This window comes from Engraulis encrasicolus, chromosome 19, assembly GCF_034702125.1.
Source record: "Engraulis encrasicolus isolate BLACKSEA-1 chromosome 19, IST_EnEncr_1.0, whole genome shotgun sequence".
Lineage (NCBI taxonomy): Eukaryota > Metazoa > Chordata > Actinopteri > Clupeiformes > Engraulidae > Engraulis > Engraulis encrasicolus.
The window spans coordinates 45,966,116-46,110,294 of NC_085875.1; the positions used below are offsets into that span (position 1 = coordinate 45,966,116).

General features: G+C 42.5%; 4 protein-coding genes across 7 annotated transcripts; 2 read left to right on the forward strand and 2 right to left on the reverse strand.

Annotated features, from left to right (window-relative positions):
* The first annotated feature begins 5,665 nt into the window (after positions 1-5,665).
* On the forward strand, positions 5,666-21,333 carry LOC134435531 (CD276 antigen-like). Of its 2 annotated transcripts, XM_063184578.1 has the most exons (5): positions 5,666-5,796; positions 11,270-11,626; positions 13,010-13,160; positions 15,816-15,943; positions 19,756-21,333. In XM_063184578.1, exons 1-5 carry the CDS (start codon positions 5,751-5,753, stop codon positions 19,962-19,964), a joined length of 891 nt encoding a protein of 296 aa, XP_063040648.1. In that variant the 5' UTR covers positions 5,666-5,750; the 3' UTR covers positions 19,965-21,333. The 2 variants fall into 2 exon arrangements, with proteins under 2 accessions (XP_063040648.1, XP_063040647.1); XM_063184577.1 differs by lacking the exon at positions 5,666-5,796 and having other exon boundaries at positions 10,939-11,626.
* A 67-nt stretch (positions 21,334-21,400) lies between these two features.
* zbtb8os (zinc finger and BTB domain containing 8 opposite strand) lies at positions 21,401-37,596 on the reverse strand. The gene is made up of 7 exons (XM_063184579.1): positions 37,419-37,596; positions 36,191-36,215; positions 35,009-35,130; positions 27,631-27,713; positions 26,950-27,002; positions 24,932-24,968; positions 21,401-22,175 (listed from the first exon to the last, which is right to left on the reverse strand). The coding sequence occupies exons 1-7, from the start codon at positions 37,498-37,500 to the stop codon at positions 22,089-22,091; spliced, it is 489 nt and encodes a 162-aa protein (XP_063040649.1). The 5' UTR covers positions 37,501-37,596; the 3' UTR covers positions 21,401-22,088.
* Positions 37,597-45,158: 7,562 nt separating this feature from the next.
* On the reverse strand, positions 45,159-56,082 carry sync (syncoilin, intermediate filament protein). Of its 3 annotated transcripts, XM_063184581.1 has the most exons (9): positions 55,833-56,082; positions 55,639-55,748; positions 54,463-55,322; positions 53,071-53,265; positions 51,181-51,377; positions 50,269-50,476; positions 49,411-49,535; positions 48,926-48,994; positions 45,159-45,498 (listed from the first exon to the last, which is right to left on the reverse strand). In XM_063184581.1, the coding sequence occupies exons 3-8, from the start codon at positions 55,309-55,311 to the stop codon at positions 48,934-48,936; spliced, it is 1,635 nt and encodes a 544-aa protein (XP_063040651.1). In that variant the 5' UTR covers positions 55,312-55,322; positions 55,639-55,748; positions 55,833-56,082; the 3' UTR covers positions 45,159-45,498; positions 48,926-48,933. The 3 variants fall into 3 exon arrangements, 2 of the variants coding, with proteins under 2 accessions (XP_063040651.1, XP_063040650.1); XM_063184580.1 differs by lacking the exon at positions 55,833-56,082 and having other exon boundaries at positions 55,639-55,801; XR_010032015.1 differs by lacking the exons at positions 45,159-45,498; positions 48,926-48,994; positions 55,833-56,082 and adding an exon at positions 50,062-50,192 and having other exon boundaries at positions 49,438-49,535; positions 50,229-50,476; positions 55,639-55,804.
* A 1,481-nt stretch (positions 56,083-57,563) lies between these two features.
* Positions 57,564-109,606, forward strand: LOC134435534 (uncharacterized). The gene is made up of 8 exons (XM_063184583.1): positions 57,564-57,862; positions 77,407-77,719; positions 101,133-101,273; positions 103,044-103,087; positions 103,404-103,554; positions 103,977-104,087; positions 104,368-108,588; positions 108,825-109,606. Exons 2-8 carry the CDS (start codon positions 77,464-77,466, stop codon positions 108,833-108,835), a joined length of 4,935 nt encoding a protein of 1,644 aa, XP_063040653.1. The 5' UTR covers positions 57,564-57,862; positions 77,407-77,463; the 3' UTR covers positions 108,836-109,606.
* The last annotated feature ends 34,573 nt before the right edge of the window (positions 109,607-144,179 follow it).

The following is a 144,179-nucleotide window of genomic DNA, read 5'->3' on the forward strand; positions in this document are numbered from 1 at the left end:
CCTTGAGCAAGGCACCTAACCCCACATTGCTCCAGGGACTGTAACCAATACAGTGAAAAATAATAACTGTAAGTCACTTTGAATAAATGAAAGCGTCAGCTAAGTGCAATGTAATGTAATATACATTGGCAGGCATCCAGCTCTGATTATGCTGACAAATCATCACTTTCTGGTACAAAGTATTCACACTATGCAGCCTTATTACTGTTTCCAGATGCCTCAGTGAACAGACACCTTCAAAAGTATCCAGTGTCAGGCACAGAATTAGGCCAAGCTGATGATATACTGCAGAGGAATTTACCATGCCAAGAGGTACCTGATCATGCAAAGCCAGTGGTTCGACCTGCCCTACCACCAGACATGCTGCTGCATCCTGAAAACAAACAAGCAACATTACTGCATGTTGCCACTGCAAAAGGTTTATCAGGAAAACATGAATTCTTGATCAGCCTGATACGCTCTGGTGTGTCAGGAGGAGACCTTTTGATGCATGCTGCTGTACACATACTTGTCTCATCTGCTGTTGTGCCAATGATGCGTGCTGGCTTCCTTCCTATAATCCCAAGACCCATTACTCAGTGTGCCACTGTCAGACACTGCCTATCCAACTTCCAGTGTTCGCAGGCAGATGATCCAGGCATCAATGGCAATTTGGTGTGATGCATGGGCGTAATTTATGGTGGGGACGGTAGGGACACGTCCCCACCAATATTTAGCCCCCTACTGTGTAATCACGACCAGTGTTGCCGGTAACGTTGTAGTCGCACTACTTTTTTTCAGTAACGAGTAGGCCTAGTCTAACAACTACCATTTCAAAACGTCAGATTAAAGTTACTTATCCGTGCGTTACTATTTCGGGTACATAGGCCTGCCTACAGTAGGCTACTTTTTGTTTCAAGCGAGGAGTTTGTGGCGACGCCTGAGTATATGATATGAAAAAAAACTTTTTATGAAAACTTTTATGAAATGAGATAGAGGGATAACTTTGCCCTGCCATTAAATCAGATTGTGGTGAAATGTAGTAGCCTAGTCCTACGTATAGGCCTACAAACGGTTCTGAATCTTAATTAGCCTATTCCAACAGTTGTGCCGACATCATCGGCAATTTCTAATTCACTATTTGGGTGCAGGGACCGGAGCCCTGCAGATGCGTAATAGTTGCGTGACAAGCAGAGAGAGGCGGAGAAAGGTGAAGGATAAAGTGGCCTATTTAAGAAGAAATGTGGTATCTGCGCAGCGCAGATAATAACGAATTGAAATGCACACTTGATCTACTAATACGGGTGTAGCCTATTTAAACTACCGTTGAAAGGACGGGCAGGCTTCAGAATCTTCAGTCTTCCTTTAAAAAAAATCCGTCGGACAAACCTGTTAACGTGACCCATGTGGTAAATGAAAGAGTTCCTAAAGGAAGGCTACACTTCGGCAAAACATTTCCCTTATTTCATATTAAATTAACCTGACTTGGTTTTACAGGCTATTTAACTGTAGGACTACTTGAGTAGCCTAGACTAATTGCTGCGACTTGGTTCTGATCTCGCTGAACATCCAACGCGGCTGAAATGGAAGCCTTCTTCCATGAAGAGTATGTAACCAACATCATTCAAAAATCGCAGATAGGCCTACACCTACTCATTGTGTTGTATTGCATTTCGGTCATGTAGAAGGGCTACAAAGCTAACTGGTATGTTGTAGCATTAAAATTCGCCTACAACGTGACACAGTTGGTGCGCAACTATGTGGTGACATCGTTGGGATTTCTGTCAAGACGCGCTGCGCAAAGACACTTGCACGCGCACGTGTGTTGCCTGTAGGCTGCTATGATGCAAACGCAGCTACAGGCAGGGAGAAAGCGAGAGATAGGGAGTTAGCCTATGAGAATGTGTTGTTTTGTATGTAGGCTACAACAGTCCACACAGCATCGCTAATTTTGGAGGATAAAAAGGGTCAGTCGGCACCGGAACCCAAAAAAGTTTTCTGGGCCGGGTCTTATTTATTTTTTATTTAAAAAAACATGCAAGCTTATTTCAAGAAAAGGTTTGCAAATGTCAGTGTCATTTTTGTTGCTGTTAAAATAGGCCTAAATGTCAATAAAGTGAGTAGGCTAGGCCTATTGGCAGAACTGGTGATCATTTTCATGTTAGGCAATGCCACTTTGCTGACATTTGAACCCAAAGCTACTTATATGTTATTGGTAACAGTCTCTGGAGCAATGTTGTATCAGAACTAGCTGCTTTGGTCAATTTCACTCCAGTCATGGATGGAGGTGTAAACAGAGGTAGCCTAAGGGTGGGATTTAAGCCTGCAACCGTGTGATTGAAAGACCAACTTCCTAAGGAACGCTCGTTGACATATCATCTGCTCATTGATATAACATCTGTGTGCCATGAACTTATGATTGGTAATCACCCCCCCACACACACACACACAGACACAATGAAAATGGTCAAAAATCATCCCCCTCTAAACCATTGAGCTACATTAATTCATAGGCTAATACATTCACATATTGCGTTAAAATTGTACTTTTAACAATTGTATTTTCTAAATTTTCTCCCCCGAACCCCCACCAATTTTGTGTCCCCACCAATGTCAAAGTCAAAGTTACTCCCTTGGTGTGATGAAACCTGCATGAGACGGAGCAGTTCAAGGATCTCTTCCACTGTATTGGCCCTTTCCATTGGACACATGTTATTCTCAGATATCAGGGAAAATTGCCTCGGGGTTTGGCCTAGATAATGCATTGATGCATGTCTCTCCAGTGGGAGGTATTCTGGACTCACAAGGACAAGGCAGACTATCCAGTGCTTGCACAGGTACAGGCATTGCACACTTCACTGGCTTCAAATTAACGTTGCCCAGAATTTGAGTTTGAGGCCTTGATTGAGCAAGTGGAGAGCTTGAATCAAGACAAGTCAGAGCTCTGCCAATTCTTTGAAGTTTGGCTGGATTTGGCGGCCATCATTAAAAATGCTGTTGTCTCTGAAAGAGAAGGAAAATAAATCAATATGTGGCTACCATAACGTCCTATGCCAATCTTTGCAGAACGTAACTGCAGTAGCGTCTTACTGCTGTGCGAGGTGACATAAAGTTTGAGCAGCATTCAGAGAGTATGCAAGGGTCATGGAGGACAGTTTGTAGTAGGAGCCACACACAATGTTAATGTTGCAGCAAAGTTTGAGTTCTTTCCATCAGATTAGAATGATCACTGATGTCCTCAACTTTCTCACCAACAACACCACTTTGAAGCGGACAGAATGCCACCTCCAACAGTAGTGTCGAACCTCGCCTGCGCAACCGTCTCCAAAGCTTGCTTGCAAGCCTGTTTTCAGCTTATACTGGCAGGATAGGTTAGTTTTCAAGAACATAGGATAAGTGGAACTGTTTCAAAAAGGAATCTTCTGCAGTACAAAGATCAACCATAGAAGACACCAGCAATCATCGTAAAGGAGCAGAAGTTGGTCTCATCTAAAGACATAGCTGAGGCACATAGGAGGATGGACATTGCTGAGGAACGGGGCATGAGTATTCAGCAGATCTCATGATGTCCTTTCAGAATCACCCCTGTTAGATGGTGACCTTCTGTTGGTTGTTAACAAGTCAAAGCTTGTCAGTGAAATTGAGCCTCACCTTAATCTCACCCAATGAAGCTCTGAGTCTACTTATTGCCCTCATGTTCGGGTAGACTTCATGTCAAAGATCCGTCATGTGCCTCTGGCAGAATTTAGGTGCTGCCATCAATGCCATCATCAACTCAGCAGTATCCCTCTGCTGACTCTCAACAACAGCCGTTGACATCATTGGCGTGAACGGAATAACACCCATTCCTCACCAACTTGATAAGTTCCGGGCCTCTGTGGAGAAAAAGTGAAATCTCCAATTGTTAGTTCCAGACATGATTTATTATCAAACCAGAGGCAATACTACTGTCATTGTCAGCCCTGTTGTTGTTGATGATGAGGTGCTACCAGCAAAGTCAGCTGATGGTGAAGAGATTCCAGAGCTCTTGAACTGCGTTGATGAGGCTTAGGCCAGGTTGCTGGTGCATGTTGAGTGGGCTGTTCGTGTGAAGCAGTGCAGAAAAGTTTTAATAGACTCAAATGATACAGACACATTTGCATTGCTTATCCACTACAGCCCATATTTCCAAGAACTTGGTATGCAGGAGATTTGCCAGCAGTATGGCACTGGCTAGATGCGGAGAATGCTTCCCCTCCATCAATTAGTCTCTCATCTTGGAGCGTCACTGACAAAAACTGTGATCAAAGAACATATCCTGTAAGGAGATGATTGCATGAGTAGGGGGGTTGCATGAGGTTGGGACTAAACATGCAGCTATGGTTTCTGATCCAGTCAAGTACTTGCTATCTTTGGAGAGGCCAAAATATTGACCGAGCAAGATGCAACATTGGCTGGGAAGTACTTGATGCGTGTCTGGGCTGGGGCCAGATCAACCACAACGACTGTTATATTTGATGATCACAGAGTATAAATGTACAGAAGTGGTGATGGAATCAATGCTCTTCCTCCCATCAGTAGTGCTATAAGAGGGCAGAGAGGGGTATTTCTAGTTCATAGAGTCTGCAACATACTTGCAAGAACCAAGGACCCCAAAATAAGCCATGAGCCTAAGCAACATGGGTGGCTGGAAACACATCTTGCACACTCCTGCCATTAAAATGCCTGAAACTGTAATCATAAGGTATGCTTAAATTATGTAAATGTGCAGGACAGTGTGAAAATCGAAAATGCTGCTGGAGTTTCACGGACTATATTTTGCCAAGGAAAAATGAGGAGCCATTGTAAAAACACATCCCACTAAATTGCATGCATACACAAATTCAGTACAAAAACAGAAAATACTGTGTGTACATTATGTGTTATCTTCCACCTTAATTAATGTTACAATGTTCCACCTTGTGTTTTGGGCGTAATTTAAGCCTAGGCCTTTATCATGACATTTATTCATTAAATGTTCATGATATGATGGTCCCTAAAGTGTTAAGAAATATTAAATGTTAGAAATGTTAGATTTACATTTATAGTGGCAGTTCCTTATTCTTAACAATGACCTAATGGGCAAGCACATGGCTGAGTTGTTCAGAATAGGAAAAATACCTTGACCTTGACATTGACCTTGACCTTTTAAGGACTATACTGACACAAATAATCATAGTAATATCAGCAAATAACTCCTCATGCCATAATTGATCATTTGTCTCTCATTTTTACAATGGAAGTCTACTAACGTTCATCAGAATAGCAAATTTGACCTTGGCAATGACCTTTTAAGGTCAAAATCACACATCCTCCTCATGTAATTGTCAGAATTGAATTCCTCTCCAAAAATTGGTCAGAATTGATGTATGGCATGTGTATGAACAGTCTAAAAGTAAAAAAGACAGATATTTGTCATAGGCAATGGCGGCCATATTTGGTGGCCATATTGTGAAAAATCTGGCACTATGGTGGACGAGCACCTCCGTGATTTTTAATGTCTAGGAACCCACTAACTCAATTCCAGTGAGAAACGCCCCCAACTCAAAATTGCGAACGGGTCTACATGGCTGGTCCAGGACTATCATTTTCTCCCAGAGTGAATAAGCTATTGGACCTTGTGGACTTGGTAGGCTAGTGCGTGAAACGCCTACTAGTGATTGGATACTCCGCCGCGTAGTGTGTGTGAACAGAGTGGCAGTTTTCCTGCACTGCCCAGTCTCTCGAAAGAGGGATGGAATGTCTCGGCACAAATGTACTTTTCACTCATCTTTTCTCTCCTTTTTTTCACTTTCGTAGGTAAGTTCAAGCTGTTTTGGAGAACATTGTATGCCTACTAATTCTTAAGAAGTCGCATTTGGCGCAAATACAAAGCCGAAGACAAAGCCGTTCAGACTCGAAGATTTAACCCGTGTTTCGTGCGTGTGGGTGTGTGTGGTATGCAATTCGAATAGACTAGCTATCTCCACGTCTGGATCTGAATCGTGACACAGAGGTCTAACCAATCAAACAGACAATATATGAATAATTGCGTCGCTTTGCTGGCTCGATGTCGTGATAATCTGAAGGTGCTGTGCTGCATGGGCTGCGTTCGATCTATGATAAATTTATGCCAGCGTGAGCCTGCCACCGTGTCAGAATAGCCGCGATTGTAGATCAGTTTACAAGTTTGCATCTCGTTATCATCTCTTTTGTACTCTAAAGTTATGTGACTATATAACTTTGACACACGTAGACGTGTCCAGGTGTGCCACGTAGCCTAGGCCCTACACAGTAGAATATTTTGTGAAGTCTCCTGGAGACTCGTGCTATTCAAACGTGCAGATCAGTTGTAGAGTAGAGTAGAGTAGAGTAGAGTAACTTTATTGATCCCCAGGGGGAAATTCAGGTATCCAGTAGCTTACATAAATACACAAATACACAAAAGCCCACATGGACATTTCAAGACAAAAATAAACACAGGAATAGTCATCAGGGTGGGGAAAATAAAATAAAATAATAGAGATAAATGTAGAAAAGGTAATTGTGCAAAAAGACATTCTGTGAGTTGGGATAGACCAAAGCAGAAAAAAACATACTCTGTCAGTTAAGGTAGACAACAAGTGTTGATGGATACATCTATGATATAGTGTAGTATGTAGAAGTAGGCAGTGTACAGAGTATGATAGGGGTTGAACATTCTTACAATGTCACTGTAAAGTACAGGTAAGTGTTTTAGGCAAGCACACACACACACACACACACACACACACACACACACACACACACACACACACACACACACACACACACACACACACACACACACACACACACACACACACACACACACACAAAGAGGTTCCCCAGTAATGGAATTGCAGTAATGGAATAGCATGGACTAATATTTATCACGAAGTTAGTTAGGCCTACCCATTCTACCTGTTGCAAACCCAAAACGTCAGATCTCCAAACCCAAATCTCAGCCTTGACAATCTAACCCACACCCACATCTTTCAGCACACATCTTTCATCTTTAATCTTGTTTGTGTCTGGGCCTTGCATGCTGTTCTGTGTCATGTTTTGGTCTGTGGTCTATTTTGTCTACTTCTTTGTCTCAGAAAGGTTCCCACATCAGAATGCCTGTGAAAATGTGCATTCATTCAGGTCTTTGACTGTTTTAAGTCTCAAAATGTAAACATGTGAACAAATATGGACAAGAGACCAAAGGTTTTGAGAAGACAATTTATTGAAAACAACAATTCAATCGAATTATCTTGTTACTCAGCTGACCAAGGTTTAAAAATCCCCCAAACCCTAAAATAGACATTTAAGTGTACAAAACAGACTCTGTAGTGAATAATGAGTCCGCTGTTCTTGTTGCTCATTTCAAGAATGTTGTGGCTTGATGCAGATGTTTCCAAAAGCCTCGAAATGTTGCTCAAACTTGGGTGAAGATGGATTCATAAAGGGCATCCACTGTCTGTAACTTGTGTCTACTTCTGCAAGTATCCCTTGCCTTCCATTCCCAAATGTTATCAAATGGTAGCTCAAGAGAGCATGCAGAATAGTCCAAAAGGGTGATGTTACTCTCTGGGAAAAAAACAAACCCTTCTCAGGGCGTTATTGTGAATTACACGTTTATCCAGCTGAAAGAAAACCCAATCATTACCACACAGACAAGGGCCCTCAGTAGTGCTGTAACGATACACTCAACTCATGATTCTGTTCGTGTCACGATTTATGATCTACGGCTTGATACACCCATGATGTTTTAATGTATCTTTTTGATGATCGTTTATAGAAAAGGTTACATGAGGCTTGTGATATTTAAAAAAAAATAATGATACTGATTTGGGGCTTGGAAGCACGATCACATTATATCATGTTGTTGTTTTCTGGACTGAAGGGCAACAGAACTTTGAAAGGGCGTATCGTGATACTGTAGTTTTCAGAGTGATATCATGATACTGCCTTCTTTCACCACGATACAGTATCATGACTCTGTGTATCGCGATTCCTCGTTTCGATACAATATCGTTACAGCCCTAGCCCTCAGTCATGATGGACGCCTGCTGCTAGATCTCCCCATGGCCAGCTCCCCATTTGATGACCCAGCACCTGGAGCTCCAGGCACCCTACGCACAGTAGATCACGAGGACTCTCCCTCCACTGTATTGCTTAGAAAACATCTCAGGCCAGGGGGCATCTCTGGGTCTTGGCAGTGATGTTGGGTGGTGACAAGCTAACCTGGAATAGTTTCCTATGCAGTACAGTGTCATCATTATCTGAGGTGCGTTTTCCTTCAATGGGTCAATGGAGCTTCAGGTGGTGCTGGGTCATCAAATGGAGCTGGTCAAGGAGAGATGTTGCCAGTAGGCATTCTTCCATAAAGAAAGGTATATCAATGGAATATCTGTGTATAGGTTATGCAATTTATGACCAGTAGGCCCATTTATGCATCATGAAGTTACAGTACCTACACCTTCTTTTACCTCTGTTGCAAACCCAAAACGCACTAATCTTAGCCTTCACACTTGGTTGTATTGAATTCATATCTATAACCCACATCCACATCTTTCATCACACTGCTGAATCATCCCTGTGCATGAATGTCTACCTCTATCATCATAATCTGTAGTTATCACTCTAAACATTTTTTTTAAAATCTTGTTTGTGTTTGGGATTTGCATAGCCTGGGAAATCCCATGCTGCCTTGCACAATCGTTCCTTGTGATCAGGTCTGGTGGTAACCAGGCAAGGATTTGCATGCTCCTCTGTGTCATGTTTCCTGTTTTTGACCTGTTTGAAGTCTCAAAGAAAATATGGACAAGAGACCAAAGGTTTTGAGAAGACATTTTTTTTTTGTAAACAACAATTCTACTGAAATAGTCTGTTACTCAGCTTAACAAAAGACCATATGGTTTAAGCATCCCCAACCCCCTAGAAAAAATATTTCAGAATGTTTTGGCGTACTTGATGCAGATGTTTCCAAAAGCCTGGAAATGTTGCTCAAACTTGCCTGAAGATGGCTCATAAAGGGCATCCACTGTCTGTAACTCATGTCTACTTCTGCAAGTATCCCTTGCCTTCCATTCCCAAATGTTATCAAATGGTAGCTCAAGAGAGCATGCAGAATGGTCCAAAATGGTGATGTTTCTCTGGAGGGAAAAAGACCTTCTCAGGGGGTTTATTGTGAAATACATGTTCATCCAGCTTTTGCAAGTATCCCTTGCCTTCCATTCCCAAATGTTATGAAATGGTAGCTCAAGAGAGCATGCAGAATGGTCCAAAAGGGTGATGTTTCTCTCTGGAAAAAAACCCTTCTCAGGGGGTTATTGTGATTACACGTTTATCCAGCTGAAAGAAAACCCAATCATTACCACACAGACAATGGCCCCCAGTAGGGCTGTAACGATACACTCAACTCGTGATTCTGTTCGTATCACGATTTATGATCTACGGTTCGATACACCTACAATTTTTAAAATGTATCTTTTTGATGATCGTTTGTAGGTAGTAAAGGTTACATAAGGCAAGTAATGAAAAAAAAAAGATTAAAATAATAATGTTATTGATTTGGAGCTTGTACGCACTATCACATCATTTCATGTGGTTGCTTTCTGAACTGAAGGGTGTACCCTTATAACAACTTTGTTATAACAACCTTGATAGGGCGTATCACGATACAGTATCATGATACAGTGTCATGACTCTGTGTATCGCGATTTCTCGTTTCGATACAATATCGTTACAGCCCTAGCCCTCAGTCATGATGGACGCCTGCTGCTAGATCTCCCCATGGCCAGCTCCCCATTTGATGACCCAGCACCTGGAGCTCCAGGCACCCTACGCACAGTAGATCACGAGGACTCTCCCTCCACTGTATTGCTTAGAAAACATCTCAGGCGGCATCTCTGGGTCTTGGCAGTAATGTTGGGTGGTGACAAGCTAACCTGGAATAGTTTCCTATGCAGTACAGTGTCATCATGATCTGAGGTGCGTTTTCCTTCAATGGGACAATGGAGCTTCAGGTGGTGCTGGGTCATCAAATGGAGCTGGTCAAGGAGAGATGTTGCCAGTAGGCATTCTTCCTGAATGACTCAAATGCTTTTTGGTACAGAGGTTGGGATTTTACGCTGTAGTTGTAGTTTGTCAAAATCAACTACTGAAATACCTCATAGGGCGCACCATCAGTGGAGCGCTGGTGGATCACCACCAGTGGAACACTGTAATAGTAATAGTCATTGAAAACACCATATTATCATAACACCCCATAACCCCCAACATTCCAACCACATATTTTCCCATGAGCATAAAGACCAACTTAAAAGAGATTCAATAAATGAGAAGGAAGTCCATGTCAAAAAAACAATGAATTCTTCACAGAATCTCAGTATCAAAGTCCAGCCAGCTTTACAATGGTTTATGCATGCACACACCCAAGTTAAAAGTTCTATCCATCACAGTGTCCTCATGCTGCTAGCTTGCAGGTAGCTCAAGTGAATGGTTACTGTATATTGTTTACAATGAGAGGAACTGCATATTGTAAGATGTATGTGTGCATATGTAAGTAAGGGCTGTAACGATATTTTATTGAACTGAGAAATCACAATACACAGTCATAATACTGTGGTACAAGAAAGCAGGGGTGAGTTTCTCAAAAGAGAAGTTATTAGCCTGTTAGCAACTTCGGTAGTTGCCAATGGGAAAATGCATTGAAAACAACAAAGTAGCTAATGGAGTAAGCAACTTTGGTTTTGAGAAATTCACCCCAGTATCGTGATGCGCCCTTTCAAAGTTCTGTTACCCCTTCAATCCAGGAAACAACCACATGATATTATGTGATAGTGCTTCCAAGCTTCAATTTATCATTGTTATTTTTAAACTTTAAAAAAGTATGTACCCTTGTAACCTCTTCTACCGAAATGATCATGGTTTCTAAAAAGTATTGATAATTTTATTTTATAATAATGGAAGAGGCGAAAAGAACAGATAAATTAATTTTAAAAGATACATTAAAATCGTGGGGTGCATCAAACCAATCATGATATGAACTGAATGTGTATCGTTACAGAACCTAATGCGAATGTTTAACTTTCCACCTGCCTAGATGATATATTCTCATTCCCATTTTTGTTAGTTCTCTACAAATTTCTGGTACCATTGGATCCTTGCAGGGGAATGCTAAGACAAGTAAACCTTATATTGTCAGATAAGGTTGTTCTGTTTACATGGGAATGTCAAATTTCCTCCACTCACTTGATGTACTCTGATCTTCATCTTTTGCCAGCTCCTTACAAGGTGCAGGTCCCCTCAGAGCCCTTGATGGGAGTTAGAGGCACCTATGCTGTTCTGACCTGCTCCTTCCCCCCTGTGGCCCAGCCGGGCATCCCACCAGGCCTGCTGGTCACCTGGCAACGAGTGGAGGATTCAAGAGTGGTCCACAGCTTTTATTATGACAAAGATCAGCTGAGTCGACAGAGCAACGACTACAAGCACCGGACAGCACTGTACGTGTCGGAACTGTGGACTGGGAACGCTTCTCTTAAGATCACAGACGTCCGAGCGCAGGATGCAGGACGTTACCTTTGCACTGTTAGCGACGACCGGGGAACAGACAAAGCAGAAGTGAGGCTGGAGTATGCAGGTGAGCAGAGACATTGGTTTCATCAATCAATACCTAAACCCCTCCCCAAACTCCAGTTCCAGAGCCTCTGTACGATTGAAGCCAATACAAGTTTATAGTAAAAACAGGCTAGTGTAGCCCAGAGCTGTGACAACTTTGGTACAGGAAGTTAGTTAGTGACACGATTCACACATAGACTCAAATCATTCTAGACAGTGGCTTTCTTTTCTCTACAGATCAACACACAACCTCTACATAACAAGCAAAGATGAAACCTTTGCTGCAATTTCTGTGTCCAACGCTCAGTTCCTTTAACTATTTTGGAGCTATGTCCATGGTGACCCATGTGTGTCAAAGGCTCCATGAGCCACCATCTTTGCATAAAAATGGAACACAGAGGTCAATGGGATTAACCCAACTCTTACTCTGCTTACTTAGCTCTGGTGCAGCCTCGGTGTGGATGGGGATTTGTGTAGTCAGTGGAACACCTGCAGCAATCAGAGAGGCCCTGAAGTGGATAATTGTATGAAACCTGACCTGACATCTGTGCTGTCGGCACTTCAATGGAGTAATAACTGCAGTATTAAGTTGCTTTATTTTTGCCATCCAACAATACCACTGCCATCAGGTAAAAGCTGCTTGGTCACAGAAAGAATCAAATTACCACGCTTGGGGAATAGGATACACAGTCAGGTCTGAAACTGTATAGCCTACCATTGTGTGGCATGAAAGATGGGACAGGTGCCTACTGTATGGTGCATGGGAATATCTTAACAAATAAGCACTTAATTTTGAAACTGAAGGCCTAACTGTATGGTACTTAAAACATGTTACACCAGTTTTTGAAATATACCTTCACTACTCACTAAAAGTCAGTTGGATCAGCTGACTCATTTATCTGCCAGCTATGGGACCATATCACCAACCCCTTGAAAGCTGGACTCCCTACCTTCCTGTAATTCTAGTTTTAAAATAGGGGAAATATCATGTAGCCACAGCAGCCTTTCAGCACAGTCTCCTTTGTTCATATTGTGGTTGAGTTCTTACATTCATTTTGGTGGCAGTGTGACACTGTTGTCGTCTTCATCCAGCTAACTTTGTGCTCAGCACTGCACATACTGTACTGCCGGAAACACAGTAGAGCGGACAGTATCACAGCTGAAGAACTAAGTTTATGCATAGCTTCTTCATTGCTACAGTCAGGCTGATGGTAAAACGAAAGATCTGAGCAATACCACACACAACCTCATGTTTTTTTCCTCAATATGCCTTGTCTTCTTGGATCATTTTTCTTTTAAAGTTTTATAAAGTTTATTGACTCAGAGTTTTTATGTACTGTACCTGAACGTACTTAACTTGCGCACAAACAACCAACTTTGACTGTTGACTTTTGACATTAAACAGCGTTCTACACAGAGCCTCAGCTGAGTATTGAGGTGGGCCTCCACAACACAAGTGTCCAGTTTGAGACGCAGGGCTTTCCCAAAGCAGAGATCCAGTGGCTGGGCCCACAGGACCAGGAGCTGCAGCATGTGGCAAATTTCACTGAAAATGGGTTTGTGTGCATTTCATTTCCACTAGTATCAGGCTAATTTCTCATTTGTTTCTTGCTGTTATGAATACCTGCAGACAAAGTCAGCTTTATTGTCAAAAGGCCAAAAATGAAAGTGCAAGACAGGACAGCGCGTAGTGATAAGGTACAGTGTTCTTATCTGAGTAACTTAAGTTTGAGTTGATATTCTCACCCAGAGCAGTCAGGATTTTTAGGGGGCTTTTGTCTGTACAATGACAGGACAGTGAAGATAGGAAGCAAGTGCGGAGGGTCATATGGGAAGGGATCAGGAAATGACCTCGGGTCAGAACCAAGCCCAGGCCCTGGTCCCCAGCATAATGGTAGCCTACAGTGAATATAAAAAGTCTTTTCAAATGCCAGGTTTTTGTGATGTAAAAAATGACAAAAGGACAAATAATGTCACAACTTTTCCCACTTCATTATCCTGCACAATGTAATTGAAAAACAAACTCAAAGCTTTAAAGCGAAAAATTAGAAAATAAAAAACTGAAATGAACATGGTTGCATGTGCTCACCCTTAAGCTAATAAGTTGTTGCAGCACCTCTGACTTAATTGGGTAAGAGTCTATCAGCGTGACACATGTTGATGTGGCAATATTTGTCCCCTCCTCTATGCAAAAGCCCTCAAAATCTGACAGATTGCGAGTGCATCTTTCAATCTGTCTGAAGGGAGTAAGTGTAGTATTGTAGTGGCAGCATCACTGTTTTTCTTCAGATGAAACTGGGGCTGTTGTCACGGAGGAGGGAATTATGAACAGGTCCATCGTGGCAGTGGTACGAAACCTTCACCCCCTGTTAGAAATGTGAAGATGCGGAGGAACTTCATCTTTCAGAACGGCATTTACCCTTAACACGCCTAAATCAACAAAAGAATGGCCTCACCAGAATGAGATTGAGGTTTTGGAATGGCCCTGACAAAATTCAGACCTGTATCCCATTGAACATCTGTTGCATGATCTAAGGAGGACTGTGCACAGGAGATGCACTCACGATCTGTCAGATTTGTGCTTTTGCAAAGAGGACACATATTGCCACATTAACATGCTGAAAGACTCTCAACAACAAAAAAAACCTGAGTGCTGTAATAAAAGTCAAAGTTGCTGCAACAACATATTAGTTTATGCAACCATGTTAAGTTTTTTTCTTGTCTTTGTTTTTGCTTTAAGCTTTAAAGTTTTTCAACTGTATTGTACAGGATAATAGGTAACAGGTTAAAGTGGAAAAAATAATTTTCACAAAAACCTGCCATTTGAACAGGGGTGTGTAGACTTTTAATAGGTACTGTTTGCATAGGTTTTTTGTTTACAAATATTTGTGTTGTGAGTAGGGACAAGATGCTAAGCAGCCAACTATGTGAGCTCATTTTTTTGACCGACAGCAGTTTCCAACAGAGGTTGAACAGTGCGCAGGGTTGCACAGCCAGGGATTGTTTACAAACAGTAAACCCTTGTATTTGCGACAGATCAAACAAATATTTTGTTGCCAGCTGCTGACTGGGGAATTATTGTTGCCCGACGCGCAGTAGTGCAAGTAAGCTTCTCAGGACCATCCACGTTTCCGTTTGTTTGCTTTATTTACTTTCTTCAAGGGTTAAAAGTTCAGTGTTCCATCTACGACATGATTAAAATCCAGTCCCAGTGTGTGAAAACGTGCAGAAAGTGTCAGAGCGCTGTGCAAATAAGCTTAAAGTGCATCAGGATATCCTAATCTGCGGTCAGCAAAAAGTACTTGCACTTGCTTGCCCTTAATCATTCACTTTCTCCAACTACCTAGCTTCCATTTCCCAGCGCCCATTTGAAATACAAAATTATCATCACCACGTGACCCAATCTACGCACGTCACCAACCCAGCATGTCAATCACATTCAGAAACTAAAATCTGTCATGTATATGTATACCATGTATATGGTGCCTTAGCCCATTGAACCACAGCAAACGTTAATTCTCATCCAGTCCCCACTTGGCCTTGGATGCCTTGGTCAAGGGAAGTTCAGGCATGGATGACGAGTTCAGGGAAGCATGTATTTTTACTCCCTTCTGACATTTTCAAATGGTGCTCATGGGCTTAGAACTGGTAACCACCCAGTCCAAAGAACAACTTCCTAAACATTACAGCTGCTTTTACAGACCACAGCTGGACAAAGTCAAGTCAGCTTTTATTGTCAGTTTCTTCATATGCACAGGTCATACAAGGAAATTGAAGTTATGTTCTCAAACTTATTTGTTCAAACACCTCATCATAACATGGCAGCTAAGCACCGCCCCCTCTCACTTGTATATTTCTCAAAGCCCCCCTAGGGCTCGTCAACGCCCACTGGCGGGGCTGTACAGCCCCCGTTGAGAAACACTACTCTATACCATGAAAGGACATAGACATACACAGGACTGACATTTACATTTACAGAACGACATCAAAGCCCCCCCCCACTTCAATGTAATTCCATTGCTATTGGTTAAAATCTGAAACCGTCATCCCCCCTTCTGGTTTTCCGACAAATCCGCACCCTGGTCACAGAACACAGCTGCATGGTGTAATTTTTAAACATTCCGTCACCGTCGAAACATGTCAGGTAACAAGTCTGCAACAAAAGAAACTTGAAGATTTGTTGGTACAGTAAGTTGTCTTGTATATTCCAGAGATGGCCTCTTCCACCTCAGCACCTCCTATGTGCTCCGAGAGCACGGAGCAAATGCCAGTCTTACATTAAGACTGTCCAACCCACCTCTTCACCAAGTACTGATGAGGCACGTCAGTATTAGTAAAGGTGCGTATACTGTAGGATTCATTCTTATGATATACATGTATGGACATTTCTGTATTTGATCTGCATGGGCACTTTTCAGTGGTACAATGTGTTCATATATGGCCATACTGTATATGGCTTAACGGGAGTTTTGTGAAGCCAAATGCTGGTGCGCAGCTACGGTGAAGTTACGGAAAAGCAACCGCTAATGCTGACTAAAGACATGGTCACCACAAAGAAATAGTTTCATTTTTTAGAAAAACAGCCAGATAGACCAGTTTGTTCCCAAATCTGCTTTACAATAAGCTGTACAGTATGAATGTGCTGACTATAGATCAAATCTCATGTATACCCCAATCAAGCCACAAAAAAATCTCACAAAAGTATCGAGATTATCCCAGACAATGTGGTTAATCATGATGATAGCAGCTTGTCACTGATTACTGTATTCATGTTATCTTCCATGTAGATAGATCTATCTACTCAAGCCAGTCTCACAATAGTACAGTACTACAGGGCTATGGAGCTTAAACGCTGAGCCCTATACACAAACAGACTGTGGGAAATGGGGATGTAGTAGAGGATGTCAACAGGAGGGAATCCAAGGCTTGTTGTCTGCTTCTGGAGGCATTGAGGGCTTAAATCATTTTATTTATTTACTGGAGTGGTATTACTGATTGTTTTTTGCGTGGCATGGAGTGTCCGTCTGAAATGTGTAATGTCTCTAAAAGTGTAATGTATAACTGTATGCGTCTTTTACAATGGTGAAACTGAAGACAAGTTTCCACATCTGAGGACAATAAAGACTCAAATCAAATCAAATCAAATCAAATCATCGAAATGTAGATGAATGGGGATGCCCACTTGAAAATTACTCTGTGTCGTTTACATTAGAAAATCCTAGTATACGCTGGCACATAAAGGATGATCATGTGTGTTTTCAACCTCTAAAAAGCCTCATGATGTCTTCTTAAAAACATACCACCATGCCACCATGTCATCTTAAAACATACAAGAACTGTGCAGCAGTGTGAATATACTCTACACAGTATACAAACTAGAAATTGGGAGTGCTGCTTGGCTGTTGAAGCAATGTGTTCTTCTGGTGCTCTGCATGAACATCCAATGTATTTTCAGACAAAAGACAGTCCAGAGGCCCTCAACGGTATACATAGTTACGACTTCAAAGGTGCCTGGAAAAATTTGTTCAGGCTGGTATGATGTCATGTTTTAGTCACACAGATACTGACTTTGTGAATCCCAAACACATTACATATTACATCTACTATGTTTTTTTTTCCTGAAACCATCTGGCCTTGGCTCATGCCAGGGCCGGTTCTGGCTTATTTGGTGCCCTAGGCGAGTTTGATTTCTGCACCCCCCCCCCCCCCCCCCCCACACCTTTGAAAGAAAAAAAAAATTCTTATACCTCACAGAACACAAGACTAATATCCTTAGTAAGCTTAACTAAATAGCATCAAGAACAATAACCGTTTTTCATCAAATGGATTTGTGGTTCTTTTTGACAGGCGACCAACACATCAGATTGAGTCGCATGAAAGTAGCTTCACTGTGTGGTGTGTTGGATGTGATGGTGGTGGGGCCCCCAACCCCAGATGAGAGGGAGGTTATCAATGTGTTTGAATTGTAACGTGAAATTGAAATGCCAGGAGAGTGATACAGTACATTTGCATGTAAAATGCATGTGTAGACAATAAGCCTACCAAGGAGGTCTGCATTGATCTACACTATCTACAGCATCACAAAGCATGGCAGCATAACAATTTTAATAAGCTACACATTTGTGCTGTCTTCCAAACCAATTTCATTTCTGGACTGGAAATAGTGGTGCATTTGTGAGTAGGAGAATGAGAAGGGGGCTATCTATGTGTTTGGAGGGACAGGGTGAGAGAAAGGGAGAAGAGCTGTCACGCTATTGAATTTCATAATATACAAAATATAGTAAATAGCCTCACTTGTCTGCTGTGCATGGTTCTGTTACATGATTAATGTAGGCTATGTCATTCTGGTCTGGAAATTAATGTTTTTTTTAAGCTTACAACAAGCAGGTAATTCATGTGGATGGAAGGAGATATGGCAGCTAAAATTGTTTTAAACATTGCACCAGTCTTACTTTACATTGCTTGTCAACCTAAGCAAGTATTATGATATCAGGTGGGTGTTAGTGAGTAGTGAGTAGGCTACTAACAGCTACTTTACTGGATTTCATTGCTTGGCATACTTGGCTAATGTTAGCATGCTAACTAGCGATTTCTCTGATCAAAAACAAAGCTCTTTTTCTCTCTAATTCCAAATAGTAACCTCATAACTATTAGGCTTTCCATAATCACAAACGGTTGCTGATTAAATCACATAATTCCAAAACACCCTCTGAAACTCCTGCATCATGCAATGAGTGGTTTAATGAGAACATAATAATCTCCATCCAGCAGAGCAGCACTACTGTTTGCGCTTGCCCCCTCTGTCTCTCGAGTGAGTCTCCAAATTCAAAATAGACCGCACGCTGTCACTCGTCCCGCCCCCTTTCTCAGAACTGTCTGTTTATTGGTTCACAGACTTCCCAGAGACAGTTGGAAGAGATATTACTATTGGCTGAGGGGCGCTTTGCCGTGAGGAGCGCTTTCGCCACTCTTTGTTGATTGCGACTTCATAAAAAAACTTCATATCGCAAAATTACGCATAGGAGAGCGCCATTTCGGCGCCCCTTCTTCACATGGCGCTCTAGGCGACCGCCTAGCCGGCCTATGCTAAAAACCGGCCCTGGCTCATGCTGTAGGTGTAGGAGGACACAGATAGATGAGTCTGGAGAGAGTATTCACAGGACACAAGGCTCTGTTGTGCTCTGTCAAGTGGATGTGTGAAGCTCTGATTTATTATCATTTGTGAGTAGGGATGCACCGATACCGATACTGGTATCGGTATCGGCACCTGATACTGCTCATTGTACTCATACTCGTCAAGCACTTGCCGATACCAGGAACGATACTGCTATTACACAAAACAATGCAAAATCTTGTCACATTCTGTGGACTTGAAAGCAGCATGGAAAAAAGTGCCACCTCATACATTTACTAACATTTAAATCTACATGGAAATGGACAATAAAAATATCACAGGTGGAAAAAAAACAAGGCCATGCATTTATTTTCATTGTATTTTGGTGGTAAAAGGTATCGGTATCGGTACTCGGTATCGGCAAGTACATACATTAATGTACTCGTACTTCTATCGGTTTTCAAACAAGTGGTATCGGTGCATCCCTATTTGTGAGCTAATGCCGTGGGTGGTGAAGCTTCATGGCAGAACTAGTTTCTACCAGGTGGAATAGCAAATGAGGGAGGGAAGCCAAAGAAAGCCAAAGCCAAACACTGTATTGGTTTTTTTTTAGGTATTTTCCAACTTGATTGAATTTCATTTGCTAGACTACAGTGGCTTTATTTACTTTTTTTACGCTTGTGATGTCTTTGGAGAAGATAGGTCTCCTGTGCTGTAGTACCATGGATATTCTTTACGCCAATGAGAACATTATCAGACAGGCAGCACTGTTAAAACAGGTCATCAACGCTTCGATGTTTAGCACGATGGGAATGTGGGAAATGTTTTCTTGTGGAAAACATAGCATGCCACATTTAGTGGTATGTTATTCTGTGTCAGCCATCTGTCTTATCTGTGTTTACACAATTCACCTAATGCTTTAACACTGTCATGATAAATTAGTGTTGGTTATAATTAGGCTATGGTTGGCTCAAAGCACAGGATAACACAAACACCTTTTGATCATCAACATGCATGTCTGTCTGTGCTCATTTCAGGACAAGTCCCAACAAGCACAAGAGGGGACAGTGTGGCGCTCACGTGTACTTGTGTCATCCTCAGTATCGTGTGTGCTGGCCTTTTGTTATTCCACATGTGGAGAGCTCGAAGAAAGAAGTCAAATCACCCGTCAGAACAAAACGATGACACTGAAATGAACAGGTTGAATGGGAGCAACGGAAATGCTTGTCACATAACCAGAGACTAGCTGGATTTTTTTTTGGGGGGGTGGGGCATTTTAGCTCTCATTCAGACAGGACAGGTGAAGATATATGACTCCGGCTGGACTCGAACCCATGGGCATGCAAGCCCAGATGTGGGGGGCTTAGCACGCTGCGCCACAGCGCCCTCGAGAGTAGCTGGAAAAAAGACGGAACTGATACAAGGATGTTTGTCACACGCGTACAAATCCTCTGGAAGTATGTCACACAGTGGACACAGTGCCTGAGCTGTGGTTTACCATGTGTGCTGTGTGACCATGGATTGTGTGGGAGAACATGGACTGAGTGTGTAGAAGGGTGACAGAGGGTAGTATGTAGGGTGGGGTTTACAATAATCATGTACAAGTATAAGGCACTTATTTATGTGTGTGTGTGTGTGTGTGTGTTTTATATTGTTTCGGTCTAATTACATGGCTTTTATACACCACGTGGCGTTTCTCATCAGCTTGAAATTTTCTATTTCCTTTTCTAGGTCTTAGCTTGAGTCTTGTAATTAAAAAAAGTCAAAATGAGGTAATGATGCACATTTAGGTTAACCATACAGCATAACTGACTACTAAGTCAGCTAAAACTTAATTACACACTAAATGTGTAAATATGTCCATCGGTTAAAGCAGGGGTTGGGAACCTCTTTCATTCAAGGGGCTACTTCAAATTCGTCCAAGGGGTGTCAAAGTCCTCCGAGGGCCGCACTATGAACACAAACCAGGATGTCCCCCTGCACTTAAGGCCTATATGGAAGGCAGCGAGCCAGCTTTAAAACAGACCCCACCTTCTCTTGGTCCCCTGAATATAACTTGATTGTATTGCATATGTAATTTCCTTTACAAAATGTGTTATATTTCATGTGAAGCTGCATAACATTGAAATTATGTCAGGGGCCGGATAAAAGGTCCTTGATCCGCAGGTTCTGGGTTAGAGGCAGCTGATGCCAAACACACTAATACATGTTCTCGGTTGAGATCTCCTTGGTTCTGGAATCTGGAAGCAGATAAGTATGCAATGGATCCACTTCGATCTAAACACCCGTTAAGACTGCTCTACTGAGGGTCGAAGAAGCAGCGCTTAACACACCATTTCACTTTTAAAAACGATTTATGGCATCCCTGTTCGTTCAAATGTCTGTTTTGAAATGTCCCATTTTTAAAATGACACCAGATTTTTACTCGTGCACAATTTGCATTTTTTGGGTTTTACACTGAAATAGACTTGAACAAAAGTAATGAATTTCTGTGTGGCTACGAGGGGTGAGAAAGTAATACGATTGTTGAGAATGTGGCTATAACAGGTTTGAATTTTGAAAGAAAAAAAATGAGCATTAAAGAGGAGAGGATATTTTTGTGGTTTATGCAATACATTTCTACATTGTTTCATTAAAACTACAATAGTTTTTGTATGAACAGAAAGTCAAGACAGACATTTCAAAAGGCAAAACATTATTTTAATAAATATTGATCCATTTTCAAACCAAATAAAACTAATATGACCACTTGGTCATCTATACTGTGGCAGTTAGGTCTTCCAACAGGCCATTAAAAAAAACACATGTCCAAAAATATATTTTGATAGTAATGGCACATAATGCTATTTCTTACATATCAGTCTGTGAATATGTGTTTCTTCGCAGGTGTCCAAACCCCATCCCAGAAAGTAAAAACCCTGCCAGTTTTTTCTCACACAGGTGACTGGTCTACTGTAGGCCTACACGTCTTGAGCAGAGTTATATACAGTAGAAGTGCAAGTACTGTTACAGATGTAATTACAACAGTTGTGGTATGATGTTACATGGTTTCAACTTTGTCATATCATACTGCTAGTGTTGTAACTACAGAAGAGTACTTCTACTTTATAAAACTCTGGGTGCATTTCTAGAAACTATAGTTGCTAACCGTGTTATCTACTTTGTTGTTTGCGATGCAATTTCCAAGTGGTAACTGCCTGAGTTGTTAACTGGCTAGCAACTACGGGTTTCGAGAAACGCACCCCGGGTCTTCAGTACTCACTGATTCAAAGCTAGTTGGATCAAATTTGTGGCAGGGATTTTACTTTCTGAACCCCGGATTTGACACGTCTGCATTCATCGCTGCCATGTCTTGGGAGACCTCCCATCCTTAGATGTCAATGATGACAAAGATCTCCGGCTTCTCCGTCTCGTGTATCTGCATGGCTGAATATGTAATTGCTTTGACCTCCGTTCCCTGAACACAGTTCAAAAGATGACAAGACAGAGCAATTTAGTCTAGATGAAGTGGATGAGAAGTTCCCCACCCCCCTGTCCAATAACCATTCTTGGCTGCATCAAACACCCAAAGAAGTTCAAAAGATGAAGCCTTTCTGCGATGATCATTATCATGTAAAGAAGGGAACAGTGCTGGGAATCACATCATTGCTTTTAAAAAAAATCACCATTCGACCTTGATATGAACTTCTAAATATGAAGATACATATGGAGCAATGGGTTGACCCGTGTCGACCATGCACCAATGAGTGCACATGAAACAACGCACGAAAACAAGCTTTTGACGCTACATGCTGTAACTGTGACAGAAGTTGGCATATATTGGGTCATTTCACGTGAAATCAGACACTTTGGGACCCGACCGACCCGGATTTCAATCATACTTGGTGTGCCTTTTCAGTAGCAAGGTAGCACCCCAGAACTGCATTGGTTTGAATCTGACACTAATATTAAGGGAGAAACAGACTAGGAAAGGTTCACATGTGAGGGTAGGACACTATACATTCAGCCTTGAATATATCAGTCAGTGTTAGTCACAAAAAGATGCCTGTGGTGTTGTTTGAAAGCTCTTTTCTGGCTCTACATAGTACACAATCACCTTGGAATACAACTACTCTCAGAATATGAATTATGATAAATTGAAAAATTAAAAATTGAATATCTAAAAAACTCATATTTTAAAATGGCCAGTTCCTTGTCCAAATGTAGCCGGCAATGTCATGAGCAGCACCTTAAATGCTGGTGTTCGGTTTGTTATTCATTTCAGAGAGAAGTTGACTCACAAATATGGCATCATACAGACCACTTACTAATAATATGGTAATACCATAGTAGCATCACATGACAAAACAAAAACAAAACAAAAATGGTCAGTGTCCATGGTCCCAGGTTTCAGAAACTAAGGCAGATGTCCATTTATACACACCAAATGATGATATGTGAATGTTTGAACATTCCTTCTCTGTGTACCTGTGCCATCTTCCCTTTACCGTACTTTAAAGAGATAATCAATGGCTACACTCTCATTTTGTACTCTACCAGTGCATTTGAAGCAGCAGCTGTGTCTTTTGTAGATAATGTATAAGTACGTCCCGTTGCAGTTACAGGTTCCACTACCAGAAGCACATCCTGATGATCCATGACAGTCTATCTGGTCTGAAGGGAAAAGTGAAGGATGGAGATGGCCCATGAGGATGCAGGAAGTTCAGTTTCACCTCTCCAGTGCTCGGCATACATTCCTCAGCACATGCTAGCCACCAGTTGCCATCATATACAGCTACAACATACCCTTTGATGCTTGAAAATGTAACACATTCCTTTACTGAGCTCACTCTTTCAACTCTGCCTTCTCTGAATGCTCAAAATGGCCTAACTTCCACTGTGTCCATTGACAATGGGCAGAAGCTGTGTAGTTTTTGAGTACCTGGAATAGTTCTTGCAGATTCAAACCTTTTCAACAGGTTCTCAGCTTCATGATGGTACATCTCTGTTGTGGCAAACTGGCAATGGATGTTCTTGACATTATCCTTGACAAATTCAAACAGTTGGTATGGCGTTATAATTTAATTGTCAATAGGACGTTGCAGACTTGCTCGTGCAGCAAGCCATTTAACTGTCCTCCAACGCCATCACATGGACCTTTGCCATGTGATGTGGCAAAAAAGTGCCACTCTGCAGGTATGTGAAAATCTGCCTCGTGGTGGCACAAATTTGTTGTAATTTTAAGGTTCTTATATTGTGCAGGAAGTCTGCAACGTCCTATTGACAATTAAATTGTAATTGTCAATAGGACGTAATTGTCAATAGGACGTATAAGACAAGCATATTTAACCGTGTCAGACTCTCTGTGCCCCTAAACAAATTTCGCTCCAGATGAGACAATAAAGGCTAATCCTATCGTATCCTATCATATCCTATCCTACTTAGAGGTAGCACACCGGCATGGACAAACACTATGGTGTCTACCCTATATGCATTCAGCAGTAGCGGTGCATGATGTTTTGTTCACAAGGCTGTGATAACATTGGTGGCTTTCATTTGCACGCTGTGTACACACACAACTAAAGACCCACTGTGGAGTTTGAAATCTGACCATTTCCGTGTTGATCAATTGATACATTTCCAACAGTAGATTTAGGGCAGTGGTTCCCAATCTGGGGGTCGCGGAGGTACTGGATGGGGGTCGCGGACAGAAAGGACTGTTTACATAAAGAAAATACTCTTAGATTCAACAGACCCAGCAGCAAACGTTTTGAGAACCACTGCTTTAGGGTATGCGTGTATAAACTGTGACATGGCAAAGGCCTCATAGGTCTAAAGGTTGTATTCTATAAAACTGGAAGCAGAAAAGGTGTACAGAGATTACGTTTCTTTGTAAGTTGCAGGATGTTGACATTTAGGGAGATATTTTTATTTTTGTAGCACTGAATCTTGTGCAACAGTGGAGTTTACATTATTTGTCAACTAAAAGCACCACTCCTTCTCCTAGTCCGTTGGGAAACACTATACACTCAAAGAGTAGATGAACAAACCTGCACAGACAAGGAGTAGGTGGACGGGCACGCCACCCCATCCATCAACCTCTAAACTTAATCCTCGTTTTCTTTCCTTTCCTGTTCTGGCCCCTCACGATTGAGGTAAGTGTGCATTTTCTATTGGCCATGAATGAAGACCATTGTGTGTTTCTGCTACCTAACCTCAGACGCATGTTCTCACCTGTGGATGCTTTGGCAGGCTGAACTCCTCACCCCACCTGTGAAGGAAATAAAGGACACAAACACATACAGTAAATGTCACATGTCACTTATTTGCATCATGCCACACTGACTCACCACTGTCAGCCAATCGTAATACTGAACTGTCACATGCAGGATCATGAAGCCTCTAATTTTCATAATCACAGGCAGGAGGCCAGGGTGGGTACGGGGAATGAATGGTGCACAAAAGACCCAGACACAAAACAAACAGCCATAAATGTCACCACCGTTGGAAATAACCAGCTTGTGCTGGCTTAAAGAAGTCTCCACACCGTCTCAGCTGTAAATTACTGTTGGTAAATGGTGGACTGCTTCCAACACAATGTCAACTCAATCCACAAAAGCTTTAGGGATGAAAGAATAGAGAAAGACTGTGGTGTAGCCCACTGTTGCCTAACCAGGGGTACGCGTACCACTAGGGGATATAGTGGGATTTGCTCAAAGTAATAATAATAATAATAATAATAACAACAACAACAAATACCACTATATAATAGTGACATTTGTAGTAAAAAAAAATAATATCGGCAGACAAGCAACTCAGATGGTAAGCACTGCAGATTTTATTGTTAACGGCTAGAGAAGTTACTGTGTGGTGAGAGACACCAAGTATTCCGCCCAGTGAGCTCTGAAGTGGATATAGAAGACAACCATATTTAACCATTTCCCTCCCCCACAGTTCATGGAGTGAGCTTATTTGGTAGCCTAGAAATCTAGACGCCCCTAGAGGCAGCAAATTCAGCTGTAGGGGTTTAGCTCGCTAGGCTACTTCTTTGGTGCATGTCGGGTCCCATTTGGCAGTTCATCCTCTGTCCATTGTCTTGTTGTCCCATGATGCATTGTGATATTTTGTTGCTTCAGTCTTGTGGCCACGCCAAGTAGATGCACATGTCTCCAAATAATGTTGAGTGTCCCCTGACCCATTACAGGAAAGCTTGCTTTCTAAGATGAAACAAAAAAATCACTACACATTCATTAATAATAATGAATGTATGGAGCACAGTCACTGGGACAGAGGAAGAGATATAGAGTATGAGTGAGGGAGGGGTTTCTCATGGTTTGACAAAATGGCTTAGGGGTACGTACGCAAGACAAAAAAGGTTGGGAAACACAGGTCTAGCCCTTGAAAATAAACACTATCCACATGAAAATGCATTGCCAGGGTGGGGTTGTTCTCAGGGATTGGCTTCACAGTGTGTGTGGTCACACTAATTAGTTACTCTACAAAAAGTTTTAATCAGTTAACAGTACTATACATCTGTCAATAAAGTTCTGCATGTAAGCTTAACCTAAATATTATCTGTTCTCTACATTAACCCGTGAATTAAATGAGTGGTTCACAAAGTTTTTTTTGCTCTGACCCCCTTTTTGGACAGAAGAATATTTTTTGCTGCAAGAACATTCAGAGACTGAATACACGGAGCTCCTTCCTTTCCGACATACAGTAATCAAAGTTCATTTACCTTTGCTTATGCATTAAAAATAGTTCCAGGAACAGAATAAGCTGATTTCTAAAAGTTGGGTAAACACAGACAATTTGACCTGTTCCTCCCATTATCTCTTCAATGACAAATGGTTGTTTCTACGGAGCCCAACAGTCTACATACTGACAGAGCAGATATGACGCCTGACAAATGTTGAGTTGGCTTTGTCATGTTTAACTTTCTCTCTTACTGTTTGGATACCCCAAATCCAAAAATAACCTCAAATATGAACAATCTTATCACATGATCACATGAATCACATTCCTAGACTCATCTGTGATGCAGCACAGTCTCCACCCCCCTCCACCCTTCATTATCCTTCCTCCCACACATACAAAGCAACAGACAGAGCAGACAGACTGAGTGTGAGAGACATGGGTACACATGATGTTCGTGCTAGTCCAACATCTTTACATGTGCACCACACAATGTTATTTGGACCAAGGGAAACACTGCCATATACTGTCATTTCATCTGGAGAATGTGAACTCACCCAATCGATCGGATTTTGAAACGCATTCTGTCTATGTGTACAACTTTAACTTCCTGTGGAAAAAAAAACCACATTCACTGTATTAGCAGAGAACAATATCGGCATTGAACATTGATTCAAGCATCCTCATATTTGGCCAGTTACTATGGGAACAGGACACGACAACAGCATCCCTTAGGCAGGTAAAAGGTGTTTTGGAAACTTTTAACTCTTCACATCATAGATACTTCAGAGATGGTGTAATGTCAAAAGTGAAGTGATGTGAAGGAATCTGTTCAAGATCCCACAGATACTTCATTACAAAGCAGCTACAGATCACTCAGGAGTGATATGATCATATGAAACAATATGAAAAGTAAGAAGAGGTCACGCTATAAATGAACAAAGATGTGCTTCAGCGTTCTGCATTCCTCAGTGTTAGAAGAACCCACTGACGAAGGCAGAATGCCGAAACATGTCTGTGTAATTAAAAAAAAAGTTGATGCATGGTGTGACCTCTTCTTACTATTCAGTTATACATTATTTTGGTCAACACCCTAAAAGAAGACAAAAATCTTTGTCAGTTCATAAAGATTGGAGCAGACTTCATCCAAACAAACAGACAGACCAACCAACGCGACCAAAAACATAACCTCCTTGGCGGAGGTACAGTAACAATATGAAATATATATGGAGCAATACCCGTGGGACGAAGAATAGATCAGCGCTGAACTTGAACAGCCAGTCATCTAAGAAATGGAATAGTAGAGACTCCATGTCATCTCCTGTGCCAAAAAGAAGAGAGAAGAAATCATTGTTATTTATAGTTGCCCTGAAGGTAGACTACTATTGAACTCCTTGTGATGACAGATAAGTGAAAATTAATCTTTTATAATGGCAACTATGAATGCAACAATCTTTCTTTCCATGGTACGTAATGGGCCCATTTTAACACCGTCTTGTATGTAAGCAGCATAGCTTTACAGCTCTACAGAGATATCCGAATCTGAAAGTAGGACCTCCAGATCTAGCCATAAAAAATTAGGGTATTTTCACGCCTAGTCCCCTTTAAGTAAACCAAACTCAGAGTGCTCTTTAGTGGACCAAAAAGTGAACCGACAGCCAATGGACTCTAATGTTCTGATTTTGTTCATATTGTGAGTGTATTACAAAAAGAACCGGATACTCTTTCAGGTCCCATCAGGTTTTTATGGTGTGTTAGTCCTCTTTTCGATCACAGCTGGTCCTCTAGAGCTCTCCTTAAGTGATTGCACCAAGTCAAAGGTGTAATTTGTCAGGACTCATAAGCGAACCATACTGAGACCACGCCAATAAAAGTCGGTTCACTTCCGAGGGCTATGGGTACACTTTGGAGCGTTCACATATCCACAGAAAAAGCTGAGTCTGAGTCTGCTTAAATAGCTGAAAGGGACCAGGTGTGAAAACACTCTTTGAAGTTTAGCTTAGCATGAATGTTGTGATTAGACCAGCATGCTGGTTTGCATGCTGCCAGAACGGTGTTCCGTTAAGACCTCATACATGCTCATATTTTGCTATGCTTTCTCCCTCTGGAGGTTGCACAATAACAGCCAGCAGTGAAAATTCACGTCGTTCCCATGTGGGATATGAACTTCAGCGGAGCGGTCATCTGTGGGTGTTAAGAGAATTCATCAGGGTGTGGGGAAAGTGTCAAAGAGATTTTTTAACTCTGATATGAATGCAGGTAGCAGACTAGCTGACTCCTGGTGTTGCAGATAATCTCCGGGTGTTGACACATAATGGTGTGAGTAATCTTAGAGGGTGATAAGAATGGTGAGAAATGAGAATTCAAATGAGTAATCCAACAGTCAGCATGTCCTATGGCAAAATTTACGAGGGCTTCGGCATTCAAATTCACGTCCCCATGTGGGATGTGAACTTAAGCGGAACGGTCATTTGTGGGGAACGTGTCAAGAGACTGATTTCAGCTGCAATGAATGCAGGAAGCAGACTAGCTGACTCCTGGTGTTACAGATAACCTCCGGGTTTTGACACATAATGGTGTGAAAACAATGGTGAGTAATGCTTGAAGGTGATAAGAATGGTGCCAGCCAACATTTCCTCTGGCAAATGTGATGAGGTCAACTGAGAATAGCTGAACTAGTTAGATCACGTTGGCTTGATTACCATTTCCCTACACGTTACATCTGGGCTTCATCTTGTTGGACAAGACATCTTCTGTGGTATTTGGCAATAGGAGGCGATGAACTCGCACCAGCTTGATCTACGTAGCACATCACATGTTAGGGGGAAGGGTGGAGAGGAGTTGTTAGGTGGGGTGCGTTGCACACTTTTTTGGGGGTGCAGGATAACGCGTCTACACATCAAGATCTGTCTGCAATCGCATTAATCCCACGAGAGTTTGACACCATGACACACGTCGCATTACTGAAATTTGGTAAGTCGGACAAGATTTCTAACCATCATGCAACATTTCCAGTCCAGAACGCAGTGTTGTCCGTCAACGCATGCAGTCGTTGCGGAATGTCGATACACCTAATGGCATATCACACCAATAGGATGAAATCAGATGATCCATTCCATTCCAAACTTCAACAGTGCCAACCCCTCCTACCCCAAGAGGATGCTCAGTTAGGCATGTCCAGACGGTCAAATATTTATCTTGTAACCAATAATTGTAAGTAACCAACTTCCTGTCTGCTACCACCAAACAAACACACACACACACACACACACACACACACACACAAACAACCTAACTGATCTCAACCACAAAACTGTCATACGCCTTGCACACTCAGCAAACAGAGGCCACACTAATCCCCCCCCACCCACACATTGCTTCAATCGGGCCACAGTTAAATGGCATTCAGATGGCAATGGGCACACTTCAACAAAAGCTTGGTTCCATCTGCCATCACTGTACTAAACAACCTCCCCCACAGTGACCTTGCATTGGACCTTCCTGGAAGTGTATAGTGTCTGACTGCCATGAATGTTGTGTTTTGTGTTGCCCGTCAGTGTCCATGTTGTGTCTTACTTTTGTCCGAAAATGTCTGAGTGTACGTACCGCATTATGTCTACTATCTCAATGTTCAATGACGTTTGATGTCTTGATGTCTGTCATGTGCGAGCAAATCAAATAAGGCTCCTTTAGTCATTGAAAACAAAGACAGACTGTGTTAAGTGACTGTGTAAGACTGTGTAACTTCACTAAGCACAATGTTCAACAGAGCAGGTGAGTCACTAGCCTGATTATCGACTTTCAAATCTCTTCGAAACTTAGTCTAACCAAGAGCATAACAATTAACATTTCCAAAACGACATGGTCGACCTGCCTCTCTTTGTTTGCTACTGGTTGTATGCTTCCCGACATAGTGGGAGGAGTTCCCAATTTTTCAGGAGCTCAGAAACAACATTGTATGGCCTGACTAGAAGCAATGATGAATGTGTTGAGTCACTTGGAGGGCACGGCCTGGCTAGTGAGTCACAGAAAGACAGGTGAGGTCAAAGACTCTGCGCTCCCAGTCAGCCACACCTCCACCAGGTAGCCTCCCAATTTATAAGCATCTTTCACCTGTAGGGGGCATAGCCGCACAAAATGCAAAAAAAATGCTGGCATCAAGAAATGGCAAAATAAACTAAAATAAACTGGGAATGGCTCCGACACTACAGTATGTGTTGACTGTGACTGTGACTGTGAAGTTTGTGATGGTGGTCAGTAATAATTTCCCCTTGGGTCGGGTTCTGTTTAGGCTGCTAATACTGTGAAGACCTTCTGAATGATTTAGCACCAGCCACTACTATTAAAATGGTCATGCATGCGCCCTTGTAGCCATGGATAATCAGGTCGATACTCGTCAACATAGAATGGCAAAATCTACTCATTTTTTCTAGCGGTGGGATGTTGATTTTCTCACGATGGGAATCGTCCTAACACACCTACCAACGCACACATACCAATGACTAATAGGCAAACAAATTCATATAAACACACACACACACACACACCCCGTAACTGACACAGATACAAACATATAGAGTAGCTTCCAATCCACCCACTCAGTGTGCACTCACTCACTCATCCATGCACACACACACACACACACACACACACACACACACACACACACACACACACACACACACACACACACACACACACACACACACACACACACACACACACACACACACACACGCTCTCTCTCTCTCCATCACACACACACACACACACTCTCTCTCTCTCTATCACACACACATGCGCGCTCTCTCTCTCTCTCTCGCGCGCGCGCGCGCACGCACGCACGCACGCACGCACGCACGCACGCACGCACGCACGCACGCACGCACACACACACACACGCACACGCGAACACACACACACGCACACGCACACGCACACACACTCTCTCTTTCCTTCCATTCTTTCCTCATTCTTTTGGCTTCCTCCCATGAAGACATAACTGCAGAGGACTGAAAAGCAACTGCATGGAAGCCATGACAGGTCTCTGATAGAGCGAACACCATATCAAAACATAGCAGTACTGTACATGGTGTATGGGTGTGTTGAATGGTTCATTCCATTTAACATGCCACCAATTCACCTGTATCACCATGGAACATCTCTTGAAACACATTTTCCATCAAGGCAACACCCATTTTTCTCACTCACCGAATGTCATTCTAGTTTTTGCTGGTTGCAGAAATGCAACATCCCTGAGGATGTAACGCTTCCAAATGTTTCAAAGGACAAGGTATCAAGGGGGAGGTACAGCCTTAGGCTATACTGGTCATACCACTCACTCATCAATATAAGATGAGAAATGGGGAAAACAGCCTTGTCTACAAATAAAGGAATATAGCTTGGTTCCTCCCTGTAGGCAATGTCATGGTAGATGCATCATTTTGGGCCAACATGAAACATACACATAGTGTTCTATTTTCATGTCACGCCTGGGGAGTTTTTCAAGTTCAAGAAGTAACTCGTCAAGTAGGTTTTCCAAGTTTAGTAACGGACTCAGACAACAAAACACAATAGCATGCGGTTAACAGAAGAACAAAGGAAATGCATACTCCGTGCTTCTAAAGTTATAATCCGGTGCAACCAGAGTAGGACTAGATCATAAATAAAAAGGAAGAAAAATCTGATGCCACATGCATGTCCGGGCCAAGGAGGTTGGTGATCTGTCCCTGGATGTGGACGGCTATACCATAAGGCCATCCTCAGAGGTGCGAAACCTAGGTGTCATCCTTGACCCTTCCCTCTCATTCCAGTCTCACATCTAAAACATCACCGAATCTGCCTTTTCCCATCTGAAGAACATCTCCAGACTACGGCCCTCATTCTCCGACTCTGTGACTGAAACACTTATCCATGCATTCATTACTTCCCGCCTGGACTACTGCAATGGGGTACTGTATGGCCTACCCAACAAAGCCTTGGGCCGACTAAAGTATGTTCAGAATTCAGCTGCCAGAATTATATCTTGCACAAAGCGGTGGCAACACATCACTCCCACACTCAGCTTCACTGGCTCCCAGTGAATTCCCGTATTGAGTACAAAAAATACAAATCACTCCACTCCCAGTCCAGGTCTCTGCGGTCTTCTGAAAAGGACAATCTTATCATCACCCGAGCCAGACTTTGTACTGTTGGTGACAGAGATTTCTGTGTTGCTGCCCCCACGCTCTGGAACAGTCTACCTCCCAACATATGCCAGGCCCTCACACTGGCTACGCTCAAGAAGCACCTTAAATCCTATCTATTCCCAGAGGCATATGGACTTTAACTTCCCTGGCCTTTCCCCTGCCCCTTCTCATTATTTTCTGTTGTTCCATTTCATCAGTCTTCATCACAGTCTTTATCACAGTCCTACTGTATTGAGTCCTCTCCTAGACTATGTGAGTGGTTTGCCTCATTGCTCTTGTAAAGAGCTTTTATGTCAGGGGATTTACCACTTGTGCAATGTCCCAAATCAGGAGGATTAAAGCTCTTCCAAGAGTATATCCACAATTTGCTGTAGTGAAATACAGTATTGTCTGAAATGTTTTCTTAGCACTCACTGGGCCCATACTCATAAATAACACTGAGCTTGGCACTTAGCAAGGATAATTTAGGTACTCTTCTTATTTGTTATGTTTGTGTTTATGTTTATGTGGTAACACTTTATTTTAGGGATACATCTATTAGCACTAATACATACAATGTTAATGCCTGCATAAGTAACTTGTAAGGCATGTACTAAGCAAATGCTAAGGCCTACTAGGTCCTTACTAAGGTCAAATTGGTAATAAATCCCTTATTGTGCATGAACAAGACATTTGTGAATACATGCCTAACAAATGTTTGATTTTGCTTTGTACATGCCATACAAGTTACTTATACAGGAACATTGTAGATATTAGTGCTAATAGATGTATCCCTAAAATAAAGTGTTACCGTTTATGTTTGTGTTCATGTTTGTCTTGTCTGACACTTTAGTGTTTTTATGGTCTTGTCTGCGGACTGGGACAGTGAGAGACACAAAGACCATTTTGTTCCTTTGTATGTCTCGTTACATGAGAAGAAACTGACAATAGAGCTGACTTTTCACTTATTTTTAAACCACACAGACTACACAGACACTTTTGCAGACTTCAGGTTGCTGACTGTGTTTAGTTCCTTCATCTCCACAGGTAACCCCTCCTCTAATAGTTCTCGCATGGGAACTCAGCATTGCTGGCAAAGAAACGTTCTCTCAATCTCCGCAATTATTCCGAATTACCAGGAGTCCTTAGGTAATAAAAGTCCTGTGCGAATCGGGCTTTTAACTTGCTCCCGTGGACACCAGAGTTCAATCTTCTTGGGTGGCCCAGGTATTTTCCACACAAAGCAATTCTGAGACGGGCAAAAATGGCAGATTGAGCTTGCATGATTATCACAGATTTCAACAATGCTCAGTGTTGTGTCACTAGGATGGGTGGGAGTGACTAGGCAAGATTTAGCAGCACTGCACAGCTCACAAATGTACTCAGGATCCCAGAGCGCTGCACTCTGCCAATGATGGAGGTGAATTTCAAAGCATCCATTGATTTCAACATAATGGGGAGATCATGCCAAAACAAATAGTACAAGTTCTGGGAGCAAAACACCCTCACACTGTACTCATAAAGGGCTTTTAATAAAGTCCTTTGGAAAGAATATGTCAGTTTATTTTTTTTAAAAAGACTAAGATCTCTGTGGGTGAAGATTTCACAACACTGACTTCAAGTGATTCAAACAGCATGGTTATGTCTTCTGCCAAGTTGCTAGCTCCCTCTGGTGGTCAGCATGCACTCTTTAGCTGATGTGTTAAGCCCTTGTTCAGAAAGTAATTAAAGCCCCTTCCCAGATTTGATTCAGGTCATCATAATGTGCACTGAAGGCAGGTATGTGAGCTACTATGTGAAATCACCTGTGTGAACTTTCTACTTTTTGGAAGGAAATCAATTATTTTTACCTGATTGTCTAAGACCAAAATGTTGTTACTGTAATGGTTATATTACATTACATTACATTACATTGCATTTGGCAGATGCTTTATAACCAAAGCGACTTTCAAAAGAGGACATAATCAAGCCAACATCACAAGCAAATACAAAGTGCACAGGAGATATACAGAACAACAAGTGCAGTTGCAAAGAGGTGTTAGTTTTTTTGTTGTTGGTTTTTTTTAATATAAAGAGTAAATAACGAGTACACACACACACACACACACAAACTAAACTAAACTAAACATCATCAGGAGTCTGCCCTGGGGCAAGGCCAGCTCAAGCATTAGTCTAGTAGATTCTCTCGAAAGAGGAAGGTCTTTAGTTGTTTCTTGAAGGCTGCAAGAGATGTGCTTAGTCTTGCTGCCTCTGGGAGACCGTTTCACCACTTGGGTACCACAACGGAGAACAATCTTGACTGGGTGTACCTAGAGCGACTGGATGGCAGAGCCATATTGGCCAGTGGCCAGTGTGCGGGCGTTTTTACAGTTTTTCTGATCAGCAACCTACAGTATACAAGTTGGAAGAAATTGGAACATGGAAGTGTATTTCAAGACAGCAACCTTACCTTCCGACTCCACTTCAACGGTATCAATGGGCTCTACTGTCTCTGTGTCCGTCATGTATCCAAACATGGCCATAGCGCACTGCTCAAACGCCTCCTCCAGGGAATTACCCCACGAGTGGAGCCTGTGGGGAAACAGATAACAAATGAGGTACTAAGAATAGTCATGGGGAGGGGGGGGCGCTATGTTGCCATATGGGCTTGCATGCCCAGGGTCACCCAGGTACGAATCTGGCCTGGGTCATTTCCCAACCCTACCCCATCTCTCTTTCTCCACTCACATCCTGTCGCTCTTCACTGTCCCTATTAGAAATAAAGGACCAAATAGGGAAAACATTTTAATATTCCGGCAACTTTCTTCATCATTACTTCAGTTTATGCATACCGTTTGAGGTGTGTACGTTGGTCCAATAAATGCATGCAAGTTAACTTACTTAATGAAAAGAAGGCGCAAGTCGAAATGTTTGTTAAATAAAAATCCTAGTGCATGGCGTTAAGTAATACAGTAACTTTATTCATCATTTCATCACTAGCTGTGTTCATTGAAGGTCCAAGGTGATATTTTAGTAATTATTTTAAAACATGTATAAAGCCCACGCATAAATGCTTTTCATTAAGATTTACAAAGTAAGCAAACAAGCCTGACCAGAGTCAGCTTTGCAGTCAAAAACATTTATACAACCTGCATCAATCTTCAGAAACATTCCATGTATAATAATGAACTTGATGGAATTTAAAGGAAGGTAATAAATAAATAAATAAATAAATAAATAAAATGAAGAGAAGAGCGGAGTTACTACAATGGGCATACATTTGGTGAAATGTGTGTCTGTGTCGGTCGGTTATACTTGCATTAATTTCTCAGAATAAGGGAAATAAACTAAATGCATTAAGGTTGCCAAACTGATGGATTACATGGAGAAGATACACCTATATACGTGTGAACACCAATGAATGTGAAACCATAATGAATACCTCCTGATGGTGGTAATATTAATTAATTAATTAATTAATTAATTAATTCATTCATTCATTCATTCATTCATTCATAAAATGCACACCCTAACTTTGTAGAACAGAAGTAGAAGAACAAGATTTCAATGTTATCCCAATTCAGTTTCACAATAAAAAAAAACGTTTTTTCTTCGTATGATAACAATCGTGAGGAGATTCATGTCTACTTACTGTACATCTGCTGTGTGATCCAAATCTGCAAAACAGACAAATAAAATATGAGATTTTCTTTGTTTTGAATCACAATTAATTTCAAATCTGGCACTGGAACTAAACTAAACTAAACTGAGAGGTCATGGTGTCCGCCAGCTAGATGAGTTAGTGAAGTTGTTAAAATATCAAGATATTTCTCTACTATAGGAATATTTGGAACATTTCTAAAATCAAACATAACATTGCTGCAAAGCAGTAAAGGTATATTTCTTCAACAAAATCCTTAGTTCACCTGTGTCAACAAACTTATCAGTGCCAACACAATGACAAGGACCTTTGTCATGGTGTAACAGAAAGCAAAAGGCTGCATATCTCCCTGGTGACAACTGGATATGCAGCGCTGCATGCACTGCAGTCTACCTACACCTCCTGAGGTTCTTAACTGTTGGCCCAGTGTTGGGTCATACGGTAGATTCACATCCACTTCACAATGAATACATCTCCTTGCGAAGCACCATAAAGAATCTACTCTGTTGTCATCTGCTGCTGCCCCTCCTTCTGCCCCTTTGACCATATCCAACTCCTTAGATATTGCATCATTGTGTTGTGTTTACTGATGCACCTTGGAGCCATTTCAGAATCCACACAGAGAAACATTGTTGACAAAGACACCTTCTTTATTCAACCTTTAAGACTTACAATGAATCCATAGGTCTACCTTTAAGTTGTGTGAGGCTTCTCAATAGAGACATATAGATGCTACTTTATAATTATCAGCATGGCAGAAGTAATTGACACAATGCAGCATTTCATTGTAATTTTCAAAAGATACGACTGCTTCTTGATGTAGGGTCAGAAGGCAACATATACACAGGCAGGTAGCCCAGAACTAAGCACGAAGAGGCTCTAATTCAATTCACACAGCTGCGTCGTCAACAACACAAGGCCATGGTCCTGTTCCAAACAACTTAGTTCTAGGCTACTTCCTGGATCAAAGCAATGTTCTCTGTCTCTACTCCATGTGTGTGTAGAACTTGAATAGGCCTACTCTGAAGGGGGAAGGATACAACTATTACTTTTAGCAAGTGGTGAAATTGTTACCAACAACAACCAAGACACATTGTAACTTATTCTATCACGTAAAAATAAACAGCAATGCATGCTCAGACGCTATCGCTAGCATTTCTCAGTAGTTGACAGACAGACCGACAACACAGCTACATGTGACCAGCCTTTTGTAACTCACATTCATATTTTTTGTCTATGGGTGGATATTTGGATTTGACAGCTTCTTGCTCCTTGGTGAGATCCAGTAGGCGATCATCCATTGTAGGCTACTCTACGTATTCCACAATGTAACATTCACTGACAACAGATAGGCTACACGCGCTTGCTGGGGATGGTATCATGCCTTCAAAATAAAAGCCTCCTCTGCTCTTTCGATTTCATCACCGTTGACAAACTTGCTTGCAATGCTGTCCTCTGCTGCTACAATCCCATTACTTCTTCTTCTTCTTCTGTGAGGGTTTAATGGGCGAGTAGCGCTCAGATTAGGCGCATGTCCGCCCTCTACTGTCCTAAAAGAGCCAGAGTCTACATTCCCTAAATCTCAAGAGTTGTGGTGTGTGTGTGTGTGTGTGCGTGTGTGTGTGTGTGTGTGCGTGTGTGTGTGTGTGTGTGTGTGCGCGTGTGTGAGTGTGCCTGAGTTTCAAATCCTGTCAAATAAACCTGTTTCTTTTAAATAGGTGAAAAAAGTACTCTGTTTAACACTAGTGATATAATTAACCAGACTGATGCCTTTTCCCTGATTCCTAAGCTCTTGAAGAATTGGCTTCCTCTGAAGAATATATTTATCACAATGAAGTAATGCATGTTCTACTGATTCTTCTTTCCTGCAATAATCACAAAGACCCGATGGGTGTTTCCCTATGATGTGAAGTGACTTATTTAATTGAGTGTGTCCTATTCTGATTCGAGTGATAACTCTCTCCTCCTTTGTACTCCTTATCGCAACTCTTCCCTTTAAACCCACAGTTTTCTGAAAAACAAAAAGATGCCTCCCCTTCACAGCCCTTTCCCAGTCATCCTGCCATTTCTTGATAAAATAATCTCTGACCAGAGCTTTACTTTCTGCTCTGCTGAGAGTTACTTCCATATCTGGAACTTCTGCCACCACCGCCTGCTTAGCCAGTTGGTCAGCTTCCTCATTCCCCTCAATACCCCTATGAGCAGGAACCCACATAAAAGAGACATGCAAATTTTGTTGAGACCTATATAGGCTCTCATAGACCTCAAGAAGTACATCTTGTCTACTAGTAGACCTGAAAGAGTTGATCGCTTGTAGAGCAGAGCATGAATCAGAACATATGACTGCTTCCTTTATGTTGGCACCCTCCAGCCACTGAAGGGCATCTAAAATTGCCAACAACTCAACTGTAAATACTGATAAATTATCTGGAGTCCTCTTTTTTACAGCGATGTGCAGAGACGGGATGACAAATGCGAATCCTGTGCAACCCAACTCAGGGTCCTTTGAACCATCTGTAAAAACTGACACAAAGCCGCCATAAATGAATCTTAGCTTATCCTCCACTATCAGAGTTACATCAGTGGGTGGCTTGCGTGACCTCATCTTTTCCAGGATACTGAAGTCCACATTAACTGGAGGAAACAGCCATGGGGGAGTTACAGGCAACGCCACAATGGGGGAAAACCGCATCTGAGCGAAAAGCATCACATCTGCAAGCCTATTACCCTTCCAACCAAAGCACTCCTGTTTTCCCCGCTCACTCTCCCAACACTTCTGCAAAGTATGAACAGCAGGATTAAGATTCTCTGAGTGCCCTTTGAGATTAACCCAATAGTGCATGATTAATTGTTTCCTTCGCAGGGCTAGTGGCATCTCTCCCACTTCTACCTGAAGGGCTGCTACAGGGGAAGTCCTAAATGCTCCACAGCACAGCCTTAGCGCCTGCGCCTGAATCACCTCCAACTTTTTAAGGGACGTCACTGCCGCAGAGTCATAAACCACACACCCATAACCCAGCATGGATCTAATCAAGGCTATATAAATCTTCTTCAAGGCTGATTTACTAGCCCCCCAATCCATCCCCCGAAGACAACGCATCACATTTAAAACACACTTACATTTTTTGATCACATATGAAATATGAGAGTTCCATGTCAATCTAGAGTCCATCCATACACCTAAGAATTTAAATTCCCTGACCTGTTCAATTTCTTGTTCATACATTTTCAGTATCACCTTCATATTCCTCTTCCTTGTAAACAACAACATCTTAGTTTTCTCTATAGAGAATTTAAAGCCCCAAGCGTATGACCATTTCTCCACAGAACTGATTGCCCCCTGTACTTTCAATACTATATGGCCAATATTTCTCCCCCGCTTCCATACTGCAGCATCATCAGCGAAAAGTGAAAGCCCAATGCCATCCTCAACCTTCTTGAATACATCATTAATCATAATGGAGAAGAGCAGAGGGCTTATCACACTCCCTTGGGGAGTCCCATTCTCCACTGGGTAATAACCAGACAAGGCCGCTCCTATCCTAACCTGGATAAATCTGTCAAATAGGAAACCCTTAATCCAATTAAAAGCACGCCCTGATATACCAAGTTCACTTACCTTAATCATCAAGCCCTCTTTCCAGACCATATCGTACGCCTTCTCTACGTCAAGGAATACAGCCAAAACAGACTCTTTATTAGCTTGAGCTTTACGAACATCAGTCTCCAAACACACAACTGGGTCCATAGTTCCCCTCCCCTTTCTAAAACCACTTTGATGGATGGACATGCTACCTTTACTTTCTATCTGATACATCAATCTATCAGCAATCATTCTCTCCATCACCTTCCCCATATGTGACGTAAGGGCGATGGGCCTATAATTGCTCGGGTTTGACGGGTCCTTACCTGGTTTCCTTATAGGGACAATAACCGCCTCTTTCCAGCTTTTGGGTAAAACCCCCCGCTCCCACACCTTATTATAAAATCCAACAAGTTTGGTCATCGCCACTGGCCCCAGTTGTTTAAGCATAGCATAACACACATTATCTTTGCCAGGAGCTGAGTTACCAGACCTCCCAATAGCCCTCTCCACCTCCACATGGGTAAACAGGGCATCCATCGCCCCTCCACTTCCTTCTCTCCTCCTAAGTATATCTGGGTAAGCTGCTTTCGTTACCTCGCGTCCATGCCTGCCTGAGACTGTCAAGTTATCAGAGCTGTGTATTTTAACCAGGGCCTTAGCTATCATTTCAGCCTTTTCCTCATCAGCTACTGCAACCTCACCTCTAGATTTAAGAACAGGGTATTGCCTCTCTCTACGTATCCCCCTCATACTTTTGATTGCACCCCAAACCTCCCCTACAGCTGTAGTTCTCCCCAACCCATCACAAAACTTGCCCCAACTTACCCTCTTTGCTTGTCTTACAACCCTTCGTGCAGTAGCCCTAGCCTTCTTGTATGCCACTAAATTTCCAAAAGTCAAGGTGTCTCTTAGCACATCCAGCGCAATATTCCTCTCTTTTATTGCCACACTGCATTCATCAGTCCACCATGGAACAGATTTCCTATTTCTACCGCCACCACCACCTCTACTCCTTGGGATACAGCATTCTGCAGCCTCAATCAAAACTTTCCTAATTCCATTATCCATGGCTTCAATATCTTCATCAATCACAATCTTATCCAACTCTATTTCAGCAGTATATTTAAAGAGGTTCCAGTTAGCCTTATCAAATATCCATCTGTTACCAACAGCCCCCCGAGTTACAACCCCCCTAAACAAAAAATTACTGACTACAGGAAAATGGTCACTACCTACCGTTGAGTCGTCCCTCACCTCCCATTCACATAAACTTGCAATGTTGCTACTTACCAACGTTAAATCCAGAGCTGAAGTATTTCCAGTGCGCACATCAATTCTAGTTCCTCGTCCATCATTAAGACAGACAAGGCCTTTCTCCTCCATCAACTGCTCCAACACAGTACCATTTGGCTCGTCTCTAGTGCCCCCCCATAAAGTGCTATGTGCATTAAAATCACCGCAAAACACCACCCTACTTTCCCCAATACCCTCCAGAGACAAAAGTTTATTCAAATCCAGAGAATTGCAAGGGTTGTAGTAATTAATGACACTCAATTTACCCTCTTCAGTCCAAACCTCCACTGACACATACTCTTGATCCTTACCTATACCCACCTCTTTAAATGAAACACCCTCCTTTATAAATGAAGCACAACCACCACCACCCCCTTCCACCCTGTCACACCTAACAGCCACGTATCCCCTAATTCTAAAATCCAAATGCGGTCTCAACCAAGTCTCTTGAACACACACAACATCTGGCTTACACGGAAGATCATCAATACATTTTTTGAACTCCTGCCCATTGGCAAGTAGGCTCCTGGCATTCCATTGAAGGACGTTAAACATGAATCTATCCACCTGGCTTCTCTGACCTAGCCTGATAGTACAACTCCTTACTCACATCTTCCCATGTCAAATCTGTCAACCCCAGATTACACATCGCAGCTTTCACAATCAATTGAGTCCTTTCTGACTTAGACTTAACTTCCATAGTAGAATTAATTACCGCCACCACAAACGTAACCAACTTCTTTACGTCGACAGAGACCACTTGACTTAACTTACCTGAATCTGACCTAGGTCTTTGGCTACGCTCAGTCACGACCTCACCACCACCCCTAACTGGCTTAACCATTTTAGCTGCCGCCGCGTATGTAATCTTGTGCTGCGCCCTTACCTGTTGAATCTCTCTCTGCCTCTTCAACTCCTCGCAACCCCTAAAAGCCACACTATGCTCCCCACCACAATTGCAACACACAGGTCTAGCACATCCACAATCGGCATACTCATGGTCCTCACCGCATTTAGCGCACCGGCGCTTTCCATTGCACATCTTGGCTATGTGCCCAAATCTTTGGCACTTAAAACACCGCACTGGATTGGGCACATATTCGCGTACTGTATAGCTCACCAGACCTAAAAACACTCTCACTGGAAGTATATCCTCCTCGAACTCCAACAGGACACCCTCACAATCTCGCCTCTCACCTCCACGAAATGCTTGCATGCGCTTCACCCCTCTGAGCTTGCCCCCCTGTAGGTTGGCCTCTACCTCCAACATAGACATCTCCAGTGGAACACCCCATATCACCCCTTTAAGAGATCGGCCACGCACTCCCACATAGCTTGTACTAATGACCTTCCGTTGTTCTATAGTCTTCAAGCCAAATGCACGCTCACCTTGCCGCCCGTCTCTGCATATCACCAGCAGGTTTCCATCATTCAGAACCACACCCCGAATTATATCCCCCACATCTTTCTTTAATACATTTGTCAGAGTAACTGGGTTCATGGATTTAAGTCCTCCCTCCTCCCCAAACCTCAAAATGACTTTAACCTCCACAGTTGCTCCTTCTCTGTCTTGTGTTGGTCCTACCTGTCTTTCGCTGGCCCTCGTCTCCACTGTTCCACTGCCATGTCCCTGCGGTTGGCTATCTACCGGAGGATCCACATCATCCATTTCACAGCTACTCAGTTCTCCCTCACAAGACTCTGGCTCTTTTTCCGGACTAAGCGGAGTTTTCTTCCTCTTTTTAGTTTTCCCCATTTGTGGAGAAATCGAGGCAAAAGGAAAGGAAATATCCACAACAAACAATCCCAAGGATTCAAGTTTCGCGCGACAACCGGCGTCTGACGTCTACCTGCTGTTTAGCCTCCCCCCAATCCCATTACTGCAGTAGTATAGCCTATTATAGCCATTATAGCCAGATAGCCTACTTTGTAAAATAAAGAATTCAACCATTTATTCCAAAACAAAATGAACAGACACAATTATTATTATGTTATTATTATTACATCAATTAATTTCAATTAGGCCTAAATTACAGTTTTTCTCGATTGCTTACACACAATTTTCGGAATCAGTTCTCGAATTCTCAAAACTCTACACACAAATCTCCATACCTCACACACAGTGGGCAAAACTCCTCACTACCTCTGAAAAATGCACGTCTTGTCTCAAAACAATGTACTCTCTTCTAAAAAGCTCATTTTGTTCTCAAATGACACACACAAGCAGTCATTTTAATACACTCTTATGTGAACCATTGAACGCTAATATGCACAAGGTAAAACTCTATACTCAACTTGACACACAGTAGAAACTTATTTCCTTCACTGTTCTACTTACTAAAGAGGGTATTTTTCTGTAGTAAAATACTGAAATATTGTTTTTAGACTCGGAGTACACAGATGTGTGGCAAAAAATATATTTTACATATTTTTCTGACATAAAAAAATGCACTAATTTATTGTAAAATATTGGGTAACCCCATGAAAGTGATCTCTTGTATAACATATTTTGGAGTTCAAAAACTAAACAAATGTGCTTTCTCACTGCATCCACTCATGTTTTCATCCATATCACATGCAATGTGTGTCCGTATGGGGTGATGATTTCAGATTGTAAACCGGTATGAAGAGAGTCTGCCCATGTGATGAGGAAGTGAACATAGTATGGCGGTTGATTTTAGTATTTTGAATGGCAGCGTGTTCAATGCGACAGCAGGGACTTTCTTCTTGAAAATTGTGTGTAATGCAGAAAATTGTGTGTAGTGGTTTGAGAAGAGTGTGTTTTAAAACTGAAATGTGAGTATAAAGAAGGAATTGTGCTTAGTGTTCAGTGACATTGGTTAGGGGAGTTGGGAAATGGGTGAGATGTTCCGAGAATTGTGTGTGAAGTACCAGAACTTGTGTGGAGGCAATCGAGAAAAACTGTAATTCCACTAGGACTAGCTTAATGTTTTAACCATGTTCTTTTCTGCTGGCTACCTAATGTCAAGGGCATTCAGATATTTTCATCTTTTGGTCACTTTAATTTCCTCCATGTTTAAAACGAATGCTTATTAAATGTAAATATACAATAAACTTTAGTCTTGGTATTTGCTCATAATAGGCTAATCAATGTAGCCTAACACGCAATAGGCCTATACAGTGTTCAACAGGTTTTAAAACCACAATTAACAACAATTGTTTACAATCATGTATTCATTCATTGAGACATAGGCCTATGCAGCAGATGAGGCATTGAGATATTTTATTATTCATGTATTTTTTATTATTCATGTAACTATTCACACTGCACAGAAATAACACACTTCACACTGCTTCCATCTGACGGCAGGTAGGCTACAGGACACTCAGATGGCGACGGGCACACTTCTACTAAAGCTTGGTTCCATCTGCCATCACGGTGCTAAACAATCTCCCACAGTAACCACATTGAACCTTCCTGGAAGTGAATATAGAGTCTGACTCTTTTATAGTGTGCTTGTGTTGTCTGGTGTCTGAGTGTGCATGTAGTATCTGTTATTCAGTGGTGCTGATGTCCTCATGTCTGTCTGGAATATCTTGTGCTTAGGTTGCCTGACATGTCTGAGTGACTGTAGGCCTATTTGTTTAGTATCTGAACAGGGCTGGCCCAAGGCATATGTGAACTATGAGATGGCTTAGGGCCCCCACATAGGGGCCCCCTGTGAGCAGCAAAGTTCCAGGAAACTCTCGCCCATATCCATTTCTTTCTCATGGACAACTGCCACAATGGAAACAAGAGCAATTATATATCGGGGGACATCTCAATGATGGTGGGTACAATTTAGCTCCTACCGCTCACTTGCACAAGTAAATTGAGCTTATGAAGCATCTGATGCTGAGTAGGTGGTGGTATGGGGGGCCCCCGGATTAAATTTTGCTTAGGGCCACACAAAGGCTTGGGCCGGCCCTGTATCTGAATGTTCAATGGTCTTGCCGGCTTCTATCTATCTCTCTATCTCTCTATCTCTCTATCTCTCTATCTATCTATCTATCTATCTATCTATCTATCTATCTATCTATCTATCTATCTATCTATCTATCTATCTATCTATCTATCTATCTATCTATCTATCTATCTATCTATCTATCTATCTATCTATCTATCACAAGAGCACTCATAGAGTGCAGACCTCCACCAAGCCAGCTCAGCTCATCACCAAAATGTAATTTAATCAGCTGGAGCCATTGTGCATACCAACATTAAAATCTCAGAACAATACAGTGCATCATGTTGGTGAGTTATTTTGCAAACCAAACAAACAAATCAGCACGCAAATAATGTTAAACATTTTTTTTTACACAAAACCTCCTTTACATGAACTGCCTCATGGTATTCCCAAGAATAATTCCATTCCATTTCAATGTCATTCCAATGTTCCAATTCCAAGTCTATCTTTGTAGAGCACTGATTCTTGAAAGTTTGGCAAAAACATGTCCCTGCAGTAAAATATTAATTCTGTTGAAAATCAACTAAATTTTCACAAACAAAATGAACCCAGGTAATGGCCAAGGGGTCTGTCACACGAATACATTTTTGTTTGAAATATTTAAGTGTAATTTTATTACTTTTCATGGCTATAAACCTGTCCACACCCTGTAAAAACGCCTGTCCCAAGGACTGGCATCATCATTTCAATTGACTTAAAATACAAAAATCACTAACAGAATTGAACAATATCACCATGATGTGGAAGGCCATATTAAAGTGGTTCTACAGATGTGCACATAGTGGATGTAAAACAATATTTACTATTATTTACTGATTGCTCAAAATGTGTCCAGCATATTGGTCACCACCGTCAGATTTTTTCTAAAAGACAATAAAATCAGGTATGCACAAGGTAATTTTCATTACTGAGGGACCCCTTTTCAAAACCTTTAGCTCTACTGCCTACTTCACCATCACTGAAGCTCCTGTAAGTTTACTATTTTGTCCTCAATTTGTTAATTTGTTTGGACACTGGTACTGTCCCAACCAAAAAACTGTCAACACCGTCGGGGGTTTTAATAGTATTGTTTTACATTAATGTTAATAAATATAATTTTTTTCAGAAAAGGTATGAAGCACCCAAGAAACAGAGCGAAAATGAAATGGCTAATGTGAACAAACAATGCATAATATTTAAAAGATGCTTTTTTTGTCTCACACCGTCAGATGTCACCACCGTCAGATTTTTGTTCTGCTCATCATGTTGTTTCCATATTATACTAAATTGTGCTGGTTAATGAAACATTACTAGGCATGTTAGTAATAATTGTGATCCAAAATGATACTCTAGCCACCACTGAGGTGCATTTGGAGGTTTTTTTTGTCAGAAAACCTGACGGTGGTGACATCTGATGGAGTTCACCAAAAAACACATGTTTTACGTGTTTTTGACATGTTTTAAGAATATGCATACAATAAGTATCTACAGTTATGTTGAATTGTTAAAGTAATTCACTTTAATACAGTAAACATGTTTTTTTACTTCTAATTCTGTCTGCCGCTGTTGACAAAACAAGAAAGAGCCCATTTTATGAAAAATGTTAAACATGGGGAGCTTGGTCAATGCATTTACTGCACAGCCAAGACCTACATCTATGATAATACACCTCTATATTTTGGATTTGAACAACTTAAAAGCTGTTTTTACCACATTTTCAACAACCAGTGGCTTACTTCCTAGGTAATCCAGTCCCTCCAGTTTTTCGCGATTCAGCGATCGCGTGGATTCATGCAAATTCAATGATATTCCGCATAATTTCACGATGCCGCGTAATTCCTGTAAAGCCGCATTTTTCCCGCAAAATTTCAACATTCTGTGGAGTTTATTGATTTATATTTTCGTCAAAAAAATAAAAAATGTGACTACAATACCACCGGAGACGAAAACCAATACGAAGCATTTTTGTTAATATGTCACTGAAACATTGAAAAAGAATTGCCTGCTATTTCGGAAGTCGCGACCCTCATCTCAGCTGTTCCGCGTCTCTCCTCCCCTCCCTCACACATACACGCAGGCGTCGGTGCTGCCAGAGAACCTCTAACAGGGGTGCTGCACACTCATGACCTTTTTTTAACAGCAGTAGCCTACTTTTCAGTGCAATCCTGGGTGGAAAAAGTATTGTTGCCCATTTATCCATGACGAAGAAGTGTAGGCCTATGCAGTCATGAAATAGTGGCGGTACTGTCGCACAGTAGCAAACATCTTACGTTAGGCTACATTTTTGCGGAACTTCTCCACTCTCCCCTGTCGCTTTCATGAGCATGCTACCCGACGGTCGTTGTCTGATCTTTTTTCAATGTTCGCTAATGTTTGTAATTTAATGGTCTATGTCTATGCGTAGGCACAAGCCTTCTGATAACAATCACTGTAGTGCCGATCGCAAAGGTTTCGGAAGTGTGGAGTTTTGCAACTTGTTTCAGTCAAGGACACCGAGATAGGAAATGAACGGCCCTTCCACGCTTTCACTGTGTTATTGCAATAAAGTCTTGCGAATCCAGTTAACCATGCACACAACCATGTCAACGAGAGCGTGTATGCCATCACAACTTTGCATCAAGCAAATAATATGCAACAGCTTGCAATACGAGCACGAGAGAGAGAGAGAGAGAGAGAGAGAGAGAGAGAGAGAGAGAGAGAGAGAGAGAGAGAGAGACGGCGTCTTCCAACAGGTGACATTGTAAACGCTTGTATACAGCCTGGCTACTGTACCCCCGACGCGGGCCTTAGTGGTAGGCTATACCCACAAGTATTTTTTCATAACGCGCTGTCCCGTTTTCCCCCGAAGTCGTTCTAAAATATCGACAGAGATTTATGAGTGTCGCGGCCATGATTTTTTTTACACATTGGACGCACTGGCTAATAAGAGCTCTGACAGTTTTTGGCAATATTTTATTATTCTATTATATAGGAAGTGTGTTTCTGAATCTCTCTCTCTTTTGTCTTAAGCCTGCTTAGACTGATTGTGGTTTTCAGTTACCAAAAAACCCCAGAAAGGGATGCAAAATCTTTGCAAAAAATGAGAAAATGCCGCAAAATCTTTGCAAAAAATGAGAAAATGCCGCCACAAAATCAGGCATTTTGACCGCAAAAATCACAAAATCCCAGTGCAAAATCCTGGAGGGACTGGTAATCTAACTAATGAAGTAAAAACACATGCTCATACTGTGCACACACAAAAATAAAGTGTTTATGCAAGATGCCATTGACTTGAGAGGGCTATTTATTTTGCTAAATGCAGGTACTAATTAGGCCACTTTCACCACTCTCAGATTACTGTCACCACTGTCAGTTCTTAAGTCACCACCGTAAGAAGGAGTTTTGGACATTTTAAAGGAATGTGCTTACAACATTTTCCTTAGGAGTTGTTGAAATATCAAAGTAATAGCCAATTTAAGCCTACACGAATATTTGTGAAATTACAAAAAAATGTTTGTTGTATTTAGGCGTTAAGTAAGCATCGTATGACGGTACATATTTTAAAATTAGAACACATGAAACAGTATTAAAATAGAACAAAAGTGAATTTTCAACATTTAAAGGCATATGTGTGAACCAAAAAATACACATAATCACTTAAAAACTCCAGATACATATGCAACCAAATCAATACAATTTTAATAACTTTTAATTGTGTCTGACGGTGTTGACAAAAAACAAGGTATGATCGGAGAAAAGCCTGATTTCTGAAAAAAAATACATAATGGGGAGATTGGCCTTGTGCATTTCTGAAAAGCCAAGACCTTAGTCTACGAGGATATACCATATAATTTTGTAATTCACTTTGTTTTTTTCTGTCAACATTACAACCTGTTTTAGCCACTTTCTCAAGAATCAGTGAGAGGAGATCAGAAGTCAGCTCCTTCACCAGAGCCACTGTCTGTATGGTCATCAATATTTATGCTGCATCTGTGGAGGAAAATGCATTATGGTAAATGAGTATGGTAAATAGGCCTACAGCGAAATATAAAAAGTGGGTCAAGATGGATCCTAACCTAACCTTTGCTGGTTTATGATACAAAGAAATAAAATGTCAGATGTAACAATTAAGACTTGCATTTCTACAATTTGCAATAAAGTTGGTCTTGAAAGACTTAATTTGATATTCAATAAATACACTTACAGCTAAAAGAAATATATAGAAAAAAACACTGACTACACTTCCAGTTACGTGACTAATATAAAGGCAGCAGAATAGTACATGTTGGTGTCATTTGCAGTGACGGACATGCCGAAAAGATAATTAAAAAGACGATCAGTATAAGATTGCTCTCATCTTTGTAGACTTATTTTATGTAGGCGACCATGAAAGTTGAAGTGAGTACCCATAGGACCGAAGTTCCAGTATCAGGCTGTTCTTGAGTTGTTTGAGTTCTGCGTTGGCCATCCCCTGAATCTGCACCTCCGTCCTGAGCTCTCGCATACTCTCCTCCATGCACAAGATACTCTCCTGCAAAACAAATCCTACATGGAGACAATGTTGTATACTCATATATCTACCATTCATCCATCCATCCATCCATCCAAGCTGTACATTCGTTCTTCATTCTTTTACTGTGTTAGGAGAAGCCAGGGGTGTGTATGGGAGTGTTGGCTTCTTGACTGTACAAGGGAACTCCCTTGTAACTCTCTCCTCCCTCATCCATCCATCCATCCATGCATCCATCCATCCATCCATCTATCCATCCATGTATTAGTCTGTCCATCCACCCATCCATCCTTCCATGTGATCTATCCATCCATCCATCCATCCATTCATGTACCACCCATGTATCCATTTACCTGTATCTATTCATCCGATCTAAATATACGTATACAACTGTGAGTGATGTTAACCACTACCTCGTGACCTCCTCCCTTCCTCTGCGTACCTTACACCTGATGACGTTCTCCTCCCTCCCTCGCTCCTCCTCCTTCCCTACGCGTACCTTATACCTGTTGACGTTATCCTAACCCCCTCTCCTCCCTCCGCGTACCTTATACCTGTTGACGTTCTCCTCCTTCCCTCCGCGTACCTTATACCTGTTGACGTTCTCCTTCCTCTGCGTACCTTATACCTGTTGACGTTCTCCTCCTTCTCTCGCTCCTCCTCCTTCCCTCCGCGTACCTTATACCTGTTGACGTTCTCCTTCCCTCCGCATACCTTATACCTGTTGACGTTCTCCTTCCCTCCCTCCGCGTACCTTATACCTGTTGACGTTCTCCTCCCTCTCCTGCTCCATGAGTGCGATCCTCTGCTCCATACAGTTCCTCTGCAAGGTGAGCTTGTGGACCTCCTCCTGCAGGGGGCAGAGGCGAGCCCTCAGCTCCTCCACCAGCGCCTGACTCCTCCTCAGCATCTCCTCCGTGTTCTGCCTGCGTCTCAGCAGAGCCAGCACGCGAGGCTCATACCTGGAACACACAGACGTACACACACACACGGTTGCAATCATTAGGTCATAATTAGGGCTCTAGGACAAAACAAGTTTATGTACAGTATACGTAGCTCCTCTCTATGCTTAACATAAAATATCAGCACAACATGTAAATGCATAACCATGTGAGTAACTAGGAAGCAGTATAAGGAATCGGAACCAACAAAAACTGAAACTCTTTTTTCTAAAACACACAGTCTGTGTCACTGTGTAAACCTGTGTGGCTTTGATGTAGGTCTAAAGTAGCAAGGCTGCTACCCTTCAATTGGGAAAAAAAGTTGGCCACCTTTGAAAACAGTTTTGTGTAATTATAATGTGTAGGCACTGCCACTGTGTACACATTCTAACTACCTTCCATTGTAGACCTATTCGTCATTCCCAAGTCACATGTCTGCCTTGTCTTATTGAAAATTGTAATAGAAAAACAACTGCAAACATAAACTTCATCTGTGAAGTGCTTTGTGCCCTGCATCAACTCAAAAAGGCTACTAAGAACTGTGAAAAAAATCTAAGGCGCACACACAATGTCAGATGCAAATAATGTATAGGCCTAAGTTCCATAGACATTTTACCACTTTAATTTCTGGGCTTGAATGTAGGCCTATAGGTTACTACATTATTTGCACCAACCACTGACAGTGCACCTCAGTTTTCCACTGGTTATTGAAGAATGTCAATTACCAGCTCTCCAGCATCTTCATGTTGTTACATGTGTAGCGGCTAAGATCATCAGAGAAGCGGCGGCTGTGAGAGAGGTCACTCATGGTCCGAGGGCGCCGCCGTCTCCTCACCCGAAGCGTGTCCATCTGCTTCTTGTGTTCCTCCCGAAGATCGGCTATCTCCTGCAGACGGTCTAGGATGTCAGACTGAAGCTCCTCCTAGTGGCAAATCGGGGTGAAAACAATCATCATGCATTTTGGTTAACTTAGTAATAACAGAGTGTAATCTGTGTTGTTATGATGTAATTGAGTCTTTTCAGCAGAGTGAACGGGCCCGCAGGCTGGCCCATCTCCACGAAGAGGCCACATGAGTTTAATTGTAGGCAACTGCAAACAAGAGCAATCAGTGAAGTGATTCCCTGGCCAGTGCTACAAACATGTGACGATGGATGTGGGCGTCACCCACAGATGACTAAATCTGGTATCAGCTTATGCTATTTACAGGTATATGGATATTTTTGAAAAAGCATAGTTTTTGGTCTCTCATTTGAGTTTGAGTTTTAGAATGCACATTTCAAAATTCCATTTTTCAAAATATTTAGGGGGTTGAAACGCGCCTGTCCCAATGGAGTTTTTATTTTTATCCACGTGTCTTGTTTACACATAAATAGATAAAAATATCTAAATTTAAAAATGTTCCATTTAGGGGATTCAAATGCATTTGTCGTGTTTACACGTGAACAGATTAAAACAAATCTGCATTTAAAAATATCTGCATACGTCTACAGTAACTAACACCTTAGTCCTACTGCAGCATGTGGATGTCACAGGGGAACTTTGGGTCAGCTTGTGCAAGCAATGAACATACTGTTGCATACCTGGCATGCACCTCTTGTAATAACTGTGTTTCAGCACCTGCCCTAATGTTACCTGCATGATGACAGACCGACTTAACCCTGTACACCTGCTCATAACAATAAAGCCATGCACCTGCACGATGACAGACTGACTGGGCCACCTCATAGCCTACTGGAGCGTCGCAGAGAGATAAACCTGGCTCTGGATGCAGTGTCATTCTAATATTAATCCGCATATCAAGACGCACTGTATATGTGTACCAATTTTCATACTTTTACCACAAAGTGCGTGATGGCTTCACTCATCCACTATACTATTAAAGACTGACACACAGATCATTTCCCAGTGGGCTGATGGTTCTCAGGGGCCAATGCTGTTAGTTTTATTTGTATTGTACTGGCCCACAATTTACACGGAGCCACACAAAAATGTCTGGCCTTCTTTTAAAATATATTTGCGGGGATTTCACCTTTATTTTGTTCTGTACAGGACAGTGAAACACATAACAGAAAATGAGGGGAGAGAGACAGGAGAGGACTGGAAAATCACGCCAGGTCAGGAATCGAACCCGGGTTGCCAACGCAACAGTGCAGTGCCCTACCGCTCGAGCCACGGCAGGGCCTGGCCTTTTTAAAAATCCCAGCCCAGCCTTAACAAACAAAAAAGCCACACACCTGCATGATGGCCGATTGTGCGACCTCGTACTGCAGGGCAGAGAGCTACTTGGCTCATGACATGAACAGTGCCTTTGTAATATCAAGCACATATTAAGATCTACACTTTGTGTACCAACATAGCCCCATAATACACACCGTTTCATCAATGGAATGCTGTAGTAGTCGTTGAAACATTGACTACCATAGTACTACACTAGTATAACATAACACAGGGCTTTTAGTAATGCACAATGGTCATTGCCAGTCTGTTAACAGCAAATGTATATAATGCTGTGTCTTAACGGGTTAAATGCTTTTAATATATTAAGTCAACAATGGTTTCTGTCATCCAATGTAACTTACTATACCCTCATAATAACACAAAATCATGCACACACCTGCATGATGGCCGATTGGGCGACTTCATACTGGAGGGCGGAGAGCTGCACCTGGCTCATGATGCAGTGCCTGGTGGCGCTCAGCAGCTTCCTCTTCACCTGCCGCACCTCCTCCTGCAGACGCAGCAGGCGCAGCTGGGAGCGCGTCAGCAGGCCGCACGCCTGCCCCAGCTCACCCTGCAGGGCCTGCACCGCCTGGGGACATGGGGAGGCGAAGCAGGGCCGTATTAAGCCAATGTGGTCCCCCCGGGCACTATACCTCACTAGTGCCCCCCCCACACACACACACACACACCCTCTGGTCACAAATGGTTGGTGCGCCACTGGCCCTAGATAATCCGCCCATGGGGATGGTGAAGCAGGGCAAGGGGAGCCAAGGCAATGGAAAGAAAGGGGAGGTAACGGAAGGGAAGGGTGGGGAAAGGAATAGAGTTGAAGGTAAGGCATGGGGAGAAGGCAAATGAAGGGAAGTGAACAGAAAGGAAGGGAAGGAGGGAAAGTCAAGGGGAGGGAAGGCGATGAAAGGGAAGGTAAGGCAACGGAAGTCAAGAGAAAGCCTGGGGGGAGAGCAAACAGAGGGCAAGGCAAGACAATGGAAGTGAAGGGGAGGAAAGAGAAGAGAAGAGAAGAGAAGAGAAGAGAAGAGAAGAGAAGAGAAGAGAAGAGAAGAGAAGAAAGGGAAGGGAAGGGAAGGGAAAGGAAGGGAAAGCCACTTTATTTGTGTGTAGTGCATTTAATTGACAGAGGCAGTCAGGGGTTGGCTATAGTGAGACACTCTGGCATCGTGATTTAGATAGCTGAGGGTGGTGTGTGTGTGGGACCAAACCGTTATCTTCATGGTTCAAATTGCCTCTACACTGCTTTGGCCAATCCCATTATTACCAATCAAATGATGTTAGCCATAGCCATTCTGCCTGCCCCAAAAATTCAAACAGAGGGAGGAAAAAATCCTTGCGTTGTGATTGGTGGGCCTCGGTTGATGCCTCTTGTGGCGATCTTACAAAGACCAGGGTCTAGACCAACTCACCAAGCAAAAAATATTTTTGGCCTCTAAGCGGGTTCGTCTAGTTCACTAGGCTAAGTCAGGGGTGCAGCTAGAAATATTGGGTCCCATGAAAGATTACAGATTTAGCTGACCACCACCAGTATTAAAATGTTGGTCTATTTTTAATAGTGTTCAAAGGGCCCCCTGACTATGCTGGGCCCTTGGAATCATCCTGAAGGAAGTTCCTAAGAGTAGCAGCAGGCCTGATATGGCAATAATTCCGCTGTTTTCATAGGACTATAGAGTACTACACAATGGTTCCCAAAGCTAACAATAACATGAAATAAGAACAAACACATAACAATAAAAAGCATATATATTAAAAGCAGAGAATCGCTTCAAATCACCTCCATCATGGGACTCTCCAGCTCCATCAGCTCCTGGATCAGCGTGTCCCTCCGCTCCTCCAGGGCTCGCACCTCCTCCAGGCAGCCATCCAAGTGGGCAGACACCTCCCTCTCCACCTCCCACTGCAGCGGGGCGGAGGTCTGCGCAGGTAGAGGAGCGAAGCAGAGCACGGAGATGCTGACGGGCAGAGGGATTTGTGATGTGTGTGCAGGTGTGGGAGGAGAGGACTGGGCTGGAGAGGGGGAATCCATCTCCTCCTTTGGGGATGATTGGTCAGTGTGAGGTGAAAAGTCTGTTGGTTCAGGAAGGGGATGAGCTGGAGGAGAAACATCCATATCCCCACAGCCGTGCTCATCAGACACAGGTGCACAGGTCTGCTGTGACTGGGTGGGATGGAGCGATGTTAATGATTGGACAGAAGACAAGGGAGAAGATGGGCTCTGGACAGTGAAAGGTGACAGGGGAGTAATTGGCTGAGTGGGTGAGGCAGAGATTTCTGCAGTGGTGACACAAGCTGAAGTCTGTACAAATTCTAGAACCGATGGTTCTGGAATGAATGAATTGGATTCCTGCATTGATGTGACCTGAGTTGTAATTTCCATGGTGGAGGCATCTCGTATCTCCACAAACTGAGGTTGCGCATAGTCTGTGATGGTAACATCCACCAGCTTGCTCTCAATCATATTCCCTGAGTTTGGTGAAACCTCTCCCTGAAGAAGATGAAGGGTGTTTCCTTGAAGAGTGTTTCCATCCTCTCCTTCGTGCTCAATACCCACAGAGGACATCTGCTCTCCCGGTCCCGGGTCCTCAGACACTCCCTGGTTCATGGTTGTCGCCGCTGACTCCATTTAATTACAAGCTTCGACATGATGAAGGAAAGCAAATTGAACTAAATGAGTTACAGCTACAGGATATGCACACAGTCACTTAGTTTGGGGTCATGACATGCACTCAGTTCTTCAACTTCTCATTCCATAGGCCTGCATGCACTTTGTTTGCTTTTAATCAGAGGATAAAATAACTGCACCATGTCATACTAATCATTAAAATTAATATTTGCTAACTAATTGCAGAAACAAGTTTCATGACATCTCAGTAAACAATCTAAGCAGTGATATAAAAAGTCGATATGTCTCTTTAAATTTGGAATTTTTTACTAAGCAATGGAAACTCACTTTTTACAACCCTTCTCCTCTTCTGTCATGTAGAATGGGCTGACTTTTTTCATGAGGTGCTGCGCTTCAGCCGGTGACTCTGCAATGTCCGAACGATCTTCATGAAGTGTCTGTGAAAACGCAAAGATAGTTATCTCCCTCCTCTGTTTGTCTCTAGGAAAACAGAAGAGCTGTTTGTGTGTATAAATACATACTGAGGGAGGGGTGGAAATCCTATCCTCCACCACTGGGGAGGGCTCTTGCATTTTCTGCCGTCTACCATATCTTGCACAGCTCCCCCCCCCTACTCCCCTCCTCCCCCTTCCTCTCTTTTCCTCGTGCCAGCCATTGCGGTGTGCCCACTTACACTCTGTTTAGTTTAGCATGTAGGTTGCATTTCACATATAGACTTTCACTTTTTGTTGTTGTGTGCACACTGGAGGCTGCCGCTGTGTGCTTAGTCACTGGCTCCCTGGGAGGTCGGTTGGAGTATGAGAAAGGGGGCAGAAGAGGAGGGCTGCTGCCGCTGCTGTCCCGGTGCCATGGTATTTTTGGACTTATTTATAGTCATGTGGGTGAGAGTCCGGTCCTGGCAGACCCGTTTATGTCTGACAGAGTGATTCACCCTCACCAGAATATCTACAAAGCTAGAGATGAAAACAAGGTGGTGGGTGAATGGAACGGGACATCATGGGCACGGGACAATCTCTCTCGACTCTCTCTCTCTCTCTCTCTCTCTCGCTCTCTCTCTCTCTCGCACACACACACACACACACACACACACACACACACACACACACACACACACACACACACACACACACACACACACACACACACATGCATACACAGAGAGATGTGGCAATCAGCCAACATTATTGAAAGTCATTATAGATTTCATAAGAATGGCATCCAACTGTAACCAAGTACCCTTTACTGGTATGCCCAAAAATCATTTGACCACTTGGGAACCATTTAGGAAACCTGACACCGCAGTTTTCATCAGATCATATTATAAATAAGTATTCAGGGGACAGATAACTTTTTCATAACTTGCCTCCCTCATTAATGAAATGTAGCCTATGTTTATTGCGCCCCCCCATATAAAATGTCCTCAATGGGGATTACCCAGAAGGAATGTTTTATCGACTTGTTATCAATCTGGACAGTGCACCCAAAGCTCCAACACCAGCCATCTTTGTTGGAAAGTGGCTCTGCTGTCCCTGTCTATTTGACTTTACCGTGACTTTCTAATACTGACCCCCCTGTCATGAGAACTGGGGGAGAGTAATGGGTATATAGAGAGGACATGATGCCTTGATTTCTGCTGAGGGTATTTTCTTTCTGTCTTTCTTTCTTTCTTTCTTTCTTTCTTTCTTTCTTTCTTTCTTTCTTTCTTTCTTTCTTTCTCTCTGAAGATACTTGCCTCAATTAAAAATATGAAATCTTTATTTAGACTTCTACCAAAGAATTATATTTATAAAAATGTAGGCTATGTAATGCAATGATTATTACTATGTACTTAATAATGGACAATACACTAAATAACAAATAATGTGCACACGCGCGCACACAGAGTGCGTGAGAGAATGAGAGAATGAGTGAAGGTGAGATAGGGCATCTAAATAGGCCTATATGTATTTATATGTATATGTTTAATATAGGCCTAATGTCTTAATGTTTAATTAGGGTCTATGTCCTGCCTGCTGCAGATGTAGACCTATCTGAGGCTAACATAATGTTTTAATTGTACATGGTGGCTACTTTTTTTAAACTGAACACTGAAACATCATTTAGTTTAGCATTTCAGAAGTCACCACGAACTACTTTTCCAATATAGCCCTCTAGGCGGCGCTGACACTCAAAATCAGACTGTCAGCATCTCCACACCGCGGAGAAGGAAACACCCCCTCACCTGTGCGCATATACCTCCAGGTAAATAGTTTAGCATTGTCTCACTCAGTTTGAAGGAAGGCTCCGAATATCAGGATGTGAATTAAATCTAGCGCACGCTCTTGCGCTCGGAAAGCTCTGCCAGTTCAAACAACTTTACAAGAACCACGCGCCTCGTGCCTCCGTCTAAATGGACCGTCTGTTGGAATGGTTTACCTGAGGAATATCGTGGAGTGAAAGAAGACTTACTTGGAAAAAAAGACAGTGTGCCGAGGATAATTCAGATGGAATGTAATTAAGAGTAGAATGCAAACAACTTCTCCGAAACACAAGGAGGAAGGAAACTACTGAGGTATGTGGACACGTTGTTTTAAAGCTTGACTCGCAAAGATGTCCAACTCAACACTATTTTTGGTTTCCATTTCTAGCGCGACGTGAAGCAACATAATTAGTCGTCTGGGGTTGTGGACATATAGTGAATTGTTTGGTGTACAATAGAAACGTTTCACTTCAACATAGCCTACAGTAGGAACAACCATTTGGTGATGCCCAGACTGGACATAACAGGAGTAGGCTATAGAACTCTGCAAGCAAGCCAGAACTTTCCCCGTCTGTGTTGTTTCCTGCGACTTTAGCCTGGAGGCTTGGGTAGTCTACCTACCAAGCCAGTCCATGTCATAGGGCTGTTTTACGGAGGTAATATTGCGAGGCAGAGGCAGAACGGGGGTTTACAGGCTACATATCCTACTTTGACAGTAAGAGAGTTTAGCACTGACATTATTTATCCACCCTAGGCTCGGATTGCACATTAACCAAAGTGATGTATCCATTCCTTTCTGAGTGCGCAATGCCCATCCAAAAAGCTACTCAAACATCCCCCCACCCACCTCAGCCTCCTTTACTTGGACTTTGATCTCCGTGATTCCATATGAGGATGTCAGGACGGGCAGGCAGGGCAACATACCATTGTCCTTTCCCCCCCAAAGTGGGCTGTTTTGATTGATGTAGCCTGATCTCTTGTCCTGGAGTTATGGATGTCCCCGCTTTAACCTAACATACTGGTCATACCAGAAAGATAGGAAACAGGCTTAAGGTGTCTTCTGAGTCACTGGACCATGATGGACAGTATGAGAAAGGTGACAGTGGTATAATACTCGACAAATACCCCCCCCCCCCCCACCTCTAAGCTTTAGTGAAACCTTATCGCCATGGTTTCCCCTCATAATAACTACATAAAGCTTCATAAATCTCAGACATGGAGATCGAAAAGGTGATAAGATAATACCTGATTTCTGATGTAATAAAACTTTTGAGGGAGTCGTTTGGTGTGTGAAGGAAGTGTGTATACTTGAGTGCAGATAAGATTGGGGCAAATCTTTTGGGAGCAAGTCTCTAGCGTTTGAAGCTCTGCATCTGCCTGAGAAGTGCAGTGTTTGAGAAGGGTGTGTCTCAAAGTCTTACTTACTTCACCAATCATTCTGCCATGCAAGGGCTTGTTTCCGTGGAGATTCCTTGTTGAGTTATATAACCTCAGGTGCTTGGCAGATCTCTGGTGAGGTGTGTGTGTGTGTGTGTGTGTGTGTGTGTGTGTGTGTGTGTGTGTGTGTGTGTGTGTGTGTGTGTGTGTGTGTGTGTGTGTGTGTGTGTTGGGGGAGCTGGCACCAGCAGGACACACACACACACACACACACACACACACACACACACACACACACACACACACACACACACACACACGGTGTATAAGAATACTGACATAATACATCCCCCCCCCACACACAGTGTGCAATAAGAATACTGACATAATACACCAAACACACACACACACGCACAAACTCAGAGGTGCACACACGCGACACACACACACACACTGCGCATATCCACACTGTTGCATCCAGACATCTGGTGTAACTCCCATGCACATCTTCCTCTGTATTCTGAAAACACACACACACACGCACACACACACACGCACACACACACACACACACACACACACACACACACACACACACACACACACACACACACACACACACACACACACACTGTCCACAGCCTACGGCCCACGTAACACTCTGTGCCAATATGTACTCTCCAGCCCCCTCCAACTCTGCAGACAAACAAGAGCAGGGCACAGGACAGGACAACAGCACTCGCTCAATACTCTGGGTTTCCATTCACCATATTTGCTTCCTTTAAACTGCACAGTCATAGTGATTCAACTTAATCATATCCTTCCTGATCAATGATCATTGTAACCACTGAAGAATTAATGCAATTTCAGTCATTTGCTGAATTTGTATTCAGTAGTGTTGTAGACCACGAAGAGCAAATTGAACTTAAAAAGGGCTTTCATGTTCTTTGTTTTAAAGTTGTAGAACCTTCTTTGAGTGATTATTCGTCCATCTGCCCATGTGTTTGTCCTTCATAGAGTGTTGTTTGTGTGTGTGAGAGAACCTTTGAATTGGTGGATGGATTTTGACCAAATCTTGGACCAAATGATGTTATTGGATAGGGTGTTGGGATCACAGGTTGACTGTTCAATCCTCATGCTTACCAAACCCCTCATGGTGGAATGCACTTGAGCACCTAACCCTACACTGCTCCAGGGGCTGTAACCAACACCCTATAAATAATTAAGTTGCTTTGGATAAAAGTGTCTGCTGTGTAATGTAATGTTGCATCCTAATACTTTTCACAAGATGCGTGAACTGATTCACAAGACCACTGATTTCAAGATTGCTGACTTCTGACATCGGAATCAATGCTTCGTCATAAGATTTCCACCTTTTTTCTTTTTATTACGTTACACTTAGCTGACGCTTGCATCCAAAGCCACTTACACCAATGTGGGGTTAGGTGCCTTGCTCAAGGGCACTTCAGCTATGGCTGAGGTGTTGGTAAGGGTGGGATTCGAACCCGCAACCCTCTGACCTCAAGGCCAGCGCTCTGACCACTGACCCATGGGTACTTTTATGTCGAATTGCTACAATCTGCATTATCAAGTTTGGATGGTTAGTATTAACCAGTACACTGTAAAAAACTGTGTTAATTCAACATTTAGAGCGGATCTGGGACCAAATACATTCTAGATGTTAAATAGACCCTTTTAAAGCGATGCTGTACCATTCATCGCTTTAAATGTTGAAACACTGCAACATTTTACTGTGGATTGTGGGTGGCAGGGCTCTAAATTGTCTTTTTTTCCATCATCAACCAAAATGTTGTAGATGTTATAATCTTACTAGCCAAAATCACACTCATTCATAGGTCCAAGTGGCCAGTAAATGCTGGCCATTTCTACCAGCCAAACTGAAATTTAACCAGCATTTGGCTGGTTGTCTGCTGTTAATTTAGAACCATTGTGGGTGTTGAAGTCAAGTGATGTGTCTGTGCCTGCTGTGGAACATCCACCCATCCACCTTCGGGTCATTTCACGTGAAATCAGACACTTTGGGACCCGACCGACCCGGATTTCAATCATACTTGGTGTGCCTTTTCAGTAGCAAGGTAGCACCCCAGAACTGCATTGGTTTGAATCTGACACTAATATTAAGGGAGAAACAGACTAGGAAAGGTTCACATGTGAGGGTAGGACACTATACATTCAGCCTTGAATATATCAGTCAGTGTTAGTACACAAAAGATGCCTGTGGTGTTGTTTGAAAGCTCTTTTCTGGCTCTACATAGTACACAATCACCTTGAATACAACTACTCTCAGAATATGAATTAAGATAAATTGAAAAATTAAAAATTGAATATCTAAAAAACTCATATTTTAAAATGGCCAGTTCCTTGTCCAAACGTAGCCGGCAATGTCATGAGCAGCACCTTAAATGCTGGTGTTCGGTTTGTTATTCATTTCAGAGAGAAGTTGACTCACAAATATGGCATCATACAGACCACTTACTAATAATATGGTAATACCATAGTAGCATCACATGACAAAACAAAAACAAAACAAAAATGGTCAGTGTCCATGGTCCCAGGTTTCAGAAACTAAGGCAGATGTCCATTTATACACACCAAATGATGATATGTGAATGTTTGAACATTCCTTCTCTGTGTACCTGTGCCATCTTCCCTTTACCGTACTTTAAAGAGATAATCAATGGCTACACTCTCATTTTGTACTCTACCAGTGCATTTGAAGCAGCAGCTGTGTCTTTTGTAGATAATGTATAAGTACGTCCCGTTGCAGTTACAGGTTCCACTACCAGAAGCACATCCTGATGATCCATGACAGTCTATCTGGTCTGAAGGGAAAAGTGAAGAATGGAGATGGCCCATGAGGATGCAGGAAGTTCAGTTTCACCTCTCCAGTGCTCGGCATACATTCCTCAGCACATGCTAGCCACCAGTTGCCATCATATACAGCTACAACATACCCTTTGATGCTTGAAAATGTAACACATTCCTTTACTGAGCTCACTCTTTCAACTCTGCCTTCTCTGAATGCTAGTGTCCATTGACAATGGGCAGAAGCTGTGTAGTTTTTGAGTACCTGGAATAGTTCTTGCAGATTCAAACCTTTTCAACAGGTTCTCAGCTTCATGATGGTACATCTCTGTTGTGGCAAACTGGCAATGGATGTTCTTGACATTATCCTTGACAAATTCAAACAGTTGGTATGGCGTTATAATTTAATTGTTCGTGCAGCTCGTGCAGCAAGCACTTGCTCGTGCAGCAAGCCATTTAACTGTCCCTCCAACGCCATCACATGGACCTTTGCCATGTGATGTGGCAAAAAGTGCCACTCTGCAGGTATGTGAAAATCTGCCTCGTGGTGGCACAAATTTGTTGTAATTTTAAGGTTCTTATATTGTGCAGGAAGTCTGCAACGTCCTATTGACAATTAAATTGTAACGCCATACCAACTGTTTGAATTTGTCAAGGATAATGTCAAGAACATCCATTGCCAGTTTGCCACAACAGATATGTACCATCATGAAGCTGAGAACTTGTTGAAAAGGTTTGAATCTGCAAGAACTATTCCAGGTACTCAAAAACTACACAGCTTCTGCCCATTGTCAATGGACACAGTGGAAGTTAGGCCATTTTGAGCATTCAGAGAAGGCAGAGTTGAAAGAGTGAGCTCAGTAAAGGAATGTGTTACATTTTCAAGCATCAAAGGGTATGTTGTAGCTGTATATGATGGCAACTGGTGGCTAGCATGTGCTGAGGAATGTATGCCGAGCACTGGAGAGGTGAAACTGAACTTCCTGCATCCTCATGGGCCATCTCCATCCTTCACTTTTCCCTTCAGACCAGATAGACTGTCATGGATCATCAGGATGTGCTTCTGGTAGTGGAACCTGTAACTGCAACGGGACGTACTTATACATTATCTAAAAGACACAGCTGCTGCTTCAAATGCACTGGTAGAGTACAAAATGAGAAGGTAGCCATTGATTATATCTTTAAAGTACGGTAAAGGGAGGATGGCACAGGTACACAGAGAAGGAATGTTCAAACATTCACATATCATCATTTGGTGTGTATAACTGGACATCTGCCTTAGTTTCTGAAACCTGGGACCATGGACACTGACCATTTTTGTTTTGTTTTTGTTTTGTCATGTGATGCTACTATGGTATTACCATATTATTAGTAAGTGGTCTGTATGATGCCATATTTGTGAGTCAACTTCTCTCTGAAATGAATAACAAACCGAACACCAGCATTTAAGGTGCTGCTCATGACATTGCCGGCTACGTTTGGACAAGGAACTGGCCATTTTAAAATATGAGTTTTTTAGATATTCAATTTTTAATTTTTCAATTTATCATAATTCATATTCTGAGAGTAGTTGTATTCCAAGGTGATTGTGTACTATGTAGAGCCAGAAAAGAGCTTTCAAACAACACCACAGGCATCTTTTTGTGACTAACACTGACTGATATATTCAAGGCTGAATGTATAGTGTCCTACCCTCACATGTGAACCTTTCCTAGTCTGTTTCTCCCTTAATATTAGTGTCAGATTCAAACCAATGCAGTTCTGGGGTGCTACCTTGCTACTGAAAAGGCACACCAAGTATGATTGAAATCCGGGTCGGTCGGGTCCCAAAGTGTCTGATTTCACGTGAAATGACCCCTTCCCCTCCCAGCACTAATCCCCTATTGTGGCTGCTAATGCATGCTACTGCGCAGGAGAGAGAGCAGGACTGGAGCATGGAGCATGGCGCAGCCCTGGCTTTTGGAGCCAACACAAAGAGCTTGATTACTTCTCCATTGACCCCCCCCCACCTGCTCCGCACTACACCTTTTGAAGAAGTAATTGCAGACAGTTTAGAAACTTTTTTTGGTGATGACGTGTGTGTGTGTGTGTGTGTGTGTGTGTGTGTGTGTGTGTGTGTGTGTGTGTGTGTGTGTGTGTGTGTGTGTGTGTGTGTGTGTGTGTGTGTGTGTGTGTGTGTGTGTGTGTGTGTGTGTGTGTGTGTGTGTGTGTGTTTGGAGAGGTGGGCAGGACATGTTCTGGACATTTTGAGCATTAAAATACACATGACGAAGGTTCTTTTGCATAACCAAAGCCACCTATTCAGTATGTTTTTTTACTCAAGAGGGTGTGCATGTGTGTGTGCACACGTGTGTTTGCACGTGCACATATGTGCTAGTCCATGTTGCATTTGTGTGCCATTTTGTGCCAGTGTTGATCCATAACTTGCTTCATAAAGACCATCGTCGCCGTCTCAGGTTAGAAGATGTTGTGTTGTGGGAATGTTTACTCTTCCCGCTTCTCCTTTGTGTGCCTGTGCCCGGAGTGTAGGACCACACCCTGGTAAGAGCTGGCAGGCCTGGCGGGAGCTCCCACACATCCATTCTTCCACTACCGCCTCTCTCCACTCCTCTCGGGTCACACACACAGCTGCCTCCCTCCACCACAATGCTGCACGTTTGCCTGCCAATACAGTACACCTGCCAGCCATTGGACTCTACCATCATGTCAACAAACACAATGCCATTAAAGTCTGTGTGTGTGTCCCTGCATTTGAAAATGTCACCACATGTCGTATTGGGTGTCATGGCAGTTGGTATGGACATGCCCAGACAGTCACTGTCTACAGTAATTCATAACTTAAAAATACAACAACTAGACTTTAATTTGAAGATTCTCATTTTAACTTCGTCAACAAGTTGCTTGTAGGCTATGCTAAAATAAAGTAAACAAGCGGTGGCCTGCACAATGAAATGAAACAAAACTAAAGGCATTGGCATAGGGTGAATGCAGTGCAATGAGTGAGCACTACTCATTAGGCGTCATCAGGCCAACAGAGAGCCGTGCCAGTGCCCGTTCCCACACCTAATCTCAAACTGGCTGGCTTGTTCACGCTGCAAGTCTGGGGTGCGTAGTTGTTAGCAGTTAGCAACTTCGGTAGTTGCCAATGGGAAATTGCATTGCAACCAACAAAGTAGCTGACATAGTTAGCAACTACGCTTTCCAGAAATGCACCCCTGAGCATTTGGGAACTGGGAAGTTGGTTACTTGTTTTTTTCTCTACGAACCGTGATGACAACGTGGACGTCAGCAGGTTCATTCGGGTAACAGAATGTCACATACAGAAAAGTATGAATGCGGTGTGGTTTGCAAGTAAGCACTTTAGTTCGGAACGTAACTGTTGCGGGAACGGGCAGTAGTTGTGTTTTTTACGATACAACCAAAGACTGTTGAGCAAAACATAATGTTTTGGGTTTGTTTGCATAAAAAAATGATATATTGTCAATTTTGCACACGGTAGGTGATCTTCCAAACTTCCATATTGAGGTGGCACTGTAGAGTCACATAATGGTGGAAAATAGTTATGAGAGCCTCCTAGTATGGAGCACATTGCTCCACAGTTGTGTAGTTCTGTAGCAAGTATGCACACTTTGTTGCACATAATGAAAGTCACACAGCAAGCATAGTCTGGGCCTACTGTGATGGTCCCCCCATTTAGTGACAAAGTCAGTCTGGCCAAGTTTGCTATCTCTTCCATTTCCATGTCCTATAATGGAATCTGAAGAGAATGTTCCAACAGCTTGATTGAAACGTGTTTAATTGTATGACGGACCAGTTCTTCTGTCACTGACCCGGCTGAAAAGAGTGGTCTGATTGATGGTGGTGACATCAACCAGTAGAACTCAGAAGCACTTGATAGACACAGGTTTAGCTCCTCCCGACAGTCCCCCTGAGAAGTTCATTGAAATGGCAGACGAGAACATTGGAATGGCCAGGTGACTTCTGGTGTTCCACATCAAACTGAAGGATCACTGCACCTGGATTTTAATTAGTATGGCTACCGCATGCCAACACACACACACACACACACACACACACACACACACACACACACACACACACACACACACACACACACACACACACACACACACACACACACACACACACACTCACTCACTCACTCACTCACTCACTCACTCACTCACTCACTCACTCACTCACTCACTCACTCACTCACTCACTCACTCACTCACTCACTCACTCACTCACTCACTCACTCACTCACTCACTCACTCACTCACTCACTCACTCACTCACTCACTCACTCACACACACACACACTCATACCACCTATGCCAATGGCAGGTGCTAGCATTGTGGTTTGTTGCTGCTGCAACCAGTGTTGCCAGATGTGTCTGACTAAATCCCGCCCAAAAGGTTCTCAAAAACCGCCGAAATGCGCTAAATTCCGCCCAAATTCAACAAATTACATTGACTTCTATGGGCCCAAAACGGCTTAAACAACCGCCAAATGGCCAATTTTTCCCGTTTTTGCCCGCCGACGCTCATCCCAAGTAGCCCAATTGGGCGGGCACCCGCCCAATCTGGCAACACTAGCTGCAACATATTTATTAAAGTGTTTGCCACATTGCTGTTTTGGGTGTTCAATGAAAAAAAGTCTGTCTACAAGCCATTATTTGTTCTTCCCATGGATTGAGAGAAAAAATGTGTTCTGTGCTGTGATGACACTTACTCAGATGAATCAACACTGAACAGTAGACTCACAGCCATGAGCAGGGCCAGATTAAGAAGGCTCGGGGCCCCCTGGGGTACAGGTAGCTCTAGGTCCCTACGGAAGGCACATTTTATCTTTGTATACTGACCCCAGACTAAGGAGTATTAACAAGATTTAAAACTCTATCTGATGGCAGACGAAGTTATACCTCGTCTTATTACATTTCTCCAAATACGTTGATTCCCCACCTTTGACCAACTGGCGACCCCTGGCTGATGGGTGGCCCCTAGACTGCAGTCATATCTAGTCTGTGCATTAATCCGACCCTGCTGATGAGGAACCGTGCTGCAGGAGGATGAGGCTACATGCACAATTCAGAAGTAGTGTTCATTGCACCAGGGTTAACTTGGGAGGGAGAAAAATCAGACCCCCCCCCCCAAGGCCCTAGACACGTACACACATGCACGTGTGGTTACACTTCCGTGTACACACACACACACACACACACACACACACACACACACACACACACCATTTAGCTTTTAGCAAACATGGCTTTGCCCAATGTATAATTGAGACTTGTCACCACAATACACACAAAGCCTGAGCTATGGCCATTAAAGTACAAACACAGACACACACACTATACACCCACACATTGTCAACCCACCCGTTAACGGTGAACACATGCTATGCTATGCTTTGCTTTTCCAGTCCAACCCACATCCTCTGCAACAAATCTCAGATCAGTTGAAAAGGGGCCCGGAGAGAGCATTTGTTGCCTTCAAGTCGAGGCTTGCTTTTTTTTTTTTTTCCTGCTTCGCTTCGCCTTGCCTTTGCCTCCCCCTCCGCTCCGCTTAATGTGGCCAGGACACCAGGCCTGGGAGCCATCGGCTTCTCCACAGCAGGCAAACGCCTTTGCCAGCTAGGATCATGGTGGTGAATGTGAATGTGAGTGTGAGTGTGTGTGTACTCTATGACTTTAAAAAAAATCAGCAAAGTTGAGGGTGTGTGTGTGTGTGCGTGTGCGTGTGCGTGTGCGTGTGCGTGTGCGTGTGTGTGTGTGTGTGTGTGTGTGTGTGTGTGTGTGTGTGTGTGTGTGTGTGTGTGTGTGTGCGCGTGCGTGCGTGCGTAATTGTGCAGAGAGAGAGGAAGGTGAATGTTATGGATAAATCCTCTCACACACTCTTTAAACAAAGGCCAGTGTTCCTGTGCCGCACCCCTCTCACAGTGGATGTGATTTCTCCCTAAGGGTAGGCACACACACACACACACACACACACACACACACACACACACACACACACACACACACACACACACACACACACACACACACACACACACACACACACACACACAGCACCTCTTCCTCTTGACCAAGGCTATTGAATCAGGTTTTGTATGAATGTCCGTGTGTGAGTGTGTGTGAGCCCACGCTCTGGAGTGTTTACGCTTTAGCACATTGTGCATGAGTCTAGGTGTGTGAAATATTTAGTTTCTCTGTCAGACGACTGAGGCGGGCAAACACAGTGGGAGACTTGTGTTTCTCTCTGACCCCTGCGAACCTCGGTTTGGTCAGGACCTGTCTCTCAACATTTCCACATAAGGGAAGAAACGTATCCACACACGGATCGGTTGCTGTTGAAACACTAGAGTTAGTGGTCGTTCAGGGTTTAGAGTCATTATGCCCTGAAGGGCCATGTAGCGTAGGTGCATAGAAGCTATACAGCACACTCAGGCTGTGTGCTCATCACTGTGTGTGTGTGTGTGTGTGCATCTGTGTGTGTGTGTGTGCGTGTGTATGTCTATATGTGTGTTTGTGTGTGTGTCTGTGTCTGTGTGTGTGTGTGTGTGTGTGTGTGTGTGTGTGTGTGTGTGTGTGAGTGTGTGTGTGTGTGTGTGTGTGTGTGTGTGTGTGTGTGTGTGTGTGTGTGTGTGTGTGCGTGTGTGCGTGTGCGCGTGTGCGCGTGTGTGTGTTGGAGTGTTGAAGTGCTGGGAGTGCTGATGACTCGAGTGTGTGGTGAAACTGACAGGTGTGTGTGATTCCTTTGCCTGTGCTGACCTGAAGACTCTCTTGTCTTCTTCCTCGAAGCCCAGCCTTTTCCAAGTAGCCACTGCAACACAAGTTATTTCAATTTCTGCTTTGAAGTAGTTTTCATAGTAGTGGTGTTACTACTATGTTACTACATACATAGTTGTGCATTTTTTCAATAATGTTTTCAGAATCATTTTAGTGGTTCAATTGAAACTGTGTCAAAGGTGCTTTTATGCTTTGCTGACCTCCCTCGGTGAAAACGACTGTAAGTTTAGAGGAGTGAGATGTTTCTTGAATGAGAGAAAATTATTTTTTCAAAAATGAAGCTGCAAGCAGAGATTTCTATTGAAAGTTATCTTTGAAATTACATTACATTACATTGCACTTAGCTGACGCTTTCATTGTTATTCAAATCGACTTACAGCTTGGTTACTGTCCCTGGAGCAATGTGGGGTTAGGTGCCTTGCTCAAGGGCATTTCAGCCATGGATGGAGATGTAGGGAGAGGTCGGGGATTGAAAGACCAACTCTCTAACCACTAGGCCACGGCTGCCCCACAAATAAAATAGCCTAATACCGCACATTGGCAACTTTGCACTCCTCATCTCAGCTGCCTCCTTCTCAACACCCTCGTGTGGAAGCTGATGACTTATTGTTAATGTGTGCTTCATCCGTCTTCAAACCCATTCATTCCCTATGTATAAGACTGATACGGATATAGGTACGTTAAAGGCCAACTTCCGATAAAACTCAGTTTTACTCACTCCTTTCGAAGATCGGACGGTCACCCCAAGTTAAACTCACTTGCAAGGCTCTCATAGCGGTGCGTCAACTCTCCTGGCTGTGTTTCCCGGTGTTTCCCAATTTACATCAATAATGCAGAGAAACGAGCGAATCACGAAAGCCTTTCTGTGTTTCGTCACGTCGAAAGAAGGCGTTGCCCACAAAGGTTTATATCGACCCATTTATCTAAAAACATGTCGAGTAATTTTTTTCTGCTTGTTTTCAAAACAAGCAACGTCTGGTGGTCCGAAACATAGCTTAGCTTAGCTATCAGCTGGTTGCTACTCTCAGGTACACACACAGCACAAAGCCTCATACATAAAGCCTGCTCACTCCGGTTGCTCCGTGCCTACAGCTCGCCTAGGGGTCGCTGTCGAAAGAGCACAGCCCTGAATGGAGCCTGCACGCCTCCGTTGGCGCCCCTATAGTGCAGTACCACCCGGAGAAGTGGCGACTCTGTTTCCCATTACATTCTCTCCCAAGGCTGGAGGACTGAGCCAATCAGAGACGCGTTTCTTTGAGAGCAGGAGGAGTGAGCCAATCAGAGACGCATTTCCACGAGAAACACGGAACACTCTCTCGTTTCTCCACAAGCCACCTTGCCAGCTTGCAAAAACGTCTTGAAACAAAGCAACCAGAACGTTTTTTAAAACAGGACCAACGCGTAACACATTCAATAACAATTGGGAACACGGCAATATTAATTAAATTACGTTGAGAGGCGATCTTTAAGTGCTTCAAATGTCCTGTCCTTTGATTTCTTACATAATTTGACACTTACATAATTTTAAAGTACAAGATGAATGGGGCCTTCATCAGCCTGAGCTGTAAGAATGGCAAGATTCCCATTCCTCATGTCCAATCAATATCCTAAGCCAATCACTCTTTTAAGCCAATCATCTTGTTTAATTAGGAGAGATTAATGAGGGGACAGCGGAGCAGGGGTGAACAAAGGTCAAACTACTGTAAACACTGCAGATAGATACAGCAGGATGTGTAAAACGTGGGTTTCCAAGGCTTTGTGTGGGGTTTATTTGGCACACACCTTTTATGAAGGCGAGGGAATGTTATGTGTATAGAGCATTTCATACACAGATGCAGTTCAATCTGCTTCCCCCCCAAAAAATGTATGAGCTAAAGAACTTGTATGAAGTATAAAGTATGAAGAACTGTTCAGTATTATCCATATCACCATGAACAAAAATATGTGTCTGAAAATTACTAGACTGAGTTAAGAAGACACAGACATCGTGTTAGCGTCTTCTCATTTATTATCCCTATTCATTTTTCTGACTTTCTGTCATGCTTGTGGTGCCTATCACTTTATAATTTGGGTGTGAGATATGCTCCCATAGAGGTAGAAAATAACACTAGAGGTGACCCCGCCCCCCTTTTTATGGCAATCTGTAGGTAGATCAGAGAAATGGAAATTAACAGAGAACGAGGCTCACCTCTGTCAAAAATGGCTTAATCATGTGAAAAGGTCCAACACACTATACAAGGACAATAGTTGAAGTGTGTTGCTAACTATGTTCATAAAAGATATTATTTGATTTTAAAATGTATTTTATCGACTCATATGATTTAAGTAGATATTTAGCCTGACATTTCAAATCTGATCTTTGATTAATGTGATACTTCATATTCACACAGTTTTAGTCCATTTTTTGATAGGGGTGGGCGTGTTCTCTATTGACTTGCATTGCCTGAAGGTACCTACACTACTTACGGAAGTTGGGAAGCTCCATTTCCCAGTGTTGTCGCAAATTGCTGTGTCCTCTCTAGTGTTATTTTCTACCTCTATGTATGCTCCACCTTGACCAACATTTTGATAGCCTCACTTAAGCAGCATTAAGTTGTTTTCTTCTGTGATCTCCCTGCAGGTGGGAAGCGGAATTGACACTCGTAGAGATCTACAAAGAGATGGCCCTGCTCTAGATGGCCCTGCTCTTACTTAGTGGGGCTCTAAATAAACTTTTTTTCATCACCTGACAAAATGGGTAGAAGATGATAATCTTACTAGCCATACTCACTAATGGGTAAAAGTAAGTTTTATTTTCATTCAAGCTTCTGAATTCTGAATTCTGGTCACAAACCACTAATTTTGGAACAGTTATTTTAAGGCCCCTAAAATGACTTAGTGTTCCTTTAAGTTCTTGCAACCATGAGCTGTACTATACCGTGTGCTCTGTGCACTTCCGTGGCTTTGATGGGGATACAGCGGTTATGTTTGTTAGGGTTCAGCTGAGAAACCTCAGTCAAGGTTTTCTGCAGGTTAACTAAACACGTTGGGTCGAGTGAGTCATACAAAGTCTTAGGCTACTGGAATTGGTGGTGTTTGCTTTATGTAGACGTGGTAGTTTCATAGGTTTTGTGGTGTGTGTGTGTGTGTGTGTGTGTGTGTGTGTGTGTGTGTGTGTGTGTGTGTGTGTGTGTGTGTGTGTGTGTGTGTGTGTGTGTGTGTGTGTGTGTGTGTGTGTGTGTGTGTGTGAGAACCTTTGAGAGTTTGAATATGTGTCAAAGTGAGAACATGCATGTTTTAACTATGTCGTCATGTGTGTCAGCATAGTGTGTGTGTGTGCACCTTTAAAGGGAACACAGTTCAGTAGTATGTTTGAGTGTGCACATGTCACCGTGCATGTTCATTAGCGCTGATACATGTGTATGTTTGTGAGGGTGTGTAAATGCTTGCATGCATTGTACACCCACCCTACTTTTTAATCTTTGCCAGTCTTCTGATCATTCCACCCTCTTTCCAAACAAACCTTTTCCACACACCTTCAGGGCTGTGCACATAGCTACTCAATATGCTGCTCTCTCCCTGGTCTCCACCCTGCACCACCCGCTTCCAGAGAGGGAGAGGGAGAGGGAGAGGGAGAGGGAGAGGGAGAGAGAGAGAGAGAGAGAGAGAGAGAGAGAGAGAGAGAGAGAGAGAGAGAGAGAGAGAGAGAGAGAGAGAGAGAGAGAGAGAGAGAGAGAGAGAGAGTTGGAGAGAGAGAGTTGGAGAAAGAAGGGATTAGCATCATGGTGTCATGATATGGCATAATATAGCAACGTATTTGCTGGCCAGCTTTTGACCAATTATTGTACACATGGATTTTGTCACTTTAGCACACGTCATTTTACACCTGTGACATGTTTGAGTAAAAAATTGGTTTGACCTGGGGCTGAGTACAGGTTTTGTGTTTTCTTTGGTTGCTTAGTTTAATAATGACAAACAAAAAAGTTACAGTAGCCTAAATGACATGCAAATAAATGTGAAAAAAAGTGTCATATGATGGGCTGTTCAAACAGACGCTTTTTCACACCTCTGTAGTTAGACAGGTGCATAGGATATTATCCCAGTGAGGATGTCATTCAAGTGCAAAAAAGATCCCGCACTCTGTTTATTCCTCTTCAGGTAAAGTTACAAACACAATTCAAACGCAAACTTTTTAATAATGTTTTTTTAAATAAATTTAATTCAGTGGATTGGACAATGTGTGGGAGCTTTTTTACTCTCATATGATGAGCTAAATTAATTGGTATGTCATTCCAGACCATTTTGGGAGAACAGTCTGGTGTAGGACATAGGCACCATTCAGCATCAGAGGTGGTGTGTTTGAGTGTGAGAGCCATGCTTATTTGTTTGTTTACATCTCTCTTCTTGTGCCATGCATGTTTGTTGTCATCTGTCACAGCAAGTGAGCGCAGCGAGTAGGACTGCGGTTTTTGGTGTGACATCTCCTCTGTTGTCCCTCTCTCTTGTAACCGGAGTACCTCGAAAAAGAATAAGAGTCACATTCGTACATTGTGGTAGGAACTAGTGTAGCGGGAGATTTTGTATGCATGATGTGCGTGGGTGTAGCGTGGTGTGTAGAGTGTACTGTGTTGTGTCTGCTTTGGGTGTGTGTGTGTGTGTGTGGGTGAGGCCCCAATGTGATGACTACTGACTCTGGAATGAAGGTGTGGAGCCAGAACTAGACAAGGGAGAGAGTTGGGTTGAGAGAGCTCAAGATCAGCCACTGATGTATAATATACTTCTCTTCTCTTCTGTCTTATGCGCGCACACTCACTTGCTACACTGCTGCAGGCCTTCGGTGAAGGGAAACCACTGGTTATTGGTCGGCTGCCACGTCATTCATGTTGTTGTTATTGGTGGTGTTGTCAGAACCAGACAAGGGGGAGTTGGGGTTGATAACAGCTGAAAATGAGCCACTGATGCTGGGTGCAAGCCGAACAAAGTGTTCCCGTAGTCTTCCTCCCTTGAAGTGGTCACTGACCTCGTGACGCAAGGCTCGACTCCATTGATGATCAAGCTTTATTCAATATTGTGCAAAAACACTTATTAAAGGCCAACTTCTCATTTGCAGTTGAGAAGTTGAATAGGGGGAAAGCCCCCACACTTTATTGTTTTCTCCATGAAGGCGGATCAGCACTGAGGCAAGAGAATGAAAGGAGAGTAGAAAGACCATGTACAGTAGTCACTTCTGTCTTGCACACACTCGCTTAATACTACTGCTACCACAATGGGGGGCCGGGCCTTCAGTGAGGGGGAAACCACAGGTTATTGGTCGGCTGCCATGTCACTCGTGTTGTCCTTAGTTGGTACGGTAGGTAGTGTGTTGTCACTGCTTAAAAACTGTGATTAGCTAAATAGCAGGATGCTTTGTTGGGTAATAAACACTCTGGTGCTGATTATTGGTGTGAGGGCCGAGAATCTGTGCACTTTCGGTTTATTGTGTAAACAACAGACGGCAAGGTAATGATTGTCTTTTTGCTGTAAATTGCCCACTTTTAGCCACCCACCAATAGGATGACTGATTGGCTTGGCTGGTGTGAGCTGTGAAAGGGGAGGGTAGTGCGGTATGGGGGAGTTTGGATGGGAATCCCTCTGTCAGACCTGGTCTGCTCCGCTGCCTCTAATCTTTTCCAGTCCATTGGCTACCCCTCCTCTCTTTCTTTCTTTCTTTCTTTCTTTCTTTCTTTCTTTCTTTTTTTTTTCTTTCTTTCTTTTTTTCTTTCTTTCTTTCTCTCTCTCATTCCCTCTCTCTCTCTCTCCCTCTCTACCTCTCTCTCGCTCTCGCTCTCTTGCTCTCGCTCTCTTTCTTGTTCTCTCTCTTGCTCTCTCTCTCGCTCTCTCTCTCTCTCTCTCTCTCTCTCTCTCTCTCTCTCTCTCTCTCTCTCTCTCTCTCTCTCCTGATGGATGGATGAGAGAAGGTAGTGTAGTACACAAGGCCTGTGTTCAGAACAAGGAGGATGATGAGCAGATGTGCAAGATCAAGGGAGGTGATCTTCCATGAAGTGCATGAGGTGTAAAGACTGCTGAAAGAAAGGGAGATGGTGAGAGGGAGCAAGAACAAGCGAGGTAGGGAGAACGAGAGAGAAGTTAAGCCGGAGGAGGAGTCAGCCAATTTTTCAATGGTTGTTCTGTTTCTCTTTCTCTTGACTGATGAATAGTGTCATGGAATGTTCTTTAAAGTCGGGCAGTTGAGTGTGAGGGTTACATGTTTACATTACTTCATGCTCCCGTTGCCCTCACTCCTCTCCTGCACACCTACCACAGCAGCACCACAGCCTGTCCACAGCACAGCACAGCACAGCACAGCACAGCACAGCACAGCACAGCACAGCACAGCACAGCACAGCACAGCACAGCACAGCACAGCACAGCACAGCACAGCACTGCACTGCACTGCACTGCACTGCACTGCACAGCACAGCACAGCGCAGCGCAGCGCAGCGCAGCGCAGCGGCCCCAGGCCCAGGGGGCATTGTGGGTTTTTTGGGAGGTTATGGGTCAAAGACGAAACAGGGTTTTCAGGACTCCAAAAAATAAAACTGTTCCCTGACACCGTTCTTCAACTTTTTTGGGTACATTGGAGTGTAGAGTGATTAAGTTTATTATTTTCTGTTCAGAAAATAGTAAGGAACACGCATTTTACCCCATTTTCACCCATAAAATGTCATTCAGTGTAATACGGTGTTAAACTGTTGATAATGCAAAAAACATATAGATGATGTTAAAAAACTGAAATAAGCTACATACCATAGTAAAGGCCTATATTTAAGGTCTTCATCAAACCTAAAATTTCTAGTAAAAGGCATTTGCAAATAGTTTTTGCAGTGTTTGTAGTCTTTCACCGAGTGCATTTCACCCATTTGGCTTTAAGAAGTTTTTCCACTGAAGAGAAAATCAGTTTAAAATGCACAATTATTCATTTGTTGTATGCCCCCGCATTTGTTGTGCTAAACAAATAAGTTTTGTAAGAATTTGACTTTATTTTCACATAAAAATGTGCATTTCACTGAATGACCACAACTATTACACTGAATGATGCCTTGGCAAAAAAGCCTATATAAACAGCTACTTTTCATTGCTATCATATTGTTACCATCATACTACAGTACTCAACGTCCTGAATGAGTGACAACAGAAATAGATGTTGTCAAATAATTGGTATTTTACTTAATATTGGGGCATTAAAACATGTTTTGAAGAACTTCCAAGATCACAAGCTTAGAGGTAGGCTACTACTTAGGCCTAAAACAATAAAAAATAATTTTTTGTCTGTTAACCTGCATATTTCGGGGATTGAGACTTAGGGTGTTCTGATAATTCATGTACAACTTCCAAAATCCCAGAATCTACCCAGTAATATGGATGCTACATGGCAATAACAAGGTTATAATGGAAATAACAATAAAAGTCATAATTTCAAGTAGTATCATCATATTATTGTATCTTAGAGTAATATTGCAACTTATATTGCCGTTTTGATTCTTAATATACAACCATGAACTGATTACACTGAATGAAATGGCCCTTACACTGCATGTCACTGAATGACATCTCTTACACTGAAGGACGACCAAATACTTTTCACCTTATTTTTACCTTTTTACAAGCACACAGTTAGTCACCTACATGAGACGATGACTTTGACCCACAATGTTTACCATGTCTATTTAGAAAATATGCTTGTTTGGATGAATATCTGAGTATAAAAGTGTTTTTTGACATTTCACTGAATGACATTTTTTTTGTGGACGCTGTTACCACAAGATAAAAATACAGAATTTTTGACTATTGAAGAACAAGATTCTCCCTTTGCATCATCACTTAAGGGGTCCCTAGGGTTCCTTTTGATGATGTCACATATTGTGTGTGACTATCACTTTTTATTATGATTTAAAAGCACCATGTTGATCTTATTACACTGAATGATATCTAAGGAATTGAAAATCCGGACAAAAGTCCCCAGATGATTTGAATATCAAAACAAAATGGTAATAAAACATGCTTTTGATACAATAACAAGAACACTTCTAGAATTATGCCCAGAGAGTGAAAAAAGAATTTTGTTCGTCATTTTGCATAATTATTCAAGGATGTATTGATGATTTTTAAGTTCGGACCATTACACTGAATGACGTTTTTGCACGTTATGAGATTATTTAACACATACATTCACAATTATTTTTCTTTAAATGTTACTGAAATGAGACACCAGACTATGCTGTTTATCAGTATAACATTAAAAATTCATTTATTTACTTTTTTGATAGTTAAATGAGTGCGGAACAAAAAAAATGCACGTCTCGTCTTTGACCCTTATGAGGAGGGGTTTGTGGTTGACGGGGTCTGTGCCTGGATTCAATTCCCCTATCAGTGCAAATACTGATTGCAGTGTATGCTCTCATTTTTATGCCTAGGTACAAAATGTCCAAGCTGGGCTTTATGTAACCAAGGCAGTCACAGTGACCAAAGCCATGTGTACAATGTCTACTGTATATCTCTCCTCCTGTTGCTCCCTCCATCCTCTACCCTTGTCTCTCAAGTCTCAAGGCACGAAAAAGTGAGTTGAGATACTGGAGGAGGGAGGTGAGATACTGTAGATTATAAGCAGGCCTTACATGGGATGCCCTACCGTGGCTCTAAAGGTAGGGCACTGGGCTGCTATGCCGGGTTCAATTCCAGCTCAGGTCCTTTGCCAGCCCTTCCCCATCTCTCCTCCCACTCACTTTCTGTCCCTCTCTCAACTGTCCTCTCAAAGAAAAGCATAAAAAGCACAAGTACAATATATTGATTATACTTTGGCATGTGTTTCTCTCTCTCTCTCTCTCTCTGCCGCAGGTCGCTTCTGCTGTGAGAGGCCAGACCCGTAGCGAGGCCCTGGAGCCCGATACGGAGATGTCGGGCCGGGAGAAGGATGGCGAGAGGGACCAGATTGGCAACCTGGTGCCGCCCGACGTGGTGGAGGTGCTGGCGCTGGACCGGCATGGCGGGAAAGGAAAACGCCGGAAGAAGCGCGGGGGCTCGCTGCGGAGGGCCTTCAGCTGGCTACGGAGGGGCAAGAGAGCCAAGAGTGCCTATGCCAGCCGCCACGGCAACGACCTGCTCAGCCCAGAGACGCCCGTGCCCCTGCCCCAACCCAACCCCAAAGCAGGTTAGCATTCATTCATTCATTCATTCTTTATTCATTCATTCATTCATTCATTCATTCATTCATTCGTTTATTTAATTAGGACAATGCACATTAAACAATACATCAGCTAAAAACATCAATAAATATGCCAAAGTTAGCATAGTTGCTAAATTTCATCCGTTGTCCGGACTCCTAAGGCAGGTACGGATAATAAAACAAATAATGGTAAAACAAACAGTACACCATGACAGAAGACAAACAGAGAGAGAGAAAGTGCAGTCAACATTTCAGTGCTCAGTAGGGGTGCTAATAACAATCGATTTGTATTGATGCATCGATCATACAGCCAATGATTTGATTAATCAATAGTTAAGTAGTTTAGAGATGACCATCAGTGCTCAATAGGTAGAAAGTGCCGTCAACATCTGGGGTGTAAATCACAGGTTCGATATTGATTTCTTAAGACAGCTTTTGAAACTAAAGAATGCCCCACAATACGATACAATATGATTCAATCATCAGCTGTAGGATCGATGGATCGATACATATCAATTATTATGTACACCCCAGGGCCACATCAGTGCTTCAGTGCTCAATAGATACCGAGTGTATGCAACCACAGCACTCCAGTGCTCAATGAAGGGTGAGTGTAGTCAACCTCAGCACTTCAGTCTAACTGATCCTCAGTAACAGTAACACTAATCCTACTCATCTGCATTGAACTTGTCTGTGTTCTATATTGTTCCACATATATTCCACATCTATAGGATAATGTGTTTTGTTGCCAAAAAGGTTATTTAAAAAATATATGTTTCATTTTTGAAGCAAAGCTGTGTACAAACCAACCCTTGACATGCTTAACAAGTACCTGTGCTTACTTTTTTGGATCTATGCACATTTTTCCTTTGGTGTCATATCTTCTTTAATATTTTCCCATGGCAAGGTCTTTGTCATGGAAGTGCAGAGCAAAATGGACTGCTCCACTGAAGGTTGAGTAAAATACTTATGTAAACACTGTAGTGAGTAGACAGCTCAGAGGACAGCTCCGTTCAAAACTGTACACCAGCATTCCACACCGTCTGTCCGTAACCGTTAAGCTGCTTAAGTATTCGCCTGTTTCTTCACATGCTTGCCCAATATGAGTCTGTCTAGTCATGGCTGTAGTGCTCTGTATAGTCTGTAGGCGGTCATCCTGCCTTTACTGGCGTGGCTTGCATCATATGACGTCCATCTTGGAGTGTCATGACGCACAGTGCCCACTGCCTCTATATTTGTAAATATATTTTAATGGGATTTGTGGGGCCTTTAGTGTGGAAAGAGCAACAGGAAGTAAGTGGAAGGGAGAGATGTGGAAGGATTGGGAAATGATCCAGGCCGGATTTGAACCTGGCTTCCCACGGGCGAGTGGTCCTGTTCATGGTACGGCGCATTAGCAGGATGCCACACACACACACACACACACACACACACACACACACACACACACACACACACACACACACACACACACACACACACACACACACACACACACACACACACACACACACACAAAGCCAATTGCGTCCATTTAGTATACTGTTGAAATGAACGGAAATGAAAAGCATTGTCATTTGGAATGACTGGAAGGAAGAGTAAAACCATCTCTAAATGCATAACTCTGTGGATGGTCTTGCCAGCTATGAAGACTTTGCAGCCGCCGGGTTAACCTCAGGCTGGGCTGCAAACATTCCCAAGTCACTGTAAGAGAGATAGGGCTACGTGTCAAATGGATGGATGGTGGTTTCCCCTGCAGTGGAGTGCCTACATACAATATGCATCCACACACACACACACACACACACACACACACACACACACACACACACACACACACACACACACACACACACACACACACACACACACACACACACACACACACACACACACACATACACACACTCCCACACCCAGATTCTTTTCTCTTGGCTGCCCGTGTAAAGACTGGTGTTTTCGGACTGTTTATCAGCCAGTGTGGGTCTAGTCTACACAGGAACTAATTGTTCTGAGAACCTGCTGTGCTGTCTGCACCCTGCACACACCCACAGCATGTGCTGCCTTGTCTGTGCGTGCATGCGTGTGCGGTGCAGGAGGGGGATTCTGCAAATTGTGCATCATTGGAACCATAGATGAGCTGTTGGGGATATACTCTCTCTCTGTCTCTCTGTCTCTCTGTCTCTCTGTCTCTCTCTCTCTCTCGCTCTCTCGCTCTCTCTCTCTCTCTCTCTCTCTCTCTCTCTCTCTCTCTCTGTCTCTCTGTCTCTCTGTCTCTCTCTCTCTCTCGCTCTCTCGCTCTCTTTCTCATTCTCTCTCTTGCTCTCTCTCTCTCTCTCTCTCTCTCTCTCTCTCTCTTTCTCATTCTCTCTCTTGCTCTCTCTCTTGCTCTCTCTCTCTCTCTCTCTTTCTTTCTTTCTGTCTATCTTTCTTTTTCTGTCTCTCTCTCATCTCTTTTTCTCCCTCACAGTTAAGGCAGGATAACGTTGAGCCATTGCTAAAGAACGTCTGTGTTGCCAAGGTCATATTAGTGGTAGCAGGCTATACAGGCCGGAATTAGCTAAGTTCCTGTATACCAGGAAGAAACATGTGACGTGTATATCTAGGTGCATACTTTCCCTCACAAAGTTATTGTTGCACTTGGATATGGAAAAACACTTCATATCTCTCTCAGTAAACTAGGTGGCTGCATGGCATACATTCTGACAGAAATGTATTCCCTTATTGTTTAAAGGTTCCAGGTACTACTTCCTCTGTTTCCAGACGCTTGTTGGCATGAACATAGAGTATGCCATAATGCACATTTATCATGCTGTGAGGTTTATCTCTACACTCAAAGATGATTACGTGTTTACATTGTAGTGTCCAAACTGTAACGCACAAACTTTCCAAGAACATTCCTGGAACAACATTCCTCTTTTGGCAACAACAGCAACCCTAAAGCATTTACAATTTCTTGTTGTAGCCATTTGTCTTATGCTGATAAACAGGCTACGTCAAGTGGTCCTTCGTCCCACTGAATTCAAGGGTATTCCCCAACCACTCAATTGGTCATTTAAAAGCAATAGTAGCCCTTTGCAAAGTTTAGCTCCTTTAGCATTTAGCATGTTGTGCAGGTACAGTAAGACGTCGCCTACTCTGACACAAGAGTCCCACACAGAACCACACCCAAAAGTCCACTGTGGGGTTTCCGCAAGACGATTGAGTTGCAACTTGGTGTACATGACTTACCTAAGAGCATATAGATCATGTTGCATGTGTCAATTATGACCAAGGAGTAGATCAGACCTAGTAAGGCAACACCCCAGCTGGAGAGAGCTCCGCTCATGCTATGACTTGCTGTTGTTAAATGAAGGAATTCTACCTGCCTTCTGCTAAGTTCCTACCGTCAGTTTTGCAAACGATACCTTGGTATGTTACCTTTACAGGTTTGGATGAGTGGTTGACACATGGCAAGTTTCCATTAGTAGCATCTTTTACACCTTTAATACAAGTTTATTTTCTTGACAAAAGTGGTCATTGAAAAAAATCTGACTCCTATTGTATGTAAACAATACAGGTCTATGGGTTTTAAGACCTTGTCCCACTGGCTTGACGATCCAGTATGCCTGGATGATGTAGCCAGGGCCGGATTAACGCACAGGCTAGATATGACTGCATCCTAGGGGCCCCCACCAGCCAGGGGCCCCCCGTTGTCCAAAGGGGAAAAATCAATATAATTGTAGAGATGTAACAAGATGCGAAATTGAAAACTTAGTGTGCCATGTCGGGTAGAGTTTTAAATCTCATTAATACTCCTCTTGTTACGAAATTTGCCTTCCATGGCAGCCTACAGAAACCTGTAGCATAGGGGCCCTGTGCCATCTTAATCCGGCCCTGGATGTAGCCACCTTATGCTAACACAGAAATCAATGACACAGGCCAGTAGGTGCAGCTGGAAACCTGTAAAGTAAGCTACGCTAGCTAGCGTGCTGCCAGGGAGGAATGTCCTGTGTGTGCTTGTAATATGTTGGCGTCCCCCAGAAAAGAAGCTCCAGGAATCCCCTCCCTCAAGCCATTCAATCACATATGACTCCATAGAAAAACGACCTGCAGCTCAGTCACAGCACATGTTTGATTTACAGCTTTTGCACAGGGGCATATGGTGAAGACACTATATGCGTGTGCGTTGCATATCTCACAGCCGTAGGCCTCTAGGAGGATCTAGGCTCCCATCAACAGCTGTAGGCTCCTTGAAAGATCCAGGCTGTACTGTGTAGTTGGAGCTGTGGAAGCTGAAGTCATATAGCAGTATGTTGGCAACGTGTCACACTGTTGTATACCCTGGTGGCCCGTGTTTGCATAGCCACAATGGCACTCCTGCAGCAGGGCGTGACGCATGCTCTGTTGGACATGCTGGCCTCAAAGGGCCCTGAAGTTCCAGACGTAGCCGTGCACCAACTAGTATGTGCTCCCGTCATTAATGTTATTATGAATTGCTTTTCAGAATTATCTTGGTGAAAAATGCACTCGGGTAGCATCACTTTCACTTTGTTTCACTCCAATTATTTACCTGCACATTGGAGGTGATGTGCACTTATGTTTTATTTTTGTTTGTGGGTTTGCAAACGATCAAACGGGTATTTGGATGTGATGTGATGTGAGGAAATGTTCAGAACGTTTGACTATAAATGTAGTTAATTGTTTTTGCAGGAATTTTGCTTTACTGATTCTTCACCATTGCATGAGAGCACCATTTATTTTAGATTTTAAGTTGTAAATGGGTCAATGACGTTTTAGCAGTAGCACATGTCCGGGTGGTGAAATCACTGCTAATACCACTATGGTATGAATTGAATTATTTTTAAAAGTGGATTATCTAATAAGCTTTCAGAAGATCCATTGCATTCCCTTAATAACCAATTACTAATTAATTGATGAGCTTTAGATGTTGTTGTCAGAGCCCCAAAAAATGACGTACAAAAAATACAGTAAAACTAGAATGCTGGGAGATCACACTGCCTTGATGGAAGTCTATTTATTGAAAGAGTCGAACACTTTGCACTTTGGCTTTTGGCTCAGTTACTAACTACTGGTCTTAAACGCTTGGTTGTTGATACACATCATCATTGCTACTTTAACACTGCGCATCATGATATGTTGATATGTTGGATGACTTGACTGCTTACCATAACAATATAAATTGTGAGCGGAAAAAAATATTGTTTTGCTTTGCTAATAGCTTCTCTGCCTCAGGGGCATTGCAGATAGGAATCTCTGGTGTCGAGACTGATGTCATTCAAAATTATCTGTTGTGTTGTCATGAAACTGATCTTGCGTAATACTGTCTCCCTTCTACTGGCTTGTCCCTTGCACAATAGTCTATTGGGATTTAGTGAAAGCTGAACTTTGCTATTAGGTGCTCTTTCGAAAAGGGTCCCCTGAGAACTGTGTGGACATACATTTTAATATAACCAACCTAGTGATGTCTCTTTTGTTTCCTACTCGGAAAATAACATTCAAACACATTTATCTATTAATTTATGGGTATCAGCTGTGGATATGCCATCTGACTTCAGCTTCTAAAACATCATTGACCCTTATTTGACTTTCTTTCTATTGCTATTCAGTTTTCACATGATATGTCCACATACCGGTATGTACAAACAATGTACAAGGTGAGAAGCCATACCACAAATGCCACCCAGTCTTCCCATGTGGGACAAAATGGAACAAGCAATAAAGCACAGTCCTTTATGAAGAACTACTTTATCTGTTTTGAAAATGACTGATGTGTGCTGGTGTGGTTCAGTGCACACATCAGATTCTTGAATTAATTTGGTGTCTTGAAGGGTTGCACAAAAAATAGTTCAGCACCAGGGAGCCGTCATGGAGAGCTGAACCGATGAAAGGAAAAGCAGGGGAAGATAACAGCAGGTGCAGGGCGGAAGAAAAAAGAAGGAGTGGTATGATGTAGTGAGATGTGAAGTACAGGGCTGATAAACTGAAAGAAAGAAAAAAAGAGGGTGAAAAGTGACAGGAAAGAATGAGATGATGAGGAAGTGAAGCGAGAGAGAATAGACAGGGTCAACATGGCACCTGTGTGAGGTCACCCGCATTCCCTCTCTCCTCTCCTCTACGCTCCTCTTCTCCTCTACTCCTCTTCTCCTCTACTCCCTGCTCTGCCCCTTCCAGATTCTTCACATTCCTGTGTAGCTGTGCCAAGGTCTTCCTGAACCCTTTACTTGATGTGTGCGTACGTGTGTGCGTGTGTGTGTGTGCGTGCGTGTGTGCGAGAGTGCGTGTGTGCCTGAGAAGGAAGAACGAAAAGATACAGGTAGACAAAAAAGACAGAAGACAGGCAGAGTTTAAATAACCTGACCATGTGTACACAGAGAACAAGCTCCTGTCTTTCTGTTAACCCCCCACCTCACCCCACCCTCTCCACTCCCCCAACCTTCATTTTGTTTGGCCAGAGAGAGGGAGAGATAGGGAGAGGGGGCACTCGGTGCAGAAATGGAAGTTGACACTTTGGAGGGATGAGGGCTGGAAGTTAGGTAACCATTTCCACAGTTCTTCTGCTGCCCCTGTGATACTTTGGCAGTTAGCTGTCAGAAGCCCATTTGTCAAGAGGGAGAGGAAATGGCGGTGTCGTGTGCGCTCCACTGCTGATGTGTAATATTTTTAGGCATCAACACTTAATGGTTCCACGGCATGCTTAGCAATTTTATTTTTTTGAGGTGTGAGAAAGTGCAGTGAATAAACCCAGCAGAGGTGTTGACAGGAGTTGTTTAAAAGGTCAGCCTTACAACACAGCACCCACACACACACTCACACACACAAATAGGTCTTTTGGCTGAGGGGCTGACACACACACACACACACACACACACACACACACACACACACACACACACACACACACACACACACACACACACACACACACACACACACACAAACGCAAAAGGGGGGGGGGTGTGCTAATATACATTATTGAGCGCAGTTTTGTTGATATCAAATCCGTCTGCATTTGCACTTCTTCGTGTGCGGTATCAGCCAGCAGGTGACATTTTCTCACATGTGCATATTTTTCAAACAATTTTTCATCTTATCTGTTACGAAAAACTGCTGACACTGAACTCAAGGGGGATTTGAGCACACAAAGTCCCTGTCTTCTTTTTGCAAGACTGATGATGGCGATGCAATCAGTCTAAGCCCACCCCCAGGCCTTGTGGCATGTTCAAACACCAGAGGAAATACACACGAACAATAGCAGCACCTTCGTGAAATGGCTTTGACATACATGTAGCTTAGGTAGGCTATATCTTTCTCTTGGACACAAGTTAAGAGTTGACAGGAAGTGGCAATAAACTGCACAAACATGGTTTGGCTGGTGATTGAACTGCTTGCACATGCACATTAGCATTAAAATGAATAAGGGAAATTGCAAGAAGTTCATGATTTCACAATGTATCTAAACAATGAACTATGTCCACAACCCACCTAAACGGACAATTAATCGGTAACACTTTACTTTACGGATCACTAATAAGGTGGTGTTAATTTCATGTTAATTTCATAGTTATTTCAGGGTAATAACTGTTTGTTTTTAGTAACAACAGCAAAATAACCATACAGTTTCCAGTGCATTGTGGTGACACCCTGATGACTCGCAGCACGGTGACACTTTGTTGACACACACACACACACACACACACACACACACACACACACACACACACACACACACACACACACACACACACACACACACACACACACACACACACACACACACACACACACACACACACACACACACACAATGCACTGGAAACTGTATGGTTATTTTGCTGTTGTTACTAAAAACAAACAGTTATTACACTGAAATAACTATGAAATGAACATGAAATTACCACCTTATTAAATCCGTAAAGTAAAGTGTTACCAATTAATCTATTTAGATCATTGATACCAATGTAGTGCGTGCGTGCGTGCGTGCGTGCGTGCATGCGTGCGTGCGTGCGTGCGTGCGTGCGTGCGTGCGTGCATGCGTGCGTGCGTGCGTGCGTGCGTGCGTGTCCACCAACCACTGCTAGCAGACCGGCAAACAGTAGCGACCTTCAGCAGGCTGGCAGGAGTGTGACGCTTAACACTTGGAGCAGGCCCTGAACCTGGCTTCCTGTGGCAAGAACTCAGCTCAGAGAGAGAGAGAGAGAGAGAGAGAGAGAGAGAGAGAGAGAGAGAGAGAGAGAGAGAGAGAAGAGAGAGAGAGAGAGAGAGAGAGAGAGAGAGAGAGAAGAGAGAGGAGAGAGAGAGAGAGAGAGAGAGAGAGAGAGAGAGAGAGAGAGAGAGAGAGAGAGAGAGAGAGAGAGAGAGAGAGAGAGAGAGAGAGAGAGAGATTGTGACCATGTGCTTGTATGTGTTTGCGTGCGTCGACGCGTTTGTGCGTGTCTTCTAATGGTGTGAAATCTCATCTGAGAAAGGTTGTGCACTGCCTTCAGGTTCCTAGCTTTCACTATAATGTGTGTTGTGGTTTATTTGTGTGCATGCTCAAACAAGAAGGCCTTCATTCCATGCTATTTTTCCTCAAAGGGAAGTTCAAAGTTTCTGTGGGTGTGCATTTCTTTTTGAGAATGTGACCTTGCCGGCCATTGCTACTATCTAAGTCAAGGGAAACTACGCCTGCATCCTTTTACAGTATCTCCAGATCAGACAAACATGCAACAGTGAATCCTCCCAGTCAAATAAGTCCGACCAGTTGTGGCCCTGCCGTGGCCTAACAGTAGGGCACTGGGTTACTACGCTGGTGAGCTGGGTTCGATTCCGGCCCGGGTCATTTGCCGATCCTTCCACATCTCTCTCTCCCCTCTCATTTCCTGTCTCTACTCCACTGTCTTATCAAAAATAAAGGTAAAAATCCCTAAAAAGGTAACCTGATTTGCCTCATCTGGCTGCATCCAGCAACGTCACGTCATCATGGGGCTTTCTCCAGAAGCCACTACCAGTGTCAGTAGTTTGTGATGCAGGTGCTGCTTACATGTATGCAGACATCTTTAACTGCGTTTTTTTGTATTTATCAGATAATGTGTAATCATGACAAAAACTAATACTCCATTGTGACATATGCGTTTTAAGTGAAAGTGAAAGCCCATTGGGAAACTCCAACTCCCATTGTCATTGTGACACAGCACTCCACAGCACACAAGTGAACACTGCACACTGCACACAACGAAATTGCATTTATGCCTCACCCGTGCAAGGGGGCAGCCCTCAGTGGCGCCCCATGGGGAGCAGTGCGGTGGGACGGTACCATGCTCAGGGTACCTCAGTCATGGAGGAGGATGGGGGAGAGCACTGGTTGAATACTCCCCCCACCAACCTGGCGGGTCGGGAGTCGAACCGGCAACCTCTGGGATGCAAGTCTGACGCCCTAACCGCTCTCCCATGACTGCCCACTAAATGGGATACTTGAAATGCACATTCTAAAACTTTGTTCACCGGTATGTGTAAACGAGAGGCCAAAACCCATGCATTTTCAAAAATATCCACATGCTTGAAAACAGCTTTGCTGACTGAGTCTGGAACCTCCACATGACTTCCTCCTCAGGAAGACTGATTAAAGGTGATCCAGATGCTGTATGATGTGTAATACTGCTCATGGTGTACATGGAGATTGCGTTAGCTAAATTCTTCCGACTGTACAGTGAAATAGGAGGACAAGAAAGCTTGTAGATTTGGACTTTTAGAAGCTATTTTGAATGAACAGCTTTGCATGCTAACAGCCAATCCCATTGGACGAGGTTGAACCAAAGGAAATATCAGATAAAGCTCATTTCTTCAACATGCACTCAAGTTACTCGTAGGGAAGTTGTTTATATGCACGAGAGACTTCATGTGTTGTAGAATCATGACTATGACTTAGAACATCTGTATGCACAGAACAAACTTGATATCACTAGCAATCTTATCTAGTATTAGTGTGTTGAATTGTATGATGACATTCTTGGCTGGGATGGGAAAAATGAGTTGTGCGAATAGTGTCTTGGGACTTCAGAATGACCTCATCTTCATCCTCAGTCATCGTCTTTGAAACCAGTGCTAAAATGGCAATGCATAGATATAATCCATGCTAGTGTGTTTCAGTACTTTGCAAACTGCTGACTAACTTTCATGTTAGTTAGTTTCAGAATTTTGAAACTGGTGTGGAGCAAGCTGTTGCTAAATCATATACTCCTTTAACTACATGGAGCTCCCTTGCTTGGAAGGCTTTAGAATTGTAATGTCTGTAAGCCTGATGTTGTGGAATCTTGTATGTCTTGCTAGGGGTGGGCGGTATGGCCAAAAATGTATACCTCGGTATAATTTTAGCCACGGTATATACCACGGTATATATCACGGTATTGTACATTTGTGTATAAAATGTTAAAATTAAGCGTTTTGTGGCAAAATGACCAAAACACAATTTTTTGCATTTTATTTTTGGGAAATAACTGGTCAGACATTGTTTTATCTTTTATGTGGGAATTCTGGTCATTCAAATCATTTGAAAACATATTTTTAAACTTTTAATCTATAACTATAACTCTACATCTACAGGATGCAATGTGCCATTGCGGTAGACGGTATGAGACAAAATCTCTATCATTGATGAAAAAATACTGCACACGATATTATACCGCGGTTACCGCCCACCCCTACATCTTGCCTTTAATCTACTGTAAGTCTGAATGACCCAGCCGTGGCTCTAAGGGCTGGGCACTGGACTGCTACCATGGCGACCTGGGTTGGATTCTGGCCTGGGTCATTTGCCGATCCCTCCCCCGTCTCTCTCTCTCCCAACTTGCTTCCTGTCTCTCCTCTGCTGTCCTATCTCGAAAATTGAATAAGCCTTAAAAGGCCCCCCAGAAATAAAATAAAATAAGAATGGAAATCTGAATCACTGGACCAACCAGCCTTACATAGAGCTCAGCAATGAAGTGACAGTTGAGTCACTTTAAAACCGTATTGAGTTACGTCCAGTTCACGTTTTCAGTCAGGGACTGAAAACACTGGCGTGGTATTCCCAGCGGCCATTTTATACCTTTTTATCGTGGTAATTATGCGCTGCAAAAAAATGAAATCGCAGATTATTTTACTGAAAAATAATACGGATGGCACAAAAGCACATCACGCATGCACATAATGAATGGTTGTCTGCTGGGTTTTGGCTATGGACTAAGCTGTCGTGACTACTGCCTTCAGTAACAGATCTATGCTGGTGTGGGTATCAACTCCCTGTATACTTCTGTTATTGGTGTATCTTTTGATGAGTTACCGTCCGCATCACATTACATTGTTGTGTGTGTTTGAATGAAAACTCTTTCCTCTGCTTTAAAAATGTGTTTATCCATCAATGAAACTAGATGGGGAAGAGTGAAAGGAAGTGAAAGGAGATGTGACAAATACAGTGTGCAGGGAAGGTGCAGGAAATTACCTTCAGTCAGAAACGTAACCCTTCAGCCTGCTGGATCATGCTTAGAATGGATGGCTCTCTGGAGGAGGTTGGCTATCGGCTAAGCTGGGGGGATACAGTAGATAGGGAAGGCGAAGGAAATCAACTCAAGGCAGAAACTTGAACCCCTCCGTTTACCGGGTCACCGTCTGGGTGCTTTGGTCCACTTCATCATGACGACCCCTCTCTTGCATGTCATCTCAGAGACTTGCAGTATGTAACCGGTACATACATACTCTGGATGACATACTGTATTTTTGGTGGGCCCACTGTAATTTGGTGCACCATGGCATGTGGTCTGATAAGCTGCAAAAACAGGTAATTACTACTTGCTTCCAAGGAAGATCTGTAAATGGACTCTTGAAACAACCCTTATGAAGACCACCTGGTCATTACTGTACATTACATTTAGCAGACGCTTTTGAACAAAGCGACTTACAGGAGGACATTCAAGCAAGTACAGAGTAAGGGGTCAGTACAGAGTAAAGCAGTATACAAGTTAGAGCTGCACAATTAATCGAAAAATAATCAAAATCGTGATAAAATAGTGAAATCGAACTCATGATTTTAATCGTGATTTAATCGTGGCAATAGTGACCTACTTTTTAGAGCGTCCTTGAAGCCAGAACATACTGACAGGCTGGTGTTTCTGGCCAGAAATCTGTCCACTTAAAGTTTCATGCTATTGCCTTTACATAATTATTACAATTCATTTTATTTTGCTCATCCCGTATGTAATTCAGTCTTGGTTATATTTCATCTTGTTATAATTTTCAAAAAAATCTGCAAAAAATCAATAACCGTGATTAATAATCGTGATTATGATTTTGACCAAAATAATCGTGATTATGATTTTTTCCATAATCGTGCAGCCCTAATACAAGTAATGCTGTACTCTGTACTGTTCAATCATGCACAATACCATTCCAATCAATAGACCTCAAGAGCATAAAGAAGTGTGTGCGTGCGTGCGTGCGTGCGTGCGTGCGTGCGTGTGTGCATTTGTGTGCGTGTGTCAAGGGTACCCTGATTGTAAGCTCTTTTTTTGGTGACTGACAGAACCTCTCTCTAACATCTCATCACCTTGCCATTTCCTATAAATGCTCATCGGGTTGCTTGTCGAGCAATCTCCATAATGAAACAGAAAGGAATGCAGGAAAGGCAAGAAGAACAACAATAGTAGTGAGATAATAAAAACGTGAGGAGGAGCGCGCAGCTCCCCCACGTGGCTGCCTTTGTCTCTGCGTTTGTTTTTTTTACGTCTGCTTTGTATGTTCAGTTCCTTTAGCTCGGTAGCTAAGTGAGTCACCATCTAGGCATCGCCCTATTCACTTTTTTTTTCACCCCAGACGTTTACACAGGAGCATGCTGAACCGCCGTGAGCCGTGAGCTCTCTGTATGCTTCCGCTGAGTTGGCACTCTGGTCTGCTGATTCGCACCGTCCCGGTAGCCGCCGACTTTGCTGGCCAGCCTCTCGGCCTCCTCTCTAATCTCCCCACGCTCAGCACACACTGACCCTGACAACCCACTGACCAAACACTAGCCTCCACACGAATACGTGCACGCACATGCGAATGCACGCACGCACACACACTTGAATGCACGCACGAACACACGTACACACACACACACACACACACACACACACACACACACACACACACACACACACACACACACACACACACACACACACACACACACACACACACACTGATCATGCAGCAGCCCCAACAAACAGAAACACAAAAACATGTACACACACACACACTCCTGCCTGTCGCTACAAACATCAAGGTCTAAAGGCCTGCTGGGTAAACAGAGTGGAGATGACTGGCTGTTTCCTGAGGTCAGCTCTGCTGGTCAGAGGTCAGAGACCTCATGGATAAACACACACACACTCTCTCTCTCTCTCTCTCTCTCTCTCTCTCTCTCTCTCTCTCTCTCTCTCTCTCTCTCTCTCTCTCTCTCTCTCTCTCTCTCTCAGTCTGACTGGTCATGTAGGAGGAGGGAGTGAGGGAGTTGAAGCAGAGATAGCCTTTGACGTTTGTTATGTCATACACTGTGCACAATTTGCTTAACTAATCCCGTTTTGCCGTTTGGTTGCTAGACTTTCACTCGGTGTTAAAATGAAAGTCAAAAAGACTTGTAAAGGAGGAAAACTGAAACCTGATGTGTCATGGCTGCTGGGTTGTTTTGAAAGTCTGCTATTGTCCCGTGTTCATGAGTCCTTTGTTTACTTCGGTAACTTAATAAGTACTCAATGGAGAAATGGGCAGCATCCGTGATCCATCATACTCAAAGCTTTTAATTTGTTAAGACATGTCCCCTATTATACGTTGTATCATACACAAAATGTTTTCCATGCAAGTAACTTCACGGAGTAGACCATTGTACCACTTTTTTTAATCAACCGAATTTGCGCTGGTTGGATGACATTTGTGGTGGGTTCTTTTTCGTTTTCTCAAGTGTTTCTCAGCAACTACCCAGTCTATCTACTTTATTAGGTACAGTGCAGTTACTGATGTTGCAGCTATTCGATATTCTATGCTAGTGTTGTACCATGTCTCTCTAGGTCATCCTCAGAGACATGGTACAACATTAGCACACAATATCCAATATCGAATCGAATGAATTTATTTCTACTTTTGCCTTTGACACCTCTGGTACTGTGGTAGTTAAGTATTTGGCAGCAACGAATAGGAAGGTGTTTTACTGGTCAAACAGTGGGCCTTATGAGGCTTCACCTACACGTCACCATCCATCTGTAAACTGAGAACTGCATTTCCTCACCGTTTCGACGTTGCGTCTCAGGTTATGACGGAATAGTGATACTTTAAACGTTACATGTGATCCTATGTATAGCCTTGTCATTGTGCTAGCCTGCCTTGTGTGTGTGTGTGTGTGTGTGTGTGTGTGTGTGTGTGTGTGTGTGTGTGTGTGTGTGTGTGTGTGTGTGTGTGTGTGTGTGTGTGTGTGTGTGTGTGTGTGTGTGTGTGTGTGTGTGTGTGTGTGTTTGCACGCATGTGTGTGTGTGTGTGTGTGTGTGTGTTTGCACGCATGTGTGTGTGTGTGTGTGTGTGTGTGTGTGTGTGCGTGTGTGTGTGTGTGTGTGTGTTTGCACGCATGTGTGTGTGTGTGTGCACGTGTGTGTGTGTGTGTGTGTGTGTGTGTGTGTGTGTGTGTGTGTGTGTGTGTGTGTGTGTGTGTGTGTGTGTGTGTGTGTGTGTGTGTGTGTGTGTGTGTGTGTGTGTGTGTGTGTGTGTGTGTGTGTTTGCACGCATGTGTGTGTGTGTGTGTGTGTGTGTGTACATGTTAAATGTTACATGTCATGTCTATGCAGCCTTGTCATTGTGCTACTCTTTGTGTTTTCCAGACGCGTGTGCGTGTGTGTGTGTGTGTGCATATATGTCTGTTAAATGTTACATGTGATGCAGCCTTGTGTTTTACATCCACTCTGCATGTGTGCGCGCCTGTCACATCAGACCTGGCAGGTTAGTATTCCTGCCCAGCGTGTTGGAGCAAGTCCGAATACTTTACATTCTCCTCCTCCTTCAGTGACTGCCTCAACAGACTGCAGTCCTCTGGAAAGGTTACACAGCTTCCAGCTACTTTCCAACCTCTGACTGACATCTCCCCTTTTCTAAAAAGCACTACTTTTCTTTTTAAAATAGAAAATATCATACCAACACCAGCAGTGCGCGAGATGAGCTTCATGCCTCGGTCCTTGAAAACGACTGGTAACACTTCATTTTAAGGTTACTTCTTTGGTGTATCTCCATGTAATGCTGTGTCCTTGCATTGTACCTAACCCTAAGGTACGGTGCAAGTGCATTAGGTTACATGCTGTTACATGTTACTTTGTAAAATTGCAGATAATTAATGTAACAGGAACCTTAAAACAAAGTGTAACCAAGTGACTTTTCCCAGGGGTAGCTTTTAAAGTACTTTTAAAGTCTGTCATCGAGTTGTGTGTGTGTGTGTTTTAACGAGTGTGAATGACTTGCACTGCTTGTTTTCACTGTCAGCACCTAACGTGAAATCATGGGGCCAGAAAATTAGAGGCTTCTGTTTTTTTCCCACACGAGCAGGAGCTGTATTTTTTTCTTGTTGTTGGTGATGGTGTTGTGTTGTGTGTACACCACAACAAGAAATGACGTTGTGTGTAAATGCGTTTTAGGAATGGTGTCTTTGTAGGGGCGGACTGACACAGTTTGTGTAGGTGGCTGACTGATAGCCGAGTTGCCAGATGTACAGTTACAGATTATTTTGCAGCCCAGTAAATGCGCAAAACCTGCCTGGAGGCACTCAATAGTGCCCAGTTTGAACTACATTCTTTTGATTTCTATGGCAAAAATTGTAGGAAAAACTCGCCCAATATGTTTCTTACCCACAGAGGGTCATCCTAAATAGCCCAATTGGACGGGACACTGCCCAATCTGGCACCTCTGGCTGTTGGCCTCGTCATTCTACTATGAAGGAAAACACCAGAGAGGAACCCGGTCTGTTATGGTTTCTCATGAGCAACCTTCTACTTTAATCTGATTGGCTGGCCTATTTTCAATGATGCCCTTAAAATCCTCTCTGTAGCATCTGATGGGGTGTGTGTGTGTGTGTGTGTGTGTGTGTGTGTGTGTGTGTGTGTGTGTGTGTGTGTGTGTGTGTGTGTGTGTGTGTGTGTGTGTGTGTGTGTGTGTGTGTGTGTGTGTGTGTGTGTGTGTGTGTGTGTGTGTGTGTGTGTGTGTGTGTGTGTGTGTGTGTGTGTGTGTACACGGTACGTTGTCTACGTGTGTGTCTGACTACCTGCCTATGTACAGGTGTGTGTGTGTGTGTGTGTGTGTGTGTGTGTGTGTGTGTGTGTGTGTGTGTGTGTGTGTGTGTGTGTGTGTGTGTGTGTGTGTGTGTGTGTGTGTGTGTGTGTGTGTGTGTGTGTGTGTGTGTACACGGTACGTTGTCTACGTGTGTGTCTGACTACCTGTTTGTGTGTGTGTGTGTGTGTGTGTGTGTCAGCGCCATGCAGCTTTTGTTGTGTCTCCATCCTAGCCAACAAAGAGAAACCAGGGCAAGTCAGGACAAAAACTTCCTGATCCTTGTGTCTGCCTTCTTTCTTTCCTCAGCCAGTATCTTAGTCTTGAATCCTTAGATGAAGGTTTGCGTCAGTCTTGCGGAACATACAGTTCTCTGTCACCCACCACCCGTCATCTCCTTTTCCATGAGTCAGTTCCGTTATCATATTTCCACATCATCACTTTATCTATCATTTACCAACCTAGGAGGGTAAATATAACAAGATAGCATAGCATAGAATAGAATATCTTTTTTGTCATTGAAACAAGTTCGATTTGAAGCATTCTTTGTTCATTGAGGTAAAACATAATTAAAATAAAGGGTTAGAAAAGTACTTAAAAATCACACACACACAACCATGAAGTCCACATTTAATTCTATAGGTATAACACTATGCTTTGTTAGTATAATTTGATGCCATGCAAAATTTTGCAGACGAATGAAATCACTAAATGTCACCGACCAAGCACCAAGCTCTCTTTACTTCACTATTGTCAGTGCTAGCCTATTGATGTAGTGGCAATGGCAACAGAACTCTTTGCCATGTGCATTCACTATGCCCCCCTCTGGTTCTCAGCTGGTATAACCATGTGATGTGGTATGGAGTGAATCACACTGTTTAAAGCAGTCATGCAAGTCTGTACAGTGAGCAATTAATTATAAAATGGTCAATTAACAATAATAACTGTTTGCTTTGCCATCTGTGCCCCTGCCCTTTCCCTTTTGTAGGGCAAAGGTGGCTTGCCTTGAATAGTTCAGTGGACACGGCACAGTACAAGCGTTATCGGTGTACTATGAGAATGGCAAAATGTACAGTACGTTATCCACTTCCAAACAAAAGACAGACAAACGTTGAAGGACTGTTAACAACAAACATTTATGTTGGGGTCATTGACCTGTTTTAGTAGCTGACATCAGGTGGTGCAACCACAGCTAATGCCACAGTTGTATTAATTAAATGAGTGAATTTATAATTGACAATTCGTGTTTCACCAATGAATGTGCTTTTTAAATGATATGGTAAAAAGTAAAAACAAGCTAAAAATCCGGTAACACCAACATTATAAGCGCATTTATTACAAATTATAACGCACATTATAATTACTTACAACGTATTATGACTACACTCATAATGCTTCATGATGCTTTATATTAACAGTTATGAATAATTATGAATCTAGCATATAATGCTTTATAAATCCAAGGGTGTCATGAGTGCTCATGACTGGCTATAAACTACAGGCTGCATGATAGGGCTTATAGTACATTATGAGTACCTAGACCCCTCTATGCACAGACCTGGATGATAAACTGTCATAAGGGCTCATACGATGCTATAATGTTCATAAGTCGTCAATGTGTGCTCTAAGTAAAGTGAAGTTCATATGGATGCATCTATAATGCACTGTATAATGCACATCTTTAATGCATCATAATGTACTGTAAGCCCCATCAGGCAGCCTGTAGTTTATATCCAGTCATGAGCACTCATAATACCCTTGGATTTATAAAGTATTATAAACTAGATTCATGGTTATTCATTACTGTTAACATAAAGCATCATGAAACATCATCAGGTGTAGTCATAATGTGTTGTAAGTAATTATAATGTGCATTATAATTTGTTATAAATGTGCTCATAATGCGCTATGGATATGGGCTTCATAGAAAGTGTTACCAAAAATCCTTTATTTCATAGAATTAGCTGTGGTTGCACCAGCCTGATATCTGTTTCTAGGAAATGTCAATGATCCGTAAACAGTTTGGTGAGCTTTGATTTGAGCTTATAGTATGTTCCATTTCTGTGATTAGGATTTTGACTGGGCAGGAAAGCTGTTCACGTCTGTTCTCTCTGCTGCTCCTGTTGCTTGAAGGGTTTCATTATCAGATACAGGCCTTGCTTGCATGATTGCATGGAATTAAAGCGTCACGCCTCGCTAAAGCAAATGTTTGAAGTGTGAGACACGGTCACCTGGCGAGGCTGTGCAAATAGCTCAGCTGATGGCTGGAACTGGCTGACTTCTGAGATGGAGTAATGTCCCCTCCGCTGTGCTTTTCAAATGATCCCTGCTCTCCCCTTCATGCTCTCTTTCTCTCTCTCTCTCTCTCTCTCTCTCTCTCTCTCTCTCTCTCTCTCTCTCTCTCTCTCTCTCTCTCTCTCTCTCTCTCTCTCTCTCTCTCTCTCTCTCTCTCTCTCTCTCTCTGTCTATCCCTCTTCCCCCCCCCTCTCTCTCTCACACACACACACACTCTCTCTCTCTCTCTGTACATTTTCCTCTATATACATCTCTCTGTGTTATGTGTATGGCTCTTGGTGAGTGGGAAAGAGTAATGTAGAGACTAGACTACAGGTTAGGAAAGAGTCTGAGTGAGCTGGAGACTGGAGTAGGGAGTTTTTCAGGGAAAGATGTCAAATCACAAACGTCATGGCATAGATTTTGTAATGGCCTTGGTTGTCAAAGTGAAGGGGTGGCTGGCTACTATCATGGGAAAAGCGAGATATGACTACTTGACTGCAAAGAAATGGACAAATAGTCGCTGACGCCACAATCCAAATGACATGGACAAACCCATAAATGGGTATGCTAATGGGATAACATTATAGCCAATATAGCATCAGATAAATGTATACAGGTCAAAAAAGTATTAACATTTCACAGAAATAATGTTGTAACGTCTTTATGTCTTTGATAGAGGATTTGAAGGGGCTTGATAATGCCCCACTGTCTGATGGGAAGTGAAGCGTGAAGTGAATTGGGCTGCTTGAAGAGACTCGCTGACTTTAAAGGGATTTTGATTTGATAATTTCTGTTTGATGGTCCCGCCGAGAGTTCACGCCGCCCACTGTAGGTCTTATCATGGTGTGTTATATAACAAGTCAAATCCATGGTGTGTCCATTTATACAAACGTCCTATGCAAAAATCACCCATTCATTAACTTGGAACATGCAAACAAGTACACATGATAAGAATGAACTAATGTTCACACAATGTCAGAGACAATGTTGGCACTGGTGCTGGACTGGGGTCAACCCCCCTATCAATCAAACAGACATATTTCCTGCAAGGAAATACAGTGTAAGTAGCTTTGTTGTTGAAGGAACCACCACCACCAATCCATGTTGGAGCTTGGATTTGTGTGAAGCTTCTGGCTGTTGTGAATAGAAGACAATTGAAGTGTGTATACACATACATAGCACACAGGGACTTTATTCAAGTTGTATGCCATTGTTTAAAGTCTGATTGTAGTGGTTTTTTAATAAGAAGGTAAGGATGGCATCTTGTAATCATGTCCACATTAACTATAAACTACTGTGGGAAAACACCTGAAATGAGGTCTGAATACAGTATGTACAAGCCCCATTTACTTTTACTATTGCGTTGTACATAAACTTTGCATTGTAACATTTCTGGGGGTTTTGGTTTGTAATTGTTTATGACTTTACTCATCCAAGTCAGTTCTGAACGAGTCCAATTAGTTTTTATTGTGCCAGGCGATGATGGCTGTTTGTTGTTGTGTGGCATTGTTGTGATCTCACATGGCGGACTGCCACTATTTTTACTCGTCAGATTTCGACTGATAACATTGAAGACTGTTTTAGCTCGAGACATGTACTGTCGTATGGGAAAGGACTAGGGTGCTGTGTGCATCATAGTGGAAAATTTGATCAGGTGGAAATCACAAATGAAAAGGCCCTGAAAAGATTATGCATTACATATTGTTAGACTCGGAACTACATAAATTAACATTTACATCAGCAAAAGAAATTGCAAAATATCACAGATAATGGATGAGACATGCAGTACGTATGTTGTTGATGCCCAAGACGTGACCTGTACATGCCAAGGGAAGCTGGAAGTTTCCTCTTCAGATTATGACTCACAGCTATAGGCTACCCCCCTGAGCAAAGACAGCAGACATGTTTTAGTAAAACATACTGACGCTCGTGATCTACTTTCCCACATTGCTCACCACAATGTAGGATTGCTCACAGCAATGTGGTTGGGCAATGTGGTTGAGCAACACAGAACACACCTGACAGTGTGACTGATACTGTGTAACTTACCGGTCTGATGTCTGATCTGATCAGCTCCCATAGTCCCCCTAGTGGCTGTCAAAAAAAGTGCAGTTTATTTTTTAATAGTTAAACTAGACCACTTTGTCAGCTTCAGAGGTGTATAAAGTGAAAGTAGAGGTACTCTTACCGTGTATCTGCTTCTTTAAGTACAGGTGTATAAACGATGTATGGTCATGTCATAGTGTTGTAACAGCATCCGCATCAGTAAATGTACTATATCTCTGGCCAGCTGTTCCAGCAGCTGGTATGTTTTTTGCGATGTTCCCAACCAATTTAGCACCACAGTCTGTAAACAGGACAACACACCGTTGGTGAAACCCCTTTTTACAACCCCTGAAATGAATGGTCTCCCTCCCAGTCCCCGCAGCGCAGGTCAACTCTTAAGCAGCATTCCAGCAGGGAAACTAAGCCGAGGGTGATTTACAGGTCAGGGGTCATCTATAAGTACGTGAGGAGGGGGGCTGGTAGGGATGACGAGGGACGACAAGGGAAAAACAAAAAATTAAAACGAGACCAACTGTTTAGGGTATGTGTGTCTGCATATGTTTGTTTGTGGCTGGTTGTAGGACATTGCTGGATTAGAGCCAAGAGGATGGGATGACAGGGAGGGATAGAGGGAGGGCTGAGGTGGGGTCAGGGTGCTTCTGTGTATTAGAGATGTAAGGAGGCCGTGTGACTGACTGAGGGGCTTTATTCCATTGGGGTAAAGCAAAGGGGGGCTAATCACGTTTAGATTATGGTAGCGGGGTTTTAAACCGCTCCGTGCATATTTGTGTGTTTACTGTATGTGTGTGTGTGTGTGTGAGAGAGGGAGAGAGACGAGATGAGAAGAATCCGGCTGGATTAGATTAGTGGTTTAGGCCACACTGCTGTGGGCTGCGTGTCTGGTTGGTTGGTTGGTTGGTTGGTTGGCCCGTCGGCACTGTCCTGTCTGCATGGATACAGGCATGTCAACAACAAAAACACGGATTGCAAGAAAAACAGAAACATCTGCTGCAGTAGACGTCATCCTCAAGATCACGGATGTGCTGACCAGGGATTTTTTTTTCAAATTTTATTTGTGGGTTGTGGCCAGATTTGTAATCACTTTTATTTGTGATGTGGCTGTGTGAAAGTGTTTTTTGAAAGAGTACAGTCTGCGAAGAAGACCTCTTCACATTGTCATTGAAGACAATATCTCTGGTCTGGTTTTGCCTTTGTTTTTTGTTTTGTTTTTTTCTTTCTTTTAAGTGTTACTTTTTAAACCTCCAGTGCAGAGGGATATTCTGCTGGTTGGACTTGTATAGAAAAGATGGTTGTTCTCCTGCGTAAGGATGTGTTCTCTTTGCGATCCCTCTTTGGGAAGAAAAGTTCGAGGAACAAACCAGACTACCTGACTGCTGCTTCAAGAAGATGTGAGTTCACTAATGTAGATAAGCGAGGGAGAGGAGTGGGAGGGGATGAAGATAAGATTATGATTTTATCAAATTGATTGATTGGTTGGTTGATTGATTAATTGATTGACTGAGGGCAGAAATTGTGTTTACTGGCTGACTGTCACAGTATTCAATGTTTTCTTTCTGTCATACTTCACATACATTCTGGCTTCTAAACTAATGTTCATTAATGTTAGCTCCATTGTTGAAGTAAATTATATTGTGATTGAGGGAAAAGGGGTGGAAACACAGCATATAAGTGGGCTCAGATCTGCCACATGGTTTATTTGTAGTTAACAAAGTATTTCGCTTCATTAGGTTTGCTTTGGCATTCACATGTCAATATGCTGTGATATATTATGCTGTCATGTCTAATGATGACGAATTCACATCTCAAATTCTCTTTGTTGTTTTAGTCAATATAGTGTGCTAATTCACATTTTTATCTGTTTGCTGTTGATGTTTTATTGGGAGTGCTGATGGTTTGTTTGAAATGTTGATCAGGTCTATTCTGGTTTAGTCAGCCATGCTGGTCATTAGCCCGTTGAATATTTTTTCCTCACAGACCAACAGTACTTGTCAGCTGCTGCTTGTAGGCTAATACCTTCTTAGCAGTGAAAGTAGGTATCTGCTGAACCAGATTTAGCACATTGAGATGCCTATTTAGCACAAACCAGACACAGGGAGGTGTTGATTTAATTAGGCCTACATTTAGATTCGAATGGATGAATGAGTTTTTTTGGTTCTAAATGTAGACTCGAGTGGATGAGTGAATTATTATATAAGAAGGAAGTATGTGACCTCAGCAACATGCACTGCTTATGTACATACCTGTAGATACCCCATGTCAATTTGCACGTTTTCCACAGCATAACACCGAATGGTCTGGAAAATACAAATAGTTTTACTTTTATATCCAGCAAAATCATGTCAGTAATAACAGTATTGTACATTTAAAGATAAAACAGTATTTAAAGCTTAAGTATTTCAAGTATTAAATGCTGAACTTTAGTTTTAGTGTTTTTAGTTCGAGCCTAGAACTAGGTTTTAGTTCTGTAGCCAAAAAAAAACTTTTCACTCCAATTTAACTGATGTGAACAAACCTGACTGACTGAAAATCTTACCTTCACCCTATTATGGATCACACCACAGTACTTAATGTATTTAATGACTTATTTTAACATTGTAATAGTCATAGTTTCTTATTTTTGAAGTTTTATTTCTCTATTTCATGGCTTTTTTTGGTGAAGCACATTGAATTGCATCAATGTCTGAAACACGCCATACAAATACATTTGCCTTGCCTGGCCATTCATGATTCGTCTATTCTCTACCGTCCCTCTTCCCTGTCTTCCTCACAGCTTCACATGAGGACAATGCTGCAGTGCTGGTCCCTCATCTCTTCCAGGACAATGTGTTTGCGGAGGGTGGGAGCCGGCATAAGTATGTGGAGGACCTCCACTCTGAGGCACTGCAGGGGCTTAAGCTAAAGCAGCTGGAAGGTACGTGTTGCTGACTCTTATACTGTACCATATTCACTTGTATTCACCTGCATTGTGGAGAGAAAGCACTCACAATCTTCATGACACTATTATTTATTTTGCCACCATGTCCACAGCAAACATTTTTTGGCTCTTTAGCCATCACCAGTGTGTAATATTCTTTGTTATGCACACTTAATTTATGACAGGAGTTGAGTGCGGCCATCGCTGCTACTCATGTTTAAACTTGCAGTAAAGCTTGAAGCCGTGCTGCTTGAAATCCTGGGCCCTGGCCTTGGCCATGGCACAATCGGCTAAGGCACTGTACTGTTACACCGCCAGGGACCTGGGGTCTATTCCGACCCGATGTCATTTCCCAATCCTACCCCATCTCTCTCTCCCAACTGTTTCCTGTCCACCTCTTCAGCTGTCCTGTCATAATAAATGCATATGCCCCCCCAAAAGAAAATAAATCCTGATCTGGGCCCTGTGAAAGACCTTCGCACGCACACATCCCCTGATGTCATCAGTTGTTACTGTATCTCTGGTGATCTTTAGACCTACAGTATGTCTTGTAGCAGTTCATCCCCCAACTTATACATCCATTTAAAGGGACACTGTGCGGGAAATGGTCAAAAAAGGTACTGCAACTATGCTGCTCATTGAAACTAGGCTCCCTATTGCCAAATTTGATCTTTACATGAAAGTTTAGTAAGTAATAAACACATTTTCTAGTATGGTCCAAGTACAGTCCTTTTTGCAGCTAAAAATGGCTATTTTGGGAAATTCAAGATGGCGGACCATGGAGAAGACCCTCCATTTCATGTATGAAAAGTACAATTTTTCCAGTCGTAATGAATACTTAGAATTTGATGGTGGTGGTAAGTATTCATGAAAAAGGTAACATTAGTGAATGGGCAGCATTAATTCTGGAAATAAACAACTAAAACTCTCACACAGTGTCCCTTTAAGACAAGATGAAGGAAAGTAAAACCTCTTGTTTTGAGTATTTTGAAATTCACATCAACGTGTTGTGTTAACACAAACCTTCATCTCTGGCAGGCAGCCATTGTAATCTGTTCTCATTGGCTGTTTAATACTGTTAGAAGCTAACGTGCTAATCTGAGGTTTACAGCTATATTATGTTTTAATGACCTGCTCAGATCTCTCCCTAAAAATAATGAGCTTCTATCTCAGTGGGATTGTCTGATTAAATCAAGAGGTGAAGTGTTAGCTGTAAGCCTTTCAAGTACGCCTGTAAGGCAACTTTGCCAGCAAGGCTCCCCAGAAAAAAGTATTTGAAAGTAAGTACTTACTGTACTGTGCTGTTAGACCCTAACACAGCATGAAGTGGAGTGTCCACATATTTCCACCTCTTTCTAATTAATTGTTTGTGAGAGATGTTCTACAAAATCCCAATAGCACTCATTATAAAAATGTTCAGAAGTTCATTTTGATCCATGCCCCAAACTTCACCTCAAACTTCACATTTGGGTCTTTAAATTGGAGATAAAAAGGCCACTATCTTTCCTGGAAAGACCTTGGGTTTGATGTCTTTGATGGTGTGGGAACAGCATTGACATTTAAATGAACATGGCATTACACAGGGGGGCATTAGCAAAATAAGTGAAGCATAAGCTGGGAAATTTAACTGCAGACATGGAGAAGACACAGTAACTCATTTTTGTATAGTCAAAACAGCTCATTGTTTAATTTCTATTGAACAGGCTAATCACTGGATGCAGATAGTTATTTGAGTATTCTAAAATGTCTAACTTCTTCTGTTTCTAGAAAACAAAATGGACACTGACTATGCTGACACCCAGAGTGTAATTGTGAGTATGAGAAAGCATTCCACACCTTACCAAATATCCTAAAATGCATTACTGTTGTACAACTACCGTAGCACTGGGCTTCTACGCTGGCGACCCGGGTTCGATTCCGGCCTGGGTCCTTTGCCGATCCTTCCCCATCTCTCTCTCCCCACTCGTTTCCTATCTCGTTCTTTGCTATCCTATCACAATAAAAGTTAAAACCCCCCCAAATATATATATATATATATCTATATATATCTATATATCTATATATATAAAAACTATGAAATTAACATACCCCTTGTCTCTTTGTTGGGAATGTTTTTGCCCCGTGCAGAGTGGTGTAACCTCTCAGAATGAAGGGGGCAGCTGCAGTGAGAGGAGGAAATCGATTGGATCGGAAAGCACGGCGACCGACACCATGTCAACAGTATCGACGCAGTCCACCATCTCCTCCAGGTCCACTCGCTCTGCACTCTCTCGCCAAGGTAACGACACAACCACTACCTCTTGCTGAAGGAGTACAGATCGTCATAGCAATGCTACTACTACTGTTACTACTGCTAATATTAATAAAGTAATGTAGTAATAAAGGTATATAATGATAGTAATAAAGCTATTACAACAACTACTTCTACTACAATGGTGCTGCTGCTACAACTGCTAGTACTACTAATAATAACTAGGACTATGCAGTCGTCTCCGACTGCTAAAGGTATGTCCCCGAAACACGATATATCCATATATAGGCTGTTTCCACATTTCCCCATTTCATACATTGTTTAGCGACGCTCTGCGTTTCGGGGATATCAACAATAATAATGATACAGGTAATAACCATGGTCAAATTCAGCTAAAGAAGTGTACAGTTTCATCAACTTATTTGTGATGTATTCAATGTTTTTCCCAGGGTCCACGTTCACGCCTCTTAACCTCGGGAAAAAGGAGAGGCCAAAGGGGAGGAGGAGACACAGGCGGACCACGGTCATGGGAATACCTCGTCACGTCCAGAAAGAACTGGGTAAAGCATACATTTAATAATCATACACAAGAATGCAAGGACTTTTATTTATCACATGCAAAGATTTACTAAGAGTAAAACAGGCAGGAAGTGATCAGCCATGAGCTAAATGTGATCATGTATCTATCAAAGTTTTCCCTTAATACTTTTAGTGGTGCAGCAGTGTTTGCATCACTTGACTATTTACCTCCTGAATGACCTCTGTCCTTTTGCTAAACTGTATTTGAATGAATTATGTCTTACTTTGGTGGTCTTCATATTTTTCTGTCTCCTTTTGAAGGGTTAGACCGAGCACTGTGGACTGCGTACCAGAGATCACAGGAACCCGTACCCACTGAGGACTTCACAGACATGCCTGGCATCACGGTGACCGCAACACCAGCTCCCGACGGACCGGTGCCAAGCACTGCGCGCCCACAGCAGCAGAAGGCCTCAGGCCAGCCGCCACAGAGGCCCAAAGACGACCTGGCACTCATCCAGAGCGCGCTGCCACCCCAGAGCTCCTCCACACAGAGACCCATGTCACTGGCTGTACCGTGGGCGACCACAGCAAACGCGGCAGCAGGAGGAGAAGGTGGAGGAGGAGGAGGAGGAGGCTCTCTCCAGCCCCCATCCAGCCCGGTGATGTACATCTCCCCGCAGGGCATGTACCTGTCCAAGCTCATCCCCAACGCCGTGCTGCCGCCGTCCGTGGACGTGGTGGAGATCAACCGCAACCGCAGCCGCAACAGCGTGCGCACCGTCAGCAAGTGCAGCCTGGCCTCGGCCAGCCCTGCCCCGTCGCGCACCTCCTCCCGGGCCTCCTCCAAACGCCACTACCCTCGCCCCTCCGAGAGCTCCAGCAGCGCGTGGAGCCGCTCCGACTCCTCGGAGACGCTGGTGTCCGACTCGTCCACCATCTCCAGCAGCAGCACGGCGCGCGCTCCCAGCAGCGGCCGCGACAGCGTGGTGGAGGCCAGGCCAGCCAAGGCACCAGGGGGTGATGCCAGGCCCAACGGCCAGGTCAAGACCATGATGATGATGACGACGACGACGGCAGATGGGGACCAGTCGATTGGGCAGTTCACACGGAGCTTGTCTGTGATGAAACGCACCAAGAAACCGCCACCCCCGAGTCGGTCGTACTCGCTGCACAAGGACAAGATGAAGCGCCGGTCGAGGGATTTGGCCGAGGCGAAGATCGACTTTTCTGGAGTGACCCCCAAAAGCGGGAAAGAGAGGGTGCATGGAGAGAGTCCGGGATACTCAGCGGATGAGTCGGCCGTGGAGGAGTCGTTCAGCTCCGGGGCACCGAGTCCACCCAGCGCTCAACACCAGGCAAGCAGAGGCGGTGGAAACTCTGTTCCCTCCCAACCTCTGAACCTACTCGCCCTTGAGAAAGGACTCAAGAGAAATTTGTCTCCCTCCAGTGGCTACTCTAGTCATAACGGAACTCCACACCTCAAAGAGCTTCACCTTCACTCTGCTGGAGCTGCCGACCAAAAACAGGTCAAAAGTGAGCTGATGGGTCTTTCCCCCAACAACACCAAGCCTGCCATCCTGGCTTTAAAGGCTCTCTTTGAAATCCCAAAACACCCTAAAATAACAGCTCCCCCTCCTCCCCCTCCAGAGGCTTGGGCTCACAACCAGCGCACCTTCGTCCTTCTGTGTGGCCCCGGCCCGGCGAACATCAAGTTTGCAACTCCCCCCAGCCCCAAGCAGTCCCCACAGCCAGCGCCGCAGGTCAAAGGGGAGATTCCGTCTGCTGAAGTTCCCTCGGCTTTATCAGGAGATAACTGGCAACATGCTGCTACAGAGCAGGCCTCTTCCTCAGTCAGCAAAACGCCTATTCCAGCACAGCCCAATAACCCAAGTCTCATGCAGGAGCTACTGAAAGCTCAGCAAAGTCACGATAAGCGGGATCATTGTCAAGCGGCTGATGTTCCAGCGGGCCCACCCCTTTCTCCCCCTCTCCCTCCCCCTCCTCCGGACATGCTCCTGGATCCAGCGCTGGATGAGGCCGACCTACCACCTCCGCCGCCTCTCTTCTCACCTACGTCTCCCAAGGCAACGCCATACCAGGCTATGCCACTAGGCATCCCCCCTCCGCCTCTGCAGCCTCCTCCCCCGCCACCTCAACATGCCCCACCTCCTCCTCCTGTGGCTGTACCTCCTCCTCCACCTGTGACTGTTCCTCCTCCTCCACCTGTAACTGTTCCTCCTCCTCCACCTGTGACTGTACCTCCTCCTCCTCCTCCATCAGCAGAAGTACCTGCCCCAGTAGCAGTACCTCCACCCAAGGAAGACGCGCCCCATGTGCCGCAGCCTCCTCCCGCGCCCGACATCCCCAAGCCCCCTCCACTGCCAGCCGACTTCAAGACGCAACCTCCACCAGTGGCTTTCAAAAGCTTGAGAAAAGTTCCTCCCCCTCAGAAAAAGGAACCCCCAAAACCCATTGACGACTCTCCAGTTGTCACGCCATCTATTTTACAGAAAGTCCGACTCAGGTCTATAAAGAACCCCCAACCCAAACCGGAGCCCAGCGCCACTGAGGTGACAGTTGCTGAACCCACGGAGCAAAAACCTACGGCGGCAAGTCACATGGCGCCACCAAAGCCAATCAGGAGGTCGCTGTTATTGGCAGAGCCGCCACCTGATGTTGCTGCTGTGATTGCTGAAGAAGCGAAATCATCTCCGTCTGATGCACCTCAACAAGCGTCCGAAGCCGAGGCTGCAGTTAAGAATTCCCCATCAGACATAACAGTTGTGAAGTCTCAATCAGAGCAACCCGCTGTAACACCTCAACTTGATTCAACAGATACAGACTCAAAATCGGAAGTTGCAGATTCAAAGCCTCAGCCTGAACCACAATCGGAAGTCGCAGAATCAAAACCTCCTCCTGAACCAACTGCTTCAGTGTCAAACTTGGAACCGAGTAAGCTGGAATCACAACCAGAAGCAGTAATTCCAGACACCAAAACGGACCAGTCAAATACTGAATCGGAACAACCCTCGTCTGCACTTGATTCCCAAGCACCTGTCAAGAGTGAACCAGAAGCTACTGTTTCAAAGCCTGAACCAGAGCAAGTAGCTCCTAAGCCAGAACAGGTTTCGGCACCGGAAATCTCTGAACCAGAACAAACCAAGGAACCATCTCATCCGGAACCACCCACAGTAGACTCTCTCTCTTCAACAGATCAAAAACTTCAACCCAACTCTGTAGAAGTGGTCACAGAAGAAGTCGCTCCAAATATTAAAGCACCAGAGTGTAAATCCGATGCAGAGGTTCCCATCGCTAAAACAAGTGAGAAACCGCAGTGTGACACTTCAGTGACCACAGAACAAGTGGCTCCAAGTTCTAAAGTGACCACAGAACAAGTGGCTCCAAGTTCTAAACCACAAGAAGTGGAAGCTGAGTGTAAATCAGATGCAGAGGGTTCTGCAGCTACAACAGAACAAACAAGACCTGAAACAGAACCTCTCATTTCAAAGCCAGAGCCAGAGCAAATTTCAGAATCACCTCCGTTAGAACCAAGTCTACCACCTGCTGCATCAGACACTGTGACTTCCACACCTGATCAAGAATCGAATTTGCCTGTCAATCAAGCAAAAAATCAAACCGATGTATCAAAGTCTGACACTGAACCACCAGTCTCAACTGATCCACCTGAACTGAATGCAACAGAAACAAAAGCAGACATTCCTTCGTTGCCTTCAGAATCAGAACCAGTATCAACAGTTTCAAAGTCCGAACCAGAATCTGTTGTGTCGCAGGTATTGCCAACAACAAAAACGGAATCGAATCCTGAACCTGCACTGAGCGGGTCGACATCTGAATCCGTATCGAAGCCTAAACCTGAAACAAAGTCTGAATCCGTATCTGAGGCTACAGCGTCGCCACCAAAGACCACCACACCAGCTCCAACAGCATCAATAACATCAGCATCATCAACAGTAGCCTCTAAGCCAACCATCACAGTGTCGGCACCACTTGCAAGCAGCACCACATCAAATACCCAGACAAACAAGCCTGCGTCACCAACATCCCTGACTGCAAAGTCTCCTCCCGTGTCGGCAGCCTCGCCCTCCATGAGGCTTCAGGAGGCCATCCGCCAGAGGGCTGCGGCCCGATCCGCTACCGACGGCCCGGCCAAGCGCCTCAGCCTGCATTCCCCCCCGGCCAGTGTGACCAGCGGGGCCCTCAAGTCCCCCACCAGCACAGCCAGCTTCATCTTCTCCAAGAGCAACAAGAAAGTCGTCAGCGAAACGTCGACAGTTCCACAGGTGCAGCCTGCCGCGAAAAAGACCCCTCCGGCTCAGACAGAGCCGGCAGCTGCTGCACCCAGTCAGCCCAAGCCGGGCGATGGGCTGAAAAACTCGAAGGTCCCCCCACCTGTCGCGAGCAAGCCGAGACCAAAGATGCAGAGTCAGAAGAATGGACTGCACAATCCGTCCACGGAAGAGAGCATTGCTGCAGAGGTGCAGACTGCTGGTCAGAGTGCACCTTCGGAGGACACGAGAAGTAAGAAGACAAATACGTTGTTGTTTTGCCTGAATTATTTGCTCAAAACAAAATTGCATGCAATGAAAAATTCTTCCTCTTACAGCTAAACTATTTTGATACCATGAACTCTTGGATTACATTTAATATGTGTATCGCTTTGCATTGCTTTCCCTACATTGAATGTTTACTTAGCTGATAGTACAGTATCACATGTGTCTTACCTGCAATAATTTCTCTCTCTCTCTCCCCTCTAGATACAGCATGAGAGGGCCACCCCTGCTATCTGACCCTGCCACAATCAGCCAATGAAAGTCAGGCATCATTTTGTTTTTTATGCTATGCATATCTTTTAAATATTTGGGCACATGATGTTTCCAGTATGCTTTCTTAATGATTTCTATATACAGTTCGTTTAATTCCTTTGTGCAGCCATTTGGCCCAAAATAATCTGGACTACTACAAGCAGATGGGAGAATGAATGGAGCTGCATGTCAATACTTAAGAATGAGAAGACCAGACAAGTTGGAAATAGTTTGTTTTCTTTTCTTATTATTACAATATATATGTATTATGTAATCTTAAATTGAAATGTCTCTTTAATATATATAAAGTCACTTTTATGAATATGCACTATACTCTACTTTAAATTTTCACCAAATTGAATATTATTCTTGAAGATGCAATATTGACCAAAAAAAGAGCAAGTTGATTATAATGTACCTTAAGTTATTGTCTTCATGGCAGAAAACGGCAATATATGGAAATAACCTTTCCTTCTGTTAATTTGTTTTTCCATTTAGTGTTTTAGTTGTTCCTTGGTTAAATTCACATTAGACGTCGAAAGGGTAGGCTGTTTTATCTGCAGTTGTTTTGTACTTGTACTCGTTTGTATTCAAGGTCAAGCTGCTTTTGAAAATTATGTCACCATCTTATTCTGTTGTTTTTTTTTAATTGCCGCTGTCAAACTTGTTACATGAGTGTTTCTTCTTCTTTCAGTTGTGTTGATTGTTCATCACAATAAATTGCGTACGTGTCACGTTTGCTGGGTGAGTGTCCTTGATTTTGCCTTTTCCTTCAGACAGACACTAGTTCTCAGTTCATCTTCTTCAGTCCCCAGTGCAGATGTGACTGTTTGGAACAGGGGGTTTCAACCGGTCGTCTCTGGCCCATGGTGGTGCATGAGTTGCTATGCCGTTTTAGGCCTACTGCTACAAATAGTGGAGAGACTTGAATGGCACGATGGGGTTAAGTAAGTAAGTAACTACAAATATACGTACGCAAACACAGTGGGCTGCAGACTACTGCTCAATCTGAATGGTGGTCCTTGGGCCAGAACCAGTTGAAAGCCTCTGGTTTAGAGGGTAAATCTACTGCATGGTTGCAGGAGGGAAGGATTCGGCCTGATGCATCATTATCCATAGTCCACGGGCCAGGTGAGATGTCGGTACCACTCAGAGGGGCAAAGGCTGCTTATATTTTTTGAAAAGATACATGTCTGAAGTTAACATTTTTGTATGATAACCCTTCTGGAAGTACAGCCAAGTTAGGGTTATCAGCCGTTAAAGTAACACCCCCCATCAAAAATAAAGGTTTTTAAGATGGGTGCCTGTCTTTCTACTGGCCCTTGTTTAAGACATATAGGGATGGTTAATTTTGTTATGTGTGGTATCGTTGCGAAGGGGAGATTCTGAGCTTTCATCCGACACCTTTCGAGAACATTTTGGTTAAGTATAGCCCTCCCTGCAGCTCTTCAAACATTTACTCAGACACATTTTTTTCCATTTTCGCCGATATCATCTCTTGTCTTTTCATACTGTGGCATCAGGGAGCATCAGAGAGACCTATTTTAAACTCTAAAATACTGTCTTGAGTATCAGGAATCTGAAAATGTATCCTTTCACTATGTTATCCCATGTTTAGGGGGTGATTTTCAGTCTTGTATCAGGCATGCCACTTTTTTGTTGCTGTTTTTTTGTGTGCTAATGTCTCGTATAGTCAGGAGGCAAGGCCTTTTTGAGACATTCTGCAGTTAGTTATCATAGGCTTGTTATATATGATCAGGGAGGCCGACAGGGGGGGGACAAAGGGATGTCTTGTCCCGGGCCTAGGGAGAGAGGGGGCCCAGAATTGGATCCTCATTACATTGTATGTATTGAATTTGGGGCCCTTTCAGATGTCTTTGTCCCGGGCCCAGTCGAAGGCTGTCAGCGGCCCTGTATATCATATGAAAGCTTGGATTGTATATACAGATATGACCATGTATTTGGTGTACCCATTTGCATAGCAACCTATTTGCATAGCAACGGTTTCCAATTTGTTGTTATGACTGAAACTTAATTATATGTCCAAAATACCTCAAGACGTTTCAACCTTGAAGATGAATTTGAGTGGTAACCGCAATATTTCTGACTCCCACTCCACTTTTCTTTTTTACACCGCATTGTACATGACCCTACTCTATCAGTTCCATGTAGTGGTAAACTGGCAACGCTTCTAGGGCCATTCTGCAATTGGTTATCATAGCTCATTATACACCATATTAAAGCTTGGAGTTTGCAGTATATGGGATATTATGATATATTTGCTGTACCTATTTGCCTAGCAACGCAGGTAAAGGATTTTCCTTACCAACCAGCATCAATGATACAGTTTCTCAGCGATTCCATTGTGTTATGATACGTGAATCCTGACTACTTGTCCTAATATCAGTGTTGTGATGCAATACATCAAGAGGTTATATACAACATCTGCAACATATGTGATAATGGCCCATTTGATGTTAGTCTTCCAACCAAAATCATAGCAAATGTGTGAGAAATACAATAGGCCTTTAAACATATCGTGTCAACTTTTGTAGACATATTGTGTCATGTTAAATATGACTTAAACATTTTCGGTTACTACATGTCTACATGTATCTTAATTTTACATGTGCTTAGCAGCAGAGATGGGAAAAGAGTTGAAGTTGTACTCAAGTGAGCGTAGGCCTATTTTTTTTAAATCTTACTCGAGGGGTAAGTAAAAGTGATGTACTCATCCACAATCTGCTCAAGTAAAGGTAAAGTAGTTCAAAAAAGTACTGAACTTAAAATGTAATTTGATGAAAAATAGATCTGTTACTTTCAATTAGATGTCCTCTACCTCTTTTTTTGGCCTTTTATGGCTCATTTTGTGACAGGAAAGGATTGGCGAGAGAGAGAGGCGGCAGCCTGATGCCCTATCTAGCAACGATCCATGCCTAGTCCTTTTGAGATGCTGTTCATTTAGTGGTTTTGTTTAGTCAATAATAACACATCTGGTGTTCCCAGACAGGCGCTCTTGCAGGAAAACCAGCAGGTCTATCATATACAAACCTAAAGACCAACTTGGGTCTTGGGTAGTGGTTTGAACAGGCAGCAGGGCTTTGTTGCATCTGGTATTGGAGACCTAGACTGTATCAGAGATGTCATGATTTTTAGCAAAATGTAAAAACTCTCTGTGATATAACACTTGAAGATCATGAAGAAGTTGAACATATTGCAAAGGAAGAGTGAGGGACAATACCATCAGAAAAGTGCAAAAAAATAATTGATGAATGCAAAACATGTTTGGAAGCTGTCATTGTCATTGTGCACCCAAATACTACTGGTGAGGACTGTATACTGACCATTCAGAAGACAAAAATATAATTTCAGCAGGGGATGTTTTCTTGGCACACGTTGGGCCCCTTTGTACCAATCAGTCTACTTGAGCATTGTTGCAGGCAGTTAAATGACTTCTTATGGCAAAAGGGGTAGGCTACAGCCCAGTACCCAGCCCAGTACCAGCCCAGCAAGGTGTACCTGAGTAGCAGGTAAGTGTACATCTTCTTTGTGTATGCATTTTTTTCTTTCTAAAGTAGTATGTAGTATACAGTATACAGTGTACAGTTTTATGCATAAGTCAGTATACAGGTGGGATTTCAACCTGCAACCCTCTGATCTGATGTCCATCTCATGAACCACTACGCCACAACTGCCCCATGTGCTGTTACAGTATGTGTAACATGGCTGTTAGGTAACTGTATGAATGCCACAGTTGGTCCTACTCTCTACATTTACAGTGCATGTGCAGGGAGTACTACTCAGTGTGATATGAGGTTCTGCGCTATTGTGACATTAGCACACCTAGAGTAGTAGGGCAATAACAAACGCATTACATCTACTGTGACTACCTGGTTCATAGAGTTCAATGCTCAGCATGGTCTCCTATTGTAATGCACTGTACTCTACTGAACAATACTCTACTGTACCATACAGTACTCTACTCTACTTCACTCTACTCCGTTGTTCATTACTGCTGCTTGGGTCTAGGGATGGGTCTCAGTGTATGCCTGGAAAGTGAGCTGCAGTTGCTCAGTTGGTACACCAACACATGTGAATACAGTACATGTATGCATGTTGCTTCATCGGTGGCATGGTGTAATAGTTGTTGCAGCAGTATGAAGTTCAGAACTCGTGCTATCTTTGCAAAGCTCTGATGACATTGTACCCCACTCTTCCTTTGCAAACCTCTTCATGATCTTCACCTCAAATCAAGTGTTCTTGCGGAGGGTTTTTAAATGTTGCTGTAAATCATGATACATGTGGTGCGACCAAGGCCTCCAGGAGGAGAGAAGTGCCGCAAACTCTCGAGTTAAATAAACAAGTTTTTAATGTGACAACGTTGTCACATTAAAATCTTGTTTATTTAATTCGAGAGTGTGCAGCACTTCTCTCCTCCTGCAAGTGTGCAACTGCACTCAGGACCTGCCAGGTTAGTGGGGGGATTAATTAACCAGCGCTCTCCACCATCCTCTTCCATGACTGAGGCACCCCAATTATGGTACCGTCCCGCTGCACTGCTCCCTTTCGGATGCCCTTTGGGGGCTGCCCCCTTGCACGGGTGAGGCATAAATGCAATTTTGTTGTGTGTCGTGTGCACAGTGTGTAGTGTGTTGTGGAGTGCTGTGTCACAATGTGAATGGGTGTAGGAGTTAACTAGTTGGGCTTTCACTTCACTTTCACATGACTACTAAAAAGGGACAAGTTAAGGAATGAGTTTATGTTGTGTTTTTCACACAATTACTATGATTTCAGTTGCAAGACTAATACCAAAGGGGACATTATCACATATATTTCTGGTATATAACCTCTGGGCGCATAGCAACATTGATTTTAGGACAAGTAGTTAGGATTCAGACACCATATAGCACAATGAAATCACTGAGAAACTATATCATTGATACTGGTTATGGAAAATGATTTGCCTAGTTAACATTGCTCTGCAAACAGGTACACCAAATATATGATAATATCTGAATATACTACCCACTCCAAGCTTTCATATGGTATATAACAAGCTATGACAACCAACTGCAAAATGCAGCTAGAGGTATGGCTTCCTGAACTTTATGAGAAAATGGCAAAACTGTGTTTTGAAAAAAATACCATGCCTCATACAAGACTGAAAATCACCCCCTAAACATGGGATAACATAGTGAAAGTATACATTTTCAGATTCCTGATACTCAAGACAATATTTTAGAGTTTACAATAGGTCTTTCTGATGCTCCCTGATGCCACAGTATGAAAAGACAAGAGATGATATCGGCAAAAATGGAAAAAAAATGTGTCTGAGTAAATGTTTGAAGAGCTGCAGGGAGGGCTATACTTAACCAAAATGTTCTCGAAAGGTGTCGGATGAAAGCTCAGAATCTCCCCTTCGCAACGATACCACACATAACAAAATTAACCATCCCTATATGTCTTAAACAAGGGCCAGTAGAAAGACAGGCACCCATCTTAAAAACCTTTATTTTTGATGGGGGGGTGTTACTTTAACGGCTGAACCCTAACTTGGCTGTACTTCCAGAAGGGTTATCATACAAAAATGTTAACTTCAGACATGTATCTTTTCAAAAAATATAAGCAACCTTTGCCCCTCTGAGTGGTACCGACATCTCATCTGGCCCGTGGACTACCAGGAGGGCAGAGTGGGGGAAGTTGTTTCACGATGACGAGTAGTTTCATCCCGGGTTTTAGGGCAAAGGTTGCCAAACTTTCTGCCAGGAGCCCCTTTTGCACCCATGAATATTTTTGCGATATTCACATGAAAAGTTGGCCTTACAAGTGAGCACTGTTACTAACTACGTAATTAATGATGACCACTTTTGCTCAGAATTTTAGATCTAAAGTGAATGTTCCCAAAGACACGCCATGAATTGTGCAGCATGTTCACATTGGTTTTTGGAGATTTACAACTATTGACTCTCTTAAAGTTTGTCGTTCAACTGCTGTATTTTTTCTTACTTTTGTATTTACTCGACTACAACTGCAGACATACAGTGCATTGGAAGACATACCTAAAACATAATGAGCAGCATAGGCGTGCACAGATAGACAAGAGGTGTTGCTTGGGCAGCACCAAGTTGCCTTAAACGGACAAAAGTGCCCTTTGAAAGTTCGTTTTTTATTTTTATTTTTTATTATTTTATTCCTTAAATGTAGGGTTAACGCTGTAGTCGATGTTCCCATCATCATTTAGACATGACTGTCAATTAAAATCGCGTGATAATAATGCCTCATGCCCCCTCCAATGGCACACATCCCTCCATTTGTCAACGTGAGCGCGCTTGAACTGACAGATTCGGAAGCGCGTTGCGCAGGCAGCAGTGTGGCGGGCAGCCCCATTCTCCCCTGCAGCCAGGTAACAGTCAATAGCCTATTTAAGATGTTGAAAGATGCTTTTGAGTGACTTTGGAAGTGATCTAGAGCCTTGACTTTTATAATGAGACTTTGTGCATCTATCAAATCTACCGCAGAAGAGGTAGCCCAAGTTATGTCAACAATTAACACAGTGTAACATGATTGTAACAACCATTATTAGCCTATAATGAATCCAGAAGTTGCTCAAACAGTTTCAGGTCTAACGATGAACCTGTTCTGTAGAATGTTTGGGAAACAGTGAGAGGTTTCATGTAGGTATGTTTGGGAAAACGTCGGCCTCCTGATGAAATATGCAACGCGCCAAATCACATTTGTAACAGACGGCGGCATGGAACAGCGGCATGGCCAGGGAGGAAAAAAGTTTGTGGATGAATTCCAGCAAATCTGCCACTTATAGCCTTCTGCACAGCAATAATAACGGGGTGCACAGTAATGTCTTATGCGGCGGTAAACAGGGTTGTGTTTAATGACACCTCCAGAAAAGTGTTATTACTTACACGGATACAATCTCCGACCCAAAGAAGCAGTTTTCACTCACAATAGTGTAATACGAATTGATACTGTCTTGCAATGATAGTTGAGCTTTAATATTGGTCTTAACAGTTTGAAAACACACATGAACTAATTAAAATAGTATTAACAGTACTAATGGAGGAAAAATGATCGGAGATGCAGAGTTTTCCAAGTAAGGAATCTGAATTAATCGCTTCCTGATGACTGCAAGTATGTTCAACTGCTGCGCTAGGAGACGCACAGTTAAAGCGACAGTACACTTTTTAGTCCATGCGATAAATTATGCTCTCGGCATGGTAATCTAATTATTTTAACTTTCCTACATAATATTCATGATTTTAAACATTTTTAAATGTTTGGTTTAGCTTACTGTGGAATGTTCATTAAAATGTGATTTAAAAAATAATAATAATTATAACCTATAAGCGTGACAGCCGCCAGTTCCACATGCCCCCCAGTTCCACTCCAGGACCTGCCCCCCAAAATGTCTGTGCACGCCAGTGATGAGCAGCTCTGACATCTGGTCTAACAAAAATCTAAAAACTAAGAAAATCTTTTTAATTATGGTAGCCCATAATTAAATAGATTTTCTTAGTTTTTAGATTTTTTGTTAAACCAGATGTCAGAGCTGCACATTGTGTTTTAGGCAGGCTACGTCTTCCAGTGCAGGCCTACACAGTGCACTAGACTGTCGGTTAGAAAGGGAAAGGGCGCACACATGAGAGAAGGAGAAAGAGCCAGAGTTTATACAGTGGTTCTGTATACTGCCCTACAAAGCAAAAAGGCAGTAACTGCGCCGAGCTCAAAACTGAGTCAGTTGACTTTAAAATGATGCTGCAATCCAGTATAAGTGTTTTTTGGGATATTACTGACATGTGACAGTTTTGTTACTTTATATTACCACCCTTTTTCCAAATCAATCATTTTATTTATCTGTAGACTTTGATATATATGGCATTAAAGTTATAGTTAGTCATTTTAAACAGCAATGCAGTTACTGCCTTTTTGCTTTGTAGGGCAGTATAATAGGTCAAGTGGGTGTGTCTGGGCTCGGATATGAAAATAATCCGGTTTTGTCTCCCTGACAACCCTAGACCAGTGTTGTTATGACAGATGTCTGTGATGTTCTGCTGTGATCCATGTCAGAGGTTGCATAATGTGACCTGTAGGCTGTGTCCTAAATTACTGCCATAAGGTATTGAGTTCCTCTCTTTACCTCCCTTTGCATACCGCATGATCACATGATTTTGTACGTGGCCTGCATGGTCAAGATTCAAGTTTATTGTCATTGTCAAAAAGGCAACTGAACTGTGTTTGGAGTACAACACTCAGCAGTAGATTCCCAAGTAAGGTGCATTTGAGGTAAAAGTAACAGCAATAGGTATTGCCAAATCTGATCTTTTCATTAATATTTACAAAATAATAAACTAACTCTTAACTTACTACTGGTATGACCAAAGTACAGTACGTTTTGTACGTTTTATAATGTCTATTTCTTGAAATTCAAAATGGCAGACATGGAGAAAAATCCACTTTTTCATGCAAGAAAAGTTCCATTTTCCCAGTCATAATGAATACTTTGAATTTGATGGTGGTGGTAAGTATTCATGGAAAAGGTAATATTTGTGAATGGGCGGCATGGATTCTGGAAAGAATATGGGAAAAAAAGTTCTAGGCCTACACAGTGCACCTTTAAGAACATTTCACTTCAGTTTAATAAAACACAATTTTTAGTCTGTTAAAATCACCAAAATAATGTGTTGCGTTGGAGTGGATCATAGCAGAAAAGAAGCTCTGCCAGTCAAGACAGCCAGCAGATGGCAGTGAACTCCCAGAGTCCCTACTACACAAACTGCTATGACTTATACACAGGGGCAGAGCTATAGTGGGGCAAGCAGGGCATTTTCCCCAGGGCCCTCCTGTATTGGTGGTGGGGGCCCTATTGTAATCTTTGGCGGTTGTATGGGGGCCCCTCAGTGTCATGCCCTGAGGCCCTGTGTGCAATTGTTCCACCACTGCTTATACATATGGGGGGAGGGGATAACAACAGTGGGTGGATTCCAAAATGCGGAGTCCCGTCCTCCCTTGCTCACTTGCCTCTTCGTGGCCTCCTGATGATGTCACAGACAACAGCATAGTATTTCAATATTTCGCAAAAGCTCAATTCTAATGTCTTTTTCTCATTTGCAAGCAGGATGGTGAATGAAGAATAGCCCCTCAAAAATTGTTGTGGCTAGGCTGACAGCGGGAGGCGGGGCGTTTGTGAAATGCAAGGCCAGAAGCACAGACCAAGGAGGGAGTTCACATACTGGAATCCAGTGTGTTATGGGAAATTGTGTCTTTCCTGATTATACACGCACAATTTCATGATACGTTGGAATTTAGAAGGAAAGGCATCGGTTTCCCAAAGTTGCAAGAGTAGGCTACTTCCTGTTTCCTTGGAATACAGTATCTTGTGGACCTTTCCTTGCGTTTACAGAGAGCAGTTAATCAGCCAGAGCCAAAAGAATCCCATTCCAGGAAGAGAAAAACAAAACAACAGGGAAAATAAGAAAGGCAGAAAGCTGTGACCCATAAGTTGATGTATCATATTCTTCAGTCTACAGTGCAGTGCTAAATATTTAACGCACCCAAATAGCACGGAATACATATACTGTATCTTTCCAAAGATACCAGAAATCTACTGCTGTTGATAGCTACACATTGACTAAGATGCACAAATCAAAGAACGTAAAGGGTGACAGACAAGCCTTTTACTATTTTGTTCACACAATCACACTGGCTTATGGGCCACCTTCAAACATCTGAAAAGCAGGTACCGCCGCTTTAATTGCTGATGGTAGATGGAGATCTTGTGAATCATCACAATAAAACTTAAAGGCCTATGTGTAGGCTATCTCATCCTTTCACAAATAAACTTCCTCCTCTTTCCATGTGCAGATAAGGAATACGGGATGACGAGGTGAGGGGTAGTGTACTGGCCTGGGTATTATTCCAAGAACAAGGTTAAGTGGTGGTGGTTAACATGCCAATAGGCAGTCCACAGGTGTCATTTAGCTTAGGAAATGCTCTTCTAGAAAAGGCTCTTCTATTAGATGTTTCCCCACCGTATCCCCTTTCGCGACCCCCCACCCCATATTGTATCCCTAACCTAACCTGTTGATTTCTCATTTTTATGCAAAGTCCCTTCTATCCGCTACCCCCCAGCAGTACTCCCATGACAACCCATACATTACATTACATTACATTACATTACATTACATTACATTACATTACACTACATTACACTCCTTTGCATTTGGCAGACGCTTTTTAACATAAGCGACTTACAATCAATGACATAATCATAGCCAACATCAGCAGAAATGAAGTGCACCGGATATATACAGAACAAGAGCAGATACAAAGTAGGGTTCGTTTGTCTATTTTTATTTATTTTTTCACACATACACATCATGTCAAGAGTCTGGCCTGGGACTAGGGCAGCTCAAGTATAATAGATAGAGGACCTCATGAGGATTCTATCAGAGATCCTAAGAGTAGCCTATTATATATCTTACAGTAGGCTATCACATCATATCGTATCCAGTCTCTCTGGTTCTATCCCTCGGTAGATAGAATACCTCAGGGTTCTTCCAAGAGTATATTTCCCACAAACTGTAGGTTCCTTGGAGGACTTTCAGGTTCCTCCGAGAATATTTGGTTACACTTTACTTGATGCTGGCATCATACGCCTGACATGATCATGTCATAATAGTGTCAAAACAGTGTCATGACACAGTCTTGGACGAGTCATGAATATTATGTCAATGTCGTTTCATACGTCCATGATTGCATCACAACACAGTTGTGACACTGTCATGTGATACATATGATGCTGGGGTCACGTAAAGTGTTCCCGAATGTGGCTTCCTCCACAGTGGCAACCTGAAGGGTCTTCTGGGAACTTTTTATTTTTACAGTGTAGGCTACTGAGTCAAAGGGTATGAAGTTGCTGTGTTGTATGGTGTCCTGAAGGTAAAATGATCACAACCAATTCATAACCAGATTTTGAGAAAACTGTGTGTGTTTATGTTATTTACACTACACTACTCATTAGGGAATAATTAGGGCAGTCATGGGTAAGCGGTAAGGTTGTCAGACCTGTAAATATGGCCCAAAATTTGCCAGTTCGACTCCCGACCAGCTGGGTTGGTGGGGGGAGTAATTAACCAGGGTAGTAACCAGGGCTCTCCCCCATCCTCCCCCATGACTGAGGCAGCCTGAGCATGGTATTGTCCCACTGCATTGCTTCCTTTGGGCATAATTGGGGGCTGCCCTCTTAAACGGGTGAGGAATAAATGCAATTTCTTTATGTGCAGTGTGCTATGTGGAGTGCTATGTCACAATGACAATGGGAGTTGGGAGTTTCTCAGGTGGGCTTTCACTTTCAGCTGTCTTTCACTTCACAAGACTCTGCCTTGTGCTTTCCCACAAATCCATACTAAATGCACTCTTATTCAAAATGAGAAAATACTTATCTTCTGTTGATAGCTTGTACAGTATCTGTTATGAGAAGGTTACCGGAGACCGTTACTGCAATTCTCCCACCCTCATTTCCCAGAATCTCCGAAAGCGACTGGCATGTTTAAACATGCCCATGTCAAGCCACATTCCTGCCTCTAGTACACAGTAAAAAACCTAGTGTTAATTCAACACTTAAAGAGTAGTCTGGGAGAAAATACACACTAGAATGTGTTAAAATGACTCCTTGAGTGTTGAATTAACACTGCATTTCTTACTGTGTAAGCCCATCATTTTCACTTTGACACAAAGGCAGCTATTGCATGTTGCCAGGAAAAGCCAGTGTGTTTTGTGCATAGAATGTAGGCCTATAGCACAATCTATTGTAATATACAATCTATGGTTTTGTACCATTGTTGCTCATATCTCTGTAACTATACTGTTCATCTCAGTAACTAGATTCAAAATATTTTTGTGTAACACACACAGTAGCTTGGCACAACATCTAACAGTTGCAACTATTCTCACATTCCAAGCTGGAGAGGGCAATTGTTGCAGTCTTCACTTGAGAAAGAAAGCTGAATGTACAATATACTTAGATGCACAAACAGGCTATTTCAAGTCAACAATGAACAGCATTTCAGCGTATTGAAGCGGATAAACAACTGTACTCTAGCTTGTGCTGCTGAAAACTCCTCATTTCTTGTTTTCTTATACTCATTTTGGTCACATTACTTTTAACGTTTTAAAAGATCCACATATAATACTGCAAGCTGAAATGGTGATATAAATATTTCTTTACTCACAAGAACAAGTGGTAGCCCTAATAATAATAGGACCCCACATGTTCTGATGACTTGATCACTATTCTATCACAGTCAGGTGATATCTCTACAGAGAGTCATTTTTCCACACAGTCACTATTTGTCACGTTTTGAGATTTAAGAAGTGGAAAAGAATAAATAAGCAAAAAAAGAGTGCTGTCGTTTACTTCCTCAATTCAAATGTACTATATTCAATGTCATTCTATATGATAAGCCTACAGTAGAATAGGCATTCAGCAACTGTTATAGTGCAGGGCAAAGAGCAAATGCACAGGCTGTCACTGCCAATAAGGCTGAGTTTAATTGCAAAAGGAAAGAAGGTACCACTCTTTCAATGTCCTATATATCAACTCTTTGTGATTAATGTAATATGAACGTCTTTATACCTGACCCATGTGCTACCCAGGTACCTGAGTTTCTAACCACGCCATGATGAAGGCCAGACGGCTGAAACCAGTTGGCGTTTTTAATGTTTACCCCGATGTAAAATAAAGGGTTTTTAAAACTTCAACAACCTTGACTCAAAGGAGAGTGCTTTGGATATAGGTCAAAAGTCTGTCAAGGCTCGGTTTATATTTAGCTCCATGTACTGAACTTTGACTCAGTCATAGACGTAGTAGCAGCACGCCATTACTCACAATCCCAATTATGACTTGGGAACTTTCAGTGACCCACTAGTCAGCTTGTATTTTGCTGACTCCAGACTAATTGTTGAGTGCTCATCACACCTCCTAAACCATTGTTAGAGAATGACGCAATGGCAAACTATTTTTGGCCATAATAAATGCATAAGCATCAAACTCTCAACTATCAATACTTTAACCACATTTTTTCCATTGTCATATTTACAGTAGGCCCTATTATTGATTATAATTGTCAGGACAGGTACTCTGTCTTATCTGAAAATCAGCCTTTCAGTTAATCTTTTAAATCATTTGCTTGTCAGAATTTGACACCATTACGGAAAATTGCACTTTTCATACATGAAAAGGGGGATTTTCTCCATGGTTCGCCATTTTGAATGACCAGAAATATACATTTTTATCTGCAAAACTTACTGTACTTTGGTCATATTAGTGAATATGGGTTTATTGTTTAGTAAAAATTGACGAAAAGATCAAATTTGGCAATAGGTAGCACAGTTTGAATGGGCAGGACAGTTGCAATTTTTGTTTTGTTTCTTTTTTAAGTGACCTCTCGGAGGAAGACCGAGAGGTCAAAACATCATCATGCTTGCCACTGAATGAATGAATAAAAAGAAGAAAATATTACTTAAAGAAGAACAAAATCCAAAGGAGTGTGCAAACCTTTTTTCCAAAAACACGTAATCTTTAAATTGGTATCTAGGCCCCGGCTGTGGATAAAACGGCTAAGGGACAGAAACTGTGACAATTCCGGCCCAAGATAATTTTCTGATCCTCCTCCACCTTGCCAAGGTATATTATCCTAATAAAGGCATGGTTGTAGCCTATCTCATGTGCTGAGTTGAGCCTGCGTGAGTCTGCACATGACATTGACACTGAGGAAGTAAGTGTAACAAGGAAATTCTCACATAACTTGTCTGGTGAGTCATGGACAAGGAACAAAAATGTGTCTTTTCCATTTTCTTAATGGTAAGCCCTACTTATTCTGTCTGAGCTCCCTGCACAGGAGAATGAGAGACATAAGGAGAACAACGAATCATAAGAACACCATTTGAGGGAACAATATAACTGTAGAACTAGAAAGGGAGTGTGTTATGTGGGTGTGGCTTATCAGGTGGGGAAGGAATGTTGTTGAGATTTCCGAATGTGGGCGTCACCATGCCAACATGGAAACTATATTCCATGATGTTATTGGTTGTTTAACAACATTACATGTGGCAGAAAAAATGGGAGTAGTTTCAGTGTTTCATAGTAACACACTCCTTTGTTATGGTCATATGACCTATTTCGCTGAGTAGACTGCACTTGTGCACACAAACCTGGATGACACCTGCAGGGACAGGCAAAACTTAAAAATGAATAGCCATAACTGATTATCTAAACTTTTAGGGGAAAGGTTTTAATCTTCAATTTAATTGAAAGCAAAATTATTTACAATTTGAAATTATTTTGTAGCCCTCATCTATATGATGTAAATTAGCCAGAGTCTAACTCTGGTAAAATGCATGAAATGGCAACATTTATGTTTTAATTGTACATGAATGTTGTGTTTCATGTTTTCAAAGGAACTGGCAGATTACAGTGTCATTAAAATCAGCTTCACAGTTGAAATATCATGACAACTATTATAACATTTCTTTCTTTTTAAAATATTTTTTGGGCCTTTTTGCCTTTATTTGACAGGACAGTGAAGACGCTGACAGGAAGCAAGTGAGGAGAGAGAGAGAGAGACGGGGAAGGATCAGCAAAGGAACCGGGCCGGAATCGCGCGCCACGGTAGGTCCAACTACTAAAACCTTTAAATTAACTGAGGTGGAGTCTTTCATCAGGTAGTCTATAGGCCTACCTCATTATGTGAAGATTCTCATTCATCCAGGTCATATTAGCCAGAGGAATTAAGTTGTAAGCAATTGATTTTGGACTTTGAAGATATTGCATTTAATCCAAAACGCTTCTTCACCTCTGGCCTGTTGGGAAAGCACAAGGGCTACTTTACAGAACACTGGAGGTGGACCTGCAGACCATACTCCTCAGGACATGAGTAGGATCTCTACTAGATAATCACACATGTTTTCATGACAACTCTTTCTGCTCAGGTGAGACCTTTACAGCATGCCTGGGCAACGAGAATGATCATTTCCCCCCCGACAGTCTGTATGGCCCTCAATGGGTGATAAAAGAAATAGGCCTTCAGCAATTAGGCCAAAGAGCAAATGCTCAGGCAATGCGGCTTTGTTGCCAAAGCAATACGAATGCACACCAGTCTATATTTATCTCCGAGTGCTGAACTTTGGAACTTTGAATGAAGTCATTGGTTTGAAGAAGGAAGACGTAAAGAGAGGAAGAAATAGGGTAGAATCACATCATTCATGACCCACATATGCTGAATCAGGATCTTTCAGTGACCTTAACCTACTATATGATTTAGGCTGAATTTAGCTGAATCCACTTTTTTAACAACCCAATTGGCGAGGGTTCACACCAAACAAGAGAGCACAATAGCCAAATATTTACTGACATTGTTTTGCTTGTGAGCATTTTACACCATTACCCTTGGTGATGTGCGTTGAACTCTGATATGTGCTTAAATTATGTCAAGTTAAGCTTTTCTGGATTTAGTCTTTAGGCAATATTGAGAAACCTGAAGATGGGTGCTACAACAGCTTGGTATCTATCTCATCTGCTGAGGGACATGTGACGTGCCTCGCCAGTCGTCACTAAGGAAGAATGTAAACAAAAAGTCTCTCAAGGAAACCCCCACACGTGATGGCTCGTCTGGTGACTCATACAATGTGGGTAAGCCTACTCTAAAAGTGTAGTATTTGTAGTGTATCCTCAATGTCGCTTTTAGCTTGCCTCATGGCTCCTGAGAGTAAGGGGATAAGGAGAACAAAATCAGGTGAATATTGTTGTGGGAACAATAAGTTAAATTACTGTTCCTATCCAAATGGAGTATATCATTAGACTATGCTTCATTCTTTTATTCCCAAGCTGATGATGGGGAATGCAGGTTCTGGAGTGCAAAGGGAAAATCGTCATGGAATACAAAGGCTACATCTACATCTCGGGGAGGATGAACACTTGTTAACTCATTCACGTACACTGAGGTGTACAGTAGATGTTTTGTTCAGAAGAGGAGTGAGGCAGTAATCCATGTCTGTCTGGAGATGTCTTGCATTATCGGTCTCTTACCATTCTGCCATGAGATGCCACTGCAGCAAGCTTAGTTGCTCATCAACATCAGAGCAGCTTTTAGGCTCTGGAAAGACATGGCCACAACAAATTCACACCTTGATGTAGCAGTCATCATGTACTCAGAAGGGGTGTGGTCTACAGGTTCACTTGTTATATAGCTCCTGGTTTCCGAAAGTCAAGACACTTTTTGGATTGTGCACGAAATAATCTTCAAACTCTAAAACCAAGTTCCACTTAATTCGTTTGACTAACTCGAGTCGACCTGGATATAGGGGAATAAGAATGGAATAAGAATCTTCATACACAGTATAAGGTAGGCCTACATGATGCTCCCACATGCTTACAGCACACAGAAACACAGAAAAACACAAGATGTGACTTCAGTTGGGGATAGTAGATAGTTTAATTTACCATGATAACTACAGAATTAATCTAATTTAAGACAGATTTTGTTTTACTCACAAACAAATAAAATGCATCCAGGTTTCTATACAGCCATGATTTTTCTTAATATGTATAGAATTCAGCCAGTGAAGTTGGCCCTATATATCTTATTAGCAAATTAGGTCATACTACAACAAAATTCTATGTTGTCATGACACACTGACCGTATCTCCTCTCCTCCTTGTATTGTAAAGCCCAAAGTCATCATAGAATATGGTTTCATGTTGTCATGGTGAGGCAGCACATTCAACACATAGGCCTAAAACAACATTCTTTCTTTCTGATAAGCCACACCCATGACTTACACAAGTCTCTCACTGGGCACTGACGAGCAGGACACGGACAGGGGGAGACAAAAGGGTCAGCTGCCCCAGCCCAAGAGAAAGAAGGGGCCCAGGATTGGGACCTCATGACATTGTATGTACTGAAGAAGGGGTTTTGTCAAAAGCTGTCAGCGGCCCTGCTGGCAGCAAGTTCATGTTTCTCTGTCTTTCCTGAATTTTTTGGAAGTAGCCAAGTTATTCCCTGTAGAACTGTTGCAAAGCGCATTTTCATTTCTATGTTACATTATTTGAGTAGCCTATGTGCCTTTGGGTCAGGTTATTGTGTTTTCATAAAATTAGCCTATTAAAAGGCTTAATAAAAAAATCCACACTCTTCTGAATAGATTCCTTCTCCCCTTAAAACCTTTTTTGATCACATAGCCTACGATAACAAGAGTGCAAAACACTTTTAAAATCACATTATCATTCTTATTAAACCAGGTGTCTGATTAAAACATCTGATGAGGCCATCTTCAATCCCTTTACTTGAATTTGATGGTAGTGGTAAGTATTCATGGAAAAGGTAACATTTGTGAATGGGCAGCATGAATTCTGGAAAGGTTATGGTAAAAAAAAGTTCACATAGTGCACCTTTAAAACATTTCATTTAATTTTAATGAAAAGGATTTTTTAATCTGTTAATATCACCAAAAAAACTCCACTACTAGACAGTCAGCAGATGGCAGTGAACTCCCAGAGTCCCTACTACACAAACTGTTATGAGTTATACACAGGGGCAGAGCTATGTGGCAAGCATTTCCCCCAGGGCCCTCCTGTATTGGTGCTGGGGGCCCTATTGTAATCTTGGGAGGTTGTATGGGGGGCCCCTCAGTGTCTTGCCCTGAGGCCCTGTGTGCAATTGTTCCACCACTGCTTATACATATGGGGGGGAGGGGATAACAACAGTGGGTGGATTCCAATATGCGGAGTCCCGTCCTCCCTTGCTTACTATATTTTGCAAAAGCTCAATTCTAATGTCTTTTTCTCATTTGCAAGCAGGATGGTGAATGAAGAATAGCCCCCCAAAAATTGTTGTGGCTTGGCTGACAGCGGGAGGCGGGGCGTTAGTGAAATGCAAGGCCAGAAGCACAGACCAAGGAGGGAGTTCACAAAGTGTGTTATGGGCAATCGCGTCATTAGGCCTTTGGAAATAAGATAGTAAGTTGAAATTTAGAAGGAAAGGCATCGGCTTTCCCAAAGTTGCAAGAGTAGGCTACTTCCTGTTTCCTTGGAAATCCGTATCTTGTGGACTTTTCCTTTATTGCGTTTACAGAGAGCAGTAAATCAGTCAGAGCCAAAAGAATCCCATTCCAGGAAGAGAAAAACTAAACAACAGGGAAAATAAGAAAGGCAGAAAGCCGTGACCCATAAGTTGATGTATATCATATTCTTCAGTCTACAGTGCATTGCTAAATATTTTACACACCCAAATAGCATGGTATAGGGTATACCCTGTACATATAGGTACTGTATCTTTCCAAAGCTACAAGAAACCTGCTGTTGTTGATGGCGACACATTGACTAAGATGCACAAGTCAAAGCCTTTTACTATTTTGTTCACTCAATCACACTGGCTTATGGACCACCTTCAAACATCTGAAAAGCAGGTACAGCCGCTTTAATTGCTGATGGTAGTTTTAGATCTTGTGAATCATCACAATAAAACTTAAAGGCCTACAGTACAGTATGTGTAGGTTATATCATCCTTTCACAAATAAACTTCCTCTACTTTTCATGTGCAGATAAGGAATACGGTATGATTAGGTGATGGGTGGATAAGTGGCCTGGGTACTATTCCAAGAACAAGGTTAAGTGATAAACCTGGCTAAGTTAACAGTCCACTGGTGTCATTTAGCTTAGGAAATCAGGACTCCAGGCTCTTCTATTAGATAATTTACCACCTTATCCCCTTTCGCGACCGCCCCACCCCCCACCCCATATTGTATCCCTAACCTGTTGATTTCTCAATTTTATGCAGTCCCTTCTATCCACAGCACACCAGCAGTACTCCCATGGGCTCTCCCCCATCCTCCTCCATGACTGAGGCAGCCAGAGCATGGTATTGTCCCACTGCATTGCTTCCTTTGGGCAAAATTGGGGGCTGCCCTCTTGCACGGGTGAGGAATAAATGCAATTTCTTTATGTGCAGTGTGCTATGTGCTATGGAGTGCTATGTCACAATGACAATGGGAGTTGGGAGTTTCTCAGGTGGGCTTTCACTTTCAGCAGTCTTTCACTTCACAAGACTCTGCCTTGTGCTTCCCCACAAATCTAAACTAAATGCACTCTTATTCAAAATGAGAAAACACATATCTGTTGATATCTGTTATACTGTTGATAGCTTGTACTTATGTGAAGGTTACCGGAGACCATTCTCCCACCCTCATTTCCCAGAAGCTCTGAAAGCCACATGTTTAAACATGCCCATATCATTTGTTGCAGACTTCACTTGAGAAAGAAAGCCAAGAATAAATAAGCAAAATCATGAAGAGTGCTTTCAATTCCCGTTTTGATATTCAATGCCCTTCACCGTGATACAGGCCTCCCACATTTCCACCGGCCAAAGAGCAAATGCAGAGGCTACACAACTTTGTTACCAAAGCAAAAGCACATCCAGTCTATAATTAGCTCCCCGTGCTGAACTTTGTCTTTTCAGAGCCAGTCTTGCAACTTACAGATGTAATTGTCTTGAAGGAGGGGCTAGTAAAGAGGAAGAAAGTAGTAGCCATACGTCATTCACAATCCCAGTTGTGACATGGGACTCAGGAGCTTTCACTGACCTACTAATGAGTCAGACTTTATTTTGCGGAGATCAAATACTTATTCACACACACACACACACACACACACACACACACACACACACACACACACACACACACACACACACACACACACACACACACACACACACACACACACACACACACACACACACACACACACACACACACACACACACTATATAGGCCTATATATATATTGAAGATTAGAACATGTTCATTGCGCTACACAGCATCCTGCATCCTGGGTTAAACTGTTAAACTAAATAGACAAGGAATGAAAGTCGAATTGATCACAATTAACTATGGAATTTCTGAGATCAATCGTGATATCTATGATAAGGATATACAGTATACTTAATAACAAGTAAATAAGGATTATCAATCATAATTGTCAGGACAAGTACAGTACAGGGTCTTATCTGAAAATCTGCCTTTCAGTTCATCCTGAAAATAATTTGCTTGTCAGAATTTGACACATTTCACAGATGTGTTGACCTAAATCATTAAGTCAAGCTATTCCACATTGAAACATTTTGCAACACTGAAAACCTAATAATACTAAATATGGTTAAATTTGGTATTTCATTTGCTGAGATGGGATAGCGTAAGCCTTCACGTGCTGACATGTGCCTGCCTAGTCATCGAGGAAGTATGTCAACAAAAAGTCTCAAGGAAACTCTCACATGATGACTCGTCCTGGTTAGCCATGGACAAAGAGCAAACGGGAGCATATCCTGTATAGCTTCACTTGAGAATAAGAGGGATAAGGATAGCAAAATCATATCATACGAACACAATTTGTGAATTGTGACGTTAATTCAATTCATCCAAGGGCTTTATCCATATTATGTAAATACAGTAGGCCTTATGTCTCATTCTTATCTCCCTTGTATGCCATATAACATATGTAATAGCATAATGAATTCGAAGTTCCCATAAGAAATGGCATCAGACCATTTCTGCATTTATTCACCAAATGTCTGCTCCATCCATTACGTTATGGAAATCTAATACAGGAGATGAGGCAGTCCAATACAGCGAATATGACACTGAGGAACCTTTGTCAGAGGTCAGATGTGTTAATCAGACATTAGATTTTTTTTGTGTGATTTTTTTATTTTTTTATTACATTTTTCCAAAAGCAAATGCAGTAAAGCACTGAATACGAACCACCATTTAATCTGAATACAAGTTCCTGTTTGCTTATTTATTGTTTAATGCCACTTATATCCTACTGCACAGCAATAAAAGCAGGGTGCACAGCAATATATTATGCGGGGGGAAAACATATACTCATAACATAACATAATAATATTCATCAGTTGAAACATTTTGAAATGTTTTCTTTAGCTTACATATAAGCAATGTTCATTAAAATGTTAATTTAAAAAATATCCACTGTAACTAGTGTTGAAAAATCGGTATGGTGCTCTTAAAATAATTGTTCAAGAGGACGCTTTTGCACACCTCTGTAGGTGGGCAGGTGCGTAGGATATTATCCCAGTGGGGTTGTCATTCAAGTTTAAAGAAATCCTTTTCACTGTCCATTCCACCAACAAACTTTAATATAACATGAAGAAGGTCGGATGACCGAGACAATGCCTTAAAGTTTGTTGGTGGAATGGACAGTGTGCAGGATTTCTTTGCTCTTAAAATAATGAATTCATAGACAAAACCTTAGCAGGTGCGCTGAAAAAAATTTGGCACGCGCTATGCGCACGCATTTTCTTCCTCTGGGGCTAAGCCCCCCCTGTCTCCCAAACCTAGTGACGGGCCTGGGCTAGCCTACTGTAGACCTAGAGACCCCCATTGTTTTTGTCAAAGTAACATTTACATCTCAGCAAATATTCAAAGTATCCCTTTGAAACTCCACCTGATTAACCCTTTTTTAGCCTGGAGCGACATATACGCTCCATTCAGGGTCTTGAGATTTTTTTTGAAAATGTGGGTATTTTAGACACATTCTAATGCAAAATTAGGGTAGCTTTTAAATGCAACTTGCAAAACATGCAAAATACATGTTTGTATGTGCTTCGGAGGCTGAGATATTTAGGTTTTAATAGGCAGAGGGCACCTTTTCCCAAAAAGAGCTTATAGGCTAAAATGCAGATACCGCTCTTGGAATTGTATAAAGAAAAAAATGCAGATACAAAGTTTAAGGTTTGCAGGGCTATATTTTTGGCGCCAGGCATTGGAAGATTGTGTTTGGTTACATAAGTCATGTGGGTGTGGGCATCTTATCAGATCTTATGGTTTAAAAAAAGTTGTTGAACTTGTTGAATCTGCGTCCTCATCATGACATCATGAAAAACATACCATGGTAGTAATTACAGGCCTTGGCTACCTTTTGTTACGGTTACAGTAGTAGCTGAAGTATAGCCTACATTCTGTAAGGCTACTTGCTCCTTGGATGTGTGGATGAACATCAGTGTACTGTACAGGTGAGTTCACAGCATACTGTCAGCATTAAGGACTTTAATGGTATGATATCTGCCAATTCACTCCTTAAAAGTTCTTCTCCTCTTATTTGTTGTAGAATAGTGAACTTTGAAATCAGCAAATTAGGTATTATGATACATTATAGATTAGGCCTATTTGAAACTGAATTAAATCGAAGTTGAAGTTGTTTTTTTTATTTTAACATTTACCATCAAGAGCAAAAAAGACGCTACAGTTGGCCTAGGCCAAATAGTGGAAAATAGACATGACAAGGATACAAGATGGTAGCCTATTGTTTTTTTGTTATTAGTTTTCCCCTTTAGGCTACTTCTGTCTAGGCCGCTAAACATATATAAATAGGGCTAGAATTGACTTGGTTGTATAGGCCTATTCACTTCGCCTAGGCATATGTAGGCCTATTTTATTTCTTGAAGGCTTGAGGTTTTATTATAGCATAGGGTTCAATGTAGGCCTACAGCCTATTACATTTGATTTATATCACTTGTTAATTTTAAGTCAAATGTTTTTTTTTTCTTTGTTGATTGTTTTTGTAATGAAGCTCCAGTGGTTTCTATGTTTCACTCTGCCTATCGCTGTGATCTCGTAGCCTAGGGTTGCATCCCAATATGTGTCCTTGCCTCCTCCACTTGTGCTTGTCTCCTCGTCCCTCCTCCTGGCCCCTCCTCCGTGGAGAAAACGATAAAGTTTCCCAGCTGTCAGCCTCGCCACAACAACTTTTGAGGGACTGTTTTTCATTCACCATCCCAATTGCAAATGAGAAAAAGACTTTACAATTGAGCTTTTGCAAGATATTGAAATATAACGCTGTTGTCAGTGATGTCATCATGACGAGAAGCAAGTGGAGGAGGCAAGTGGAGGAGGCAAGGTCACATATTGGGATGCAATCTAGCTGTTTGAATAAAGTTAGGTGTGGCTTTCCACTAGGCTATGTCATTCAACCCACGTGACGAACGCGCAACCAGGATAAGTAGGCTAAAGAACGCAACTTTTGTATTCAGTGCATAACACGGCGAGGCAGGACCACGCTTGGATAGGTTTGATTTTCGTGCTGAAAAGAAAGATAAGTCATATAGCCTGAAAAGTGAAATGGTCAAACTGTGGACTATTCAAGTGGTTTTCCTTTGTCTACTCATCTGGAAAGCTTATTGTTACGGTAAGTCGTCATTCTATCTTTTCATCGTGGTGAAGTTATGCTATGTTGAAGAAAGCCTAGATATTCTGAGGTTTGTTTTAAGTGCTCAGCAGCACTGAAGGTAAAACAATAACCAGATGGCACGTTACGCAGCAGTTGAATAATTTACCATTGAGGTAGGAGTGTATGCCTAGACAGTAACGCATTGTTTATTCCCGTCTTTCGAAATACGATTTTATTAGGCCTACTTTAATCGTAACTTCAACACCAAAATGAATAGGCCTCTATACCCACTGCATTATGCGCTCGGGAAAGTCTCTAAAATTGGGAAGGGGGATGGAGATGAGTAGGCCTATCATTCAGCGAGTGCCTCATTGAATGCACACCAGACCATAGGCTACAGCTCCTTAAAAAAAACAACCAACCAACAAACAAACAAACAAAAAGCAACAACAACAAAACCCAAGAAGAATATCATGGAATAAATTAATTTCCACAATGCCATCAAAATTGTTGAACCTAATGTTGTTTTCATTAATTAAGTAGTTAATTAATGTTGTTTTCATTTTTCTGAGCTGGAAGACGTAATGTGTAGGCTACAAATAGGCCTAAACTATTAAATTGGCCTACTTGAAATACATGTATCTTGACATGTGGGTGATGTATCTATAATTTATGAAAGGATAACTTTTTGATACAATTATGGAAGTAGTCTAATTACACTTCTCCATGATATTCTTTTTTGTTGTTGTTGTTGTATGTGATAGGCAGTGTCAGTCTGATGTCTTATATTGGTAAGACCAAGGTAGGCCTCAAGCATGCCTACAGAGATCTAATTCAAATTATTATTATTAATTGTATTTATTAATTTATTTATTGATTTTATTAATATTGATAATAATAATAATAATAATTAAGTAAGAGTAGCCTAACTTTATTAACTCCCAGGGGAAATTAAGGGTAACGGCAACTGCCATGGCGGCACCCTAACAAAGTAGGCCTAGCCTACAAGTAGCCAACTATAGCCTGTATAGGCCTACATCGGGTGAGGATGAGGAGGAAAAAAATCCCATGACTCCACATTATAACATGTTACAACATCAAGACATAGGTCTAAAAAACTGCATATCACAAGCCAATTAGAGACACACATTGCATTCTAGTGACCAGAGGGATTGGGGTTGGGGGGTGGGACCTGGGGAGCCCCTTACCCACTGTGTGAGCCAGGTCTCCCATGGAGATTGACGGACGATTCGGTCAACGTACAAATAGACAGCCTGAACGGATTGACGGACGATTCCAATAAGGCGTTTCGTTCAAACATAAGAAGACATTTCATTGGTCTTTGTGGTGGATGAAATGTCCTCTACAAAACGTCTTTAGGTCTTCTATGAAACATCTCAATTTTGAACGAAACGTCAATTGGAAACGTGCGTTGAGCGAATCGTCCGTTCCCCCTTGGCCTGGCCCTGTATTCTAATTTCTCTGGCCTGGCCCACAGCAAGCCAAAACAATCCCATGTGCCCAGGGAGATTGGAAAGGGAGGGCAGAGAAAGTCCAAACCACAGACCTATACTAACCTAGACTGGCAATGGGCGGTTCAAGGCACTAGCAGAATTTCGGATTGACTGGGCGCAGCCATCTTTGGGTCGTCTCCCCACCCCCACCCCCGCACTTCTTGGGAGGGCCTGATGGTAAAGCCATCTACGTTCAATAAGACGTCCCCAACTTTCTTGGACAGAGAGGGGTCATCCCCATCAGCGCTGTTTTGTTGTTGTTGAGTTTGTTGAGCAGGGTGATGGCCATCCAAGTCTTTATGTCGCGCAGGCAGTGAATTAGTGATAGGGGAGAGAGAATGGTAGATGATTTAGCACTGATGTAAAGCTGGGTGTCACCAGCATAGCAGTGGAAACTGAGCCCATGTTGACGCATGATCTGGCCGAGAGGGAGCATATAGATGGTGAACAGCAGGGGGACAAGCACTGGGCCTTGAGGCACACTGTGGTTGACTGGAGCTGGGGCTGAGTTGGAATCCTTGATAGTGATGTATTGCGTCCTAGTGAAGAGGTAGGAGTGAAACCAGGAAAAAGTGGAGTGAGAGAGTCCTAAGAGACAGCCAAAACATACAGTAGGGCCTACGCCTACGGTATGTCTTGGGTTCATTTAGTTTTGGGAAACAATTACATCCATCATATTGTTTTAAAGGACTTAACTCCAAATGTTGTACACTACAAGTATTTACTGTAGTGATACAATGTGACAAGATCTGCCACTTTTACAAAAGGTCTTGTCATGAAAAAACAAAATTTAGGCCTATATTGCCTATATTACAAACAACTCTCGAAAAGGAGTAAAGGAGAATTGCCCCAGCTTGGTTCAAAACCAGGCTACCCGAGACCAAATGTGTGCTCTGACCACTTCATTCATTGTCGTGTAAGAATCAGAGCACACCCACAACCCTAAAAGATGGTCTCATCATTACACTACTTTGTCCTTTGAGGAGGAAATGGGATAAGACTCACACGGTACTATATCAGTCAGAGCACAGGCCTGGGTATAAAGTTGTGCAGGGCAACCCCCCCAGCTACAGTCCCCCAATCATTGAGGCTGCCATAAATGCAGGCCTCTCACTAGAATTATTGTAAATATATGGCAGACCTACCAGTATGCACAATAAAGCCATTGTAGATGGGCATGAACATATGGAGTGTGTGGTATTTGATAAATCAAGTACAATGTGTTTCTTATTCCCTTACTTGTAAACTTGTTATCTAGCAGTGTGACGTGTATGTTATGTAGACAATCAGGATGGTACCCTACCCTGCATAGGGATAAGGGTGGAAGCATGCAATATGAAATTACTGAAGAATGCCTTTCCTCAACAGAGTTCAAGGTCACAGTTCCCCATTCCCTGGTGATCTCATTGGGTCAACCTGCCGTCTTGCCCTGCACTTTCTCCTTGGGCAACGACTGGCAACCGGACAGCATCGTCATCACCTGGCAACGCGGCCTTGAGGTTGTCCACAGCTACTATTACAGCCAGGACTAGCTGAAGCGTCAGAGTGGCCACTATGTGGGGCGCACCAGCCTGTTCCACTCGGAGATGCAGAAGGGCAACGCCTCCCTCAGGCTGGGTAAAGTGGGGGAGTACATCTGCTCAGTGGGCACTAACCTGGGCAGCGAGAGGAAGAACTAACTTGGGAAAGCAGGCACGAAGCATTACGCTGAATTTACAAGAAAGTGAGCACTTCTGTAGCTCGCAAAAACCCACCAATAGGCTACAAGAGAGATGTACTCCCTTCTAGTTTTTCTTGCAGCTTTATTTTGAATGAGTTGCAATTTCTCGATTGACTGTTTTGGATATCTCTTGGATAAGTGCATTGCAGTATGATGTACTTGTAACAACGACATGTAGCCCACTTGTCATGATCTTGCTGAGTGACAAATCTACACACTTTTGCAATGCTTTATAACATTCAGTAGCAGATTATATATAGGTCATGGTAGAATACATTATTCATAGACATAAAACGGCAAACTTTGTTTGGTAAAAGCCCCAATATTCATTATTATGGTATGTTGTAAAAATCAAAGCTGTCATTCATTACATATTTCAGGTCTTCTGCCTTCAGCCAACTCTTTCATGATGTCAGATCCATTGTGGACTGCACTTTAACTACACATTTTGGTGTGTTCTTAGGCCACATATGTACAGTACTCTCAAATCCACAAAACTGTATAATCTGTCATGTATTTATCTCATCTTGGTGTCCTGTTTTTGTGTGCTCATCGTTTTCCTTTTGTTGTTTCACAGGTGATTGTTGAGCCAATGCACAAGATGGGCTTCATGAAAAGAAGTTGCAGCATGGTTTTACCACCACACTTCAATGACGACTGTTTGGAAACAGCTCTCTGGGTAAGAGGCAACATTACATCAAATGCAGTCCTTAGTGCTCACACCTAAATAGTACTTTAAATGGAGTGTTTAGACTTGAAAAGTGTCAAGATGACCCTGATGATGGCGTAAGCCGTAACGTTGGTCTTATTAAATGTAACTGCATGAAATTCTGAGTGTAGGACGACCATTCTTTTTCCAAGTTTAGACTTTAAAAGTGTGAAATATTGAAATAAACTGTTGTTGTCATGATGTAAGTACGTACGCCCTAAGTGTGTAGTTCTCTCACCATTTATTTATTGTGTTCACAACAACAACTGCCAATGCAATGTAAAAAAATGGCAAAAAAAACCTCAATGAACTTGATTGGATGGCGTAGACCTATAGACCAAATTCATTAGTAGCAGCAAACTCATGATTCATTATCAGCTTCTGAAAAAAATACATTTAGTCCATAAAATTCCCTCCATGATGAAAGAAGTCTGGCAGCGTAACTTTCAAAAAAAAAAATACTCTACATTTTGACTAATATTTGTCCCCTGAAATCTGAGGAATGGAAGAGTATGAAAGTGCATTAAAAGAACCCCTGGGAATTCTTAAGATGTTAAGTTGTGAACAAGTTTTTTTCTGCAGGTTTTAGAATATGCTCAGTATGAGGTACACAGTTACACATGGACTAATAAATATTTTCATTACTGTGTAATTATAATTAAGCCGGAAAATCTCTCCTCACATTCCTTCAGCACTCCCCCAAGGCAGTGGTCTGCATCATCAGGGGAGAGAAGGAGGAGTGCAGGGGGTGGTGGAGAACTCTGTATGAGGGAAGTTGAACTTGAAGCACCTCCTGTTATGATTTACTATGGCAGTTAACAGAACATGCCGTCTGCACAGCTGCAAAAAAGCGACCTTATGTGACGGAGGTCATCTTGCACATGTTCATCCCCTTCGGGATATGAACGTGCAACCTTGTCAACTACATCGGTTCGGAAATGGGAGGTGCAGTACGATATCGCTGGACTAAAGGACCAGTCCCTAAGCACAATGGCATCGACACTGTATGAGGCACAGGGAAGGAGGTTTACCAACGTTCCACACCAACTCTACTAGTTAGCCTCCGTTACACTTATTTCTGGAAGACCATTTATGTAAATATTGAGAGCTGTAAATACATTCATAAGTTTTATAAGTGCAGTGCTTAAGATAGAAAAAGATGCTGCTACATCCAGGCACCATCCAATCTGTATGATGGATTGAAAAACAAATCCGACAAGCGGAAAAGGCGCGTCTGTCTATGCACTGCTGCCCTGTGGACACAGGTGGGAATGACAATTGAGAGAATGCGTATCAGATGGACGGACGGAGGGACATACCCTCTTATAGAGATGCTAGGACGCATCTAAAAATAAACAACAAAGAAACAAAGACTATATGGATCTGTGGATTTGTTTGTAAATGTTTGTGTAGACTTACTGTCTGTTCAGTTGTTAATACTGGGGATGTACAGGTGCCTGTGTTTTTGTTATAATATGATGTGTGTTTTGCCAACTTGTGGTTGTATTCTGTATATTTTACTACAGCGGTAACTAGACAGTTTTGAAGTGAATTGTCTAAAGCTATTGTCTATTGTCTGAATTGGCTACTGTTCATTCTGTATTGGAAGTGAAATTTCTGCCATGGAAAGAAACAGTATACTTCTAAATCTGACGAAATGAAAAGGGTGAACTCACTTCTGTGACACACTGTAGGTGTTTGAAGGCCATGCCTGTCATTGATGAGGGTGTAGAGACCACTAAAACCTGTCCTGCTGGTATGGTATTCAATCTTGCAACCTTCCCATTCCAACACCAACTCCCTAACCATGAGTTACGCCATGGCTGCCCCAATAAACATTCTGTGTCTTCATGAGGATATAATCCTTAATTTCCTTAGGGATTAATAAAAAATACTCTACTCTACTCTTCTAACATACTACTTAAATTAATATAAGAAATCAGCAACAACATAAGGAACGTTCACTTATTCACAGGAGAGGTAAAAGCATGTATTGGCCTTATAAGTGAGCACTGTTACTGACTATTTCATGGAGACTACTTTTTTCAGAATTTCATATAAAGTTAATGTTCCCAGGGATATGCCACACCCTGAAATATACAGCATGTTCATATTGGTTTTGGGAGAACTACTACTATTGGCTCTCTTAAATAAAGGGGGAAAAAACCTCCACTACTACTAGTGGCAGAGACTTGACTTTTAGTAGCCTATGACCATGCAGTTAGATCAGGATGTCTACAACTGGAAGACACACCGAAAAGGGAAAGATAATGTGCAGCTCTGACATCTGGTTTAACAAAAATCTAAAAATGAAGAAAATCTAGGCTATTTAATTATGGTACAAAGTGCACTTGAGTTGTCGGTTAGAAAGGGAAAGAGCGCGAACATGAGAGAAGGAGAAAGAGTCAATATGTGGGTGTGTCTGGGCTAGGATATGAAAAGAATCCAGTTTTGTCTCCCTGACAACCCTAGACCAGTGTTGTCATGACAGATGTCATGTGATGTTCTGTCGTGATCCATGTCAGAGGTTGCATAATGTGACATCTCTGTATGTCCCAAATAACTATTGAGTCCCTCTCTTTACCTCCCTTTGCATACCGCTCCACCCTTTTCCCCATGTGAGTCTTGTAGTCAGACACACAACACACATAGCAAAGGAAAGGGTATGCGGCGTGTAGCGTATCATAGCAACGGTGCTATTTCCTATTGTTATTGTTACAACTTCCTGTTCATCTTCTGCGAATTAAAGGTGCAGTGCATCAGTGCTTTATTGTCTATCTAGCCTTTACATGAAATACAGTCTCTCTACTTTCTTTACACCTGTACATTAGACCTTTACAGCCAGACATTACAATTATTTGCGCTACTCTTAGCCGTAGATTCTTTTTTCCAATTGGTTACAGTCCCAGGCCCAGGGAGAGGCCCATAGATTCCTCTTACATCGAGAGGGTGCCCTTTCACATGATTTTGTACATGGCCTGCATGGTCAAGATTCAAGAGTTTATTGTCATTGTCAAAAAGGCAACTGAACTGTGTTTGGAGTACAACACTCAGCTGAAGATTCCCAAGTAAAGTGCATTTGAGGTAAAAGTAACAGCATTAGGCTACTTGAATTTTATGGTGGTGGTAATTCATGGAAAAGGTAATATTTGTGATTGGGCAGCATGGATTCTGGAAAGAAATATGGTTAAAAAAAAAAAGTTCTACACAGTGCACCTTTAAGAACATTTCACTTCAGTTTAATAAAACACAATTTTTAGTCTGTTAAAATCACCAAAATAATGTATTGCGTTGGAGTGGGTCATAGCAGAAAAGAAGCTCTCTCAGACGATAAAATTCCACTACTAGACAGCCAGCAGATGGCAGTGATCTCCCAGAGTCCCTACAACACAAACTGTTAGTCAAGTCAAGTCAAGTCAAGTAGGTTTTATTGTCAATTTCTTTACATGCACTGGTCATAAAAAGAATTTGAAATTACATTTCTTGCTTTCCCATACAGACATAGACTAATCTAGGTAAGGACATAGACAGTATAGACATAGACAGTACTTATACATGGACTTAAGACAGTATGGACATAGACAGTACTCATACAGACATTTAAAGTGCAAGACTGGACAACAGAAGACTTGTAGAGGACATACATTAAGAGGTAATTGTTGTGCTTTTGTGCTTTTCCTAAAAAGTCCTTTATAGCGTTCTGACATAGTAATAGTAGCATTTTGAAGAAAAATAAATATTAAAATGTCTTATGACTTATACACAGGGGCAGAGCTATAGTGAGGCAAGCATTTCCCCCAGGGCTCTCCTGTATTGGTGGTGGGGGCCCTATTGTAGTCTTGGGAGATTGTATGGGAGCCCCCTCAGTGTCTTGCCCTGAGGCCCTGTGTGCAATTGTTCCACCACTGCTTATACATATGGGGGGAGGGGATAACAACAGTGGGTGGATTCCAAAATGCGGAGTCCCGTCCTCCCTTGCTCACTTGCCTCTTCGTGGCCTCCTGATGATGTCACAGACAACAGCATAGTATTTCAATATTTCGCAAAAGCTCAATTCTAATGTCTTTTTCTCATTTGCAAACAGGATGGTGAATGAAGAATAGCCCCTCAAAAATTGTTGTGGCTAGGCTGGCAGCGGGAGGCGGGGCGTTTGTGAAACGCAAGGCCAGAAGGGAGGGAGGAGGGAGGGAGTTCACATACTGGAATCCAGTGTGTTATGGGAAATTGTGTCTTTCCTGATTATACACGCACAATTTCATGATACGTTGGAATTTAGAAGGAAAGGCATCAGCTTTCCCAAAGTTGCAAGAGTAGGCTACTTCCTGTTTCCTTAGAAAACGGTATCTTGTGGACTTTTAACTTTATTGCGTTTACAGAGAGCAGTTAATCAGCCAGAGCCAAAAGAATCCCATTCCAGGAAGAGAAAAACAAAACAACAGGGAAAATAAGAAAGGCAGAAAGCTGTGACCCATAAGTTGATGTATCATATTCTTCAGTCTACAGTGCCGTGCTAAATATTTAACGCACCCAAATAGCACAGAATACATATACTGTATCTTTCCAAAGATACCAGAAATCTACTGCTGTTGATAGCTATACATTGACTAAGATTCACAAGTCAAAAGGGCAAAGGGAGACAGACAAGCCTTTTACTATTTTGTTCACACAATCACACTGGCTTATGGGCCACCTTCAAACATCTGAAAAGCAGGTACAGCCACTTTAATTGCTGATGGTAGTTTTAGATCTTGTGAATCATCACAATAAAACTTAAAGGCCTACAGTAGAGTATGTGTAGGTCATATCATCCTTTCACAAATAAACTTCCTCCACTTTCCATGTGCAGATAAGGAATACGGGATGACGAGGTGAGGGGTAGTGTACTGGCCTGGGTATTATTCCAAGAACAAGGTTAAGTGGTGGTGGTTAACATGCCAATAGGCAGTCCACAGGTGTCATTTAGCTTAGGAAATGCTCTTCTAAAAGGCTCTTCTCTTAGATGTTTCCCCACCGTATCCCCTTTCGCGACCCCCCACCCCCTATATTGTACTGTATCCCCTAACCTGTTGATTTCTCATTTTTATGCTAAGTCCCTTCTATCCGCTACCCCCCAGCAGTACTCCCATGACAACCCATACATTACATTACACTACATTACATTACATTACATTACATTACATTACACTCCTTTGCATTTGGTATACGCTTTTTACCATAAGCAACTTACAATCGAGGACATAATCATAGCCAACATCAGCAGATATGAAGTGCACCGGATATATACAGAACAAGTGCAGATACAAAGTAGGGTTCGTCTTTCTATTTTTGTTTATTTTTTCACACATACACATCATGCCAAGAGTCTGGCCTGGGACTAGGGCAGCTCAAGTATAGATAGAGGACCTCATGAGGATTCTATCAGAGATTCTAAGAGTAGCCTATTATATATCTTACAGTAGGCTATCACATCTTATCTTATCCAGTCTCTCTGGTTCTATCCCTCAGTAGATAGAATACCTCAGGCTTCTTCCAAGAGTGTATTTCCCACAAACTGTAGGTTCCTTGGAGGACTTTCAGGTTCCTCCGAGAATATTTGGTTACACTTTACTTGATGCTGGCATCATACGCCTGACATGATCATGTCATAATAGTGTCAAAACAGTGTCATGAGTCATGACACATTCATGGACGAGTCAAGAATATTATGTCAATCACTGATTCTTGAGAAAGTGGCTAAAACAGGTTGTAATGTTGACAGAAAAAAACAAAGTGAATTACAAAATGATATGGTATATCCTCGTAGACTAAGGTCTTGGCTTTTCAGAAATGCACAAGGCCCATCTCCCCATCATGTATTTTTTTCAGAAATCAGGCTTTTTTCCGATCATAGCTTGTTTTTTGTCAACACCGTCAGACACAATTAAAAGTTATTAAAATTGTATTGATTTGGTTGCATATGTATCTGGAGTTTTTAAGTGATTATGTGTATTTTTTGGTTCACACATATGCCTTTAGATGTTGAAAATTCACTTTTGTTCTATTTTAATACTGTTTCATGTGTTCTAATTTTAAAATATGTACCGTCATACGATGCTTACTTAACGCCTAAATACAACAAACAATTTTTTGTAATTTCACAAATATTCGTGTAGGCTTAAATTGGCTATTACTTTGATATTTCAACAACTCCTAAGGAAAATGTTGTAAGCACATTCCTTTAAAATGTCCAAAACTCCTTCTTACGGTGGTGACTTAAGAACTGACGGTGGTGACAGTAATCTGAGAGTGGTGAAAGTGGCCTAATTAGTACCTGCATTTAGCAAAATAAATAGCCCTCTCAAGTCAATGGCATCTTGCATAAACACTTTATTTTTGTGTGTGCACAGTATGAGCATGTGTTTTTACTTAATTAGTTAGATTATCTAGGAAGTAAGCCACTGGTTGTTGAAAATGTGGTAAAAACAGCTTTTAAGTTGTTCAAATCCAAAATATAGAGGTGTATAATCATAGATGTAGGTCTTGGCTGTGCAGGGAATGCATTGGCCAAGCTCCCCATGTTTAACATTTTTCATAAAATGGGCTCTTTCTTGTTTTGTCAACAGTGTCAGACAGAATTAGAAGTAAAAACACATGTTTACTGTATTAAAGTGAATTACTTTAACAATTCAACATAACTGTAGATACTTATTGTATGCATATTCTTAAAACATGTCAAAAACACGTAAAACATGTGTTTTTTGGTGAACTCCATCAGATGTCACCACCGTCAGGTTTTCTGACAAAAAAACCTCCAAATGCACCTCAGTGGTGGCTAGAGTATCATTTTGGATCACAATTATTACTAACATGCCTAGTAATGTTTCATTAACCAGCACAATTTAGTAAAATATGGAACAACATGATGAGCAGAACAAAATCTGACGGTGGTGACATCTGACGGTGTGAGACAAAAAAGCACTCTTTTAAATATTATGCATTGTTTGTTCACATTAGCCATTTCATTTTCGCTCTGTTTCTTGGGTGCTTCATACCTTTTCTGAAAAAAATTATATTTATTAACATTAATGTAATACAATACTATTAAAACCCCCGACGGTGTTGACAGTTTATGGTTGGGACAGTACCAGTGTCCAAACAAATTAACAAATTGAGGACAAAATAATAAACTTACAGGAGCTTCAGTGATGGGAGAGTAGGCAGTAGAGCTAAAGGTTTGAAAAGGGGTCCTCAGTAATGAAAATTACCTTGTGCATACCTGATTTTATTGTCTTTTAGAAAAAATCTGACGGTGGTGACCAATATGCTGGACACATTTTGAGCAATCAGTAAATAATAGTAAATATTGTTTTACATCCACTATGTGCACATCTGTAGAACCACTTTAATATGGTCTTCCACATCATGGTGATATTGTTCAATTCTGTTAGTGATTTTTGTATTTTAAGTCAATTGAAATGATGATGCCAGTCCTTGGGACAGGCGTTTTTACAGGGTGTGGACAGGTTTATAGCCATGAAAAGTAATAAAATTACACTTAAATATTTCAAACAACTGTGTATTCGTGTGATAGACCCCTTGGCCATTACCTGGGTTCATTTTGTTTGTGAAAATTTAGTTGATTTTCAACAGAATTAATATTTTACTGCAGGGACATGTTTTTGCCAAACTTTCAAGAATCAGTGCATTGTCGTTTCATGGTGATGGCAAGTTGACACGCAAAAGTGGACATACGTCCATGATTGCGTTACAACACAGTTATGACACGTCATGTGATACATATGATGCTGGGGTCACGTAAAGTGTTCCCGAATGTGGCTTCCTCCACAGTGGCAACCTGAAGGGTCTTCTGGGAACTTTTTATTTTTTTTACAGTGTAGGCTACTGAGTCAAAGGGTATGAAGTCGTTGTGTTGCATGGTTTCATGAAGGTAAAAATTATCACAACAGATTCATAACCAGATTTTGAGAACTTTCACTTTCAGCTATCTTTCACTTCACAAGACTGCCTTGTGCTTCCCCACAAATCCAAACTAAACACACTCTTATTCAAAATGAGAAAACACTTATATTCTGTTGATAGCTTGTACAGTATCTGTTATGTGAAGGTTACCGGAG

What these genes read in the sequence shown, in the direction of transcription:
- LOC134435531 (XM_063184577.1), top strand. Translation starts at nt 11,161, where the DNA reads ATGCTAAGACAAGTAAACCTTATATTGTCAGATAAGGTTGTTCTGTTT. An exon ending in AGTGAGGCTGGAGTATGCAG is followed by an intron (nt 11,627 to 13,009) that starts GTGAGCAGAGAC and finishes GACATTAAACAG; the next exon opens with CGTTCTACACAGAGCCTCAG. An exon ending in GCAAATTTCACTGAAAATGG is followed by an intron (nt 13,161 to 15,815) that starts GTTTGTGTGCAT and finishes TGTATATTCCAG; the next exon opens with AGATGGCCTCTTCCACCTCA.
- LOC134435534 (XM_063184583.1), top strand. Translation starts at nt 77,464, where the DNA reads ATGTCGGGCCGGGAGAAGGATGGCGAGAGGGACCAGATTGGCAACCTG. An exon ending in TAAGCTAAAGCAGCTGGAAG is followed by an intron (nt 101,274 to 103,043) that starts GTACGTGTTGCT and finishes TTCTGTTTCTAG; the next exon opens with AAAACAAAATGGACACTGAC. An exon ending in TCACGTCCAGAAAGAACTGG is followed by an intron (nt 104,088 to 104,367) that starts GTAAAGCATACA and finishes CTCCTTTTGAAG; the next exon opens with GGTTAGACCGAGCACTGTGG.
- zbtb8os (XM_063184579.1), bottom strand. Translation starts at nt 37,500, where the DNA reads ATGGATGATCGCCTACTGGATCTCACCAAGGAGCAAGAAGCTGTCAAA. An exon ending in GATCACACAGCAGATGTACA is followed by an intron (nt 35,131 to 36,190) that starts GTAAGTAGACAT and finishes GTTTCCCCACAG; the next exon opens with GCTCCACTCGTGGGGTAATT. An exon ending in CGTTGAAGTGGAGTCGGAAG is followed by an intron (nt 27,714 to 35,008) that starts GTAAGGTTGCTG and finishes TTTTTGGCACAG; the next exon opens with GAGATGACATGGAGTCTCTA.
- sync (XM_063184581.1), bottom strand. Translation starts at nt 55,311, where the DNA reads ATGGAGTCAGCGGCGACAACCATGAACCAGGGAGTGTCTGAGGACCCG. An exon ending in ATGAAGATGCTGGAGAGCTG is followed by an intron (nt 50,477 to 51,180) that starts GTAATTGACATT and finishes TGTGTGTTCCAG; the next exon opens with GTATGAGCCTCGCGTGCTGG. An exon ending in AGAACGTCAACAGGTATAAG is followed by an intron (nt 49,536 to 50,268) that starts GTACGCGGAGGG and finishes TTTGTTTTGCAG; the next exon opens with GAGAGTATCTTGTGCATGGA.